At 50.1% G+C, this 141,216-nt stretch overlaps 3 protein-coding genes across 7 annotated transcripts; 2 read left to right on the forward strand and 1 right to left on the reverse strand.

The window, feature by feature from the left end:
• On the forward strand, positions 2,368-13,958 carry NDUFV3 (NADH:ubiquinone oxidoreductase subunit V3). 2 transcript variants are annotated; one of them, XM_018051739.1, is made up of 4 exons: positions 2,368-2,536; positions 4,508-4,628; positions 10,069-11,163; positions 13,380-13,958. In XM_018051739.1, exons 1-4 carry the CDS (start codon positions 2,489-2,491, stop codon positions 13,538-13,540), a joined length of 1,425 nt encoding a protein of 474 aa, XP_017907228.1. In that variant the 5' UTR covers positions 2,368-2,488; the 3' UTR covers positions 13,541-13,958. The 2 variants fall into 2 exon arrangements, with proteins under 2 accessions (XP_017907228.1, XP_005675699.2); XM_005675642.3 differs by lacking the exon at positions 10,069-11,163 and having other exon boundaries at positions 2,390-2,536.
• On the forward strand, positions 41,193-85,794 carry PKNOX1 (PBX/knotted 1 homeobox 1). Of its 2 annotated transcripts, none has more exons than XM_018051743.1 (12): positions 41,193-41,337; positions 59,952-60,020; positions 60,937-61,043; positions 63,296-63,423; positions 65,392-65,563; positions 67,287-67,457; positions 70,867-70,966; positions 71,951-72,048; positions 75,777-75,905; positions 79,569-79,645; positions 81,769-81,941; positions 82,657-85,794. In XM_018051743.1, exons 3-12 carry the CDS (start codon positions 60,993-60,995, stop codon positions 82,866-82,868), a joined length of 1,311 nt encoding a protein of 436 aa, XP_017907232.1. In that variant the 5' UTR covers positions 41,193-41,337; positions 59,952-60,020; positions 60,937-60,992; the 3' UTR covers positions 82,869-85,794. The 2 variants fall into 2 exon arrangements, with proteins under 2 accessions (XP_017907232.1, XP_005675700.2); XM_005675643.3 differs by lacking the exon at positions 41,193-41,337 and adding an exon at positions 54,683-54,704.
• On the reverse strand, positions 102,748-125,309 carry CBS (cystathionine-beta-synthase). Of its 3 annotated transcripts, none has more exons than XM_018051747.1 (17): positions 125,191-125,309; positions 121,589-121,811; positions 117,495-117,601; positions 115,092-115,226; positions 114,529-114,608; positions 114,299-114,433; positions 113,713-113,782; positions 112,501-112,592; positions 111,633-111,758; positions 110,913-110,997; positions 110,504-110,609; positions 108,667-108,741; positions 108,367-108,501; positions 107,464-107,572; positions 105,437-105,521; positions 104,996-105,037; positions 102,748-103,574 (listed from the first exon to the last, which is right to left on the reverse strand). In XM_018051747.1, exons 2-17 carry the CDS (start codon positions 121,801-121,803, stop codon positions 103,417-103,419), a joined length of 1,755 nt encoding a protein of 584 aa, XP_017907236.1. In that variant the 5' UTR covers positions 121,804-121,811; positions 125,191-125,309; the 3' UTR covers positions 102,748-103,416. The 3 variants fall into 3 exon arrangements, with proteins under 3 accessions (XP_017907236.1, XP_005675704.2, XP_017907238.1); XM_005675647.3 differs by lacking the exon at positions 125,191-125,309 and adding an exon at positions 124,011-124,153; XM_018051749.1 differs by lacking the exon at positions 104,996-105,037.

The raw sequence follows: 141,216 nt of genomic DNA on the forward strand, positions 1-141,216 counted from the left end.
AAGCCCTTAGCATGATCCGAGGATGGAGTTTCCAGCTTACTGATGTCAAAAGGTCATTCATCAGACACCTGGCACAGACCCAATTTTAGGGTTGGTGATCCCAACCAGTCTTAGCCAGCTTAAACTGGACAGGTGCTCACCCCAATTTCCTGGAAAACAACTAAAATCTGTTTTACTGTAGTGACCATACATCAGCGTTGTTCTCTATAGGCGTGGCTAAAGAGTCAAATGAAATGAAACAAAAAGACGCTTTCTCCTTGGATGGAAAGCTGTAACAAACCTAGACAGCATATTAAAAAGCAAAGATAGCACTTTGCCAACAAAAGTTCATCTAGTCAAAGCTATGGTTTTTCTAGTAGTCAAGTATGGATGTGAGAGTTGGACTATAAAGAAAGCTGAATGCCGAAGAACTGATGCTTTTGAACTGTGGTGCTGGAGAAGACTCTTGAGAGTCCCTTGGACAGCAAGGAGATCAAACCTGTCGATCGTAAAGAAAATCAACGTTGGAAGGACTGATGCTGAAGTTGAAGCGTCAATACTTTGGCCACCTGATGCAAAGAGCAGACTCACTAGAAAAGACCCTAATGCTGGGAAAGTGTTTGTCACTCAGTCATGTCCAATTCTTGGCGATCCCATGGACTATATAGCCCACCAGGTTCCTCTGTCCGTGGAATTTTCCAGGCAAGAATACCTGAGTGGGTTGCCATTCACTTCTCCAGGGGATCTTCTGGACCCAGGAATTGAACCTAGGTCTCCGGAACTGCAGGCAGATCTTTTCCCATCTGAGCCACTAGATTGAGGGCAAAAGGAGAAGCGAGTGGCAGAGGATGAGATGGTTAGATAGTATCACTGACAGTGGACATGCATTTGAACAAACTTCCAGAGATAGTGACAGACAGTGAAGCCTAGAGTGCTGCAGTCCATGAGGTCACAAAGAGTTGGACACAACTTAGTGACCAAAAAACAACAAAAAGGAGTCAAAAGTAATTAAGGTGAGCTTGGTCAATGAAGGCAGGTTAAAAGCAGAACTTTCAGCAAGCTGCTCCTTGAGCTAGCCTTTTTTTAGGGGGGAGGCGGGGGCGGGGGGGGGCATGCCCACAACATGTGGGATCTAAGTTCTCTGACCAAGGATGGAACCCGCACCCCCTGCACTGGAAGGGCACAGTCCTAACCACTGGGCAGCCAAGGAAGTCCCTCCTTTAGCTGCTACTCTGACAAGCTCAAGAATCTTGTTAGTCACCAGTTTCTGTTAATCCTATGTGGTTGCTTTTCTTTTTTTTAACCAAATGGGGCAGGGTTTCCTGTTAGACCTGTTTTACCCATTTATCTTGCCACCAGAATGAGAGTCTCCAGCCTTAGCCAAGTGGAGGGGCCTCTTCTCCTGGTGGAGCTGAGGCAGGGATCCGCTCCTCTTGAACAGGATACCTCCAGTGACCAGGCATGCCGCAGAGACGCGTGAAGGCACGATCGACAGGGTGAGAAGGTCAATGAGTAACTACCCCTACCCGAGTTTAGAACTTCCCTGGTGGCTCAGAGGTTAACGTGTCTGCCTGCAATGCGGGAGACCTGGGTTAGATCCCTGGGTCGGGAAGATCCCCTGGAGAAGGAAATGGCAACCCACTCCAGTATTCTTGCCTGGAGAATCCCATGGACGGAGGAGCCTGGTGGGCTACAGTCCACGAGGTCGCAAAGAGTCGGACACGACTGAGCGACTTCACCTTCACTTTTCACCCAACAGGGTGGGAAGTGAAGAGTCTTTGCCCCGCAGGCTGCTACTGCTAAGTCGCCCCAGTCGTGTCCGACTCTGCGCGACCCCACAGACGGCAGCCCACCAGGCTCTGCTGCCCCTGGGATTCTCCAGGCAAGAACACTGGAGTGGGATGCCATTTCTCTCTCCAATGCATGAAAGTGAAAAGTGAAAGTGAAGTCGCTCAGTCGTGTGCGACTCTTAGCGACCCCATGGACTGCAGCCTACCAGGCTCCTCCGTCCATGGGATTTTCCAGGCAAGAGTACTGGAGTGGGGTGCCATTACCTTCTCCGCCCCGCAGGCTATGAACAGGTAAACTAATGCTTGCATTTCTCGTCCCCTTGGCTCCGGAACTACGGGGCTCACAGGTCAAACAGCGTCCATGGTCCAACCTGATGCTGCCCTGCAGGGTGGCCACGCCGGTCTAGGACAGGAAATGACACCCACAACGACCACTTTAGCGTCCCAGCACCCACCCCGCCGCGCGGTGGCGGTCAGCGGAAACCCTCCGCCAGTGATTGGCGGCTCCTCCGGAAAGCGTGGCCTTGAGCTGCTCCGCCGGGAACCTGGAGGCTGCGGTGATGCGCGCGCAGCAGCCATTGCCCCCTTCCCTGCCTGTGATTGGCGCCTTCATACGAAGGGGCGGGTCTTCAGGGGGCAGTGCTGGTACCGCATCGCGTCAGTCTGGTGCGACCTCTGCCCGCCGGGAGGGTTGTCCTGTCTGCGCCCGAGTCACAGCCATGGCGGCCTCGCTTCTGCTGCGGCAAGGACGACCCGGGACGCTGAAGGTAAAGAGGGGCCAGACTGGCGGCCTGGAGCTCGCAGAGCGCCGGAAGACCGTGAAGGGCGGGGCAAAGGCTGCGGCCCTGACGGTCACCTCCAACCGTCCGGGGATGCCGCTGACTCCGCTTCCGGGGTCGGGGGCTGGGCCTGGAGTGGGTTTCGGGAACCTGGCCAAGGGGGATCAGGAGCCAGGCCTGAGAGCGACAAGGGTCCCGGCGACCCTGGCCACCGTCCCCTCTGGACCCCGAACCCCAGGAGCCGCCGGTGTGCGGCGAGGCCACGGACAGGTGTAGGGGACGCAGGTATCCCGCGCGGAGCCCCGCCAGAACCCTTGAGGACAGTGTCTCTAACTGTTATTTAACCCTAGAGGAAATGAGGGAACTTTCAAGAACCTGGTTGACCTGGTAACTAGGCAGCCACTAAGAAGCCAGCTTCAGTTCAGTTCAGTCGCTCAGTCGTGTCCGACTCTTTGCGACCCCATGGGCTGTAGCCCACCAGGCTCCTCTGTCCATGGGATTTTCCAGGCAGTAGTCCTAGAGTGGATTGCCATTTCCTTCTCCAGGGGATCTTCCCAACCCAGGGATCAAACCCGGGTCTCCCGCATTGTAGACAGACGTTTTACCGTCTGAGCCACCAGGCCAGCTTAGGTTATCTCATTTGTGAAATGAAAAGGAGAAAGAACTTTCTCCATCTGGACAAAGCTAAGTCCGCTTCACTGTATTTAAAATTAAAAATGACTCATGACAAAAGCGATAACTATTCTTACCATCGCAAAATACAGATAATGGAGGGAGCATCTGTTGTGAGAGAGGCCACTATTTTCCTTTTCATATCTTGGCCCAGTTCGTTTTTCAAGCTTTCGTGTATATATATACACAGTGTCAGACTTTATTTTGGGGGACTCCAAAATCACTGCAGATGGTGACTGCAGCCATGAAATTAAAATGCTTACTCCTTGGAAAGAAAGTTATGACCAACCTAGACAGCATATTCAAAAGCAGAGACATTACTTTGTCAACAAAGGTCCTTCTAGTCAAGGCTACGGTTTTTCCTGTGGTCATGTATGGATGTGAGAGTTGGACTGTGAAGAAGGCTGAGCGCCGAAGAATTGATGCTTTTGAACTGTGGTGTTGGAGAAGACTCTTGAGAGTCCCTTGGACTGCAAGGAGATCCAACCAGTCCATCCTAAAGGACATCAGTCCATCCTAAAGGACATCAGTCCATCCTAAAGGACATCAGTCCTGGGTGTTCATTGGAAGAACTGATGCTGAAGCTGCAACTCCAGTACTTTGGCCACCTGATGCGAAGAGCTGACTCATTTGAAAAGACCCTGATGCTGGGAAAGATTGAGGGCAGGAGGAGAAGGAGCCGATAGAGGATGAGATGGTTGGGTGGCATCACCAACTCAATGGACATGGGTTTAGGTAGAGTCTGGGAGTTGGTGACGGACAGGGAGGCCTGGCGTGATGTGGTTCATGGGGTCACAAAGAATCAGACCCGATTGAGCAACTGAACTGAGCTGAACTGACGTCATAACCAGAAAAAGCAAAGGCTTCCCCTTCATGTGGGCACTCTAGGTGCCTGTGTCCTGTGTCCAGCACATACTAGGCTTAGTGCGTATTTACTGAGGGAATAAACAGTCTGTGACGTGTTCACCTTCAATATATGGTAGACAGTTTTGAAGCAACTATTTTTCATCTTCAGTAGCATTTTTAATGGCTAGATTGTGCTTCTGCTTTATATTCTAAGCACAGGAAAACATTTTATGAAAAGAATCAAGTGTTTTGTAGATTGATAGGTAATTGGAGACTACAAAAAAAGCATGCTTAGGAGAAAGTCACTTTGGAACTGTTAGAAATATGCCATATGAATTCACAGCATTTATATGTCGTAATAATACATAGTATTCATGCCGTAATAGAGGTTATAAATGGTATTACTCTAAAATTTCTGTTGTTGTGCCATTCTTTTGTCAGACTGTGCTTCTGGAAGCAGGTGTGTTTCGAGGACTTGCTCCTGCAGTTTCTCTCTCTGCAGAATCAGGAAAGAATGAAAAGGGATTACCACCGAACCCCAAGAAGCAGAGCCCACCAAAGAGTAAGGTTTTCATGGTCTTCATAAGTGGGAGAGAAGGCAGAGTGAATAAGTCAGCTTCCTAGGCATTAGAAAGAATTTTCTACCTACATAATTTGATGCTTCATTTTTAAATTGTGTCCAGATTACAATCAGACAGAAGATCGGTGACTCGTTTTAACCCAAACACAGCAGTAACATCATAGTCTTTGACTCAGTGTGTAGCCCTGAACTGGTTCTCTGTATTTTCTGAATGTCAGACTCAGTGGGTAGCAGTGGGATGCAGAGTATGCAGGCTCTGTGGTATTTGATGGCTGTGCTCCTGTGAGGTGGCTGTGACCTCACAGCCTGTTTTTCCTCCCTGACTGACTTTTTTCAGTGTCTCTGGAATTCGTCAGTGGTCTCCCAGGCTTTGCTTGGTCATAGCCAGGGACTGCAGGTGTCTTTTTATGACTATGGAGAGGGAGTTAGGAGTAGGCTCCAATTCCGTCAAGACCCCCTTCACGAAGTGTGGTTATCTGCTTCTAGCTCTTCCCATAGTCATTTTGACTTTACCGCCAGTTTTGACTGTTTCCCCTGAATCCAATGTAGTACATGCTTGTGGGGGAAACAGGAAACACAGCACCGTTGTCGTTCAGTTACTCAGTCGAGTCCGACTCTGCGACCCCAGGGCCTGCAGCACACCAGGCTTCCCTGTCCTGCACTGTCTCCTGGAGTTTGCTCAGACTCACGTACATTGAGTCGGTGATGCCATCCAACCATCTCTTCCTCTGCCACCCCCTTCTCCTGCCCTCAGTCTTTCCTAGCATCAGGGTCTTTTCCAGTGAGTCGGCTCTTCACATCAGGTGGCCAAAGTACTGGAGCTTCAACTTCAGCATCAGTCCTTCCAATGAATAGTCAGGGTCGATTTCCCTCAGGATTGACTGGTTTGATCCTTACTGTCCAAGGGACTATTTAAGAGGCCCATTGCGTTTAGTCTTAATTTATGAAACCTCAGTTAACTCTTTGACTATATGGGGTTCAGAATGATAGTTTGAGTTTGTCTCATTTTCATCAAAATATTATTTCCTCAGTTTGAGTGTTTGAAAGTGTATAATGCTTTTGTTCCCTCTTCATCTGCACACAAAAACACAGGTAGGTTATAAAATATTGGCGTGTTGTTGAGAGAGCCTTCCGCTACCTTTCACATGCCATCCATCTTGGCTAAGAACACGTACCCTCCCTGTGTGTCTGTGCGCTCGTCCACTGGAGGCCTGAGTTCAACAGGAAGATTGTTTTCTGTCCTGCACCTGCCACGTTTTTAAAGCCCATGTTCTTTTTCAGTTTTCATCTGCACATTTTAAAATAGCTATCTTAAATGTAGGGCTTCCCTGGTGGCTCAGTGGTAAAGAATCCGCCTGCAACGCAGGAGATGCGTGTTTGACTGTGGAGTCAATCCCTAGGTCAGGAAGATCCCCTGGAGACAGAAATGGCAGCCCACTCCAGTATTCTTGCCTGGGAAATCCCATGAACAGAGGAGCCTGATGGGCCACAATCGATGGGACCACAAAAGAGTTGGACATAACTTAGAGACTAAACAGCAGCAATTTTCAACATGAAGTCTCTTTTTTTCCCCGAAGATCCCCCTTTTTAGTAATGTGCTTCTATATGTGAACAGAAATGGAATGCTTCATCCTGTGATGGTTTTGGGTGCGGTTGTGAGAAAAGCATACCGAGCTGGAGGTTGGCCTTGGGCTCACGTAGCTTCTGCCTCTGGCCATGGCAAGCCCTGCATGCCTCTGAGTCCCTCCATGCTGAGCAGGGTCAGAGGGCCAGTCTTGCTATGTCAGTGTGAGACTGATGACCTGTGTGATGTGTGTGTGCGGTCAGGTGGGAAGACAGCTTTTAGAGCCGTGCTGTCTTTAATACACTTTACACTTGCCTTGCAGAACTTAAAAAGTAACTCCAATCCCTGCATGAAGGAAAAGAAATGCTGCTTCCAAGTCAGCATGTGCAGTCCTCAGTATTTCTTCCAAAGTGTCAGGGATCAGTGAGTTGAGATACAGAAGTGCCTTGGCCCGCCAGTGGCACATGGCCAGGTCAAAGCCTGTACACTGGGGCCAGCTTTGGAAACTTGTGTGGGGCTTACTGCAATGCTGACGGGGTCCTGAGCGCTCAGCCTTGGGGTCACGTCTAGTCCAGGGTCTGTGTCCAGGGTAAACACACTCTGCCCTCCCCCACCTGGGACAGCAGCCCCTCGGAGCACAGGCTTCCTTCCTGGGAGGGCGGCCAGCATCATGGACACACAGGTCAGAACCTGGGGTCTGCCCGTGGATGCTCCCCTGCATAACCACCGGGCTCGCCGGCTTCAGTGTTCCGGTAAATTCCATCTCTAGGCTGAATTTGGCAACAACAGTAATAGACCATCAACTGAATAACTCCTGTGTCACTTTGTAAAGAATCTGTTGAGAAGCCAAAGCTAATTCCCTGCTTCAAGTCCCCATTTCAATCTGAAAAGGGAGGAATCTGGAAGTAGGGATTGGGTATGCTTAATTCTGACCAGCATTAAAAGTGCTCTTTGTGTTCCTCCTGGTCTTCAGCCCTGTGAATAGGTACTACCAACATCCCTGTGTTATAGATGAGAAAGTGGAGGGGGGAGAGACTCCTGAGCCACCGAGGGTCACACCGTATCAGTAGTGGAGCCTGATTTGAGCCCCAGCAGTAAGATCCCCAGTCTATATTTATAAGCAGTGTGTTGTCTTGCCTGTGGAAAAAAATCAATTCTTGTGTATTCATTAAAATAAACCAAAAAAAGCCCTTTTCTATTTTCTTTAATAGTAAAAATCATGTGAAAAGAAGTTTTTGTTACCGTATAACAAAAAACTGTTTCGCATCCTGTTGAAACGTACCTTTGTTTCTAAAATTAGTTTTGTGACCCACTGACAAGATGTGGAGCTGCTCATCTCATCTGTTTTGAACACCTAAGTCACCTTCGTTTTTGGTTAGGACACTACTAAAAAGCTGAAAGTCGAGCCCTCCCCCATGTTCAATGAGAAAAGATATTCAGGAGATTCAAGTGGAGAGGAGACACAGAGCCGCAGGAGAGTGCCGTCTCTGTGCTGTGACTTGCTTCTGTAGACCTTCATTTATTGGGACTGTGACAGTCTCTGAGGATTAGAACCCGTCCCCGAAAGTCCACCTCTCGTGCTGGGAGGGGTGGCTCTGTGACTGGTCTTATTTTAGGTGCTTTGTGGCTCGCGTAATTGTCTTTCAAGGAAAGTCACACTCACGCTAGAACGCTGTCAGAATGTGCAGGTGTCCCGTCTCTAGAAACGCAAGAGGTTCATGAAAACGCGCAGGTAAAGTCGTGCTTAGGTTCAGAGCGAGCCCACTGTTCTGTACATGTGGCTGTGTCTCCAGGCGGCAGGACCCCACGCTGCCGAGTGCAGGCATGTCCCCGCCGGCCCTGGACAGGGGCCAGGGGCCACTGGTGGCAGCTGTAGTCACCACAGCAGGCTTCCCTCCCAGTCTCAGAGGATGCTGGGCCTGCGCTGCAGAGGGCGGCTGAAAGACAACTGTGCTACTGGGCTTTAGACTATTAGCCTGTCTGTGGGGTTCTGCCAGTAACTAAGCCTGAGCAGAAGATATTTTAAAGCATTCTTATTTAATATGGTAGACCAAAGTGTCATTTTTCAAACAAACTATTTAATTTGAGATTTTCTTTTTGCTTTCAATAGGTGATAAGTCTAATGTTTTAATAACTTACTTACATTTTAAAAAATCTTCATAACAAATTTTGAAAGAGTGAGGTATTATAATTAGATAGCCTATCTAAAATAAGCTTATTAAAAGTTAATTTTTCACACTTGGAAAATGCATGCTCAGCATAAAAGCAGATCCGTGATAGAGGTGAGCAGGCGCAGGGTTTGCAGGCCAGTGTTACACATTCCTCATCAGAGCCTTTGCACTGTTTCCGGTATGGTTTAGAAAGACAGAGGGTTCGAGTGCACGTGCGTGCGTGTACCTTGATTTTATGTTTAGTGTGATCCTGGGGCTCTGTGCTTGTTCTGTTCCTGCAGTCAGAATGCAGGTTCTGGGATGGTGCACGGCTGCAGATTCAGACAGGGCATGGAGGGGGTTTAAACTCACCCGCGGCTCTGGCTGTTCGGTCATATCCTCTTACACTGCCCACTGACGTCTCTCTGGCCCATTTCTGATTTTTTCCTCAGTTTTCTTTGATCATTTTCTGTCATTCTGATGTATATATATGTATATACGTATGTATGTATATATGTATCTGTATATATGTGTGTCTGTGTGTATGTGTGTGTGTGTGTATATATATATATATATATAGTCTGTGTGTGTGTGTATATATATATATAGTCCCTGATCTCAGAAAACAATTAAGAGATTTTTTTTGGATACCAGTAAAATGGTAAAGTTAGAAATACATTTTTTTCCACTTTAAAGAAGTGATATACTTTTTAGTATAAAATAGTCTCCTAGACTTGAAAAATAAATGCATTTAGAGTTTGCTCATCGGCGATATATTTTTTTAAATTTTGCTTTAGACTTGAAAAGTAATTTTAATTTACAAAAACTTGTTCTATATTTTTCTTCTTATCTGTATGGTTAAAAAAGATTTATCACCAGAGACAGCTGAGTGAAATGGAACTGATGAGTGTTCTGTGGGACTTCGTTTTCTTTCCTAGTTGACTCTACAAGCTCTAAGACTCACAGTACCACTTACTGTAACAGTTTAAGACTCACTGTTTCTAATGACACATGTGATACTAAGTTATTGTAGACCTTTTTGGTCTTGAAACAGTTTTCCTTGGCAGAAGAAACCCCTGAAGGACATGATTTTGCAGAACTCTTGTTCCTCTCAGGGCACCTTCCTTTGACTCCCAGTATCCCCTCCCTCCCATCCCCCACTCTTAAACTCATGCATGTGTTTCCCCAGACCCAAACCAGACTCTCTTCTCTACTTTTGCTTTGTTCTTTTGTTTAAAAGGTCAAGTTCATGCAATATGGGTCATTTTTAAAATATTTGAGAGGCATCAATTTCTTTAGGGATTTGAGAAATCAGGCATTTCTAAAACTTCATCATCTGAAAATATCTTTATAATTTACCTTAAATTGAGATGAAATAGTAGTTTAAAAAATAATTATCATCAGGAAGCTTTCATTGTGAAAAATGGAGATAAGATTGTTACTTTTTCTATTGTTAAAAAAAGAAATCCCATCTTAAAAAATCTTCGGCTATCAAGAAAGACATCTGCGATTTTTTTTTTTTAATTGTTCTCCTGTGTGGCTTGGCTTTCCCTTAAAAGTAGGTTTCCATGGAGCAGTTCATAAGATGATGATGTTGAAGATACTGTCACTAACAAGGTGAAATGTAATGAAATGTCTGTGACCTTGATGAATTCACACTGTTTTACTCAATATTAAAAATAATATTCCTCTTTATGCCGTTTCCTAGATGTAGTGGAACCAAAGGAGAGGGGCCAGCAGCTCGCCCCCCCAACAGCAGATGCGGTGTCCAAAACCTTGTCTGCACCCGCTTCCTCCCCATCAGTTGTGAGCCAAAGCAGGACGCTAGCGAGCCCTAACCCCGATGTCAGTGTGCTGCACACAGACCAAGGGCTTCCGAAGCTTTTGTCAAGAAAGACTTTGGTAGAGTTTCCTCAGAAAGTCGTGTCTCCATTCAGAAAACAGGGTTCAGATTCAGAAGCAGCCCAGTGGGGCAGGAGAGGGACGGATGATTCTTCTTCATCTTCATCTTCCAGCTCCTCCGATTCGGAGTCTGACGAGGAGGGCGACCGCTCAGGAGCAGGTCCTCAGGTGAAGAGCAAACGCAGGGGAGGGTCTCCTGTAGCAGAGGCCTCACGTGCCTCTGCAGATAGGGCCCCCAAAACTGAGATATCGGCCAAAGAAAAGACAGTTTCGCAGCAGCCACACCTGGACCTCACCCCTGCAGGAAGGCCCCGCCAGACAGAGAAAAAAAAGGCCTCCAGTCAGCACCTGGAGGACAGAAAGGGCCCCAAACCCAAAACCGCAGCACCCAAGTCACATGCCGCAGAGGAGTCTATGAAGCAAAATGTAAAGGAGAAACAATCACAGAAGATATCTAGATCAAACAAAATAGACAAAGAAAGCCAAAAGCCACTTGAAGTTAAAAAAGCCTTGTCTGACCGTACAACGTGGGGGTTGTCCACACATCCTGCTGGCGGCCCGGCGCCCACCCCATCAACAGGAACCAGAGCCGGGGGGCAGCCGCCAGCCCCTCCTCCTGAGGCCAGAGGGAGCCTTTTGGAGAAGCAAGTACCAGAAGCAGATGGGGAGCTGGCTCTTCCCCTGTTCAAAACAGAAAAATTGGAAAAGCAGGCAGCAGAAGGAATCTTGAAGGCTGAGGAAGAGATTTTGGAAGATCAGCTACCCATGGAAAATTTGAAGCCAGCCCCTGTTCAGGATAAAGATGTTCTGGACGAAAAGCCCGCAGTCCTGAAGCTTGAGGAGAAGGGCGGGATCATGGAGGACTCGGCCGCTCAGGTGGAAGGCCAGGACCACACACAGGGTACACCTTGCCTTGGGATTCAGAGCTCTTTCTGTCCTTTGGGTGGGGAGGTCAGGCTCTGAAGAACGGTGCGATGAAAAGAAGGGTCATACTCGATCAGGTTCCCAGTAGGCCTGTGGCCTGTAGCACTGTCTCAGATAAGCTGGGGGGTATATGTTAGTTATGGGTAGAAATTCCTGAAACATTTCAGATTTATTTCACAATGAAAAAGTTTGCCCTTGGTGCTTCTAAGTGTTTCCTAACCAGTAGAACAGGCAGTTGAACATCTTCATTCTGAACTTTGGAGGGTGTTGAACCTGCAGGGCACCTCATTGAGGGAGGGGTGGTGGGAGGGTTCTGTTAAACTCCCCAGGTGAGGACCAGTGCTTACGCTTGGAGAAATGGCCTTCAGGTGAGCTGAACAGGCCTTTGTGTTTAGCATCTTTATGCCTAAGGGAAAAGCTCACTTTAGGGATTGAAGCTGGACCTTAAGTCCCTGAACGTTTCCTCTGATCCACCTGAAGAGCACAGCAGGCTGCTTTGTTTTTCTGTACCGAGTTTTTATGAAGGGCTTTTTTGCTCCCCTAAATTTTTAAAGGGAAACTGTTTATTCCTCTTATTTTACCACTTTCCTGTGCATCGAACTTCTTAAAATGCAGTATGCTTGAGGAGGACCACAGCAAAATGGGAAAGCAGGTCTCTAGTTTCAGGATCTGTGGCTCTTGAAATGCACCCGTCACTAACAAACCCCGCTTCTTCCTGTCTGCGCTCCTTTCTGTTTAAAGCCTCTCCTAGGCTAGTGTACACTACCTGGAATTATTGTGTCGCTCCCTGTGTTACAGTATTGTGTGTTTTCTTTCCTCCCCTTTTCTCCCTCTTTCATGAACATACGAAGCTGCAGCCAGCGCCTGCCAGCCTCCTCCTGACCCCAAAACTGCTTTCCTGCTGCTGTTGCAGTCACTCTGCTCTAGACTTGCCAAACCTTCAGGGTAACACAGAATTGGGAGTTTTCAGATTGCAGATCTTTTTGAAAACAATTTGACTAATTTTTGATGATTGTGTTTTTTCCAACATTCTCTTTGCCCTTTGGAGGCTGAAGACGCTGCGCGGAGTGCAGCTGACTTTCAGGGCAGTGTCTGCAGGGGGTGAGCTGTAGCTCGCCCAACCCAGCCACCGAGCTCCTGTCCTGCCAGGGTGGGGCGGGGGTTCGATTCCCTTCTGTCAGCACCCCCCACACACACGGACTGTGAGGACGCACCTGCCTGAGCAGTCCCCACGAGAAGATACCTTGCTTGTTGAGACAGGAAAGAGATCAGTTCTCTAAATAAGACATCGTTTGTTTTAACACGACCAAGAAAATGAAACACATTTTGGTATGAAAATGAGAATTTTGGTGTGAATTCAAGTAGTGGGAAACTGCAGCTACTCTTTTGCAGCATGAGTAGAAGTGAACGGAGTCTGGACAACAGTAGTTGCAGGCCCATGAGACCCTGTCCGGCATCAGCCATCACCCACGCCCGCTCCCTCGTGCCATCCTCGTGTCTCAGGGCACATCACGGGGAAGTGGGGTGTCTTTTGCTTCATCCACACACATGGTATTAAGGTCACTAATTGTGTAGGTGTGTGGGTTCTAATTCTTTCTTCCACATAGAGAGAGAAGACTAAGTATTTTTTAGTCTGAATCTAAAGTTTACCAACTTCTTTTTGAAAAAGTTAAACAACAAAAGTTCCACATCTCATTTCCAGTTCCCCTTAACTGTGTTATCATTTAAAACATTGGACTTTATCTGATTTTCTTGTATTTGGAGACTTAGAAGTCTCACTTATTTGCCACTTAAAAATTTTTCTTCTGTAAATGTTTTATTGCTGTTAGATTTTAATGGATCTGCTTTTTTTTCTGCATCTTTAAATGACCTGCACGTCCCTCCATAACTGTTCTTGGCATTTTCAAAATTCTGAGAAGTCCAGTGTCTACACAAAGTAAGAGGTATACAGAAAGTAAGATGTAAAGGCATTATAAAAGCTATTCCACCTCTTACATGATTAGTGTAAATTTTCGTCAAGTTTCTTTCTTTTGCTTTTGAAGATACTGTTGCTTTCTGGGCTTTTCTTTTCTAGGTAGACAATGTATTTATTACAGGTGGGGTTTATGAAGAATGCTTGGGGTGTGTGTGTGAGAGAGAGTGAGCTGACCCATTCAGAAGCTCCTGTTTACACCGTGTTGTGTTTCCCCGCAGAGCCTGCCTCAGCCGCTCCCACTGAGCCATTTGACAACACCACCTACAAGAACCTCCAGCATCATGACTACAGCACATACACCTTCTTAGACCTAAACCTGGACCTCTCCAAGTTCAGGATGCCCCAGCCCTCTTCAGGACGGGAGTCTCCCCGCCACTGAGAGCCCAGTTTAAAGGTTACCCTTTCCGTGTCTGTCTGCATTCTTGCCTGCAATCGTCTCGGCAGTCACGAGACCCGGCGTGTAGAATCCTAGCGAGCAGTGAATTAGCAGCACTCCTCTGATGGTTCCGTCTCCATGTGTTTAGAGACATCTGGTGCGGGGATTTCTCTCTAACGACAGAGTATGGCTCAGTGGACAGATCCGCGCAATTAGAGAGTCGGAGGTGCCTTCCCTCTGCGTGGTTCCACTGTGCTGAGCCCCGGTCAGCTTGGTGTTCTCTGGTTCACCAGTGTGGAGTCTGAGTGTACAGGGCCTTCTGATAAGACCTAGTTCTTGATGAATCAGATATAGGAGTTGTATACATTTTAACTAACCACTGCAGAGAAATTATAATAAATTATGGCATTTTATGATCAGATGGATCTGAATTCTTTTGTTCCATTGCATTAGGTATGTGATGTAGACTTGGGGAGTTGCAGAGCACTGGGATTACAGACAGGCGAAAGTGGTACACCAGGTCCAGCAGCTTTGTTCCGGGTGGCCGGCAAAATAAGCTTATCTGTCCACGGAGGGTTTCTGGGACAGCCCAGTGATTTCCCATCCCTCAGGGTAACGTAACCCAGGCCGGGGGGCGTGCAAGTGAGAGCAGGCTCTGTGTGTGCCTTGGTGTCTGTCTGTCCCTCTGTGTGTCCCCAGGCCCCGTGGGGACTCTGAGAAGTAACAGATCCAGCTGAGATCGTTGCTGAGAGAAGAGGCTGTGTCTGCCTGCTTGGGCCCCGCGTCCCCCTGCAGCAGAGTGCCTGTCCCCACACCGGGACGTTTCCTGGTTTGCCTGTTCTCATCCTTCCTTGCTTCTGTGCCCAGGCTTGTGACCTTAGTTCATTTCAGTTCTGGTTCTTGGCCTCTGGTCAGTTTACAACAAGCAGTACAGTGTGTTATAACATCTGACTCACATTTCTATAATCCTGCTTTTCTTAAAATGAGTCCAAGTAAGGATACCAAGACTGAAAACACGGGGTTGAAAAGCTAGTATTGTGATCATCTGTCTCAGATTTCATTACCGCCCCGGAGGCTTAGCAACTCAACAAAGTTCTCTAATCACATTTTTCATTATAAGAGTACTGAGATCCATTACCAAAAGAAAGCAAGTGGAACACAGATTACCTGAAATCTCTGCTCACCTGACCACGGTTAACACAACAGGTTTCCCAGTGCTGCGACCGTATGATGTACACACAGCTTTCTATCCTGGGTTGGTTGGTTGTTTGTTTTCATTTAGTAGCTTCTTACACTGTGGCCCATGGAGCCCCTGTGATGTGTGGAGGCGTGTGAAGGGCCGTGGTCTCTGATGCCAGAGTGCACTTCCCTGGGCTGTTGGTACCACAGAGAGTTGTGAAAGGTTGCTGCTGAGCCATGAAAGACGCTGGGATTCTTGGCCTCCAGAGGAGAGAAATTCAATCCGGGACCAGTGACGAGGCTTGACTGCTCAGAGCTTTTGTGTAAGAAAGTTTTATTAAAATATAAAAGAGATGGAGAAAGCTCTGACAGAGACATCAGAAGGGGCAGAAAGAGTGCCCTCCTGCTAGTTTTCAGCAAGAAGCTATACACCCATCAGCAGGCTGCTAATTGGAGAAAGGAAATGACTCAAAACTCAGAGTGGCACCAGGCCCCTCACCCACAACCTGCATTTCGAGATAACACTGGCACAAGGTGAGTCATCCCAAGCCATAAAACAATTGACATGAATCTTGAAGAAAGGCAAATTTCCAAGCAAGTACATAGTCTCATTAATACAGGCTAAGAACATTTCCATGAGTAAAACATACTGGTTTGTTGAGCCATTATCGGTTCTGAGTCTTAGGCAGAACCGACTTGAAGAAAGACAGTCTAAGGTAGATACATAGTTCATTAACAAAGCTTAAGAAAAACATTTCCATAAGAAAAATGCACTGGTTAGCTCAAGGCTTGAGAAAAGTTCTGGTGGAACCAGTTGTCATCATGACAATAGAGTTTTAAAAGAAACCTTTTAATTTTGTATACAGAAGGAAAAAAAGTCTGACACTTGCAGTCTGTTTCCCACGCTTGAGAACCAGTAGCCTTCCTGCCTGTTACCCTCTCAGTTGTAGTTCTTTTTGCATCAAAACAAGTCTGGATATATTTCAATCTGCATAATGTTTCCCCCTGGCTCTAACCCTCTGGGAAGTCTCAGGAGCCACGATAAAGAGCACCAGCATTCAGACCCCAGAACCTTCATCTGGGCACTACGTCCACAGCTACCCACCGAGCACAGCTCGTTGAGTTTGTGTAATTTCCCATGTTCTCTTTTTAAAAAAGAGTGCTACCAGAACGTCTGTGTGCATGTAACTCATTTTGTATTTTCTGTTTCCTGAAGAGGAATTTCCAGAAACTGAGCTAATGAATCACAAGTGATTCATGAACATGTGTATTGCTTTCATTTCTGTGAGACTTTTAAGTTGGCTTAATACGTTTGAGTTCAACAAGGTTTCCCTCTTTTTTGTGGTTTTCGTGTCATGTCATCTGAACACTGGCATCTTCCTGGACGCTGGTTCTCTTAAACCTGCTATGACACACACCCCGGGACTGCAGGATGCTGTACGGAGACCTGCTCATTGTGGATTCTGGCTCTGATGCTCACTGGCAGCTGGTTAATAACAGAAACCCAGCAGATTATCGTGTGGCTTTCCTGATCCTGCTTCCAAGCCCAGCTTTCCGGATCCTGCTTCCAAGCCTGGGCTCTGTGTTTTGATGGTTTCTGTTCTCCTCCTCCAACCCAAGGTTGTTGGGAATGGCTAGCCCCCAGCGCAGTCTGGCCATGGTCCTGTAGCTTGGGTGTAGAATGCAGGCAAAGGCTTGTAAAATGACTGCTAACATGACTGCACTACAGCCTGCAGGAAGGCTGTGTGAGGTAGAAACCACGCAAACCAGATCGCTCCTAAACCTTATGGGGAGCGTGGGAAGAGTTTTTCCACAAGTGGGCCAGATAGTAAATATTTTTGACTTTGCCACATACCATCAGTGTGGCTGTCATTTTTCAACTCTTTGAAGATGTTAAAAAACCATTCTTGGTGTGGGCCTTACAAAAAGAGGCAGAGAGCGGGTTTGTCTGAGCGCCACAGTTTTAATACCCCAGTGTTATGGGGCAGCCACAGGCCCTTTAATTCAGTGAAGGGTGGGTTAAACTAGTTTGCTTCAGGTGCTTGGCACCCGGTTCTACTGCCTTCTCCCCTTGCCTCCTTCCCTCTGCCCTCCTGTGGGCTTTCTTCCAGAAGGGATCTGAAACAAAGACCAAGAGGTAAAACATTTAACAGCCGAAGTGACACCCCTTTGGGAGTAACTTCCATGCTGGGAGTCTGACGTCCAAGATCAAGGTGCTAGCTGATCGAATGTCTGGGGAGAGCCGCCCTCCTGGCTTGCACACCAGCTGCCTTGACCTGTGTCCTCTCATGGCAGAGAGCTGGAGAGCAAGCTTCCTGGTATCTCTCTATAGAAGGACACTAATCCCCTCTTGGGAGCACCACCCCCATGGCCCCTTTAACCCTAATTCCTTCCCAGAAGGCCCCACCTCCAAATACCTCCACATGGGGTCAGGGCTTCAACATATGAACTTGAGGGGGATACAGACATCCAGTCCATATAACAGGCTCTGTCCTGCAGGAGAAGAAATGAGATACCTGGTTTTACTCTTTAAAAAAAAAAAAATGGAAAAACTGGTCATGTGTTTGAAATATTCTCACAAAAATTAGGGGAAGAGCTGAGCTGCAGAGATGAGAAACAACAGGAAAATGTTGATGATTGCTGAGGCTGGGTGATGGGCACCAGCAAGTTCACTATTCTGTTCTCCACAACTTGCTAAGTCCCTGGGAACTTTCACTTTTACAAATCCTACTAGTTACATGGACAGTAAAATTGAAAACAGAGACACTTGAGGCAGAGACAGGTCATGGCAGTGCCTCCAGGCAGAGGGGTGGTGTCCTGCTCTCCAGCCCAGCGCCTCTCAGTGGGGTAGCCAGGTGACTCTGGGAGACCTTGATGGCCACAACCAGCTGGCACCCTGAAGGACCCAGTCCAGTGTTTTGTGAACATAGCTATCTGTAGCCTGCAGTGTACACTCATAAATAACCCACTCCCCCAAGTGGGGGTGAGTACATGTTTTCTTCAGGCTTAGAAGCGTTAAGAAGCACGTTACAGACTTCCCTGGTGGTCCAGTGATTAGGACTCTGCTCTCCTAGTGCAGAGGGCACGGGTTCCTTCCGTGCCCAACGACCTGAGATCTCATATGCCACAGGGTGTGGCCAAAAAAAAAAATTAATAAACTTCATGATTTAAAAAAAAAAGAAGCAAGTTGCTGTGATAGTAATCACATGTCTCTGTTTCTTGTTTTATCTGCATTTTCCATTACTTGACACAATTCTTCACTTTGAGGAAATTTTCCTGCAATATATCTCTAAATGGGGCTTCCCAGATGGCTCAGTGGTAAAGAACCTGCCTGTCAATACAGAAGACATGGGTTCGATCCCTGGGTCGGGAATATTTCCTGGAGTAGGTCATGGCAACCCACTCCAGTATTCTTGCCTGGAGAATCCCAAGGACAGAGGAGCCCGGACGGCTACAGTCCATGAGGTCACAAAGAGTTGGACATGACTGAATGACCACACACATATCTCTAACACGTTTCCCTTCCTATTTCTTTTCCGTGCATTTGGACCTCTAACCTTCAGTGATACCATGTCATTTCTGCCTGACCCCCACCTGCACCATCTTCTGGCTCCTTTCTGCCGAGCGTGCATCACCATGTTGCTTAGTGGGAGAAGAACGAAGCAGAGGCAGTGAAATCCGGCCACTCGGAGACCCAGTGAGCTCACTATGACCCAGGACTGGGAAATGTGGTGGGGGCCGGGCTGACCACACAGTCCCTCTGCCTACCTAGCACAAACAATGAAACTGTCACAAACCCTGACTAAGGATGAGTCCATCAAGCCCAGGGGAGGCAGCAGGTAGGGGGAGGCAGCCTGGAGGCCAAATGACTCGACTTTCAGAGCAAGTTAGTCCAGGCCTAAAATAGAAACTCCAAGAACAGCCGCTAGGCTCTGCGTGGCTCACATGGGCTGTTTCTCGATTTAGTGGGGTTTTTAGGAACCAGTGTCTCTTGAAAAAAGTGTGTTTCTGAGGTTTAGCAATTCCCTCTTTTTAACTTCAATTTCTCTCCATCAGTTAACAGTTAATAATTTCATGCTTTTTATTTTTTAAAGTGTCAGGTGGGTTCTTTTACATCTAAAGGATTCTTATATAGAAGAGACGTTTAAAAATTAATATTTAAAAATTTTGCAATTATTTTAAATTTTAAATTTTTTTATTTTTTGAAAAAAATAAAGCTTTTTAAAAACAATATTCAATCGTAATAAAAACCTAATTTTTCTTAAAGCATTTTTTTACCAATCTTACTAACCTAGTTATAAAGTCCAATTTTAACAAACACATCTAAACTTTAAAAGTAAATTTTTACTGGATATGTCTTTCTTAGTGACTTGTATTACAACTATTTTTTTCAGTTAGTTCCTATATCTGTGAATGACTACTACTTAAGGCTAGAAGAGATTCAATGAAAATTAACAGCAAAAAAAAAAAAGAGAGAGAGAGAGAAGGTATAGACCCTACCAAGAATGGTTTCAGGTTTTCCGGGGCCTGACTCTTAAAGAATTTAGAGAGCTTTCTCTCTCTTTTTTAATGTTGACTGCAGCAGGTCTTAGTTTCAGCATTCAAACACCAAGGGGAACGTGGGGTCTAGTATCCTGATCAGGGGTTGAACTCAGGCCTCCTACACTGGGAATGTCAAGTCTTAACCACTGGACCACCAGGAAAGTCCCTGGAGAGCTCTTTTAAACAAAGACGAAGAATTATGAATTCAAAATCAAGTATGAAAGTGAAAATTATTTAAAATCAGAAAACATAGCTTATAAATTTTTTAAGTTGGTAGATGCCAGAAGCCTCACAAAATCCAGAAAAATAACATGATATTTTGATCAATGGCTTGATATACCCACTTGACTGTGTGAAGCCTTGGCTGGTCCCCCAATCCCCCCAGGAAGGGCATGGGAGCCACCTCTGGGGCTGGGGTCAATGTCCAGCTTGCACATGTTCTGTGATGATGGCCAAGTGCATCTCCACACACAAAAGCCTCAGTACTTCCCGTTAAGCTCATCTAAGTATAACACGTACGTGTGGGCAGGAATGAGGGACAGCAGGCAAGATTGCCCCTCTCCCCTCTTAAAAAAAGAAAAAAAAAGCATGCATTTATAGTATCCAGTTATCTTTTGGCAAAAATCAATGACTGTTTTCCCCACAAGTCTGGAGAACACATGAAATGTTCAGTTTTCCCCAGTATTTGTTTCTCTTACTTGAGGTTGTTGCCTTGATCTGTCAGAGGCAAGTGAGGGCTCCTCAAGTCTCCCTGAAGTCAGGAAAACTGCAGCTGAGCCACGCTCTCACCACGGGCTTCCTCTTGGGAAAATGCAGAAGATGCCCGGGATGGGGAGGCCCACATGCATCCAGCAGGCACCGACTGACTGCCCCAGCTCCGTGATGGGCAGACAGCTGAGTGGGGGTCTCAGACCTGCCAAAGGTTATCTCCTGGATGAAGCCGGGAGCCTTCCCCTCAGCCAGGGGAGGGGGTCTGACTCAGTCTGCTCTGCTGACCGAGGACACCAGTTCTTCCTCACTCAGATGTGGAAGGGTCGAGCTCCCTGTGACCATTGTTCTCACATCCCCTCTCCCAAATGCGCAATATCCCGGCAGCCAAAACTCCTGTGTCTAACGCTACACCGTGTTCCTCACGGAAACACACATACAAGACTGAGGAGATGGGAGTTCCACCGTGGGGTCCTGGGGCCTTGACCGGTGGGGGTGTCCTCTGACACTGTGAGTTGTTTCCTTATGGGAGATTTTTTTTTTTTTTCACATCCCTGGGATGGTGTATAGGAGGAGGCTTCCAGAAGGGTGAGAAGCCAGGCTTTCTTCTACCAGGGGGCAGGATGCTGGTGAAAGGGGTGTGGACCAGGACAGGGACCCACCTCAGGCCTCTCTAGACACGGGTGCAGCAAGAGCCAGGGGAAGGTGAGGGGTGCCCACTCCCTCCCTCCAAACCACTGGAGCCTCTTGCCAGCACTCCTGCAGCACTGCGCATGTGAAAATACCTCCCCCTTATAGGGATGGGCTTGACACTTACAAATCAAGGATTAACCAAGTAACACTGGTGATGGAACGGTAAACCTGAGTCGCCTCCTCTGCCGGGCAGAGAGTGAAGACAGAAACGGGAGCCCCAGAAAGTGGGCTGCTTGGGATCTGGTTAAGCAAATTCTGCCCACACTCAAGGAGGGGATTCCACAAAGGTGTGGATAGTAGGGCCGCAAGAATGATTAAAAGATGTGTTAGAGTTACGCCATGACAGATGGGGATGTGAGCACAAATTCTCTGTGTGTGTTCCTTTATCCATTTGGATCTTTGAAGTATGTGAATTCGTTACTCAAAAATAGAATTTTAAATCTTTGAAAACAATTTTAAAGAAAGAAAAAAGCAAATGACTCTTTTTTGCAAATGAGGTTGAAGATGTCTCTTCTGCTGAACGTGGGATGTAGCAGCAGGACAAGTCAGGGCAGACTGTGCCCAGGGAGAGCAGTGCCAGTCTTGCGTCTACAACAGGCAACCAGGCAAACACATTAAAGGGCACACTTGGGAAGGCCAGGAAGAAGCTTCTTTGTGCTTTCTTAGGTGGTGGAGGCCTGACCGACCACTTGCACCCTCTTGGCAAAAGCCGCCTCCAGGCTCCAGGACCACAGAGTGACTTCCTCTGTCCTGAGACACCCAGCCCTGCTCCAGAGCAGGACAAGCCCTCAGGTCTCACCTGCCACCTTGGCTTCCCTAGTCGTTTGTTTTTTCTTTTAAGCGCTGGTATTAAAATCTCACAAAATCCAAACGAATCAGGGCCCAGGTTACAAGTCGATCTTGATGTTTTTAGTTCATCAGAAGCTTTGCCAAGATTTTTAAAGAGTGAGCCTTAAAATATATCATCCTCTGCTCCAAGCCAGCTGGGAGAAGCCCGAGGAGAACACCGTCTCCCTGGGAGCATATGGCAAGTCGCTGCTGCTGGGATAGGGAAAAATCAGAAAAGAAACGTGCTCTGGCACCAAATAAAAATGTAGGTTTATGGCACTGAAACAGAGCTTCACACCACCAAAAGCTATTCTCAGAATTTTGAAAGGACAGAGCTGATGAAAACAAAGGAAAGGGGGAGAGGATTGCTGAAGCCTGACATAGGTACTGGGGACCCGAGATGCTGACCAGGAAGGGAGGGAGACACTTAGGACAGAGGTGGCGGTGCCTGCAACGCGGCCAGGTTCGTGTGCGGGATAAGCTCCAGCCTTGGCCTTGCGTTCCTCCAGGCAGCTCTTTTTCTTTATTATTTTTAAAATTGATTTTATTGAAGTATAGTTGATTCAGGCTTCCCAGGTGGCTAGTGGTAAAGAACCCACCTGCCAATGCAGGAGATATAAGGGATGTGGGTTTGATCCCTGGGTCGGGAAGATCCCGTGGAGGAGGGCTTGGTAACCCACGCCAGTATTCCTCCCAGGAGAATCTCATGGACAGAGGAGCCTGGCGGGCTATAGTCCATGGGGTCACAAAGAGTCAGATATGACTGAAGTGACTTAATACACACACACACACATTTGATTTATGATGTTGTGTTAATTTCTGCTGTACAGCAGAGTGATTCTGTTATGTTTATACATTCTTTTTCATAACGGTTTATCCTGGGATATTGAATATATATATTTGAAATATATATATATCATTTTATTTGTGATATATAGTATGACCTGGTTTATCCATTCTCTATAGAATATATATGTGTGTATATATATATATATATATTTTTTTTTCCCCACTCAGTGTGTGAGATCCTAGCTCCCGGCCAGAGATGGAACCCACACCCCCTGCAGTGGACATGCAGAGTCCTAACCACTGGACAGCCAGGGAAGTCCCTTTATATAACAGTTAGCAGGTCCTTTTCTTGCTCATGGCCTTCAGTTCCCATCCTTCCCCCTTCTCACTGTGCCATCGAGTCCGTTACAGCATTGTGAGGGCAGCACCAGGTGTCCCATTGCAAAGCAAGCTCACCAGAACGCGGGGGACAGCTCAGAGAGCTTGTGGGGGTTTGAACCACATTTAGGGCTTCTCTTCCAGCATCTTTTGATGGTCCCTGTATTTTTGCTGAATCTTTTGGCTATTCAATCTAAAACGCATTTTCTCTTTTCCACATTGTTAGCATTCCGGGGGTTTCCTCTTCTCTTTCCCCCTTTCACGAAATGTTGGATTTGTTCTTAAGGATCTGACAACACAGCGAGAAGGAAATTTTCTGTAGGGTCACTAGATGGTCAACGTTTTGTTTGGGGAGTGGGAGGGTCCTTAGGAAAATATGTGGACAACAAAAGACTGCTGGTGGTGTAATTGCAGGGGTATCAGGTTAATATATAATGCATAAGTCTGTGTAATGGAACGTTTCTATTCATCATAAAATTTTCCAATGACTCGCAGCTGTGTGGCCCTCGCAGCTGTTCCCCCCTTACTAATGGCCTCGGGCTGTGACTCAGAGAGGAATTCCGTGCCAAGGAAGCTGGCAGCGCCGCAGTCCTTGATATATTCCCAGGGAGGGGAATCACTCATTGTCAGCGGGGGTGATGATGGTGAAAGAGTAAAAGGCTGCGTGGGGAGGACTAGCGAGAAAAGAGCCCTGGTGCCAGGCATGTGTGAGAAGGCTGCTTCGACCTCAAAACTCCTACCATTGATTTACTTCAATCTATTTCTGTTCAAGAAGTCTGGTTTTTTCCCCTGGGGCAAATCAGAGCAGCCTGTGAACACAAGCCCCAGGAGGCCTAACTGCACGGGAAAGCGGATTCCCCCAGCAGGCCGCCTGCATGCCCTACCTGCTCGGGGCGGTGTCTGTCTGAGGTCGGAGTGTGCAGCCCTGGAGAAGTCCCCGGGCCCCTGCCTCCAGGGCCAAGCTGCTTGAACTTGACCTCGTAGGACTCGCCCAAGGGTGGCAGAGAGAACACTGATTTCTGGGCCCAGGATGGAAGCTGTGAGGACAGGACGAACAAGAGAGGAGACTGGTTTTATTCAGGCTGCTGCAGTCAAGGGAGGCTGTGATCCAAAAAAGTGAAAGTGTTAGTCACTCAGTCAAGTCTGACTCTCTGTGACCCCATGGACTGTAGCTACCAGGCTCCTCTGTCCACGGGATTGTCCAGGCAAGAATAGTGGAGTGGATTGCCATGCCCTCCTCCAGGGGATCTTCCCCACCCAGAGATCAGAGCATCCCAGCAGAGTGGCTCTGGGCTGGATAGGCAGGGTCAGAGAGGGAGGGCTCGGTTCACTGGATGGAAATGTTTAGCTTTGTGTCTATCTGGTTTCACAGGGACGAAACTCTGCTCACTGTCTCCGAGACAAAGAACAGGACACTGGAGGGTCTGTGTGTAAAGAACATCTTCTGTGAGCCCTGTGGGAGGCTTGAGAACTCAAAGACAGCCTGTCTTACCCAAGTTGTGGGGCAAGGGTTTCCTGGGGCTCAGCACCAACAACCTGCACTTTAGACAAATGCTCAGTGACTGAGAGGCAAGTGGGACTGGACCAGACCTGGAGAAACTCCACTCTGGAGCATCAGAGTGGTGCCGGAGGGTGTGTGTTGCCCTGGGAACACCCCTGGCGTTTCTGGTCCTGAGAGGACCTGAGACGCCGGTCTGCAGGTCGGCTGGTATCTCTGGAGTTTGCTGCTGTTGGCCCTTGAGGTGGGTCTCTCACCGCTGACACTCGGGGGACCCCAGGCCCACAATGGAAAAGGGGCCTCACTGTCTCTGCCGCACGGAGAGTCTAGGCATGGCTGGCCTGGCCTGCCAGCTGAGGACTTGTGCCCTCTGACCTCTGTCCTTAGTGACCTCTGCTAGTCTTCCCCTCTTACCCCATCTTGGTTTGGCAGGAACCACTCAGGCTCCCCCGCAATGAGCCTCAGTGCTGGGCAGGGGGCGGCTGCTCCCAAAGGGCACAGGCTGCTTCCTGCTGCCCCTCGGTCTCCCCCAGTGCTGTCCCCAGGCTGACTGGGCCCTGCACACACAGACCCAGTCATCTCAGGACTCTTCTGTCCTGGCTGCCAGCTGTGGTCGAGGGATGTTCCCCACATGCGGTTATCAAGAGCTGAGAGGGGGCATTCTTGGAGCCCCGAAGCAGGCTGTGGCAGGGGGTGGGGGACCCAGTGCCCATGGTGACCCAGGCATGACCCCCTCGCTCTCCAGCTGCTCTCTGACTTTAGATGGTACCTGCATTGATCAGCCCACCTGGGCACCAGAGGAGGAGCTTGGGGGCAGTCCGTGCAGTGGCCCCTTAGGGCACAGACCAGGAGGGGGTGGGGTGGACTCCTGGCTGGAGTCGGGGGTGGGGGGGTGGGTAGCATCCCCAGCTTCACTATGAGAACCAATCTGGCTTCCTCCTCCTCCCCCCTAAGTGTGGGAGCTCCCTGAGAAGAGCACCTCTTCCAGAGGACAGGGAGGGCTCCTGGAGACATGAGAGGTTTTCATTTGTCAGCAACTACATTTTTATGTTTGCTTCTATATTTGAGCTCCTAATGGCGTGTGCTGTTTGATAAAATCTAATACAGGGTGGTTAAGTGGTTAAGTCCAGTGGTTAAGACTCTGTGCTTCTACTACAGGAAGTTCAGGTTTGATCCCTGGTCAGGGAACTAATATCTCATATGTGACCACAAACAAATAAAAAATAAATCTAATATGGCTGTTCTGTTTCCAAAGATATGAAGCAGTGGCTGGAGAGATACTAGGGCAGCTGGCCCAGCCCTCACCTGCCCCTGGCTAGAAGTTGGGCTGGAGGTCATGCCTCCCCTCAGAGGGTAGCCCCCAGGGCCCTGAAGTGCTGTGCGGAGACTTGGGGGTGGTCACAGGTCTGCCCTGGATGGGTCCCTGGGTCCTGGGTGAGAGGGCTGTGGGACTCTGACACCAATCCCGAGGGCAGTGCAGCAACCCCCCAGAAGACCACCCTCACTCTGGACACCAGCTGCACTTTGGGGGTTCCAGGCCTCTCATGCTTCTGATCAACTGGCTACATATTCTGGGGTTCCCACCACCCCCTCCAAAAGTGCTGTCCTGATGACCACAGAGTGAGGTCTGGGAGGGCAAGTGTTGGACCCCCTGCACCCAGCCATGTGAGTCGCCAACTTGGAAGCTCATCTGAGTTTCCAGTGTCTGGAGTTCTTATTAGGGATTTGTTATAAACACATGATTGAACAACTGGTCATGTGATTGAATCCAATCTCAGCCCCCTTCCCCTCTCTGGAGGTCATGCAGCTCAAAGTCCTCACTCTCTAAACCCATGGGAGGTCTTTCTGGCAAGATGAGCCTCCAGGACACAATCACCTCATTAGCATAAACTTGGATGTGGTCTGAGGGGTGAAGGCCCTCTCCCAGGAAGGAAGATGGCCAAACATCATGTTATACAACATCTGTGGGGCGGGGGTTGTGGGGGGGAGGGCGGGGGGGCACCTCAAGGGACAAAAGGAAATTCCCAAGTCAGCCCACAGGCCTCTGGGAGCTGCCAAGGAAGACACAGCCCTCTGTGGGGAGGCCGGCACGGGGCACAGATGTCTGGCAATGTTCCCTTGAGGCCCCAACACCCAAACTCAACAAAAAACCCCAGAAACTCTGGATGTCTTGGCAGGAGGTGGTGTTTGCTGTCACTCTCCTCGCAGGTATGTTGGTGCTGCCAATGAAACAACAGAAACAAGTATTTTCAGGGTTGCACTTGAACAAAAGTTCACATATTTATTCTTTATGACTCCATATGTTTGGATTTTACATAACATTCTTCTGAGTAAGTGTAACTTTGGGCATTTAGCTTCCTACTTATTCTTTAGAGCAGCTTTGATTTTTTTTTACTTTCAGGGAGTGAGCTCTTAATTTAAATACTTGCGGGCTGACATAACTCTGTGATGAATCTGTTTGAATACCTCCGGCGTTGTGTCGTGGGTGACCTGCTCGGTGCACGACTAAGTCAGCCCGTATGCAGAAGGTAGCTTCGGTTGGCAGCAGTGCTGTTAGGATGGAGGGAAAGTGGCTTCTGGAACCAATCTTCCCCAAAGTCTCGGTGTTTCATTTTAGGTGAAAGTCTTCACTTGTCAGCGCCTCCATTTTCCTATAAAGTGGAATTTTTAACACGTGCATTCTATTGTAGTGAAACAGTACGATGTCTGGGATTTGTTATAATTATGTGAGGAGATGGTGTAGAGCCTGCCTGCAATGCCAGAGATCCAGGTCCAATCCCTGTATTGGGAAGATCCCCTGGAGGAGGGCATGGCAACACACTCCAGTATTCTTGCCTGGAGAATCCCATGGACAGAGGAGCCTGGTGGGCTGCAGTCCATGGGGTCACAGAGAGTTGGACATGATTGAGTGCCTACTACACATATTCACACTACTGTATATAAAATAAACAAGGACCTGCTGTATGGCACAGGGAACTGTATTTAGTGTCTGTAATGGAAAAGAATCCAAAAAAAGAATTCAGATAATGTATATTATCATTCTGTTGTATGTCAGAACCTAACACAACGTTGTAAAGCAACTATTACTCTAATAATAAAAAGGAAAAGAAGTCATAAAAATTGGCAAAATGTTGATAATCTTATAGCCGAATGATGGGTCACACAGGTTCATGATACTCTCCCCTCCACTTTTTTTAATTTTTATTTATTTATTTATTTATTTTTTCCCCTCTACTTTTTAAAAAATATTTTATTTTTATTTATTTATTTGGCTGCTCCAGGTCTTAGTTGTGGTGTGTGGGATCCAGTCCTCTGACAAGGAATAGAACCCGGGCCCCCTGCACACTGAGAGCTTGGAGTCTTAGCCACTGGACCAAAGAGAAGCCCCTTCCTTCTATTTTTGTGCAAACAAAAATTTCCAAAATAAAAAGGTTGAAAAGATAACAGTAACACCTGCCCCTGTGTACCACACGTGGCCTGTCCTTAGAGCACGTTTCGTCCCGTGAAGAAGGATGGCTCATAAACAACACAAGACCGAGTGTGACTCCACAGCCCTCAAATGATTGCATCACACCTTGAGGGACTGTCGACAAGGAGACAGACAGTAGACTAGAACCCAGGGGAAGCAGGGCCATGAAGAGGAGGATAAAACGTTCCAAGCATCATAACTCCACGGGAAGATCTTGTCTTCATAGGACAAACTGGAAGGCCATCTGGGCAAACTGCTGATGCAGGAAATATATTTGCAATAGACAAAAAATGGGTTGCCCAGTCACTGGTGACTTATTTCTGGAGTTCCACATGCATAACATTTCCCATCTTGTCAATGATCAATAATAAATACTTATTTATAAATCACCAGTTTCCAAAGGCAGATGAGCAGAGTGAATAAAAACAAGATGCTGGGAATAAAGACGCATACAAAGAGAGCTGAGGGAGAAGGGCAGGGTGCGGTGGACTGGGAGAGAGCATTGCCATGTACACACGGCTGTGTGTGAAATAGACGCCTGGTGGGAGCTGCTATAGAGCACAGGGAGCTCAGCTCAGGGCTCTGTGATGACCTAGGGGGGTGGGAGAGGGGGTGGGAGGAAGGCTCAAGAGGGAGGGGATGTATATATATACATGTATAGCTGATTCACTCCGTTGCACAGCAGAAACTAACTCAACATTGTAAAGCAATTATATCACCTCCCCCCGCCGCCGAAAAAAGGCTTCCCTGGTGGCTCAGAGGTTAAAGTGTCTGCCTCCAATGCGGGAGACCCGGGTTCAATCCCTGGGTTCAATCCTTGGGTCGGGAAGATCCCCTGGAGAAGGAAATGGCAACCCATTCCGGTATCCTTGCCTGGGGAATCCCATGGACGGAGGAGCCTGGTAGGCTACAGTCCACGGGGTCGCAGAGAGTCGAACACGACTGAGCGACTTCACTTTCACTTTCGAAAAAAGAAAAAAAAAAAAGGAGGTGCAGAGCTGGTTAATTCCCACCAACCCAACTCGTGTTGACACGAGGGGGTGCCCTGAGTGTGGGGAGTTTGTGAGCTGACGGGAGGGGCTGATTCATCCGGGAAAGCTGTGCCCATCGTACACTGGGGCTATGTTGGAAGAAATGTGCTTAGTGACTTGAAAAAAAGTGAGAGTCTCTCAGTCGTGTCCCACTCTTTGGGTCCTGTAGCCCGCCAGGCTCCTCTGTCCATGGAATTCTCCAGGCAAGAATACTGGAGTGGTTGCTATACCCTTCTCTAGAGGATCTTCCTGATCCAGGGATCAAAGCCAGGTCTCCTGCATTGCAAGTGGATTCTTTACTGAGCCACCCGAGAAGCATCAGAGTTCATGCTGCATTGTTGCAGACCAGCAAACCTGCCCCTGCTTGAGACGATGTTGTGGGCTTCTTACAAACCCCTGAGCTTTCTGTGATAAGGCAAAGTGCATCAGCTAAAGACTGGTGCCAATTAAAAAAAAAAAAAATCTTCTGAAAGGAAAAGAATGCCTCTGGGTTTTATCAAGAGCATCCCTCCCAGGGACTTCCCTGGTGGTCCAGTGGTTCATCCTTTTGATGCAGAGGGTGTGGGTTCCATCCCTGGTCAGGGAACTAAGATCCCACATGCTGCAGAGCAACCAGGCTGCCACACCTCAGCTACTGAGCCCATGCTTCACAGCAAGAGATGGCACCGAGAAGCCCTCATTTGGAAGAGTAGCCCCCACTCACTGCAACTAGAGAAAGCCCTCAGGCAGCAAAGAAGGCCCAGCGCAGCCAAAAAGAAGTAAGTTAAAAATTATAATAATCATTAAAAAAAGAAGAACATCCCTGCCAGGTGAGGGTGCGTGTTCCTCCGCCTGAGCTGCTGAAGTGACTGATGGAGGAGGGGGAAGCAGGAACTCTTCCTGGCCTCAGAAACAGGGCCCCACAGCTGTTTCAAGAAATGATAATCGTGGAGAAAGCCAATGCACACCTTACTAAAAACGAACCAAAAATGTACCCCAAACTACTCTGTAGCTCAAGGCCTCCTTAATTTTTAAAAACAGAGAGCAAACGTGTCTTCAGGAATTCAGGATGGCTGAGGCTTAGAACAAGCCAGGAGTGGAAACATCTTTGTTAGCCAACACTTCGCTGTGAGATAATAAGATGTGTGATAAATAAGCTTACAGGGGAATCTGAATAAGTGAGAAATGCTTTTTTAAAAGGCTTTGAAAACTTTTATATGTAATTGGCAAACACTTAGCTAATTATATAGAGTTCCATCTCATTGTTAAACAAGACATCTGAATCCTGACCAGGAAAGCGTCTGTGTTCTTTGTTCAAATTGAAGGCAGTCACAAAGGGTGCCCTGAAGAGGTAGTTAAGCCTGAAGAGCCCCAGCGGGATGAGGGGCCAGCCTGTCTTCATGGCCCTTGGGACTGCCAAGAGCCTTCAACTTGTCCGGACAGTTTTCTCCCCATATAAAGGGACCAGGAGGTTTCTTCCCAGTCTCTAATTGCATGAATACTGTTTTCCTGTAATAATTCTACTCTGTAATCTTTCTGCTGGCCCCAGTATTTGCACCTAAGAGACGTATATTGATCTGCATTATCTAAAACTGCATTTGGATCATATAATATGTGCAGATGCAAACACATGAGAGGCCACTCAGTCTGACGGGCAGAGAGAGGGCAGTGCAGCCCGCAGGACGGCCAGCTGTCGGCCAGCTGCCACCCACCCAGACTTGGTTCTCTCTTTCCTTCTCATTGAAAATACATTGTAGAAACAGCAGCTCTGTTCCCTGATTTCTCACGAGAGAGTAAACATTCATTTCAGCAAGATTCGGAAAAGAGCCAAGAATGAGGGGGCAAGAAGAAAAGAAAAAAATGTTTTGTTTCAATGCTCCTTTTTGTGCTAATTTTGAGCCATCTCAAGGGCAGGAGGACAGTGTGCCAGCTCCTCCTCTCTCTCCCCTGGACCTCCATTGTCAGCCTCACCCGGCAAGCCACAGAGACCCCAGGCCCTGCAAATGTCAGCATCGCCAGCCGCTGGGCAGGGTTAAGCGAGAGGCTGGCAGCCATCCGCCTGTCTGTGAGTTCTCTCTGATCCCTCTCCTCACTCACTCTTCCTCAGCCAGGCAGGTGAGCCCTTCCAGGCAGGACACCCTTCCCAAGGATCCTGATGGCTGTGGGCAGAGAGGAAGTGGGACTCAAAAGCATGTCTTGTGAGGCTAAGCCCCCAACTGTATCATCCCTCTAGGATGAACCCAGACACGAGCCCTCCAGGGTCCTCCCACAGGGACCTTGCTGGCCACAGTAGGAAAGGACAGAATGGTGCAGTAAAAAAATGAAGCCTGCTGCTTTCCTGGTGGCCTCAGTGTATAAGGACCTACATAGAGACAGAAAGGGGTCCTGTCTTGGAGGTCTCCAGAGAATCAGAACCAGCAGGATGGGGAGATAGATAGACAGATTGTTGTTGCTTTTGTTTGTTCAGGCACCCAGTCGTGTCTGACTCTTTGCAACCCCATGGACTCTCTATCCCTTACCATCTCCCGAAGTTTGCCCAAGTTCATGTCCATGTGTATAAAAGGACGAAAGATACATAGATATATGTACATACACATGGGGCTTCCCTGGTGGCTCAGATGGTAAAGAATCCATCTGCAATGCAGGAGACTGGGTTTTGATCGCTGGGTCAGGAAGATCTGCTGGAGAAGGGAATGGCAATCCACTCCAGTATTCTTGCCTGGAGAATCCCATGGACAGAGGAGCCTGGCAGACTACAGTTCATGGGGATCACAAAGAGTCAGACACGACTGAGGGACTGGAGTGACCACGACACACACATAGACGCAGAGACACAAACTGTTTTTAAGGAACCAGCTTGTGCCGTGTTGGTGCTGGCAAGCCTCAAGTGTGTAAGCGGGTTAGCAGGCTGGAAGTTCAGGTAAGCAGTCTGCTGGGAAAACTCCTTCTTCCCCAGGGAAAGTCAATCTTTCCTCTTAAGTCCTTCAGCCTGTTGGGTGAGGCCCACCTGCATTGCAGAGGGTGAACTGCTGCACTCAAAATCTGACTCAAACATCAGCATCTAGACTGATGTTTGACCACACAGTTGGGATCCCAGCCCAGCCCTGCAGACACATGAAACTAACCTTCCCAAAGCCCCAGGAATCGCGTCCAGACCCAAGGTGGCTGAGACCAGGCCAAGTGACAGCCGCACACCCTGGGTCACCTCACAGCTCTGGCCTCGTGTCTCCTCCAGCCTGTCAGAGTGGGCACCTCCCTTAAAACAGGACCTGGGTGCTGGCTCCGGCCCCGTCCCCTGTGAGCCCAGAACCCCAAGCCTTCTCCTTCCTGCTGTGTGGTCTGTTCCCCCCACTCTACCCTCTGCTGATTATCGTGTTTTGACTGCTCATTGACCTAGTCAAGAAATCCTCTCTCTTTCTCTCTTTCAGAATACAGCACGATTATCATTCAGCCTTATAAGGGAAGGAAATTCGGCCCCACACCACCACGTGGATGAACCCCTGAGGACACCGTGCCCAGTGCCATAAACCAATCACCGAAAGACAAACATTGCCCAGTTCCCCTCCAATGAGGCAGAGACAGAGGGCAGAACTGTGACCCCCTCGCCGCCCTCCCCCAGGGGCGGGGAGCTGCCGTTCCATGGCCCAGCATCGTCGCAGCTCTGCAAGATAATGCAGCCCTGCGGATGGAGGGGATGGCGGGGCTACCTGCGCTGAAGACCGTGACCTGGATGCCTGCAGATAGTCAGAAGGGCAAATCTTGTGTTCTGTGTACTCTGCCCCAAGGGCGTGTGAAGATACAGGGTCCAAACACTGGGGTGGTGGTGGGAAGGTTCCTGTCACCTCTGTTGCTGATTCGTGGTAAGTTCCACTGCGGTGTGAGAGTGTGCTTTGTGCGACTTGAATCCTGTTAAACTCCTGGACACCCGGGCGCACGTGCTGGCTGCTCACTCCTGCCGCTGTTGTCACATGCCCACTGCTTGGCAACCTCCTCACAAGGGATCTCTTACGGGATTACAGAACTGAGCGATCTGTAATGATTGGCACAGATGATATTTGCATGGTTCCTGTGGAGTGAGAGGGCCGGGGGGAGTGTGTGAAATGAGGGTTCTGTTCCAAAGAAAAAGAGGAAGGGTCACACGGACCACTGAACCCCCTCTTGGGACCTCGCACCGTGCTGGCTCCCAGCTACAGGACAATAAGCAGGGGAAAGACAGAAAGGAGAAGACAATGTTGGAGAGATCTGGCAAGTAACCAACTAGAAACCATTCCAAGGACAGCGTTCTCCCGTGGGACACGCACGCCTAACCAGCTTTTCTCAAAGCGAGGGTGTCCAGACCCGTTCAGGGATCAGCATGGTCAATACTCCTTTTAAAAATTAGCAGTCTGGGATTAACAGATAGACACTACTGTACATAAAAGAGGTAAACAACAAGGACCTACTGTATAGCACAGGGAATTATAAGTAACCTATAACGGGAAAAAATCTGAAAAAAAAATGTACATATATATATTTATAACTGAATCACTTTGCTGTACACTTGCAACTAACACAACATTGTAAATAAACTATACTTCAATTGAAAAATAAATGATACAAAAAAGTACTTATCTGATAATACTAAGACATTCCTTGCATTTTTCTGGGCCCCTGGTGAAGACCTGGCAGCAGCCCCTGCCTGTTTGTCCCCGGGCAGCTCACTGACACACTCTCACCGTAAAGGAAGGACAGTGTCACTAAGAATGTCCCTTATATAAATCACCTTCTTTATCCATTCATCTGCTGATGGACACCTAGGTTGTTTGCATGTCTTGGCTATTGTAAATAATGCTGCTATGAACACTGAATGCATATATCTTTTGAATTAGTGTTTTTATAGTCTTTGGAAGGGGCTTCCCTGGTAGCTCAGAGGTTAAAGTGTCTGCCTGCAATGTGGGAGACCAGGCCTTGATCCCTGAGTTGGGGAGATCCGCTGGAGAAGGAAATGGCAACCCACTCTAGTACTCTTGCCTGGAAACCAGAAATGGAATAGCTGGATCATATGGTAGTTCTATGTTTATTTTTTGAGGAATCTCTTTTCTGTTATCCATAGTGTCTGCATCAATTTACATTCCCTACAACTCTGATTTTTATATTGTCTAGTGAAATGGATCAAGCTTCCCAGGTGGCTCAGTGGTAAAGAATCTGCCTGCTAATGCAGGAGCCGCAAGAGTTGCAGGTTTGATCCCTGGGTCGAGACGATCCCCTGCAGGTGGAAATGGCAACCCACTCCAGTATTCTTGCCTGGAAAATTCCATGGACAGAGAAGCCTGGCAGGCTACAGTCCATGGGGCTGCAAAGAGTCAGACACGACTGAGTGACTGAGCACAGACACGCTGAAATGGGCCAACATTTGGAATAAGTGCATAACTCAGGGAATTAATATTTTCTGAATGACTAAATGGCCACGTTACAAAATCATGTGTGAGAAACAGATCCATCCAACCAGCCAGAGAGACCAGTGCGGTCTGGTCTAACACTAGGAAAGGTTCATTGCTATGGTGCTGTAGTCCACGTGGCAACGAACCTGAGAGAAATGTCCTCATGCCAGGTGGAGAGTCTGTGTAAACTCTCCTCCGTTATCCTGCTACACGTCTCCGCAAGGCCAAACTTTCCTCACAGACATCAACTGAAGCGACACATTACAACAGTCTGAAGACAGAAGCAGACATGAGGATCCAGCTGTCTTCTGTTAAGCTAGACGTTAAAGAGATTTGCAGAATATGAAGCATGTCACTGTTCTCACTAATCATGCTTTTTCAAGTAATGATTTTTCATAGAATGCTATTTATCATTGAATAACAGGGAATCCGTTTCTTATTGTAAGATTAAATAAATTAATAAAATGAGTTTAAAGTAGTTTTACTTTATAATACTGTATGTTTTCATGAACCTCAAATCCAGCTGTAGGGTATGACAGGGCAGGCTCTGGCCCAGAGAGTTCAGGGTGGTATATAGTCATTCATTCCAACCCCTCTGGGAAATTTAACTTTAAACTTCCCAATTCCTCATTTTAAGAATTTCTATTTATGATATATATATATATATATATATATATAACCTTTTAAGTATTTCAGAAGGTAGGAGGGGAGGGAAAGACAGCAAAAGAAATTTGAAAGCAAAAGAGTCTTAAAAATCATTGCTGTCACCTCACACCCATGAGAACGGCCACTATCAAAAACCAGAAAATAATGACTTTTGGCAAAGATGTGGAGAAATTGCAGTCCTTGGGCCTTGCTGATGGGAATGTCAAATTACGTGGCCACTGTAGAAAATGGTATGGCGATACCTCAAGCAATTAAAAATAAAATTACTATATGATCCAGCAATTCCACTTGTGAAACAAGGATCTGTACAGTGTGTTCACACCAGCACTGTTCACAGTAGCCACAGGGTGGACACAGTCCAAGTGTCATTGACGCGTGAATGGATAAACAAGGTGCTCTGTTTTGACTATGAAATATTAGTCCACCTTAAAGAAGGAACTCCTGCCATGAGCTACAGCGTGGAGGAATGCTGAAGATACTGAGCTCAGTGAAATAAGCCAGGGACCTTACAGTACTGTTTAAATTGGATCACTCTTCATAGCAAACAACAAAGAGAAGTTGAATTTTGCTTATTGGTTCCATTTCTCAGACCAGGAAGTGGGTGCACAGCCTGGCTGGATGCTTTGGGCAGAGGTGGGTTTTGTCCATCCACCTCCCTGGACCCCTGACACTGGCGGCCAAGACTAGAACAAAGTGAACTCAGCCCTGCCAAAGCTTTTGTTGGTATTAACTTTTGTACTTCAAGGAGAAACAGATTTTCACATGCACGACATCACAGACCATGCCTCTTGACTATGAACCTAATTTAGAAACTGGCCCGATCACAAAGGAAGCTGAGGCAGCAGCTGGGTTTGGAAAGTTTCTGGTTGCCAACAAGCAGCCAGGTCACTGTGTCACTGGCAGCCGAGTGGCCCAAGGAGGTCTGATGGGGTCCTGCTGTAAAGGGGTCACCACCCAGCTTTCATCGGGAGCAGCCAATTTCCCGAACTTGTGGTTGGTCTGAGGGGTGGGCAGTCGTTGTGGAGTGACCGCGACAAGGCCAGGGAGAGATGATTGCTGTGAAATTGGAGCCGCAGGCAAAGCTTTGTGCCATGGGCACAGCTGTTCTGGGGCATGGCCGGGACAAAGCTCTTCCACTGGCAAAGTTGTTAAAGGCTGTGCACACAGGGAAAGGCGGAGAACCGCTACTGCCGTCCTCAGGTGGTGCTTCGTGATCTTTCTTTCTTTTTAACTGAACAATACAGTTTACGTAGCAAAAATCTTAAGTGAAGATCCGGTATTACTGTTAAGACTCTGGGTACCTGAAAGTGATAAGAAGAAAATCACAGCCTAAAAACATGAGTTTGTATCAGGGAACTTATTTATATAAAGAAGACTTAATTTAAAAACTTGGTTAATAAAAGGTCAGGATAAAACTGGGAGAAAGTTGGCTTTTTGTAATAGCAGCTGATATATATGTGTGTATGTATATATGACAGATTTTATTTTCTTGGGCTCCAAAATCACTGTGGACAGTGACTGCAGGCTGTTCCTCCAGCCTCAGAAGGAACCAGCTCTGTCCACACCCTGACCTTGGACTGCTGGCCTCCAGACTTGAGAGAATAACTGTAGCTTAACCATGCAGTCTGGAGCTTCCCTGGTGGCTGGGTGGTAAAGAAACCACCTGCCAACACAGGAAACGCTGGTTCGATCTGGTCTGGGAAGATTCCATGTGCTGCGGGGCAACTAAGCCCATGTGTTGCAACTACTGAAGCCCATGCGTCCATGCTCAGCAACAAGAGAAGCCACTCCAATGAGAGGCCCATGCACCACAACTAGAGAGTATTCCCTGCTCACCCCAACTAGAGAAAAGCCCAACAGCACAGCCCAGCACAGCCAATAAACACAAACATATATGAAATTATTTAAGCACAGGCACTCACATGCAGTCTGTGGCACTTTTTTACAGCAGCCCCAGCAAAGTAATACACTAGTTTATTACTAGTATATGAAGACCTGGAACAAGTGACACGTTTGCTGGGCATCTCCAGCGAGAAACTGCTCTCTTTAGAGCTCAACCTTCTGGGTTTTCTGATTCCAGTTTTTCATTGTCTTTGAGCTCTTCTACAGTCTAAGTTGTCAGGAATGGGTGACGATGCAGATGTCCCTCCATTGTTGACTATGTGATGAAGGGACAACCCTCACCCCACGGCTGTCAAATCCTTCCACTCAAAGCCAGTTTTGCACAAATTGTAAGTTCACGCCAATATTCCAGCCTATGTAAGTGTTTGTTCTTCGCATTTTCCTTTGAACAGGCTGTGACATCTTACTGTTCCCTCAATCAATCAATGAGCTCAGGAAGCTGTTTGCTACCCGTTGATTGCATGTCTGCCTGAGAGTCATCATTTCGTCTCGGGCCAACATCATGCTTTAACCCTGCCATGGCTGCCATTTCCCTGCTGCATTGGGCTGGGGTCCTCAGGGAGGCTGTGTCACAGGTGAGGGCAGTGTCTCCTGCCCTCATCTTTTAGGGATTTCATTGTTGAACTGTCCTCTGGAGAAAACGGGGGATCAAGCCTGAAGAACCATGGACATCTGCAGGTATGCTGGAGGCCTTCCTACACAGCTCACTGCCTCCTCTGCAGAATTCCCTGAGAGGTTCATGACCATCCCCACGGAAAGCAGGGAACTGGATCTCAGGGAGGTGACGTGGCCTCATCCACATTCACATGACAAGTGGCAAAGCCACTTGTCCACACCCAGCACTGTAGACTGCAAGCCCAGGGCTCTCCTAACTACATCACACTGTCCCTTTTACACAGAAAATGAAATGCCATGTGGGCAGGCTCTAAGATGGTCCTGGGGGATTCTCTCTCTCTGCTGTTTGTGTCTTCCTGGTTCCCCCTCCCCTTGTATTTGGGCAGGACCTGAGACATGCTTCTAACCAACAGAATAGACAAGGGTGATTGATTGGAAGATGCTTCTGGGATTACTTTATACAACACTGCAACTTCTGTCTTCCACGCTGACTCTGTTCCTTGCTGGCTTTGATGAAGCAACCTGCTGGCTCTTCTCTCCATCTTCTCTCTTGAGAGGTCCGTGTGGCAAAGAGACTGAATAGGCCTCCAGCCAAGAACCAGCAAGGACCTGAGGCCCTCGGTCCATCTCCCCACAAATATGTGAGGTTGGAAATGGATCCTTCCCTAGTCAAGCCATCAAGTGAGACCACAGCCCTGGAGGCCACTCATGACCCACCCTGAGGCAGAGGACCCAGTCAAGTTATGCCTGGATTCCCGACCCACAGAGACTGTGAGATAATGTATGTTGTTTTCAGACACTAAGTTTGGGATAATTTGTTACAAAGCAATAGATAGCCAATATACCATTTATTAGAAGCACTGGTTCATTCATTCAACAAATATTTATTTGCGAGGTACTAGCACGGGTGCTTGGCATACATCAGTGAACAAAACAGAGTAAAATTCTTGGTCTTCTGGAGCTTAGATTCTATTATTTATGTGTGTGTACAGGGGGTGGGGGTATTGGAGGATAGACACAGTAAAAGTTACATGGTTATGTGGTTGCATTGTACATTACATGTAAATAAGCTGCATGGTTATACAGTTACATCATACCTTACATGTAAATAAGTTACATTGTACCTTACATGTAAGTAAGCTACATGGTTACACAGTAGTATCATATGTTACCTGTAAATAAGCTACATGGTTATACAACTACATTGCAAGCTACATGCATCTACAGAAGTACCATAGGAGGAGGAAGAAGGGTAGGGAATGGGTTGGGAGTTTACAATTTTAAACCTCTTTTGAGAAAGTGAAGTTGAGAAAGACTTCATGGAGTGAGAGAGAGCCATGGAGATACCTTTGAGAAGAGTGCTTTAAGCACAGGAAATCAGCGGTGCAAAGGCCCTGAGGCTGAATCACACTTGGAGTGAGCTAGGAGTAGCTAGGAGGCTGGCTGGAACAGAGCAGGTGAGGGGAAGGGTGGCAGGAGATGAGGTCAGAGGTGTGGAAGGGAGAGGGATGGTAGAGACCTCACAGGCACTGCATGGACTTCACTTTTGCTCTAAATGAGATGGGGAACTCTTGGAGGGGTTGAGCATAGCAGCAATGTGGTCTGACTCATCGCTGGTGACTTCCTGTTCACCTGTGCAAACTGAAATGGCTTATTCTCTGCCATGCTGGCTGCCTTGACAAGCCAAGAGATTCGCCCTTATTTGTAGGGTTTTTCCCCCACTCATTCTTTTTTTACCAAAGCCCCAGATCCCAGACATCCTCTAAAGATGACCCCAATCCTGCCTCCCCACACCTCCTCCAGCTTTCATCTTGCAATCTTCCCTGTGAGTACAGCACCTTGCACCCCATCCTGGCTGCCACAGGCTTTGTGCACTGTCTCACATGCTCTGCCAGGCAGGGTTCAAGGCTCACCTTTCCCCTGCATTCTCCCCCATCTTCTCCAGCTTGAGAGAGGACTGCACGGAGTGAGGCTCTGTCTGTCCCACTGGCACCTGAGCAGAGTTCTTTATACCTTTCCCCACGGGTCCTGCAAAGCTCCTTCACCTGCCTGCCTGCTCCCACTCCTGGCTTCACAGCACCTGCTGTCATCCAGGTAGTTCTATGAACAGTTATACGTGGCTTTTTACTTCATAACCTAAATGTGGTCCTTGGGGTAATAGCAGCAAGTCTTTAACAAAAAAATTGGGAAGAAAGTAGGCAGACACGCCCGTTGTGCACAAACCTTTCTTTATTGTTCATAAACCACCCTGGTGCCACCACTGGGGGGAGGCCATGGGTGGAGGCAGAGGAAAGCAAAGGCCCCACTTCTACCTCATTTTCCATTTACTTTTCCTAAAAAGGGCCCCCAGATGTGTGAGCCTCTGGGCCAATGTCACTGACGATGCTTCCAGCCCTTTCTCCTCTGGAGCTGGCCCTGTGAAGAGAAGGAGAGGAAGGGCAGGCAGATCATGGGGGGCCTGGGTAGAGGAGGCCAGGCATAGAGGCCAGACAGGGGTGCAGGGCCTGGGTCTCAACTGCCTTGGGACTTGTTTTGGGCCATCAGGGGACAGCACATCCCCAGGTTCTCCTGGACAGAGACCTCTCCTGCCTCACGCACTTGATGGGAACCAGGTGAAAGCTTCAGTCACAGGTGGGGAGAGGGTGAGGCCAGCCAGGGCAGGGCTGCTTCAGGGTGCCTGTGAGCAGTGCCATCAGTTGGGGCCCCAGCCCGGTATAATAATCTTCTGTCCCTGTCTTAAAATTCTTAGTGACTCTTGAACAAGGGACCATTCATTCTGACTTTGCACTGGGCCCTGCAAACACAGGTAGCTGGTCTGCACCACTGAATTGTGTGGGTCCCTTCCCTCCAACTCTCCACTGGTCAGTGGCTTACTGCATCCTAGCCCAGGCGCTGCTATCACAGCCTTCTCTCTGGAAAACGGAGCATTTCTGCAGGACCACGCAGGCTGCCTGCAGCTTCATGGTGCTGGTGGAGTCCTGAAGACTTAGGAGGGAGGTCCTTCCCGGCGGCTCCTCATTGACTCCCTCCTGAATCACCAGGCATCCTCCACGAGTTCCAGTCCTGGGTCCCGGGGCAGCGTGCGAGCCCTTCTCCGGACAGAGATCCCACCAAGGAGGAATGTTTCTGTAGAAATGGACAGCCATTTGGGCCCCATGCCTCTGCGGTAGGAAAGGCCTTGCCTTTTCCTTAACGTCCTGGAGGGCAAGGCCACCAGAGGGACCCGCGGGCTCGCTGCAGCACCGTGTTCGAAAGTCCACCTTGAGATACACCATACTTTCCGCGTCGCCCTAAGAGGTACCACTTCCCTGGCAGCAGAGCGCGGTACCAGAGGCGAGCCTGCAACGGTGGCTGGAGCCCAGACCGCGGCTGAGGGCGCCGGGGGTCAGGTTGGTGGCTGGGCACTGCCGCCGCTCTCGGGGCGCACGTGTGCAACCTCCGGGAAGAAAGCAGGGGACTGCCTCGGACCTGCACACCAAGGGGGCGCCGCGCACACTAGGGGCCTGGGCGCCAGATGCCCGCACGGCCCGGCCTCCGAGGACAGCCCGGGACTGGCCAGCCCTGCATCGCCAGGGCGCGCATTCAGGGCTCCTCCCGCGGATGGTACGGCCCGCCCTCCCCGCCTGACCATCGCGGATGGTTTCGCCCACCCAAGCCCGCTCCACACACTTCCCCCGGTCTCTGAGGAAAGAGCGGAGGGGGCGTGACGCTAGCAGGCCACGCCTCCAGCTCCACACTAGTGAGGCGGGGCTCGCGGCCTGAGGGGCGGGCCGCTCTTCGCGCCGCGGCCCAGCGGCTGGGGGCGGGTCCCGACTGCGAGGCGGGGGCGGGGCCGGCCGCCGCCCGCCCCCGGCTCACTCTCCGCCCCCGGCGCCCAGGCCCCGCCTCCAGCCGCCGCGGCGCAGGGACGGGGCGGGGCCCGGGACCCTCAGGCCCCGCCCTCACTGTGAATATTGATGCGGCGCGCGTCGGCGTCGCCCTCCTCCCATTGAGCGAGGCTGTGTCGCGTGGCCCAGCGTCGGCGTGACGGTTGGACGCGGGCGCGGCACTGCGGGTCCCGATTGCTGCAGCCGCTTGTCAGTGTGATGAAGATTGGCACCCAGGTAAGCTGTCACTCAACCGCTCCGCCGCCGCCGCCGCTCCGCCGCCCCGTCCCTATCAATCACGCCGGCCCGCCGGCGCCGCAGCCGCCGCCCCGCCGCCGCCAGCCGGGTCTCCGCGGGCCGCCGCCGCCCGGGAGGGCCGCGCCGGACCTGCCGCCCGGGGCAGGGGGCGGGGAGGGGGCGCGGGTGGGGGAGGGGAGCAGCGGCCGCGGGGAGGGGCGCTGAGGGCCGGGCCGGCGCGGGGGCGCGCCCCGCTTGTTTTTCGGTGTGGGCTTAGGGACGCGGAAATTTCTGGAAGGCTCCGCCGCCGCCGCCGCGCGGGGCCCGCGGCGAAGCGCGCGCTCCTAACCGTCCCTCTCGGAGCGCGGCGCGCGCCCCTGCGCGGGAGGGGCGGGGGGCGCGGGGGCGCGCGGCGGGGGCGGGGGCCGGGCTGAGGGGGCGCGCGGGGGCGGGGCGGGGAGCGGGCGCGCGCGGGGGCGGGGCCGGCGTCCGGGCGCGGGGGCGGGGCCGCTCGGGGGCGCGCGGGGCGGGCGTTCGCGAGGCGGCGGCGGGGTGCTCGGCGGCCGTGAGGCGGGGGCGTCGCGCTCCTCGGGCTTACGGGGTCCCAGAGGCCGGGCGGTGGCCGGCGGCTCTCGGGTTGTTAGGGAGCCCGGGGTGCGCGGTGTCTGGAACTAGTGACACAGGCGTCGCGGGTGGTAAACGGCCGACTAGAACTAGAGGACGGCGGTGTGGGGCCCGGCCCGGCCCGGCCGCCCGCTGGCTTCCACATTCTTTGAGGGAGAGGTCGTGAGTCACCTCAGGAGAGGCAGGGAAAGAGGAGTCTGCTTTATTTCAGCGCAGAGGCTGCTGGGACGCGGCGTCGTTAGTGGTTCAGAGGCTGGGCCCGTTAGGCTTTCCTTTGTGATGCACGACTCCTGAATCCGTCTTAGTGCGTGCTGCCCGGGTCGGAGTCCCGGGGTGAGGGCGGAAGGCGGATGCTGGGGAGGGGGAGGGGAATACCTGTACTGACGCGAATGTGCATTCGGTAACTTAGATCGCAGACCTGCACCATCCAGGGTAGATTTGCCGTTTGTAAGGAGGTTGTGATTAACAATTTTGATCCTAAGACTTAGTTTTCAGTAGAAGCTACTGGTAGGGATACTTCCCGCTTTATGCTAAATGAAACCCTCAGCTTTTGTTGGATATACTTGTATGATTTCTCCTGACATATTAAGAAAGGGCTTATGTACTTGTATAATGTTTTATGCAGTGTTTTCTGAATACTGTGTGGAAAAATCGAAGTGAAATGTGAAAATTCTGCCAGTACAGTTGCTGGTGATGCTCTCAAATCTAGGTGTACGTGGGTTTGGAAGGTGGCCCACTGACTCCAATTTGACTTTATCGGTTTTTTCCTTCACTTTCCCAGCATGGAGAGAGTCGTGCGTTTCGTTCAGCACGGTTGTGGAGTAGAGTTGTAGCACACAGGGCTTTCCAAAGGACCCTTCCTACTTCAGAGATTTACAAGTGGGGATTACAGTTGGTGAAATATCGTATGAGGCAGGACTGGAAAGGTGAACATCCCATGCTGCTGATCTAAGTGCAGACACTAATGATACTGGGTGTTAATGCTGTCCTCTAGGGCACGGATATTTACATGTCTGTTTCAGTGTGTTGTAACTTTAGGAAAGTACCACTTAGGGTCAGTGAAAGGTACTGGGGGAATAGTAACATTCTAGCGTAACTCTCTCTTTTGTTGCAAACTAATTGAAACTGTTCAGAACACTTTGAAACCTCTAGAGTGATGCAAATCATGCGCCCCAGGGGGCCTTTCCTGCCCTCCCCAGACCTCTGGTCTCCTCCTCTAGGCACAAACGTTTTTAAAAAAATAAAATAGGATCAGGAAGAGAACCTATTATACTGAAATACAGTTATCAAATACAGTTTGATAATAATAATAACCTGTTATACTGAAATACAGTTATCGGAGAAGGCAATGGCACCCCACTCCAGTACTCTTGCCTGGAAAATCCCATGGATGAAGGAGCCTTGTAGGCTGCAGTCCATGGGGTCGCTAAGAGTCGCACACGACTAAGCGACTTCACTTTTACTTTCATGCATTGGAGAAGGAAATGGCAACCCACTCCAGTGTTCTTGCCTGGAGAATCCCAGGGACAGGGGAGCCTGGTGGGCTGCCATCTATGGGGTCGCACAGAGTCGGACATGACTGAAGTGACTTAGCAGCAGCAACAGTTACCAAAAATGTTGAACTAAACTTGTGATGAATTTCCTTACCTGCTTTTATTAGCTCACGTAGTAACAGATGGAACACCAGATCTAATTCTTTTTGAGTATTGATGAGTATAAGTGACACTTTGAGATTTTTGTACAGTGCTAATGTTTTGTGAAAATATTTGTAGTTTCTGTTAGTGAAGAAGTCCCAGGTGCTGTGCAAATTCCAGGATTTTGCGACTACCTGTGGAATTGAATGAGTGCTAAATTTCAGCCAGACGTTATAAAGAGGTGATTTTTTTCTCATTCAGGTTCACAGAGACCAAGTTAAGAGCCTCTGCACTAGCAGTCGATTTGCTGTCAGCGCATCCCTTCCTAGAAATATGTAGGTGCCCCGCTTTTTCTTCCTCATAATGCTGGTGATGAGGAAGTAGGAACAGCACAGCTCAGGGAACCCAGAGATGAACTGTCTCGGGTCATAGCAGGGTGAGTCACTGGAGTAACTGTCTGACACCAATAGTGATGACTCACACGTGGGATAGGTTACAGTTCTGTCTTGAACAGGTTGTTTAGGAAAGTGGAGTATAGTGTTGAAAGGGTTCAGTTGAGAAATCGTTGGAATCGACATTCAGGGACTGGGAGGCAGAGGCATTTGGTTGGAAAGACCTGGCTGTAGAGACTGTCAGATAAGGCCCCTCTGGCCGTATTGCCCACCTGGCCAGCGAATGGTCAGGGTACCTGGCTGCTGGGTGCCCTCGGCTGGCAGCTGTCCTTGTCTTGGTGTGTCAGCCTCACTGGTCTACTCACTGTTTCTGGGAGGTTTGCACACTGTGCCGGTTGCTGGCCCAGCCAACTTTTTGTCTGGCAAGGTGGTTTCAGACTCTGGATGTGGAAGCTCTAGGGGTCTGAGGTCACTTCTGGGGACCTGCGGAGGGGACAGAGTAGCTGCTTCATTCCATCTCAGCTTCCTTGGGTGAAAGTCCTCCAGCTCTTCTAGAATCTTGAAAAGCGCTGATCAGTCAGGTTTTGGGACCGAGGGCCTGTGCATTGGTGAACGTTGTTAGTTCCCATTGTCTTTAGCCTTCTCTCCAGTGTTAGGATGCACTTGTCCGGACAGGTCCAGCCAATAGACCCCCAGCCCTCCCTTCCCTTCAGGCAGGCACACTGCCTGCCCAGTGTGGGGTCATGTACTCCTGTCTGGGGATTATTCTACTCAGGGCGACCCTGCCACCCCACAGGTGTCTGTCATTTGGCGCAGCCTCTGGCCTTGTCAGGGAGAGGCCACAGGGCACATGGTGGGAAATGCCTCTGGTGTTCATGTCTTTAACGCCTGGCTGCCGTACTCAGGCCCCGGGGCGGCAGGCAGCAGGCTTACTTCACCGGCAGGTCACACAGGAATAAGGGAGAAAGGAACCTAGTGGAGTCCAACGACCCAGGTAGTGCTGGGCCTGGGGGTGGATGGAGTTGCAGCTTGGGGCATGGTGGGATCTGGCTGCCACCCCAGCCTTGGCATTCCGGGCTTGCTCTTCCCTTGTTGATCTCAACCGTCTGCTGCTTCTGCACACTCTCTGCTCCTCAACTCTGCCCGCCTTATCCTCTTCTGCTCTCCTCACACACCCTGCCCACCCCAGAGACAGGGTGACAATTGTCTCGCCCTCCACCATGTCCCCCAGGTGCCCCAAGGAGGGGTGGGCTTTTGCCAGCTCACAGCCACTCCCTTTCCACAGGGCCTGCAGTGGGGTGGGTCACTTGGAAGGGACTGTAGGTGGTAGGAATTGTGATTGCAGTTTCCTCAACAGTCTCGTTGGATTTGCAGAAAGTACCTTCATGAGAGCTTGGCAAGCCCTCAGTGTATGCCATACTATAGCTGAAACATTTTATCAAGGTTTTTAAATTTTTTTTTTTTGCTTTAAAAAATCGAATTTAATTTTACATTATTATAAATTCAGTTATGTGTTGATGCCAAGTATCTTTTTAAAAATAAGATCACAGTTTATTGTTGCATAAATGAAACACCCCTGTGATCCTCTGGGGCAGGGGTTCAAAGCTGGGCCCCTGTTGACTTTTGGGGCTGGGTACTTCTTGTCCTATGCATTGTAGGATTTTAGCAGATGCCAGCGGGACCCCCACCAACAAGTGTAACGACCAAAAATGTCTTCAGATAGTGCCATGCATTTGCTGGGGGACAAAAATTCCCCCTGGTTGAGAAGTAATGTCCTGGAACAGCATTTTCCAAACCACCTTGTGTGGAACCCGACTTTAATGGGATAGGCATAAGTTTTTACATATTCATCAGCTATTTTGAGTTGTATTTTTAGTCAGTGTTATGTGTATTTTCATGTATTTATGTAATTGACATGTTTCTCATTTTCAGCGTTTATCTGCGGTCTTACTACGGTTCTGTGATTCTGGTTTCGCGTGTGTGTGGCTGTCCCTGCTGGTGTAGATGGAGCCTTTCAAGCATGTGGGTCTTGTTGTTTCCTGTGTTTATTTGATCATCCTCTGGCCTGCCAAGCTGAGCGCCAGCCAGATCAGGGCAGGGACGAGGCTGCCAGGCCCATGTCCACAGTGCTCTTTCCCTGAGCTCAGACAGTGCCCTCAGGAGAAAGATGGTACCATGACATAACCCTTGCCTTGAAGGGTTGGGTTCCTATTGAACCTAAAAGATACTCATTGACCATTAACAGCAAGTATATCATGAAAGTTTCAAATGTCCGTTTTTAATGATGAGAGTGGTAGTCATGGTTTTAAACACAAAGCTGTGATGTGAGTTTAAATTCTACCAGCTGTGATAGGCCTTTTAGCTCAGAATTTACTGAAAGGGATTGGGAAACCATTAAACACCTTTGTTGTTGGAATTTTGCTGTGTCTCTCGTGAATGTATGTGGTTGGCTTTTTTGGGCTCGATTTTGTTTTGACAGGATTTAACATCTGTGATTTTACTTGAATATTATATTAAACTTCAAGTGGTGCCTCTCAAAACCTTGCTTGAAAAATAAAGTGATCTCTTGACAAACATTTCTCCTCAGAATGAGTTCTTGACTGACCATCTCACTGGAGAGGGACGTGAAGGCGGATGGAAGGGGAGGGAGGAGGGGGCACCTGGCGGGGTCGGGGTTGGGGGGGTGGTGGGGGCAGGCGGCTGGTTCTCTAGCCAGTCACAGCCCTTCCCATACAAGAATGAAGACTGATGGCGCTGTAGTGACATACAGCTACTATCCTCCAGGGGCGTTGGAGAAGGTCTCTTATTTTGAATATAGAATTTTGGCAGTTTTCTTGGGGTCCTTAACAGCTCTCTCAGCTTCATGAATGCACTGGTTTGGTTTAGAGAAGGATCATTAATTCCGCACCCCCCACCCTCGGTCTAAAGGGGTAGTGTGTACTGTGTCTCCATCCTCTTCCGGCTTCATTTCCAGCTCTCACAGCCACTAAAACTGAAATGACCCCAGAATTTCCTGCGTTTCTGTGTGGATGGAATTGATCCTGCTCATAGAGCAGCTTCTGAGAGTAGCTGAGGACCCTCCCTGCTGGGAAACCTGAGCCTCTGCTGGGTGGGCCTGGCAACCGGGAAGCGAGGGAGCTGCCGGACACCTCAGCATGTGTGTGGACTAAATGAAAAATGCAAGAGACTGCATCACTGAGGCGGAGTTAGAGCATGTTGTAGCTGGAGTTATAGTATAATGTGTCTCTTGGGACAGCTAAACTCGAGGCCAGGGGTTGGTAAGCGACAGGCCTGTCTGCCGCATCCCACTGTGGCCCATTTTGTACAGTCCTGGAACCATCCATGGTATACTGCAGAGGAAAAAGAAGACGTGATAGAGGTTGTGTGTGGCCCGCAAAGCCACACACAGTTACCAGCGGGCCCTCTTCAGGAAAAGTGCTGGCTGACTCAGTGCTCCCCTGAAACCAGTAGGTCTGGATCTAGATGGATCAAACAGTATAACTGTTGGGGAAATAATAAAAGGGGAAAGGGAGGGTATTTTCTCTCACTGGACTCACTGGACTCTTAACCTGGTGATGACCAGTATGTAGTGTGATGGGTGTCAACACAGAGCCTATGTAAATTGCTCTTAACTCTTGATTAGAATCTAAAGGGATCCATGGGAATAAATGCTGGAAGCCTAAATCTAGAAACCTCTGTTCCAGTGGGGTTCCCAGTGCCTCCTTGCTCTTTGATTTTTCTCTGTCATCAGAGCACCAAAAATCCCTGCTCTCCGATAGAGTCAGTGTAGAGTGTCAAATTCTCTCCCATGGGTGCCCCGCCTTGCCCAGAAGCCCCTGTTCTGAGACCCCAGATGCCAGAGGGCTCTACATCGCCAGCTCTGGGGTTCCTGGCTGGAGAGCAGGCCAGCTAAGCTCCTGAGTGCCTGGAACCCAGGCTGGGGAAAGGACCGGAGCCTCATTCACGGCCTCTTTTTTTCTTTCTAGAATCTTTTTTTTTTTTTCCCCTTGATCTTCATATCTCTTTGGGTGATTCTTATGTGAAAGGAATGAAAACAGGAGATGGAGTAATTCTCAACTCTTTTTGAGTACTTTTCTGAGATTTGCTTTCTTATGGACCCTTTTGACTTGATAATGTTAATTTTTTTATTTTTTGGCCATGCTTAGTTCCCAGACCAGAGATCAAACCCCAAGCCCCTGCAGTGGAAGTTCGGAGTCTTAACCACTGGACCGCCAGGGAGGTCCCCTGGCGGGGGACCTAGTGTTTCTTTAACTTGCCTGAGGACATGCTTTACCTATGGTTTATTTAAATGTTTTTTTTCTCGTTTTTTTTTTTTTTTTTTTTTTTTTTTAAGCTTATTTATTTGGTTGCATTGGGTCTTAGTTGTAGCATGGGGGATCTTTGTTGCACGGACTCTCTGGTTGAGGAACAGGGTTTAAGTTGCTCCAGGGCATGTGGATTATTAGTTCCCTGACCAGTGATTGGACCTGCATCCCCTGCATTGCAAGGCAGATTCTTTCTTAACCACTGGACCACCTGGGAAGTCCCTGTTTCTCAGTTTCAATGTTAATGTTAGTCCAGTATATTCTGGGACTTTCTTGGTGGCTCAGATGGTAAAGAATCTGCCTGCAGTGCAGGAGACCCAGGTTGGATCCCTGGGTTGGGAACATCCCTGGAGAAGGGAATGGCTACCCATTCCAGTATTCTTGCTTGGAGAATTCTGTGTACAGAGGAGCCTGCTGGGCTACAGTCCATGGGGTTGCAAAGAGTCAGACACAGCTGAGTGACTTTCACTTTCTGGTATATCCCAAGACTATAACCTGTAACTATTTTAAACTTTAAAAATCTCTCCATCTTTATGTATGTTATTTTTCCTGTTTGTTTTTTTTTTTTTTAAGATTTTCTATGTGAATTCCAAGTGGAGAATTCAACTGTTGAATTTGATACATGGAGTGAAATAACATATTATGGAATATCCCCAGTATTTCTGCCATCAAAACTTAAAGGAATGCTTTTTTAATGTAATTTTCTCATAAAATAAATAATATTGAAGGTGATGATTATAGTGCAGACAAAACATTTAAATATTTTCTCCTTTTAGCTAGAATGTCATTAAAATAATCTGAATTCTTGCCTAGACAAGTCAGAATAACCCGCTGTTCAAAACTAGTTACTGTAAGATACTTTGCTAAGTTTGACTTGGTCCCCCATTAGAAGGAGGCAATGTTGTTAGCTCTGTGTTGCTGAACAAATAGAATATCAAATATACATGTGCATGGGCATAAATGACAGGTTACATACATGTCATTCATGAGAATGAAGCATCATAGTCAGGTAAACCCCAGATTATAAGTGTAACCTTTAAATGCCCTGAAATTCATTTTAAAGGTTTAAAAAAAAAATTCTGAAATATAGACACATTTGCCTTCCCAGATTGCTGTGTGCTCACTGCCAGCGCTGAGTCCCTGCTGCTAAGGAGCACAGATTCAAGTGTGGAATGATAACGCAGGTTGACATTTCGTCGAAGGAGCGATGCTTGTTCTGGAAGCAGATTGGGGTGCAGGTGTCAGTGCTGAGGTGGTGTGAGGTAACCAGTAGGAGACTGGAGGCAGAACATGTGACTCCCAGGTACCCGAGGGGAGAGTGGAGCAAGGAAGAGTTTCGTCATCTCAACAAAAAGGAATTCAGAAAAAAGAGGAGAATGAGGAGGTTTGCATGGTGTTTTAAAAAGCAAATGATGTAAGATGGCATGAACAAACCCAGAGACACCGAATAATGTAAAAGGGTTAGCTCTCCCAAGTGATAAAAACTCCAGATTTAGTTGAAAAATGAAATCTAGCTGATGCGGTATGTAAGCGACCTGAACAAGCGACCTTGTTTTATCTAAAGCTAAAATAAGAAGGTGGGAAACCAGGGATAGAAAACTGTTGTCAGTCCTACAGAAAGAAAGGTTTAGCAATACCAGTGTCCACTGAACTCAAGGCAGAAGCATGAGAAGAGCAGTTCTTTCTATCCTAAGCTAATGTATCAGTAATGTAGCAATGTATCAAAATGTAGAAAAATCAGAAGGTTGATCCAAGGGGGAGAAGTTGACAGGGGGGTCCTCAGCAAGCCACAAACCAGGTTAGACCAGAGAGAAGAGGAGGTGTGGAGGGGCTTCTTGACTCAGGGCCACTGGCACCGGTGCCATGTGGTTCTCTGTGGGCGCTGTCCTGGGCAGTGTAGTGGGGTGAGCAGCATCCCCAGCCTCTACCCACTGTGATAGGCAGAATGTTAACTGAAGTTGCAAACGTCTGGGGGCAAGAATTGCCCCCAGTAGAGAACCGCTGATAGAAAGGATTTAAAGGCTAGAACTGATGATGTACAGAAACTTGTGCCCAACAAACCTAAAGTATAGATTCTCAGTCACACAGAACATTGAACAAAAACCGGCCACATATTAGGCCACAAAGAAAAATCCCAAGTTTTGAAAAGTTAATTCTATAGACCAGATTCTCAGACCACAGTGCAACCTAGACAGAACCTAAGAGTGAAAGGACAGCTAAAAATATCCACCTGAAAATGCTAGGACCCTCTTCTTTATAATGCTGGTTAAAGAGGAGATCAGTGTTCATTCTGTAAATGAAAGACAGAAGACTACTGCGCGCTACTCATGGGATGAGGCAAACCAGCTCTCAGGAGGAACAAAGGGAGTAGACCTAACCATTTACTAGAGAACAAGGAAAATAAATGACTTCAGCTTTCAACTCAAGAAACCAGGAAAATAAAGTTAAGGCAAATCTATTTTTGCTTTTTGCAAATCTGATTATGAGGAAATGAGAACATAGTATTTTAAAAGGGATGTGGCTGAAAATTTTACAAATAATAACATGCATTACAATTTGATGGTGGTAAATTTGAAGTGAAGTCGCTCAGTCGTGTCCGACTCTGCGACCCCATGGACTGTAGCCTACCAGGTTCCTCTATCCATGGGATTTTCCAGGCAAGAGTACTGGAGTGGGTTGCCATTTCCTTCTCCAGAGCAGATGATAAAAAGACCAAGTAGCTGATGTGAGTGGTTTATAAAGAAGGCGTAAAGGACCAGAATTGACCTTGGAGGTAGAAAACTCGCACAGACCAGCAACTTTAGATGAGATGGAGAAGGCAGTCAAGATCTATCTCCGGGGACTTCCCAGGCGGTCCAGTGGTTAAGAATCTGCCTGCCAGTGCAGGGGACTTAGGATCGACCCTGGTCTGGGAAGGTCCCAAATGTGGCAAAACAGCTGAGCCCGTGCGCCATAGCTGCCAAGTCTGCACCCTAGAGCCTGTGCTCTGCAACAAGAGACGCCACCTCAAGAAGAAGCCTGCACACCACAACTGGAAAGGCCGCTGCTCGCCACGACTAGAGGAAGTGCACACATAGCAACAAAGAGCCAGCCAGTGCGTCAATAAAATTTAAATAAATAAAGTTTTTTTTTTTTAAAGAGGCACTGGGGTGAATTACAGCAAACTTTCATGAAACAGATAATTCCTGTGTTAAATGGAGCAACCATTCACTAAACAGTTATTGTGCACCTGCTGTGTACCAGACATTGTGATGGCGGTGGGGCACGTTGTTGTTTAGTCGCTCAGTCGTGTCTGGCTCTTTGTGATCCACTGGACTATAGCCCACGAGGCTCCTCTGTCCATGGGATTTCCCAAGCAAGAATACTGGAGTGGGTTGCCATTTCCTCCTCCAGGGGGTCCTCCCAACTCAAGGATCGAAACCCACATCTCTGGCATTGGCAGGCAAATTCTTTACTGCCCAGGAGCCATCTGGGAAGCCCCAGGGTCTTTGTGGCCCAGTGTTTTAACTTAGATGCTCACAGGCAGTGTCAAGAGTCCTTCATGTGCTGTTAACACACTTTGGCTCCAGTATGTGTTTCCTATAGGTGTTGATGAGCAGGGAGGAAGAGTCCCTTTCCTCTTCAGGAATGTGTGGTGGGATATTCTGGAAATGTATGACTGCATACCTTGACTGCTGCTGGGAGATGCCACTTGGAGCCAGGTTGGCACCTTCTTTAGACTCACTAGTGTGTGCAGAGTTACATTTGTGCAGCATTGAACATCACATGAAGGTCGTGCTGTGTACCTTCTTCATCCATTCTCTTAGCGTTTCCCATTTTGAATGACACAGTAATTCATAGATTGAATTGATGAAATTAGTATTTGTAGGCATCAAAGTTGTCAGATTGTCAAATACTCTCTTGATTTCCTTGGGAGTTCTATAGTCATCTTAGAAACAGTTGCTCTGACATAGATAGACTGCCAGTTATCTTGCCAGCAAAACTGGGTTTATTCAGGATCAACACAGAACTGCAATTTCAGCTCTGCAACCACATGGAGCCTGGGCAAGTCCCTGGCTGGCCAGGAGAGGAGAACTCTTTTTAAAAGAAGGGGAGGTTGGGAGAGCGGGAGTCCACTGGAGGAATCCAGGGTTCATCTAGTGGCTTCGCGTTCCTGGGTTGGGACACTGCCCCATTGGCTGAGCTCTGGGAAGTAGGGAGAAGAGTCTGTCCATTTCTTGTCTGGCTGTTCCTCCTGTCAGGTTATGAGAGTACCACTGCTGGCCTCCTGACTCTGTTTCACTGAGGTTTCTGTTTACTAATTTTCACAAAACAAAGTCTATTGTGCTCTCAGAAATAGCATGTAGAGGGAAAGGCCTTGCCTGGCAGCCAGACTCTTTCAGAGGCATTCAGCCTCACGAGCAGGAGGAGGCCAGGCAGGGCTGCAGAGACTAGCAAGTGTCCTGGTCCCTACTGGTGCGGGCACAGGATGACCCGTTCACTCTGCTCCTGGGTCTGTGGCCAGGACTTTGGAAAGGGTGTGGTGGGAGTGACCTGTCTCTGCCCTACAGGTTGGGGTCCTCAGCTGGGAGGACCAGGAGGCCCGGGAGTGGCTTGGTGTCTGAGGGCTGGGGTCTTGGGGAGGGATTTTCTCAAACTGGAAATTTGGTGCTGGCTGTCAGTAGGGGTGTGAGCTGGGCTGTGGAGCTCTGCGTAGACATTCCCTGTGGCCTGTGCTTCCTCATGGAGGGGAAGGTGGGGTTCTGGTTAGTCAGACTTATACTTGATGGGGGTTGGGGGGACGCTCAGGGCTGTAGGATTGAGTGACCCAGTGAGAATGGTGACAGCTGCCGCAGGCCTGGGCTCACTCAGCCTCACTTTGGATGCTGTCTCATGCATGGTTCCCAGTGAGTCACTAGGGTCAGGTTTAAGAGGCGGGGACAAAGACCCTCTTCTAGGGAGGAAGGCATGTCAGAGTTTGGGGATGTGTTCTAAAGTGCTTGTGGGGGTCTGGACACAGGTAGGCCCTGGGTAGGTGCTGCCTGCCTTGTCTTCCCTCCCCCCCTCACCGAGCCCATTGTGGCGCTGGCGGTACAGTGAAGACGCTCCCTCCTGGGACCAGGGCTCAGTGTGTCTCTGCGTTGTGTGGGTTACGTAAACAGGAGGGCGACACAGAGCTCTGACCTTGTGGGGCTTCTGCGCTGCCAGCCCAGGTCCCCTAGAGTCCACCTGCCCGAGGCTGAGTGGGAGCACATGGCTGACCACCACAGTGCCTGTGGGGAGCAGCGCCAGAACCCTGGGTTCACTCGCACTTTGCAGGCACTGATTGAGTTCAGAGAGGTTTTCATAAACACATCAAGATTCCAAAGCGTTTTGCATCATCGGTGCTTTTCCTTCCAGCCCTGGCAGGTCTGAGGTCTCATTCCTGCTGTTCCGCTGGCCCATTTACCTGTTCTTGTGCCATTACCACTTCTTTTTGTTACTGTGGCCTTGCAGGATAGCTTGACGTTTTTTTAGTTTCTCAAAAGAAGAAAAAAACAGGAATGTTGATTGGGATTTTATCTGCATGTGCTGAGAGAAACCAGTAGACTTTTCGTAAACCATTAGAAATGTTGGTAGGTATGAGGTTAGCCTGCAGACTGGAGGCATTTCTTACCCAGCAGTCCACCAGAAAGTATAGTGACAACGAGATACTTTTGATAGTAGCAAGAAAAATGGTAAAATGTTTCAGGATTGATTAACCAGGAGTAGAGAAGACCTCCACAGAGGAAAACATCAGTTAATAAAGGATGTAGGAGAGAGCCACATGCTCAGGGTGCTCACAGATGTCTCTTCTTCCCATATTAATTCTGGACACTTTTTCAACATGGTTGTGAGGTTGTCTCTTGACAGCAGGGACCGTGTCTGGTTTGCTGCCCCATCCCCAGCATTGAGAATAGAGCTTGGCTCAGGGAAGACTTTCAGTAGGTGTCTGTGGGCTGCATCAGGCCCGGCCATGTGCCCAGCAGACTCTGTGCCCTGCCTTTCCTCCTGACAGCACCATGAGCCTATTGCCATGATTAACCTTCATGTTCATGATTGATGCTCGGGACCACTGTGGATTCTACCATTCATTGTCCTGTGGCTGGTGTGTAGGTTCTGTTTCCATTTTTTATTAATGTGGATAAAACACATCATTTCCCTCTGGCTTTCTTGCCATGAGTTTTTTGTTTTTAATTGAAGGATAGTTGCTTTTACAGAATTTTGTTGTTTCCTGTCAAACCTCAACATGAATGAGCCATAGGTATACATATGATCCCTTCCTCTTTAACCTCCCTCCCATCTCCCTCCCCTCTAGATTGATACAGAGCCTGTTTGAGTTTCCTGAGCTATACAGCAAATTCCCGTTGGCTGTCTATTTTGCATATGGTAATGTAAGTTTCCATGTTCCTCTCTCCATTCATCTCCCCCTTTCTGCCCCTCTCCCCATGTCCATAAGTCTATTCTCTATGTCTGTTTCTCCACTGCTACCCTGGAAGTAAATTCTTCAGGACCGTTTTTCTAGATTCCATATGCCTGTGTTAGAATACAGTATTTATCTTTCTCTTTCTGACTTACTTCACTCTGTATAATAGGCTCTAGGTTCATCCACCTCATTAGAACTGACATTTGTGTTCTTTTTCATGGCTGAGTAATATTCCACAGTGTATATGTACCACAACTTCTTTATCCATTCATCTCTCAATGGATATCTAGGTTGCTTCCATGTTCTAGCTATTGTAAATAGTGCTGCAATGAACAATGGGATACATTTCCATGAGTTTTTAATGCCTGCCCTTTGAAATGAAGTTTAGAGCATAGAAGAGTTTATTTGATGGTATCTTAAAATCAGCATTTATGGACTTCCCCGGTGGCTCAGTGGTAAAGAATCCATCTGCCAATGCAGGAGACACAGATTCAATCCCTGATCCAGGAAGATACCCACATACCTCAGAGCAACTAAGCCATGTGCTGCAACTGCTGGGCCTGTGCTCTAGAACGGCAGCTACCGAAGCCCGAGCACCACAGAGCCCATGCTCCGCAACAAGAGGAGCCCCGCAGCACGAAGCCTGCTCGCCACAGCTGGAGAGTGGCCCCCGCTCGCTCCAACTAGAGGGAAGCCTGCACAGCAGTGGAGACACACCATGGCCAATAAACAGAGAAAAGTATTTTTAAAAATAAAAAAATAAAATCAGTGTTTATTGAGGCTACAGGCCTGTTTTTTCCTCTATGCTTTTATGTACAATTTTTATTATTCTCTTTATAAGTTTAGTCATTTTTGATCTTTCACCCATAAGACAGCCTTTGGTCAATTCAAGATGATCAGACTGCATGTACCGTTTTCACATGTACCATGCACCCATATACAACTTTAATCTCCTTATGCAGCTTGAAAACCTAGTTTTTAGTGGAGACCTTTTTCATTTTAAGCACCTTAACTATCTGACTAAATCAAAGTTTCTTAAGTAGATGTAGTCACTCAAAAATCACACGTGTGGCAAGTCTCAAGTTACCACACTTTGCAAGCCTTCTGCCAGTAAGTGGCTTCCATGGGGTGAGGAACTTGATTTTGTTTACCGCTGTGCCCTTGGGACCTAGAATAGTCCCTGGCAGTCAGTAAACTTGCATAAGGGAAGAAATGTTTGCAACCTCAGTAAACTTCTCATACCTTTTCCCTAAAAAAGAAGTGTGTAAACTCAGTAACTCAGTTACACCTTTCAAACTGGAATCAAAGCTGATGTCTAAGATTAAGTTGCCAAGTTTTCTTAAATACTGCAAACAGCTTAAGTGCCAAATACACAGATTATTCTGTGAAGCTAAACACAATAATATCAAAATCTAAATCTCCCTGAGGGCTTAGAGACACCACTGAGGCCATAGGGAAGTCATCTCAGATGTGTCGAGGTTGTCATCTGGGGGGTATCACATGGGCTGGGATGTGGGGAGCTGGGGTGCTGCCAAGCCGGGCCTGCTTTGACCCACATGCTGCACCTCTTCTTCAGGTCCCTGTGGACTGAGCCAGCTCAGACCTTCCCGTCTGCTCTGAGCAGGAAGGTCTGTCCACCTGGTGGGACTCGGCCAGTCTGTCTGCCTCCGGTTCTTTCCTGATTTGTCAGTTGTCCTGGACTAGAATGCTCAGAAACGTTAAAATGCTTGTTAGATTTGGCTCACATTTCATATGTTTGTCTGCCTTCAAGGTCACAACACTAATGCTGTCTTCTTAGCTGACTTCGAGAAGATTGTAACCTTTTTTTGATATGTGACCATAGCGGGCTACAGTCTATAGTGTTGTAAAGAGTCGGACATGACTGAAGTGATTTAGTATGCGTACCTATGGTCGGGGCTTCTCTGGTGGCTCAGTGGTAAAGAATCTGCCCGCCGATACAGGAGACATGGGTTCAGTCCCTGGTGCAGGAAGATCCCCTGGAGAAGGAAATGGCAGCCCATCCAGCCCATCCAGTATTCTTACTGGGAAATCTCATGGACAGAAGAGCCTAGTGGGCTACAGTCCATGGGGTCACAAAGAGTTGGTCATGAATTAGTGATTGAGCATGCCCTTCAAATACATATGGTCAAATTGCTTTCTGACAAATTGCTGTCACGATTTGTGGGACCTGGGACTCCTTCAGTGTGGCAGGTTTCACTTCATCTTTGCTAGCAAAGTGGTGCACCACTCTTTTAGATTTAATAATTGCCAGCTGAAAAAGGATGTATTGTTTTAAATTTTGTACTTTTAAAATTACTTTTAGTTTTAAGATTTCTGTACATGAAGTTTGGAAAGCTGTGTTTTCTTCATTTGTATTAGTCTGGCTGGACTCTTGAAAGGGTATCAAAGTGACAGTTTCCATTAATGTGTCCTTTTTTAACTGGATGGAATTTGTAAAATGAAATAAACAAAGCCCATGTCTTATTGCCCTTGAACACCAGGGTGCTGTATGTCTGTTGGGCTGGTGGTTCTCCAACTTGTATGTTGGAGCCTCAGTTCAGTTCAGTTCAGTTCAGTCGCTCAGTTGTGTCCGACTCTTTGTGACCCCATGAACCGCAGCCCGCCAGGCCTCCCTGTCCATCACCAACTCCCGGAGTCTACCCAAACTCATGTCCATTGAGTTGGTGATGCCATCCAACCATCTCATCCTCTGTCGTCCCCTTCTCCTCCTGCCCTCAATCTTTCCCAGGATCAGGGTCTTTTCAAATGAGTTGGAGCCTCACATGACAGTAAGTAGTGAGGACACTCGGAAGAAAGGGGACCTGTGTGCACTGTTGGTAGGAATATAGATTGGTGCAGCCACAGTGGAGAACCGTATGGAGGTTCCTTAGAAAACTGAAAATAGAGCTCCCGTGTGATCCCGCAATCCCACTCCTGGCATGTATCTGAAGAAAACGAAAACACTGATTCAGATGTTCATAGCAACGCTATTTACAGTAGCAAAGATGTGGAAGCAGTCTAAGCGTCCATCAGCAGAGTAGGTAAAGAAGAAGTGGTACATGTGTACAGTGGAATATGACTCAGCCATAAAAAGTGAAAACTTGCCTTTTGAGACAATATGGGTGGACATGGGGGATATTATGCTTAGTGAAATAAGAGGCAAATACTGCATGGTTCCCTTATATGTGGAATCTAAGAAATAAACTAGTGACTATAACAAAAGAGAAGCAGATTCACAGATATAGAGATCAAACTAGTAGTTACCAGCAGGGAGAGGGGAAAGGCAAATAGAGGTAGGGGATTAAGAGACACAAACTACTAGGTATAAAATGGACAAGATAGGGTCTTCCTTATCTTCGCTAAGACTGCACTCCCAATGCAGGGAGCCCAAGTTTGATCCCTGGCCTGGGAACAAGATCCCACATGCTGCCACTACTAAAGATCCCGAATCCTGCAGCTGAGGCCTGGCACAGCCAAATAAGCAGTAGATAAATATTTTTTTTAAAAATAAAGTAAGATTCAAGGATATATTGCACAGCACAGGGAATATAGCCAATATTTTTAAGTAACTATAAATGGAGTATAATCTTTTCCAAAAAGAAGTGAAGGCACTGTTGTTTGAGTTTGAACATAAGAGAAACTTACTTTTCTGTGCAATAGGGTAGGGTCTGTCTGTGATCTGGGACGGCCTGTAGCAGCTTGGCAGAGGCCTTGACCGGAGCAGACCCTTCCTCCCATGCCCAAGCAACTCTGCCCGGGTGAACCCCGTGGATTCCGCTGCCCGCCCGCAGGTGCCAGTCCGTGTTACTGCCCAGGTGGAGGATTGTTCTGCCGCTGCTGTCCCAGTGCTGCGGGCTGGCCTGGACCTGGACTGCCCTTTCGCGCGGACAGCGCCATCTGCTGGCTGCTGTTCTGGCTTCCTGGGTGTCCTGTGGCAGTGTCAGTTACCTTGGCATTCTTTCCTCCTATCTTTTATTTTTTTTAATTTATTTATTTTAATTGGAGGCTAATTACAATATTGTGGTGGCTTTTGCCATACATTGACATGAATCAGCCATGGGTGTACATGTGTTCCCCATCCTGAACCCCCCTCCCACCTCCCTCCCCATCCCATCCCTTAGGGTCATCCCAGTACACCAGCACTGAGCACCCTGTCTCATGCATCGAACCTGGACTGGCGATCTGTTTCACATATGGTAATATACATGTTTCAATGCTATTCTCTCAGATCATCCCACCCTCGCCTTCTCCCACAGTCCAAAGACTGTTCTATACATCTGTGTCTTTCACCCATCTTTACTCAATGAAATATTAGTCACATGGAGTTGCTTTCCCCCCACCCCCTGCCCCACTTCTTCCAGTTTCTTCCATTGTAGACTGAATGTATTTTCAAAACTTTTGACACAAATTTCAAAATTCTCTTTTAGAACAGTTGTACCCAGTTAGGTCCCATATTGAAGGTTTAACCAGATTTGGTAGTGAGAAGGACTACACGTCTATATATTCTGTTGATAAAATTTTGGCTTGTCCGCGGTATTCACTGTGGGCATTCTGAAAGCCCCTGAAGTTGGAAGAGTGGAAGCGTGACCCCCACGACCTGGATCGGGCAGCAGTGGGCTTGGCTGCTGTGTGTTCCACCCTGCTGGTGGGTCCTCGAAAGAGACCTTGGAGAATTGGCTTCCAGCCGAGGCCGACGTGGCTGTGGCCTTGGTCCTCTGCCTGGAACTCTCTAGGGCCTCTGCTGTGTTTCGTCTGGGTCCGCTGTAGGGACCATGGCAGCCCTGCCCAGAAGCTGCTGTCAGAGGACACCAGTCCGTGAGCGGCTCAGGCCCTCCTGGCTCGGTCCCTCCCGACCAGCTGGCTGCAGGGGTCCTTGGCTTGTTGCAGTGTCACTCCAGGCTCTGCCTCCAGTTCACAGGGGTTCACCTGGCTGCCCCCTAGAGCCTCTCCACTCCCCCCTTTCCAGGACGCGCTCTCGAGACCCCTAACATGATGACATCTGTGAAGATCCTGTGTCTAAGTAAGGCTCCGTGTGCAGGCCCGGGCTAGGACATGGACCCTCCTGGAGGACACGTCGGGCCTCTGCATGTGCTGGCCGCGCCATGATGGGTGCCAGGCTTGTCCCTGTGGCCCAGCCTCGCTTTTTCAGGTTCCCTGTGGATGCTGAGAAGCGTCTCGAGCCTGCAACGTCCTGTCTCTTGCTTTCTCCCCCCAGGCCATAGAACCTACTCCCCACGGTTGGCTCCACCTGCGGACATGCGGCTCTGCTTGGCCAGTTGCTCAGGTGAGGACCGTCAACTCTCCCGACCCTTCCCACGCGCAGCCAGACCCTCTGCACAGCCTGTGCTCCTGAGGCTCTTGTCCACACGCCCCCGCCCTCCTTGGCGCCACAGTCATTCAGTCCGCCCTGCACACCATCAGAGGGCCTGTCCTGAGCTGAAGCCTCTGCCTTCCTGCTCACACCTTCCCAGGACTTCCTGCCCCCCAGGAAGACCACCATGTTCACCTGGACCGTGAGCCGGTGTGGCCTGCTCTGTGCCCCCCATGGCGCCCCTTCCCTGCCGTCCCTCTGCACACAGCACCACTGTCCTACTGCCTGTGGGTGGCGGGCAGCTGCCCCCGTCATCCTCTGTCCCCACCTAGTTTCCTCATCTCAGGTACCTGAGTGCGCACTGACAGGTGGATGGCAGTGTCCACCTCTGCGCTGCCTGTGGCTGTAAGCTGATGCCTGGCGCCACCCCTCCAAGCCCTCCTGTGTCCTTCCTGCCTAAGACTGGCCTGGCAGGCTCAGTGTCACGTGGCCCTGGGGCCCGCCAGCTGCATGCTCGCCCTCTGTCGTGTTCCCCTGCCCGTGTCTCCCATGTGCTGCCTGGTGTCCCTCCTGTTTGTGGTCCTGGGAAAGCCCCAGGGCCCAGGACAGTGTCCTGCACATGTAGACTTCACTAGGTGTTGCTCAGTGAGCGAGGAAGAGACCCAAATGCCTGCAAACGAACTGACACACCCGGCCAGGCAGGCACTAATGTGTGATTACCAGGCAGGTGCGGAGTGCTGCGTAGTGTTTGCCTTAGACCGTAGTGAAGGGTGCTTTTTACTTTCCGTGTGGAAATAACGTATTTTAAAAGGTATATGGGCGCTATGGAGTAAGCAGACAGCAATGCTCTGACTTAGTGACTGATGCTTCTCTGTTTTTGTTTTCCCAGACACCATTTGCGTTTGACTCAAGACGATCTGATGTTTTATAAGGAATTCATTCACCATGATGGCGACACAGACACTGAGCATAGACAGCTATCCAGATGGGCAACAAGTGAGCGCTGCACCCTGCCCCACACCCTGAGCAGCCCACCCACCTGGTGCTGGAGCACCCGCAGTGCCTGTGTGTTCACACACGCCTCCCTGCTGGAGCACCCGCAGCGCCTGTGCGTTCACACACGCCTCCCTGCTGGGGCACCAGCAGTTCTTGTGCGTTCACACACGCCTCCCTGCTGGGGCACCCGCAGCTCCTGTGCATTCACACATGCCTCCCTGCGGATGCAGGGTCACTGTTAAATGCTCGATGCATTTATTACATCTTGGTGCTCCGAAGGATTAGCTGTAGAATTGTTCAAGTTGTTTCCTAAATAACACCAAGATTCAGTAATTTTGAGTCCTCTAAATCAGAGTTTCTTGGGAATTTACCTTTTTAATGTTAGTGTTAGTAAATGTCGGTTTTACAGAAAAGCTGGTTGTGGTGATGATCGCAGATTCCCGTGTTGCCCGCTTGCTGGTCTGAGTGGAGCCGGACCATCTGCTCTGTTTCTGTCCGTGGATGTGGGCGGTGGAGGGGACTCATCAGATGACACGTGGGGTTCTGTCTGTACTTTTCCTATCCCTGCAGGAGGCAGTCATGATACCCAGCTCCCTGCTTGAGGGTGTAGGGAGCGCCCAAGCCTGGGGCACCTCACCCACCTGTCACTCCCCACTTGGTGAGATTTGGAGGCTGTGCCCCTCCCTTTCCAAGTTAGGTCTTTCTTTGATGGACAGTTTTATGCCATTCCTGGAATGTTTCCCATTGCAGCAATTTTGTTTTTGTTGACTTTTCAAATTAAGTGTTTCTACTTCTCAGAGATAGGGAATTCTGTTTCAGGCTGCTCTCTTTACCGGAAGTCCTCTGCTATTTCCAGGTGATTTTGTTTCTCAGAGGCACATCTAATGGCGTCCCTGTGGCGGCTTCTTGCAGGCTCTGTGCCCTGGGGACCCTGGACCCTCACATGCTGTCACCTCTGCTGCCCCTGCAGCTGACCCCCGCCCTGAGGCACTGAGTCCAGGGAGGGCTGGGCCAGTGCTTGTAATAGCTCTGCACCTCCCAGGATGTGGAAAACTGTTGGGAGTGTTCTTCCTTGCAGTAAGCATTTGATTTTCTACAATATAGATCGACCACGTCTACTTAGACAGCCCTCTGAGGGCGAACAGTTAGATTGCTCTTTTTTCACAATCATTTTTAAAAATCCTGAAATAAATCTTAAGCTTTTTAAAAAATAATACTGTCAGACTTCTCTCCAGAAATACTGTTTGATTGGGCTTTTTTAGTCAGTTGCTTTCGGTTTTGGTTTATTTTTTAAGAGAGAAACTATTCCCGAGTATGCTGTTTCATCTGGAAGCATCATGGAGTGACCTGCTGGCTCTGTTCTGTTGGAGAGAACAAAGCTCGAGCCAGCCTGCAGGGCTGCGGCCCGAGCGCCAGGCTGCCCTCCTGGCAGGACGACTGAGGATGAGCCCCGCCACCCAGGCTCCCCCAAGAGTCTACCTCCTTGAGGGGAAAGGGGTAGCAGCTGGGGGCGGGGCAGGTAGATCCCAGACACCCCAGCCCTGAAGAAGCCAGGGCACTGATCTGCTCAGGGATAAGAGAAGTTAATGGAGTGGTTTTGTTTTATTTGTAAATCGATTTCTTTTATGTTTAGGGATTTAAATATTCTTCCCCTAAGTTCCAAATAGCACAGCCAGCCAAAGCAATTTCAATGATAATAGCTTCAAGACTTCCTCTTCTGTTTAAAACTGTTCTTTAAACACAGCTGGTCTTTGCTTTCTAGATGCAGTGACTTTCCTTAAAGTTTTATACCTTGTGTATTCCTGAGTTTAAGGACTGGTAAGGGAGAATTCCAGCCCCATCACGCATATGAAGTGTCTTGGGCTTGAGTTGTTTTTGTGACCAGATAAGAGAGCGTGGAGCGTGTCCTTCTCCAACCACAGCATTACCCGCTGTGAGGATGTTACAGCAAGGAGAGGCAGACGGGTCAGGTCTCACGTGCACTGGTTCCCTTCAGAGGTTTTACAAATAATGTGTTTCACACATCAGTCCTCTCAATTTTTAAATGGTTTGGAAATCTGACCTTTTTTTTTTTCACCATTTAAAAGCGTATTATTAGTACATTCAAAGGAGCTTTGTTGGTATATTCCTTACGTACTATTGCCAGTTATATAACCACCTGGCAGTTTGCCATTCCTCTGCTTTGAGAATAGAATACTTAGCAGCAACTTACTTTGTTTTTAGTAACAAAAATACTCTTCCTCCTCTCACAGATGCAGGTAGTCACAGAGTTAAAAACGGAGCAAGACCCCAACTGCTCTGAACCAGATGTGGAAGGAGTGAGCCCTCCCCCAGTGGGGTCCCAGACACCGATGGATGCAGATAAGCAGGCCATTTATAGGTAGCGGTGAGATGTGAAGTGTGTGGGTGTTCGTTCAGAGGAGTGATGAGGATGGAGGCCTGGTTAAACCGAAAGTGAGCTGTTGGCTGGGCAGAGTAGTGGGCTGGAATGTGATAATGCTGGGGTGAAAGTTTTCTCAGGTTACCATGTTATTGCTAATATCTTTTTTAAAAACAGTTTTGGAGTATAAGTCTACATTTAGTCAACCTTACAACAAGCAGTCTTTAAGCCCAGCTGGTTGTACTAGAGATTTCTACCACACAGAAGGAAAAACAGCAAGTCTACCCAGTTTCTCCCAGTAAACAGAAGACGGGGTGCTTCTGAGCTCACCTTATGAATGGAGAATCACCTCTGCCACCAAAGCCAGACAAAGACAACACAGAAAAAGAAACGTGAAGACCAGTCAGTATGCTTCATGAACTTTGGCATAAAAATCATTAGTAAAATAGTAACAAAATCGAGCAGCATGGAAAAAGAAGAATATTACTGACCAGGTGGAGTTTATCCCAGGAAGCGAGACTGGTTCACCATTCAGAGATCAACCAGTGAGCCATATGACGTGATCATATCAAGTGATGCCAAGAAGCATTTGACAGAAGTCAACAGCCAGTTATACCTGAAAACCGCCAGTGCAGCAGTCATAGAGGGGAGCTTTCTTAACCTGACGTAGGGAAACTACCAAAAAACCTATTGCTCACGTCATACTTAGTGGTGGAAGATGGAATGTTTTCCCCAAGTCTGGGGACAAGGCAGAGGTGTCCACCCTGGCTCCTCCTGTTCATCTCTGTGGCAGAAGTTCGGCCAGTTCAGTGAGGCAAGACAAAGAAAAGACACATCCAGTTAGGAAGGCAGAAATTAAATTGGCTTTATGCACAAATGATGTGATTATCTATGTATAGAAAATCTCCAAGTTTACCAAAGAACTTCCAGAATGAAACAGTTGAGTTTAATAAGGTCACAGGTTGCAACAGCAACACATAGAAACCAGTCCTATTTTTATACTAATAGTGTACAGTTGAAAACTGAAGTTAAAAAGATGATTATACCATTACAAGAGCTCCAAAAATCTGACAAAACACATGCAGAAACTTTATGCTGAAAACTGTAAAACGCCCATGCAGGCAGTCAAAGAAATCCTTAATAAAAGGGCATGCCGTGTTCATGGACGGGGAGATTCAACATCGTAAAGATGTCCTGAAATTGATCTTTAGCTCTGCAGCAGTTGCAATGAAAATCTCAGCAGGATGTATTTATACATATAGACAAGTTGGTCGTAAATTTTATATGGAGGTCAAAGAACTAGAGCTGCTGAAACAATTTTGAGGAAGAAGAATGAAGTTGGAAGACTTTGTCTACTTGATTTTCTCAGTGGAGGAGAGGTAGACTCTCCAACAAATGGTGCTGGAGCTGCTGGACGTCGATGAGCAGAGAGAAGACCCAGGCCCTAAGCTCACATCGGACACAAAAATCTGCTCAGAATATGGACCTGATGTAAACTCCGGAGTTAGCCAGCTGGTGTTAACCATACAATGGAATATTATGTGGCCAGAACTGACTGATACATGTTCCAACAGTAACAAGCCTTGAGGACATCATGCTAAATGAAAAAAGTCAGACACTGAAGCTCACATAATATATGACTCCATTTGTATAAAATGTCTAGAACTGGCAAATCTGTAAGACAGCAGATTAGTGTTGACCTGGGGCTGGAGTTTGGTGGAGAATGGAGAGTGACTACGAACAGCTACAGGGTTTCCTTGGGGGGTGATCATATTATAAAACTGACGGTGGTGGTTGTACAACTCTGTGACTATACTAAAATCCACCGAATTATAAACTGTAAGCGGGTGAATTGTGTGGCATGTGAATTATATCTCAGCAAAGCTCTTATATAAAACAGTGTGTATATACATACTAAAGCGTTTTCATGAAAATGTAGAACACATATTTTAACATTTCCCCCCCCAGGCATCCACTATTTCCATTATTAGCTTTGTTGTTTGAAAAATGTGAACAGTCTACACAGGGCTCAGAAGGCACGACTTCTGCCAGTTTCGATGTGGACATTGAGAACTTTGTGAGGAAGCAGGAGAAGGAGGGAAAGCCCTTCTTCTGTGAAGATCCAGAAACTGACAATTTAGTAAGTAAAATTCACGGTTTTCATTTTTATTTCTTCTAAATTTGACCTGTTGAATAAATTGTACATCTCTAAGTAGAACTTTGGATTGTTTTTGGTTTTGCTGAAGCGGGGAATTTTCCATTTCTTGAGATCAGCCAGGTCTCCAGCGTTCTCCGGTGACCTCTTCCTGTAGTAATCCAGCCAGATGGCTTGAGCCTGTGAGCTGAGTGGGCCAGGAGTTCAGTCCCTCCCGAGTGTTTGGGAAGGCCCTCTGGGATTGCCGTGCCCCCTGCCTTGCTTCCCAGGCAGTGTGTCTGAGCCCAGCATCAGCTCTCAGCTCTCCCCTGATCGTGGACCCTGGCTTTGCTCTGGAGGCCAGCACTGCTGGTGGGTGGTAGACTGTATGAAGACCTGGGGCGGAGTGGGCATGAGCACAGAGCTGGGGCCAGCTTAACAGAGCCTCTGGCGCCCCTCGCGGCCTCCTTGGCCTTTCTGTCCAAGCCAGCCTGGCTCACGAGGGCATCTTCCTCCCAGGTGCAGTACTCCCAACCTCTGGGTTCTCTGTGCTTTCTGAAGGCCGCGGAGAGTTCCTTGGGGTGATGTCACTGCGGTGCCCCAGGGGAGCGGTGCCCTCCAGCACTGGTAGCCTGTGTCTGGGACGTGTTCCTCCACCAGATTCCCGCTGGAGTCGGCCAGCTCTCAGACCACAGCCTGAGGCCCCTCATTAGCAGGGAAGGGTTTTTGGAAAACTTCCCTGGATAAACTGCCCTGGTCTTAGGTGCTGTTTTTAATTTCTTAGTATATATTCACCCTTACAGCTAGATAGATTTTCTAGATGAGGTGTCTGACTTTGAGTCTGAGTCCTCATCTTGGAAATGGAACCAACAGCACCCGCCCTCTGGGGATGGAGGCCATGTGCTCTCCCTGCCTCTGGCCCTCCATGTGCTGCCATCAGTGAGGAGGGAGCAGGAGTGCCAGTGTGGGCCAGGCTGGCAGGGACCAGGGCCCTCCTGCTGGACGCCCCACACAGGGCCAGCGGGGCTGGCGCGTGGTCATTTTCGGCATTAGCTGGCTGGCTGGCTCACTCCACAGAGATGCCTGAACTGCTGCACCAAGGTCACGGGGACTGAGCTGAGTTTTAGGTTGTGGGTTCACAGGAAGTGGTGTTTGTGGTGCTGGTTCATCACTGGTATCCACATTATGTACTACTAGGAGGCAAATTACTCCCAAATTTAGTGCCTTTGTGTAAAACTGAAGAACTTTTTAGGAAAACTGTAAGAGAAAATCTTTAGGATCTGGGGCTAGTCTAGGGCCAGGCAGAGAGTTCTTAGACTTGACACCAAAAGCAGAATCCATTGCAAGCAGAGTTGGTAAGTTGAACTTCTTCAAAATTAAGAGGCACCTGGCAGGTGGGCACAGGTTCATCCTCGTTTACAGATGAAGGAACAGGAGCAGAGTGAGGGTGAGTCACCAAGGGGGCCGAGATTGAGCCTGGCAGCTCCCAGACTGTGCCTGCCATCTGGGAGGCGGGCCTCCCCCTCTACTCACCAGCTGAGCCCGACACCAAGCCACAGGGCAGCACAGCTGCAGTGCTTGGTGGTCCTGCAGACTCTGATGTCTTCCTCCTCCTGGTCCTGGCAGCCCAGGCGGCCGTGTCTGTGCAGGAGACTTGTGTGGTGATGATGGCCGCTTACCCTCGTGCTCCCTGGTTCTTGTCTGAAAGTTTCGATTTTCTTGCTTCTAGATGGTAAAAGCCATCCAGGTTCTGCGTATTCATCTTCTTGAGCTGGAAAAGGTTAATGAACTCTGCAAAGATTTCTGCAGTCGCTATATTGCTTGTCTAAAAACGAAGATGAACAGCGAGACTCTCCTGAGTGGGGAACCTGGCAGCCCATACTCCCCCGTCCAGTCCCAGGTATTTACGTCAGGGCTGCACGCCTGTTGGGTCACCACGGTGTCGGCAAGGGTGAAGCGTGTGGACATCTAAGGCCACTAGCCCTGTCAAGATCAGGGGGGCAGAGGCTGTACTCAGCCGTCTTGCTCTGAGGAGCCCCCAGGTCTCTGAACATGGCCTGTGCTGGGAACACACATGGCCCCTCAGGCCAGAGAGACCGCCTGCCTGGGCTTCACGCCGTGAACCAAGTGGGCCTGACTGTGTCCTACCCCAGAGCCCAAGGCAGAGCACCAGTCATTGTTTTGTTTCTTTTTTTGTAAATGAATGTATTAAATTGTGGTAAAGCACACAACACAGAATTGACCACCTTGACCATTTTAGAGTGCACAGCTTGGGCGTTAAGTAGCCTCACAGGGTTCTGCAGCCATCCTCACCATCATCTCCAGAACGTGCCATCTTCCCAGCCTGAAGCCCCATCCCCGTGAATCTGACCCCTCGCCCTCCCCGCCCCCCGCCCCTGGCCCCTCCATCCTGCTCTATGTCTCTAGGAGCTTGACTGATCTAGGTACCTTGTGTGGGGGTAATCATGCCGCGTGTTTCCTTCTGTGTATTTTACTTAGCATGACGTCAAGCTCATCCACGCTGAAGCCTGTTGTATTTAACCACTGGACGTGTGCGCTCGCACTTCACTGTGGCTGTCTTTCACATTAGCCGGCAGGGAGACGACAGCCATCTTTTCACGTGCTGGTTTCCATCTGAGTATCCTCTTTGGTAGAATGTCTACTCATGTCTCTTGCCTATTTTCCAACTGGATTTTTTAAAAATTGTTGACCTTTGAACGTTCTAGATCCAAGTCCTTCATTAGATATATTGTTCGCCAATATTTTCTCCAAGTCTGTAGCTAATCTTGCATCCTTTTAATAGGGTCTTTTGCAGAGCAAACCTTTTACATTTTGATAAAGCCCTATTTATCAAATCTTTTATGAGTCACACTTTCAGTGCCAAGTCTAAAAACTCTGTCTCACCCTAGATTCCAAAGACATTTTTCTCTTACCTTTTTTTTTCTAAAAATTTTATATTTTACATTTAAACCTGTGACCCATTTTGAGATTTGTTTTTATGCCGATGTTTGTTGAAAAGGCTGTACTTACTCCATGGAATTACCTGTGCACTATTGTCAAAAATTAGTCGGCTATTAGTAGGGCCCATTTTTGTGTTCTCTGTTATGTGTTTCTAGGCTGTCTAGTCTTGATACTTGTTGCTGTATGTGTCTCAAAACTGGGTGGGTCGATTTCTCCTAGTTCATTCTTTCTCAGAATTATTTTTGGTATTCTAGTTCCTTTGCCTTTCCTTATAAATTTTATAATTGTTGTTATTCAGTTGCTAAGTCGTGTCTGACTCTTTTCGACCCCATGAACTGCAGTATTCCAGGCTTCCTTGTTCTTTACTTTCTCCTGGGGTTTGCTCAAACTCATGTCCATTGAATCGATGATGCCATCCGACCACCTCAGCCTCTGTCGCCCCCTTCTCCTCCTACCCTCAATATTTCTCAACATCAGGGTCTTTTCTAGTTAGTTGACTCTTCCCATCAGGTGGCCAAAGTGTTGGAGCTTCAGCTTTAGTGTCAGACCTTCCAGTGAATATTCAGGGTTGATTTCCTTTAAGATTGACTGGTTTGATCTCCTTGCCCTCCAAGGGACTCTCAAGAGTCTTTTCTAACACCACAGTTGAAAAGCATCAGTTCTTCAGTGCTCAGGTTTCTTTATGGTCCAACTCTCACATCCATACATGACTCCTGGAAAAACCATAGCTTTGGCTAGACAGAGCAAGTGTCTTTTAATTTTGTGGCTGCGGTCACCATCTGCAGTGATTTTGGGACCCGGGAAAAGTCTGTCACTACTTCCATTTTTCCCCGTTTTATTTGCCATTAAGTGATGGGACAGGAAGCCATAATCTTAGTTTTAGTTATCTTTTTTGGTACAGTCTTTGGCTAACTTTGGTATCAAATGAATTGGAGCGTATTCCCTCCTCTTCTGTTTTCTGGAAGAGACATGGAGAACTGGTGTTAGTTCTTCTTTAAATACTTGACAGAATTCTCCAGTGACACTACCTAGACCTGGAGATTTCTTTTTGGGGAGTTTTAAAATTACTAATTCAGTTTCCTTGTTAGTTATAGGGCCATTCAGATTATCTGTTTCATGCTGTGTTTTGCAGATGTGTTTGTGACTTTGCAGATGTCAAATTTATGTGTGTTGAGTTGTTGACAGTAGTGTTCCTCTTTCATCTTTTGATGTCTTTAGGGTCTTTTTAGGCCCTATTTCATTCCCAGTATTGGTAATTTGTTTTTTTCTCTTTTTTTTTTTTCTGTCAGTCTTACTAGGGATTTGTCAGTGTATTGATCTTTGCAAAGAACGAGCTCTTATCTCTGCTTTGTCTGTTTTTCTATTTTCAATTTCATTATTTCTGTTTTCATCTTTATTATTTCCTTCCTTCTGCTGCCTTGGTCTCATTTTGCTCCTCTTTTTCTATGTTCCTGATGTGGGAGCTTAGATGACTGACTTAGATGGCTTTATATTTATGCAGCAAACTTGATGTAGACTTACTGGAGTTTTTATGTTCAAATCGATGTGATGGTGCACAGAGGAATTATCTCTGAAGGATATCCACATAGGCTGTTTAACCTCTCAAATGTCTGGGTGCCTGCTCTGTGCCAAATCAGTGCTGGAAGCCAGGTGCAGAGAGCCTGTCCTTTGTCAACTCCCAGGGCAGCCATCACAGAAAATGGATAAATTAGCCCATTTGGGTCTGACTTCAGATGAGTAGATCCTCCAGTGTGGTGTTACAGACGTTTGCATGGCTCTTGCAGTCGGCCAGATGCAGACCCAGCACCCCACACACGTGAGCGCTGGGGGCTCTGATGTGCTCTGTGCAGTGGGAAGGGCAGGTACAGACTCTGCTGCCCTAGGGTGTGCCCCCGCCCCCCCCGCTCCCCCCACCCCCCACAGCCCTAGCCTGTGGCATCATCTTCTGAATAGTTCATCTTGTCCAGGAGGCTTTGGTTCTTGGAGAACTCTGAGCTGAGTTGAATGGAAAAGGTGTGTCACGAGATCAGGTAATTTTTGTCTTCCTAATCATACCTTCAGGGCTGTAGGATGTGTTTAGTGTGCTGATGAGGTGAAAGATAATCTTTGGAAGCTAAACTGAGAGCCCTATCTCAGTATTGATCTTCATATTTAACAGTCAGTTTTGCGTCTCTTGGTTTCCAGATACGGATGTAGCACATGCCTTGTGAAGACTTGTCATCTGGTGATGCTCTTTGCTCGAGCATCTTTCCTTTATTAATGATGCCTTTATGCCACTTGCTGTGAAGTGTTAACCATGGGTTTTCTGTTTTATAATAACCTCTTCGCTGTGTGTTTCTGACTTGCAGCAGATTCAAAGTGCCATCACAGGCACTCTTAGCCCCCAAGGAATTGTGGTGCCAGCGTCCGCTTTGCAGCAGGGGAATGTCACCATGGCAACAGTGGCAGGTACGATGACAGAGAAAGAGACACTTTCCTTGAGCTTTTGCAGAAAAAAGTCCTTCACATTAGAATGAAGCAGCACATAACCAAGGTTTCTAATTACTGCCAGTTTCCAGTACAGGACCACCAGCATCTAGATCTCTTTGAATGTCTGGTTCTTGTTAATTCTCAGTAACAAATATATTATGCAAGTTGTGTTTCCCTGTCAAAAAATATGGGAAGGAAAGGTTTTATTAGAAGTTGAAAATACATAGCAAAAACCACCTGAAATTTTTAAATAGCACAGTTTTTAATTGTCCTCCTAGCAGCACCTGGAAAATCTTAAGTTGTTGTTGAGTTTTCCAAATTTGCTGGCGTATTCAGTGCAACACTTTCATGGCACCATCTTTTAGGATTTGAAATATCTCAGCTGGAATCCCGTAAGTTGTATTATTAATTGATGACAAGGAATGAAAATGCAGTCTTAATGTTGGGATTACCTGTTCTTGATGCACCAAGGAACTGTTGACTCTGTCCTCCTTCCTGTGATGGTTTTTAGTAGATGTTGCACATCAGAACCATCATGAAAAGGGCAAGGGCACTGAAGGAGGGAGTGAAATCGATGCTGAAACCCCCACATAATCTCACAAAAGGAAACCTCCCCAGGAAGATGAAAGCGCATTGGATGAAAGAAACAACTAGAGTAAAAAGAACTGTGATCTCATACCTTTGCCTGAGTCCTTTAAGACATACCAGGAAATAAAGGCAAGCCAAGGAAGGGGCTCATGGACTGCCCACCTCCCCCAGCCACCCACCCACACTGTCTCATGAGGAGCCCTGGCTGCCCTCCACCCCACCCTGGAAGTGAAAGGTCAACTAGCAAGGTGCTGGTGACCGTCTGAAATGATTTTCAAAGCCTGTAAGCTACAACTTTATTCTTCCATGACTACGTTGAGGCATGGTGTTCACTGTCGAGGCTTGGGGTGATTTAACTTTTCTTGTCCTTTCCAGGGGGTACAGTCTATCAGCCTGTCACAGTTGTCACTCCCCAAGGCCAAGTGGTGACACAGGCGTTGTCGCCTGGTACCATCCGGATCCAGAACTCCCAGGTGCATGGAAGTGGGCTGGGCGGGGTGGGGGTGAGCACGTGTTCACAGTGCAGGGGGAGGGTGGGACGCGTGTTCCCAGTGTGGGGCACAGGTGGAGCTCTCCCCTCTGGGTGAAGGTCATTGTCCCAGGCCTGCTTCCTCAGGTACTTCCCAGTTAACCTGAATGTCCATGTTGCCTGTCTTTTTCACTTTTCGTCTGCCTTATCGTTGCAAAGTCCAGAGAAGCCTAAGGAGGGACTTCCTTGGTGGTCCAGTGGTTAAGACTCTGCCTTCTGATGCAGGGGGGCTGGGTTTGATCCCTGGTTGGGGAACTAAGATCCCACATGCTACATGACCAAAAACATATATAAATAAAAATTAATTAATGAAAAAAAATTCAAGCCTTCAGAGAAGCTTAAGGAAGGAGGAAAATGTCTCTTAGGACCCCTCCCCACCACGTTGGGCTGTGCAGCTGTCTCCACTGCTGGAGATTGGCGGCTGTGTAGACGCATCCTTCCCAGACCCCTGGAGGTTCGCGGCAGACTGCAGGCCTCTAGCTAAGGGTGTGGGGTTGGGCTTGCAGTAGTGACGGTGCTATAAATGCTGTGGTGTGCCCCACCTTGAAGTCCTCCTTCCCTCTCTGTGCCTTTGTGGTGAAATAAGGCCAGTCTCCTTTCTATTCTAGACACATACGCAGTTGTTTTTTTTCCCCCACTTCTATGGGTTTACATCAGAAGCACTGTTTCTGTTATCAGTGCTTATTTCAGACCGTTGTTTACATTAGTTCTCTTTAGCCTGCACGGATGTCTTCTACATCCTTATTGGCTACTTTGAGGCCCAGCCCTAGGCATGTCAATGTTTTCCTAACTCAGAAGCAGGTATGAGAAGGCCTGGGCAAGGGGCATGCTGGGCCCACGGGTCCATGGGCCCACGACACGAGGTGGCTGCCCAGGCCCAGCAGTGGGGAGAGTGGGGCTAAGCCCCCTAGCACCCTTCCTTCACCGCGCCACCACGAGCCTGCTTTCCCTGAAGTTTTCCATTTACAACGGCTCTGAACATAGAGCTGGCTTGCAGAGCATTTCCTAGCATCATAGCGAAGAATTAGAGGAAGAGCACTCTTAAATCACTTGCTTATTTGTTTTGTAGAGGTTCATTCGTGCAGTCATTTAAGGGAGAATATGAATTTTCCTCTAATTTACAGAGCAGAAGTGCAGAGTGTGGGTGGGGTCAGTGGAGCCCCTTCTAACATGCAGCATGGCCAACGAGCGAGCCCCGTCTGCGCTGGTCCTGGCCAGCCCTGCAGGCCCTCCCCCGCCCTTGTCCCCTCCCTGCCATGTCCTGGGTGTCTGTGACTTCCAGGGCAGCAGGGCAGGGAGCAGAGAAACAAGCCCCGTGGGTTTTTTCACAGAAGAGTAAATAGATTTGACAGGGGCCCTGGAGGGGTGTGCTGGGAGTAATAAAACCTATAGATTTGCAGGTATGGTTCTACCAGAACTATCTGGGCTGCTCTGTGCCAGGCACTGCCAGGGCCTTGCATCCTCCAGTCTGGGACATTTCCCTGAACTCTGTGACGCCTCCACCCCCATGCACATCCTCTCCTTCCAGAGCCCTTACTAACTGGACACACGACCTGCTAAGCTGAGTCTACTGATTTTTCTGTATTATTGTCTTTGTGTTCCCACTGTCCACTTTTTGTCTACATTCTGAGAAATTTCCTTTTACCTTCCGACCCATCTATTAAATTTAAAATACTAAGCGTAGTTTTAATTTCTAAGACTTTTCTTAGCCCTCTGTGGTTTTTTTTTTTTGAAATCACATCCGTGAAGGTCCCCTGTCCATTTCCTCTGCATCACACCCGGTTCATTGCGTTGGTGTTTGCGGTTTGTGATAGAGGCTTTTGGGTGTCTGGGGAGAGTTGACTGTTCTCAGTATAAACATGAATGCTGTCTGCTGCTTGTCAGGTTGTGGGCCGTGGCAGCTGGCTCTTCTGTGGCCTGACCTCCAAATTCTGCCCTCCTCCTTCTGCAGTTTTGCTGGAGCAGACTTAGATTTCTTGCTTGGGGGAGGGGCAGGAGTGGGCGGGGATCTCGCACTTCCGTGCAAACCTTCCTCACCCTCTTTCTAGCCTTGCCCCCCTCCTCCTGCCCTCCAGCTGTGCTCAGGCTGAAGCCTCTGCTCTGCTTCTTTGGGGAGATGCCCCGAGTCCCTGCAGGGCTGGGGCCTATTGGTCATCCGCTGAGACTGATGGGGTGGTGGGGTCTCACTCCTGCTTAAATTTTCACCCAGGTTCCTAGGCTTATAAATCCTCCTGCCACGTGCAGGCCCAGGCAGTGCTGGAGGGCAGCAGGCTGGGCGTGCTGGTCCCCTCGCAGGCCCTCAGCCTAGTTGCCTCCCCAAACCCTCTTGGTGGTGTCCGTGAAGTCGAGACACAGCCAGCTGTCACTTTCCCTGTTGATGAAGCCGCATGTGCTTTCACCCTGCATAAGAAAAGCGACACCGAAATGGAGCCCCGTGTCAGATTTCATGAAGAAGGCCATAAATGAGGCAGGCACATCTCAGGCTCCATTCCAGCCCCAGTGGAACTAGTTTTAAAAGTCCGCACGCACGCATGTACATGAGTGTACAGGCAATGCTTCATACTACCCAGTCCTTCAGTAAAAACACACGTGCATCCCAGAAAACAGTCATGTTCGCGGTAGTAATCTTGAGTTTTCAGAAATTTTAGATACAGTTAATGTTGTAATTTCTCCTTTAATTCATAAATTCTGTTTAAATGTTGGCATTCATTTATCCAAAATGATATAAATCCGGAGGAAGTACAAGTAATATAGTGAAAATATATTTCACTCTCCAAAATGAACTTCCAAACTCTATAAACTATGTTGATGACTATATGATACTGAAACTGACTTGCAGAAGCGACTGCATGTTTTGCATGTATAAAGTTTGCCTCTTCCGTAAGCTCTAAGTTAAAGCACAGATCCCAGCGGCAAGGCCCTGCTGTGCCAGTGTGGAGGCCGCCATGCGGGCCATGGTTTTGTCCCTGGTCTGGGTGGTGAGCACCATGGCCCTGTGTCTCTGTAGCAGCTGGGAATGAGGTGCTGCCTGGGGCGGGCGCGGGGCCCCAAGCTCTCTCCCCGTGTGTATGTGGCAAGACCCCATCTGAGGGATGTTACACATGCATCCTTTTCCTTCCAAGATGGAATGAACAGGCATCTCGTACTCTGCTCAGGGTAAGGGAGGTCATGTCTCAGATGGCTGTGGAGCCGTCTGGGCCGAGGTCACCGGGCCCTCCAGCCCCTCTGTCTGCACTTCCTTCCTGTTCTGGCCTGGCTCCTCTAGTTAGTGGCTCTTCTGGCTTCCCTGTTCTTATTGGTTGCTTTTAGGCTGGGAATGGGTGTTGTCATGTCTGTTGCTAGAGGCAGTGAGATGAGGACAGGTATGCACAAGAAGGGGCGCACCTGTCTGCAGAGGGGGAGACTCTTCAGAGTGGATGACTCGGTTGACTTCTCAATGCCCGTCCCACCTGCCTCACTTGCTATAGCTGAGACATGAGTGTAAATAGTTACAATGCGGGGACCAAATCCTCAGAAAGCTAACCCATATGGAGTCCAAGTGTTTGTGCTTGTACTATAAATAACTTGTTTACCCAGAAGAGCCTTGGCTGTTCTCGCCACCTACAGTCATAAGCCAGTTGGATTTGCCATCACGTTCTATGCTGTCTAACGTTATTTTCAATTGTTTAAAAGCTTCAGTTACAGTTAAACCAAGATCTCAGCATCTTGCATCAAGATGACGGCTCATCTAAGAACAAGAGGGGGGTCCTGCCGAAGCACGCCACCAACGTGATGCGGTCCTGGCTCTTTCAGCACATCGGGGTGAGAACGGACGTGACTGCCCCGTTAGCACGGCTTCGAGATGCTTTGTTTCTGCTTATTGTTTAGGAAACATTGACTTACATGGGCTGGTAGGCCAGGTTTTAAGAATCGGTTTTGTTGACTCTCCATAGTGCATAGACCACGAGACAGGAGGGAGGGCTACCCAGAATTGGAGAAAGGCTTCAGGAAACTGAAATCAATCAGGGATACCACTAGTGAGAGGGAATCCCTGAGTTCAGCCAATGTTAACAGTGCCTGAGCCTGAGAGAAACTGCCTGTGGAATGTACCTGGGGGGAGGTGAGGCTGATTAGAGAAGCGGGCAGACAAATGGTGCTTTCAGGCAAAACCTTGCAAAATAGTTATGTTTTATATGTGTTATGGGCTTCCCTGGTGGCTCAGACTGTAAAGAATCTGCCTGCAATGTGGGAGACCCAGGTTCGATCCCTGGGTTGGGAAGATCCCCTGGAGAAGAAAATGGCAACCCACTCCAGTATTCCTGCCTGGAGAATTCTATGGGCAGAGTTACAGCCCATGGGGTCACAAAGAGTCAGACACGACTGAGCAACTAACACTTTCAACACTTTATGTATATTGGATTTGAAAGTGAGGTGAGGAGTTGAGCTTGTGGGCAGAGTGGTTGGCAGATGGGCTATTGACTGTGAAGCGGAGCTTGGTCTGTTGATTCCACGGGAAGACTTGCTCATGACCCATCCAAGCTGCAGTCTTCATGCCCCTGACTCAGGAGAGGGGGTGACCCCGAGTAGTTTTCAGGGGTGACAGTGGTGTAGCTGCTGGGTCGGGAAGGACAGGCTGACCTTTGAGGGGTAGGGGGAGGTGGAAGGGGGTGGAGGTAGGAAAGTGCTCACCCACTGAGTTACAGCCTGTCCAGGTGGAAGAGGGGGGCAGGAGGGCTTGTGGGCAGATGCGGAGGCTGCCTCTGGCATCCAGAGGGGCGGGAGGCCAGGAAGGCTGGCAGGAAGCCCCTCTCCACCAGACATTTCCATCCACGAGGTTTTCCTTCCATGGTCCTTCCCGGGGCTGCTCCTGGGCTGAGCCGGTGGGCCCAGACCTGCCCCTTGGCATCACGACCATCATCACACCCTGCAGCCGCATCCTCACTGCCCCCACCTCCTTGCCTCTCTGCCCCATGTACCGTGGTGCCCTCAGGTCTCCACAGTCCCCCTTTCCCCGCAGAGGTGCCCGCCACCTGGGCCAAGGGCAAGGTGGTTCCTTGGCATCTTTGTCCTCCCTCGACTGGGAGCCCCAAGGCCAGCGCCCAGTTGTCGCCTCGTGTCCCCCTGGGGCTTGGCCCTGGTCCCTGCTGAGCCTCTTTCCTCTGCCTGGCGTCAGGCTCTGCCCTGGCGGGAGGACGCAGCTCACGCACACATGTGGAAGGAGAGCGCTGCTGTGTGCTGCACTGCAGCCTCATGGGGAATTTGGTCTCAGAAAGAGTCAGAAGGAAATGGAGATTTCATGGCTAGAATGTCACAGTGATGTTCACTATAATAATGGGGAATGAGGTGGTGTGTGAATCAGGATCCGTGGATTTGATGGAAGGTTGTGCAACTAGTTAACACGGTGAATGGGGGCCCAAAGCACTAGGAAGCTTAGGTACCTGGTGAGAAAGCAGATCGTACGTGTTCCTAAGTATACTGTGATTACTACAGCTAGTGAGTACGTCTGTAATGTAGTGATTGGACTATTACACACAGAACGGAATTGGGTTTTTTCCTATTGTTTCCTTTAATGTATTAATCATTTCTAAAATAGACCTTGCTCATAGGTTCATTTTAAAATGCCAATTTTTTTCCCGTGTAAACATTTTCTATGTCTTCTTGCCCTCGTTTCCTGTAAATATTATCCTCCCTTTGGGTTTTCCTCACACTCTAGGCAGAAATTGTCACTTTTTTTTCCCCTGGTTTGTGTACTTGCTTCCTGTCACCTTTTTATTTTACAAGCTTTTTAGAGGACAAGAACGATATTTCTGTTCGCAGAAGCTCTCAGTTGGCTCCATGTGCGCTCCTGTGGAATGAAAGTGAGTTACCGTCAGTCAGCGTGAGGCATTGGAGCGCAGCTGAGATGAATCTGCTGCTGTTCCATTGTCCCCAAGATACACAGTGATTTTTCTAACACAGGATGGTCACTTAAGAACTGAAACACGCTCCCACCTCCTTTGTGGGCACTGCCCACTCTCTGAGGTCCTGGTCGGTGCAAAATGAGGGACTTGAGTGCATGTAGGTTTTAGAGTAGATGTCTCTCTGGTCCCCCATGAGGACGATAGTCACCTCTGGACATGTTATTCCTGTAGATAGAAATTACCTTCCTTTGGTGCTTCTGTGAATTTTGATACAAGCATGTCACACTTCTCAGATGTCGCGATTTCTGTGAGTTGGAGGCTTGTGGCAGCTCAGCGTGAATCAGATCTGTTGGTGCTGTTCCTGACAGCATGTGGTCACTCTGTGTCTCTGGGTCATGCTTTGGTAATTCTCGCAATATTTATTTCAAACTCTTTCGTCATTATTATATTTGTTAAGATGATCTGTTCTCAGTCATTTTTGATGTGACTTTTGTGAAAAGATCATGACTTGCTGATGACTCAGGTGAATGGTTAGTGATTTTTAGCAATAAAGTTTCTTTTAATTAAGGTGTGTACCTTTTATGGAACAAAAATGCTTATTACACACTTATTGGACTACAGTATAGTGTAAACACAACTTATATACATTTTTGGAAGCAGAACAATTTGTGGCCCATTTATTGCAATGTTTGATTTAATGAGGTAGGGTGGAACTGAACCCACAGTATTTCCTATGTGTGTCTGTATTTACTTCTGGTTTAATTCCGTTTTTTCTAAGTGACATATCTCAGTCATCCATGAAAGAAAGAGGAAATAGCAGACACCCCTTCCCCAGCCCCCAGCTGAGCTCTCTTCCAACAGCACTCATTAGCCCAGCAGACACTGTTAGGTGACCTCACTGCATCCCGTCCACTTCATGCTCACAGTTCCTGTGACAGAATGTGTCACCTGGACATGATGGCCTGGGGCAGCCTGTCCAGGCCGCTTCCTGCCGCCTCCTGTTCCACCAGCCCAGGATGGGGAGGGTTTGTCCTGCCTTGCTTGGGTTCCTTGTCTGTGAGTGTGCAGAATCAGTGGATTCCTGTGTAGGATGTACACAGGTGATCACATTATCTGTTGTGCTGCGGGTCAAAACGCAGCCATTTATCTGCTTTAAATGTTTAAACTGCTTTTAAACAGTTTATTGTTCTGAAATGACATCTGTGAAGCTGATAGAAAAACCAAAAGTTGTATCGGGTGCTTAGAACAGCACCTGGCAGAGCCCCTGGCGTCCCTCCACTTCCGGCGCTCTTACCGTCACCTCTTGCCTCCCCGTGGCCTTTGAGCCAGACTCCCGTCTCGACGACACCTCTGCCTGGGCTTCCACCAGCTGCTGCCACACCTGTGTTCTTGGGCAGCTGGGAGAAAGGCTTCATTCTGTTTTAGGCATTTCTGGAAAAAATGTAAGACTAAAGTTAAGTTTTAGGTAAAAGCACTGTTCACACCAGTTTTCACTAACAATTATTTGTGTGCTTCTGTTTTACCAGGATGGTCTTGAATTCCTTTTTAAAAGTAAAGTTCACGGTGACACTCCTTTTATTTTCAGCATCCGTACCCGACAGAAGATGAGAAAAAACAGATTGCTGCTCAGACAAACTTGACACTACTCCAAGTGAACAACTGGTAAGACGCGCCCGCTTTCTGAAACTGCGGTCAACAGCACACCTGGAAATCCTGGCGCCAGCGAATAGTGCGGTGTGGGGGGATTACACGCGCATTCCTCTGTTATCAGAGTCTGGAATTGGCGGCAGGACACTTAAGCATAAATCGCACACACTTTCACCTAAGTTTTGTGACCGATGCCCAAGAACTTTTCACTATGATGTCCTTGCTCAATCAGAAATGCGTTTCTCCAGGGCCTCCCCCCACCTCCACTTAAACCATCATGTTTTGTGGATGAGTTTCCCTGGGCCGTGGACGGCCGAGGTGAGTTCACCTATCACTGGTGGCCCCCTTCTCCCCCGACTCCTTTTGAGACCCTGTATCCTTTGTTCAACAGTGATGTGGGGAGGCAGCCCCCCAGCTGGCCGGCCACAGGGGTCCTGCCCCACAGCAGGCCTAAGGGGTCCTGAGGAGGAAACGTGCTTCATCCAGGAAGCACCCTGTTGTGGCTCTGGTGTCACGTGTCACTGTGGACACTGGGGCCCTGACTGCGCGTTTCCCCTTAAGTTAGAGGCGCTGATGCCACTGAGTGGTGCTGGGTGTGTCACTAAAGTGTCACTAAGGGTCACTAAATGTGCACTTGCATTGCACTTTTAGCCATCGGCCTCATTTTTTACTGACTATTTTACTTTGTCATTCAGACGTACAAAATGATTTCAGCTTAACAACATTGGCACGCGTAAAAGAAGACACAGTTTCTACCACTTGTAAACATTGTTGTATTTTCATTTTAGCTGTTAAAATGTAAATTTGAAGGCCAGGTAGATTCCAGTGTAAGCAATAAAAATTTTCCATTTTGTGCAGTTACACACGCAGCAGCTATGCTTTGGCACTGCATTAAGCATTTCTACTGTCTTGCCTTTGAGCGATTCTTTTTGACTTAAGTGCCAGTTATAAGCCATGGTGCTGGATTATTTCCTGTTGGATCTTTTAAACAGAGTGTTACCAAGAGTCGAAAGGCTCTGAGTGTTTGTTGCTGTGAGTTCTGTCAGGTCTTGCTCTGTGACGGTCGCCAATGTCTTCACGGTGTCGCATTTAGAAACTGTGTTTTGACTCGGTGACTGACGGATGGGCGAGGGGCGGAGGGCAGAGCGCTGCCTCTGGCTGTGCTGATGGTTGGTGGCTTGTCAGCCTCTTCACCTGTGGGCCCCTGCTGCTCCTAGCTTGCTCCTCTGTGCTATTAACAGAATTGTCTTTTCTAGAAGGTTTGACCTCAGCTTTTCCTTTTAAAATTAGTAACAATTTAATACATGTCTTTTATAAATTCTAAAATTTCTTAAGTCTTCTAGTGGCTATTTTTACCTTTTGTGACTTACTTTCTTTATATATTTGCAAAAATTGTATTTTGGAGTGAATTTGAACACACCCATCATTAGCTCATGCCTGTGCCTCGTAGAAGCTTTGACAGAGAAGGACAGACAGACGTAGAGATGTCAGCGGGCTTCCCTCCCAGATCATGCTGGGGTCCGTGGTGTGCCGAGGGGCTGTTGTGACCCTTCAGTCCGGCTCACGCTCAGCTGCAGAGACCAGCGATGGTCTCTGAACGAAGCTCTGTGGTGTCAGCCTGTTCATATCTATTATTAGAATATGTCCTCGGGCAATTGGAAATTTTTTGAATCTTAGTATTTCACAATTAGGCAGCCTCAGAGCTGGACATCTATCCACACTCTGGGCCTGACTGGGTAGGCTCTCAGAGACGCCTCCGCCTGCGGGCCTCGGGCGCCGGAGGCTGCAGGGAGCCTGGTTCTGCTGCTCTAACCTGCCGCTTCCTTAGAGAAGGGCATATTACATCCACAGTTTGAACAGCGTTGTCCATGTCATCGTGAATACCCAATTCATAGACATGGATAAATCAGTGTGGAGAAGGGACATTGTGGGACGGTCTGTCTTTATTCAAGTGAATTACTCTAAAAACAGCCCTACTCTCTGGAAGTTTAGGTGAGATGCTTGGCGTTACTCTTAAGCACTTCTTACAGTAGGGAGTACGTGGTCACATTCATGTGGTTTGTGAAGCACCTGGCCTGTCGTTGAGGCCACAGGGGCCTTGGAAAGGCCATTTTGACTTGAGTATTTCCTTCACACAGGTTCATCAATGCAAGAAGACGAATCCTACAGCCGATGTTGGATTCTAGTTGCTCAGAAACTCCAAAAACAAAGAAAAAAACTGCTCAGAACAGACCCGTCCAGAGGTTTTGGCCCGACTCCATCGCCTCGGGAGCAGCACAGCCAGCCACCAGTGAGCTGACTGTGTCTGAAGGTGGGCACCAGGCTGGGCGACCCCGTCCTGCAGGTGCAGGCGAGGTGGTAATCCAAGGGCAGGCAGCAGTCTTGCTGCGTCCACCGTGGGGACAGTGCTGGTCCAGGTGCCCGTCGGCAGTGCAGGTGTGCCCAGGAGAGTGGGGTGTGCGGTCAGACGCCTGAGGCCGCCCCCGTCTCTCTGCCCCTCCCGTGCCAGTGCAGGGTGTGTGTGTGTGTCATGTGCCCACTGCCTGGGATTTCACCCTTTGTGTCCCCTCAGGCTTCATCCAGCTCTGCGGTCTCCTGGCGCGGAGCCTTCACGGCCCAGCGTCTCTAGTCCGCGTCCCGGTCGCGGGTACCTCATGTCCCCACTCCCCGCTGTTGGTCTGGAGCACAGGAGAGTGTGTCTCAGGTGTTCTCTTTCCCTCACAGACTGGCCTGCCGTCCTCTGACCTCCATCCCCCCTGACCCCTGCCTGTGGCCTCTCCCCTGTGTCCTGGGTCCCTTGTCCTCTGTGTGCCTCTTGCTTTCCATCCCAGGCATCTGTCCCCTTTACCATCCTGACCCTCAGACCCTTTCTAGACAGAGAGCTTAGCTTTGCAGGGTCTGGGACGATCCTAGAAACATTCCTTAAATCCCTGTGGATGGTCCCAGAAACACAGCCGGGGGAAGACAGGCTGTGCAGCCCAGCGGGCTGAACCCCGATGGCATGGTGACGCCGCTTTGTGCCGCAGGGGCCGTCGTGACCATCACCGCGCCGGTGAGCATGAACGTGGACAGCCTGCAGTCCCTGTCATCAGACGGGGCCACGTTGGCGGTGCAGCAGGTGATGATGGCCGAGCAGAGCGAGGATGACTCAGTGGACAGCACGGGGGATGGCAGGGCGGCGCTGGCGCCCGGCCACCTGGGCGGGCTGGTCCTGGAGAACAGCGACTCCCTGCAGTAGGGCCCGGCCGCCCGGCACCCCTTTTTATAGTTTGCACAGCAAACATTTTACACAGTTTTATTTCTAATATGTTTTATATGTAGGCATAGAAGAGTGCACTTTTGTATTTCATAGTAAGCTTCCAGGCTGTCTTTGCCGGTGCAGCGACTTCTTCTTTCAAGGTGTGTGTGTGTGTGTGTGTGTGTGTGTGTGTGCGTGCACGTGTGTGTGTGTGTGTGTGCGTGTGTTTTTAAGGAGATTCTTTAAAGGTTTAACGCTAAAAATGTGATGAATGACAAACACCTCCCCCCCCGCCCTGTGAGCCCCTAATTAGATTAAGGACTAGTGCTGCCATTTTCTGAACAATTATGCAGTTTTAATTTCGTTCTGTGGTTAAGGCAGGTCTCTGGGGGCTGGTTTACTTGTCAGCCCCGGGATTAGGAAGAAGCCTCTGCACCTGGAGGCCGCCCGTGCGAGGCGGACGAAAGCACAATAAACCGCGCGTGACCTGTGGCGAATGTTTGCGACTCAAATGTGGTTCCGTCCTCATGTTCCGTGAGCCTGTGTCATTTGCTATATATGAAAAGAAACTCCTATTTTTACCTTGCTGGAATTATTGGATAAAAAGCTATTTTTATAAATTCCTTATGAATTGGATTATGACTATGTCAAGGGTAAATTCTAGAGGAGAAACAGTACACACTTATTGACTGTCTCAATTTGAAATGTTCTGAGTTGGCCAAATTGGAAGAACCTGCCCCCAGTTAGCTAGTATTCTGGTTCTCTGCTCTCCCGGGTAGTAATTCACATTTTCTACTATAAAAGAAATGTCTATTTAATGAAATTTTGATATCTTCAAATTCTAGTCAATATGTCGCTCAGATTGCAGTTTACACTTTATCTAAACGTACGTCTCAAGGTGTGTGCTAAGTAGGGCTTAGGTAAGTTAAGAAGTGGTAGCCAGCGGTCAGTTAAAAGCTTTTGCTGACTGTTTCCGTCTAATTTAAGTCTGACCACGGTTAAGTGGTGGTGTGCCGTGTTAGCTGGGTGTTGTCTTGGGAGCTTTCGGTCAGCTTATGTTATGCATAGAAAGTGTGTGTGTCCCTCCTGTCGGCTCAGAGCAGGCAAAGAGCAGACCCTCGGCTTTGTTACACGATTAGTGCACGTCCACTGCAGGACGGACAGGAACCAGCAGGGCCTGGGGGTGGGGCGGCGGCGGCGGCTCGGCATCACTCGGTTGGTGGTTCTTCCTCTGACTTGATCACATCACCTCTGGATAACGGTGGGACTTCGGCTCCTGGTGACCAGGCGGACCACAGAGCAGGCTGGGTTTGTTTCCCTGGGTTCGGATTTGCATCTGCCAGTTTTCTTTCAAGTGAGGCTTTTTCTCAGAGAGGAAGCAGGACCTGGTTTCACAGAAGACGTCTCTGCATCACCATCAGTGGGGACACCTGAAGCCCTGAAGGATAGTCTAATGGTTGTCAGTTCCTGAAAAGCAGCGATAGTAATTGATTGTGGACCAAGGCTACCCAGGGGTGTTTTGAGCAAGTGCAGACTTTTTTTCTGGAACTGACTTTTTCTTCCCAAATTATTAATAATTAAAGTTAGTCATAGGAGAATACTTCCTGGATAACTTAGAAGGAAGCAAGAAATGCAGAGGAATTTCTTTTAAAATATTTCAGGAGATTTAAAAGAAAAACTTGACTTTCTTTTGGGGGAGAAAATAACATTTTTAAGCAGTTATTGTGTTCCTTTTAAACAATTTTATATTTTTTAAGTCACATCTTTTAAACTATACTAGTTTGAAAGATTGTTTTAAGTCCAACAAAGTTAGGATTTAAGACGAGACCCTGTGGAAGCTGGCCAGCCACCTCCTCCCTCCCTCGCCTCCCTCGCCTCCCTCTGTCCCTCTGACCTCAGGTTCAGGTTGGTGACCACGACCTGTGGTCACTCCAGGTCAGTTTCCCCAAGCAGAAACCCTGTTCCTTGGAGCCGGGGCGCAGGGCTCGGGCTCCACAGGCTGCAGCAGCGTGGACATGGGGCCACAGCAGGGCCATGTTGGGGTCCGGCAGTTGGTGCCTAGGGTCGCAGTCCCTGCTCCCTGCAGCTGGAGTCTGCATCCTGGTCGCTACATTCAGAGGACTAGGATAAAGATCATTCGAGAGGGGGCATTTCAAGCTCTTCCCATGAGCAACTAATGGGATCTTAACCCAACAGGCAGACTATTTTGGTTCATAAGCCACTGTCTGGGACATTGGTAGTTAGCTGGCACCTAATAAAGACCCATTTCTAAGCCCCTGGGGTTTTAAGAGCATCTGTGAGAGCACAACCCTGTTGAGCTCTCATCTTAAAGGAATTTGCTCTTGTTAAATTCTTTTCCCTGAAGGATGGTTTTGACTGTGTCTTGCAATCCAGGTTGAACGTGTCGTGTTACCTGCTGTTCAGCTCTTGAGCGGGTAGCAGATGGCTGGGCCATGTCCAGCCACGCTCCAACTGCTGCAGTAACGCAGCTTTCGCATTCTGATTCCAGAAATAAACAGTGTAAGTGTTTGTCCAGCGTGCAATGTAAGGTGGGCCACGGCCCCAGATCGCTCAAAGACCACAGGGCCCTGATGCTGGAGTCGCCGTGGCCTGAGTCCCAGAGTCTTCTCCACATAACCTGCCCACGACCTGACCTGACTCTTACCGGGGTGAGAAAGTGGGGGAGTACCTTTTCTTTCAGACAAGCTCAGACATCCCAGGAAGGCGAGAATGGCCTGCCTCTGGCAGTTAGGGACAGAAAAAAAAACCCCCGCCACCCTCTCCTAATTTAGTTCTGTCTGGTCTGTGAACTGACAATCTTTAAATGTGAATGCTGTAACAATGTTTTCTTGGATTGTTGTCTTTGAAAGGGATTTTTGTGAAGCAACTGATTTATCAAAGCAAAAAAATTAAAAACAGAAACATGCTTCATGGACGTTTTATTTTCTAAAACTCATGTCACCGCAGATGCTTTTCCATTTTAAGGACAACATTCAGATGTTGACATGTTTGCTGGTGACACTTGGGGTTTGTCGTGACCCCCACAGATTCTAAAAAATTAGGATTGCACCACCCTGGAGCACTCAGGCCCATTTGCATCTTCAAGAATGTTTTCTAAGTTTCTTGAGGTAGTCACTGGTTTTCCAGGAAAAAAAAAAAAAAAGGAAAGCTTCAGTTTGTTTTTTATTGTAGTTCACCATAAATCTAATTATTCTGATAGTAATGAGAAGAAAACAATTCACTGGTAAGGTATTACCTTTTGTAGTTCATAATGTGAAATTTCCTGCCAAGAAATTCCCGGTTGCGCTGAAGAGTCCATTAAACCACTGTTAGAGAATTTTAACTACCAAACTGTTTATACGTAGAGGCTAAGGTTTGTACGTAGAGGCTTAAGTCTGCAGACTAAAGTATTTTTTTAAGTGCGTGTAAAATTGTGGACTTGGCTGGAGTGAGGAATGACAGCGGTGAAGTGTGTTGAGACACGCTTCTCATCGATTTGACAGAAGACAAGTCACCCTGTTCTGTCTCCAACTCCTTTAGGTCAGAGGCGAGAGGGTGGGCGTGAAATTTCACCCAGTGAGACCTTGGCCCAGCCTTCAGCCCCTAAGTGCTTCCTTCATATCAAGAAGAAGTTGGTTTATAAGATTTAGTGTAGCTCAAACTAATACTTGACTAATAATATTCTCTCAGAAGAGAAACGAGTACATAAAAATCTGGGGATTGCCCCAGTCCAGTGGTTAAGGATCCACCTGCCAGTGCAGGGGGCCTGGGCTGGATCCCTGCTTCAGGAAGATTGCGCATAGCGAGGAGCGGCTAAGCCCATGTGCCCAGGGCCCGTGCTGCAACAGGACCCACTGGGATGAGAAACGTGCGCGCCGCAGCTGTTAATAGAGAAAGCCCGAGCACAGCAACAAAGACCCAGCACGGCCAAAGATAAACAAAAATTTTAAAAAGCAATGACTTGGCAAATCCTGAAGATAACGGTATTTGGGCCAAATATTCACTGTTTTGCATTCTGTTGCGTTATGCAGGTGTCCTAGATAACGTATATTATGTTTAGCCCACGTGCTGTGCTCTATGCCCTCTAAGAAGAAATCCTTAGCACAAATTATTTTTGCCATTTTACACACAGACCCTCTTATTTTCACTAAGACCTAAGATCTCCGTACCATTTTTAAACTAAAATTCGTTAAACAGTAGAGCTATCGCTTAATGACAATGAATGCCGGCTTAGGGGGCAAGGCGTCTCAGTCTACAGCCAGCTTCCAGTGACCACTCTGCTCATCACACTGATCCCCGGATCCGGCCTCAGCAAGGCAGGGTCCCGGTCTGTCTCATCTCTAATTGGTCTAAAAATAACTAGTTAGTGTTTCTTAACTAAATGATTTGGTGAGTAAGTTACATACAAATGGTATTGAGGTGTTGTCTCATACAAGTGCTCCTACTTTTTATATCACTGTTGAAACAACCCAAAACGGGCCTGGGGGGAATCCCTGGGGGTCCGCTGGTTAGGGTTCAGTGCTTTCACTGCCCAGGGTCCAGACTCCATCCCTGGTCAGGGAACTAAAATCACACAAGCCATACCAAGTGAAGCCAAAAAATTAAATAAATGGAGGAGAAAAGATATATTTTAAAAAATGCAACCTGTAAAAGCCAACGATGGGTTTAATATACAGGGATAAAGCAGGAATTCTTTGATTCCAGTGTCTCTGAAAAGGAACATTTTAATGAAATTAGTGGTTTTAGTTGCTTATACATCTTTAGAAAATGGTTGATAGAAAAAAATCGGGTATATTTTAAACATATTTTGTTTCACATTAACTCAGTTTCCTTCCAATATTAACACCACAGTCAGTCCATGTCAGAGATAAGAGGCGAAGCCCTCAGTAGTGTATGCTGTCTGAGTGTAGACCTGAGTTTTCCAGCCAGAGAGTTCTGTTGGCAGGAGGACAGCCATAGAGCTAGAGGAAATGTTGCAGGGAGTGAAGCCAGAGGGGAGAGTTCAGAGGAGGAGCTGAGTGTGGAGGACACTGGATGGGAACCAGGGCGGCTTTGATCAGAGCAGCCTCACGGTAGCGGGGCCAGGGCCAAGCCAGATGCAGGGGTCCTGGGGTGGGGGCGTGAAGCCAGCAGAAGGTAACATGGGAGCTGATCATAGCTACTCCGGGTGAAGAAGATCTACGAGACACGTGTGAGTCATTGGGCGAGGCCCTCGGAGATGCAGCCACATCAGGAGAAGGAGAGCCTGGACTGTGAACAGGCGACCATCTGGGAGGAAGCCTCCTCCCTCTCTCTCTTTTTTAATGCTAAAGCTGGATCTTAATAGTTCCCTGAAAAGAAAAGCCACGCGGCCAACAAGTGCATGAAGATGTTCTGGGCCATGGCCTCATCAGAGACACATACTTGGAGACCCGTGAGATGGTAATTTATCTGGCCCTACTGTTAGCGCGTGGCCCTGCTGTTGGTTGCTGCTGGTGGGAGCATTGCTGGGGCAGTTGTCATGGAACCTAGCGGTCCCCAAGGAAATGAAGGTGGACTCTGGTCCTACAGGCTTCACCAGAAGGCTCCTACAGGGTCACATGGGACCTACAGCGATGCACGTGGGTGCTATCTGTGGTGGTGAGAGTCACAGAAGCACCCTGGGGTCCCTGCCGAGTGGAGCGGCCGTGCAGTTAATGGAGAATGGGCGGCAGCCAGGTACTCTCAGGTCTGGCTCTGAGGATGGGTGGTTTTCTCTTCGCTGTATCTCCTGACTCCTGAGCAAATGCCAGATGCTTTCTATAGAACAACAGAGACCAAGGCCAAGAGTCCTGGGCCCTGGAAGTGGATGCACCCTCCAGTGGGCCCGCAGTGTGGGGCTGAGTCCGTCTGCTGAGCCGACGAGCTGGGCGTGGGGTTGAGTTTCAGCGTGGCTTTCATGGGCTTCAGACTCCTCCTGCCAGAAGGTCTCCCTCCGTGTTCCTGCCCCGCCTCCGGCGTTCAGTCGGCCCCGTGCACCTGTCCCCACCCTGGGGTGGGCGGTGTCTCTGCTCTCGTCCCCCCACCCTGGGTGGAGGAAGATGTTCTGATCTTGAGCAAGTCCTGTGTCCTGGGCCTCCAGGGTCAGCCTGGCTAGTGGTCTGGTCTCTCCTGCCTCTGCCGTGTATCAGGGTGGGTGCCTGGGGCCGAAAGGTTACCCACTCCTACCCAGAAGCAGCAGTCTTCACCCAGGTTGCCTGGGGTAGGGGGCCAGGTTCCTCCCCCATTAGATTAAGGTTTTTGCTTCAAAGGGGGGAGGGGCGGGGTGGTGGGTGGGGTTTCATGCTGGCTCACCCTGGGGGTTGAGGGGTCCTGTCCTGCACGCCTGTGAGATGACACGGGGGCTGGTCCTCAAAGACCGGGCTGCCTCCTTCATACCTGCCCCCTCCTGAATCTGTGCCCCACCCCCACCTGACTTGGAGGGGCTTGTCCCTCTTCAGAATACAGTCACCTGGTTGCATCTCGGCCTCAGCTCTCTGAGCTCAAGAAGAGTTATCTTGAGGATCCTCCACTTTTCTTTGTTGATAGGCTGTGAGTAGTGTTCTCGTGGCCTCTACATCCGAAATGGAAGTGAGCCTCAAAACAGGTACTGAAAACAAGATTGTAAGACCAGTGAGTGGAGAAAAAGGAAGTCGAACCAGACCCATTTCACCATCCTGTTTAGGTAAATAAGGAATGTAGAAAATGCTATTTTTCAAGGATTGTGCCTTTCCAAAGGCACACACCCCAGGAAGGATGCCCAGGAGGGAGGGCATTAGGAGTGAGTGGGTCCTGAGGACTAGCCAATCTCAGATGAGGTGGGGCCTTGTCCAGATTGAGGGTGGTGGGCGGCGTGCACAGCGAGCTCTTCGCACCAGAGGCCAGGAATTAAATGTGAGAATCAAGAAGGGGAAAAACTATGCTGCTGCTCCTAAGTCGCTTCAGTCGTGTCAAACTCTGCGCGACCTCATAGACGGCAGCCCACCAGGCTCCCCTGTCCCTGGGATTCAGAAATCGCTTTTATTCAGTGTTGAAGGGGCTGTCTGATGATCTCCCCCTTATTGTCGAGTGACCTAAAGCCATTAGGTCCTGGCTCTTGGCACTGGGATGTTACTCTTTGCAGCTGTGGGGTCTCAGCAGGTGAGTTTCCCAGTGGGCACAATGGTATTTCCAGGTCCTGATGCTCTTCTAGAACTTCGTCCTCCAAGCAGGTCGCCGTCTCTGGGAACCAGGTGAGGTCTGTTGCCCTCTTGATGTCAGGACAGGAGGCAACAGTTGTGTCACTGGGGTCCGAGGTCAGAACAAACGTGGCCTTCATCCTCCTGGAAATCTACCTCTCAGGACACGCACCTTTGGGTCCCAGCCACCATGTGTAAGGAAGCCCAGGCCACCTGCAGTGGTTCCAGGCACAGCATCCGCCTCCCAACACACATGGGCAGGTGATGCTGCAGACACTGGGAGCTGTGCCCTGAGTCAGGGTGGCTGCTGCACATGGGAAGTGTGAGCAGAGGGACATCCCCATTGCCTGACGCCACTGGGGATACCCATCTGAGTGGCCTCTGCCCCTGTGCTCCACTGTGCTGTGCGGGGCCTCCTCTCCTCCACCGTGTCAGGTACCATGGACCCAGGAGAAGAGCGAGTCACGTTAATCTTGATGCTGGTTCTGGATCCAGCCACTAGCCTTCCCCCATGTTGGTGTTGGGCCCCAGAAAAGTACCAAAAGGGCTGGGGTGCCCATGACCTGTCTTGCCAGGGACCTCGCTCCTCCAGCAGACACCTGCCTCATCCAGGGTGTGAAGTTTACCTTTGACCCTGTGGTGCCGTCTTGAGCCTGACTAGGCCATGAGGAACCTGCCACAAGGAGGCTCGGCCTCCCATCCCCTCTCCTCCTGACTTGGTAACTCACCCCCCGCCTGTCAAGAGCACACCCGGCCACGCACTGCCTTCGCTGAGGCCGCAGAAGGCCCTGCCCTCCCTGAGATGCTGGTGATCTGATGGAGGAGGCAGACGGGCAGGGGACTTCCACCCTGGCCATCCGGGCAGCACAGTGATGGAGGCTGGGTGTGCTACGCAGAGCAGGGCACGTATGCTCCTGCAGGAGACGCTGTGCTGGGCGCCTCCATGGAGGGACCACCCTCGGACTCAGCTCTGAACCTGGTCCCCCGACCCCTCCCCTGACTTGGAGAGCTTCTCCCACCCCAGGGCCTTTGCACCGGCTGTGCCTTCGGCCTGCTGGGCTCTTCCTTTGCCGTATACTGGGCAGTCCTGCCTGTCTGTTGGGATATGTGCCCATTCTGCCCCCTGGGGCTCTTCAACCCTTTCCTTGATTTTCCTTTCTTTGTGAAATTGTGGTAAAGTACACATATCATAACATTTACCATGAATGCACAATTTATTTCATTTCCCATCACCCCAACTCTGCCCCTGGCCCCCACTATTCTCACTTCCTGTCTCTGGGAAGCTGACTCCCCCAGGGGCCTCTGTGAGTGGGACCATTCGGTGTTTATCCTTCTGTGACCAGCTTACTTCCCTCGGCATCACGTCCTGCAGGTTCATCCGCTTGTCAGGATGTTCGCGTCTGAATTCTTGTCCGTGAGTACACTGTAATTTTTATCTGTCCTCTGTTGCTCTCTAGCCGTCTCCAGGTGTTTTATTTCTTGTATGCCTCCTCCCCTGAGCAAGGAAGCCCCAGGACCTGATCCCTGGTGGGAGCTCAGTGCTACCTGGTGAGGGAGGGAGGTGGGGAGCATTTAAGGCCCTTGCTGTCAGGCCACCTTCCCCAGGGATTGTCCGAGTTTGGTTTCCCCTGGTCTGGAGCTGGCAGAGGCCCACTGCCTGGGAAGGGGGCAAGGATGCCCAGCACCCCTCACCGCTTCTCTCTTGATACTGACCAATTTGGTAGATAAATCATGTTAGCCTGCATGCCTCTGTGTCCATGTGGAGGCATGTGTGCTACACCAGTATTCTAATGAATGAGGCATTGCAGACAGTTGTTCAGTTGCTCAGTCGTGTCCAACTCCTTGCGACCCCATGGACAGCAGCACGCCAGGCTTCCCTGCCCATCACTATTTCCCAGAGTTTGCTCAAACTCATGTCCACTGAATTGATGATGCCATCCAACCATCTCATCCTTTGTCATCCCCTTTTCTTCCTGCCTCCAATCTTTCCCATCAGGCTCTCTTCCAGTGGGTTGGCTCTTTGCATCAGGTGGCCCAAGCACTGGTGCTTCAGCTTCAGCATCAGTCCTTCGAATGAATATTTGGGACGGTATTTCTGCTGAAGATAGTATTTCTGTCTTAATAGGGGCAGGAGTCCTCCCAGCCCCTCCCAGACTGACATGGAGGACGGCTGCTCCCTTCTCCGACTGGCTTGGCTCCAGGAAGTGTGCGTTCTCCTGGAACTCACCCTGCGCTCAGCTGTGACGGAGAACACGGGCAGGATGGAAACCCAGCCATCCCTGGCAGTGTGGTGGAGGGGCCGCACCACCTCAGGCCTCCTGCCATGACCCACACAGCCTGGTCCTTGTTCAGAAGGGGAAGCACCTGGGGGCCTGACTGACAGACAGGAAGCTGGAGGCAGGCTCAGACTGGCCGCCCACCCACAGCTGGTCACACCAGGGATGGGGTGGCACTGCCCTCTGCCTGCCAGCCAGACCCTGTGGAGAAGCTCCACATCGCCCCTCCCTCCTGGTGGCCCAGGCCCTGGTCCTGCTCTCTTCCTCCGAGTGTCTTGGGGCCTGCACCCTAGCTGCCTGGGTGGATGAGGGAGTTGACTGCTGCTCTGGTCTAGAGGTTGGGAGGTGGACTTGGATTCCCCCCAGGATGTGAGTCATGAGATGAGGCAACCACAGCCCAGGAAGACCCTTTCCTGCTGGGTACCACCAAGCGTGACCCATGCCCACCACCCCAGCAGGGAAGGTCCATCAGCTATGTGGAACGACCATGGGTCTGGACCCAAGGTACTCCACCAGCATGTCCTCTGGGACCCCAGTGTCCTGAGCCAGCTGTCTGTCATTTGGGGTTTCATTTTAAAGGGTTCCTGGGGTGAGGTTGTGGCAGAGACTCAAACCAGCACCCTACTTTTTTCTTCCTTAGGACTTCTTTGGAACAACACCCCTATTTTAAGCTGAGCCTGTGGCCACTGAATAAAGATTCCACTTCCTAGCCTCCCTTGCAGCTAAGATTGGCTGTGTTCCCATATTCAGGTCAGGGGGCAGAGCAGCCTCCCATGCAGACTAATGCCAGCTGTGCCCAGTGTGAGAGTTTGGAGCAGAGATGGTGGGCCTAGAGAACATACCCTCTGCTTAACCTAGAGGGTCTCCAGCACAGGGCTGTGTCCCAGGTCTGCCTCAAGAGAGGATAGTGATGGACTAATTCACCATTTTTCCAGTTTGCACAAAGGCACTGTGGCCTTGTCAAGCTGTGTGTCCTTCCGGCTGTGTCTGGCAGAGGAACTGCCTTTTTCAAATTCCACCAAAGTTGCACTGTTGTGTTGGCAGATGGATCAACCAATAGGCCCCAAGTGGAAGTGTGACAAAAGGAAGAGGTCACCCTTCTTTATCCCCTTTGCCCTGCTCAGTGGAACATACACATAATGGCTGGTGCATCAGCAGCCCTCTGGGATCATGAGGTAGAAGCCTATGTTGCAAAAGCAAGAGCGGCAAGTTAGAAAGGTGTTAGGTTTCTGCTGATGATGGAACTGCTGGCCTCTGCACTGTGATCCAGTGAGAGAGAAATAAACTCCTCTAACTTGAATGGAGCCGTTGTCATCTGAGGTTTCTATCGCTTGCAGAACTGAATTATAGCTGATACACAGAGTCTTGAACCAGCTTCCTTGTGGCTCAGACAGTAAAGAATCTGCCTACAATGTGGGAGACCTGGATTTGATCCCTGGGTTGGGAAGATCCCCTGGAGAAGGGAATGCAACCCACTCTGGTATTCTTGCCTGGAGAATCCCATGGATTGTAGCCTGCCAGGCTCCTCTGTCCATGGGATCCCAAAGAGTTGGACATAAATGAGTGACTAACTTTTTCCCTTTCACAGAGAGTCTCGATGCTCATTAGCATATTAAAGGCTCTGAGAAGTCCTGCAGAAAGAAACTTAACTATTTCCCCAGTGCTAGCAAACAGTCAGCCACAGAGCTCTCTCATCAGCCAGCTCTTCACCCCTGAGGAGGCCCTTCATCCAGAGGAACAGTGGTTGGAGGCGACAGCCCCACACAAACAATTGCTCTTAGTAATCATGTCAAAGCATGCTTTCCAAAAGACTTAATCCATGCTGACTGGTTGGAGACCTTCTGGGTTTCTGGGGTCCCATTTCTCAATAATGGGTGGAAGAGGGAAATAGTCTCAGGAATAGATACAGGGAGGATCAGGCTCTCAACTGAGTTTTAAAAATCTGTTCTCAAATAACTAGCTTTTGGAACTGCTCCCAGAAGAGTCTGGATTCAGCCCCATCACACACTGATGGGTTGCTGTAAGCCTCAAGGGTGTGCAAGTCCTGGGAAATGAGTGCATGTGAGCACGGAGCCGTGTCCCACGAGGCAGAGCCCAGAGGAGGGGGAGGCAGGGAAGAGGGTCAAGGGAGAGGGGTGGTGCTATTACCATGCTGAGACTTACCGGACAGTGGGTGGGCCTGATCACGTGTGACTTGATTCCATACCTGTAGTGTTGATCTTATCTCCTTCTTATAGACTGGAAATCAGGGCAACCTGCCCAAGGACCCTGCAGTCAGGATTCCAACCCAGTCTGAACTGGGTCTTGACTCTGCTTTCTGTAGGACCCAATGCTTGTCAGGGTGGAGCTGTCCCAACACTGGGAGGCTGTCTTGGGGGCTGTCGGGGGCTGATTGGGTCCCCTCCAAATCCACACTGAAGTCCTAACCCAGCACCTCGGAATGTGACCTTATCTGGAATAAGGTTGTTCTGTTGCTGCTGCTGCTAAGTCGCTTCAGTTGTGTCCGAATCTGTGCTACCCCATAGATGGCAGCCCACCAGGCTCCCCCGTCCCTGGGATTCTCCAGGCAAGAACACTGGAGTGGGTTGCCATTTCCTCCTCCAATGCATGAAAGAGAAAAGTGAAACTGAAGCCGCTCAGTCGTGTGCGACTCTTGGTGACCCCATGGACTGCAGCCTACCAGGCTCCTCCATTCATGGGATTTTCCAGGCAAGAGTACTGGAGTGGGGTGCCAAAGACTCCTCCAAAGTCTGTTCTAGATGCAGTTAATTAAGATGAGGTCATTAGATTAGCCCTAAGACAATGACCTGGCTCCTTATAAAAGGCGGTGACATGGAAAGAGACACATACAGAGAGAGGACACTGAATTGGAGACAGAGGTCAAAGTGATGCCTCTACACCTCAAGAAACCTCAAGAATTGCCAGCAGACCTCCAGAAGCTAGGAGAGCCTGGGACAGACCCTCCCCCCAGTCCCCAGAAGGAACCTGCTGCTCACACCCCGGCCTTGGCCCCCTTCCTCCATAGCAGCCCCCTCCTCCTGCCGAAGCATCCCTCTGAGCAGCCCATACCCAGAGTATCAGTGGCTCACACAACAGAGGGGTGAGTTTCTTTCTGTCTTATAGAAGCACAGAGGTTAAGTCGTGAGACCTAAACTGAATGAATACAGATGAAATGCCAAGAACAGTGGCCAGTTCACAATGGTGATCTGTAAGGATCAGCCTCTGTGTTCAGAAATGTTCGTGTCTGGGCTTCCCTGGAGGCTCAGGTGGTAAAGAATCTGCCTGCCAACACAGGAGACATGAATTTGATCCTGATCCGGGAAGATGCCACGTGCCATGGAGCAACTCAGCCCACATGTTGCAACTGCTGAGCTTGAGCCCTAGAGCCCGGGAGCCACAACTCCTGAAGCTCACAACCTAGAGGCCTAGAGGCCGTGCTCTGCAACAGGAGAAGCCCGCACAGTGAGAGACCTGCACACCACAACTAGAAAGAGCCCTAACAGCAACGAAGACCCAGCACAGCCAAAAATTAATAAAAGTGTTTTTTTTTTAAAGTTCGTGGCAGCACCAAAGGTCACAAGAAAGTACTGGAGACAAAAGTCCGTCAGTGCAGATGCGCAGAGCCGCCTGATGGAAAACGACCAGGATGCGCTGAGCCGGCGCAGCACCTGTCAATACGGCCAATCTCGGAAGTGCAGAGCTGAGCGGAGGGGGATGGCTGTGCCACGACACCCATGACTCTGCACATGCCGTCTAGGGACACACGCGTGTGCCATGAGAGGACACAGGCAGGCCCCAGCTCCCTTGGTGAGGGTTTCTCTCTTCAGTGGGGTGGTTATTCTTTCCACCTTTTTGTATGTTTGAAATATTTTATTAAAATCAGCAGAATATTGGGGACCTTCCTGGTGGTCCAGTGGCTAAGACTCCCCGCTCCCAGTGCAGGGGGCCCGGGTTCAATCCCTGGTCAGAAAACTAGATCCCACATGCCGTGACTAAGACCCGGTGCAGCCAAAAAAAATTTTTTTTAACTGTTAAAAATCTCAACATTCAGAAAAAGAAGATCATGGCATCCGGTCCCATCACTTCATGGCAAATAGAGAAACAATGGAAACAGTGAGAGACTGTTTTTCGGGCTCCAAAATCACTGCAGATGGTAACTATAGCCATGAAATTAAAAGACGCTTACTCCTTGGAAGGCAAGTTATGACCAACCTAGACAGCATATTAAAAGGCACAGACATTACTTTACCAACAAAGGTCCATCTAGTTAAGGCTATGGTTTTTCCAGTGGGTATGTATGGATGTGAGAGTTGGACTATAAAGAAAGCTGAGCGCCAAAGAATTGATGCTTTTGAACTGTGGTGCTGGAGAAGACTCTTGAGGGTCCCTTGGACTGCAAGAATATCAAACCAGTCAACCCTAAAGGAAATCCGTCCTGAATATTCATTGGAAGGACTGATGCTGAAGCTGAAACTCCAATACTTTGGCCACCTGATGCGAAGAACTGACTTCTTGGAAAAGACTCTGATGCTGGGAAAGATTGAAGGTGGGGGGGAGAAGGGGACTACAGAGGATGAGATGGATGGCATCACTGACTCGATGGACATGAGTTTGAGCAAGCTCTGGGAGTTGGTGAAGGATAGAGAAGCCTGGCGTGCTGCAGTCCATGGGGTTGCAAAGAGTCGGATATGACTGAGCGAATGAACTGAACTGATTTGTTTATAAAGGGACCTTCCTGGGGGTCCGGTGGTTAAGAATCTGCCTTGCAATGAAGGGGACGCAGGTTTGATCCCTGGTGGGAGAGCTAACAGCTCTCATGCTGAGAAGAAACTAAGTCCGAGCTACTGAGTCCACAACTTAGTAGCAACTAAGCAGCTAAGTCCACAACTCCTGACCTGCATGCCCCAACTAGAGAGTCTGCGTGCGGCAATGAATAATCCTGCATGATGGAACGCAGATCCTACATGCTGCGACCAAGACTTAATGCAGCCAAATAAATAGATAAATTTTAAAAATCAGCGGAATATTGTGTTGAGTGAAAGAAGTGAAACACAAGAGCATAATCTGATGATTCCACTGACAGGAACCTGCACTCGTCTTGGGACTGCCGAAATGAAGGATCACTGATGGGCACATGAAGCAACAGACGACATCCCCCCGCAGCCAGGAAGCCAGCAGTCAGGGTGTCACAGGGCTGTGCTCCCTAGCAAGACACTGGAAGTGGGGCCTCCTGCCTTTCCCGGCTTCCCAGGTCCCTGGTGGCATTCCTTGGTGTGTGGCCGCGTCCTCCTCCTGTTCATGTCTCAGACCTCCCCTTGCTTCTCCCATAGCTGGATGCTTGTTTCTCCGTATGTGAGGGTGTTTAGGCCTGTCTGGGTGATCCGGGATCGTAGTGCACCTCAAGCCTCAATCTCTTCTCATCTGCAAACACTTCCACCTGGGAACATTCTTGGGTTCCAGGATCGGAACCTTGCATCTCTGGGGCACATTACTTGTCCTACCCGTTCTGTTGAAAAACACTTTTTAAAAACGTTTTGCCGTTCTCAGTCAAATCATCCATGAGCCACCCCCAAGGTCGGAGTTCATCTTTGACCAGCTTTGTGTGGTCCCAGATGATGCTGTCAAAGTGCTGCACTCAATATGCCAGCAAATTTGGAAAACTCAGCAGTGGCCACAGGGCTGGAAAAGGCAGTGTTCATTCCAATCCCAAAGAAAGGCAATGCCAAAGAGTGCTCAAACTACCGCACAATTGCACTCATCTCAAATGCTAGTAAAGTAATGCTCAAAATTCTCCAAGCCAGGCTTCAGCAATATGTGAACTGTGAACTTCCTGATGTTCAAGCTGGTTTTAGGAAAGGCAGAGGAACCAGAGATCAAATTGCCAACATCTGCTAGATCATGGAAAAAGCAACAGAGTTCCAGAAAAACATCTATTTCTGCTTTATTGACTATGCCAAAGCCTTTGACTATGTGGATCACAATAAACTGTGGAAACTTCTGAAAGAGATGGGAATACCAGACCACCTGACCCGCCTCTTGAGAAATCTGTATGCAGGTCAGGAAGCAACAGTTAGAACGGGACATGAAACAACAGACTGGTTCCAAATAGGAAAAGGAGTATGTGAAGGCTGTATATTGTCACCCTGCTTATTTAACTTCTCTGCAGAGTACATCATGAGAAATGCTGGACTGGAAGAAACACAAGCTGGAATCAAGATTGACGGGAGAAATATCAATCACCTCAGATATGCAGATGACAACACCCTTATGGCGGAAAGTGAAGAGGAACTAAAAAGCCTCCTGATGAAAGTGAAAGAGGAGAGTGAAAAACTTGGCTTAAAGCTCAACATTCAGAAAACAAAGATCATGGCATCCGGTCCCATCACTTCATTGGAAATAGATGGGGAAACAGTGGAAATAGTGTCAGACTTTATTTGGGGGGGGCTCCAAAATCACTGCAGATGGTGACTGCAGCCATGAAACTAAAAGACACTTACTCCTTGGAAGGAAAGCTATGATCAACCTAGATAGCATATTCAAAAGCAGAGTTATTACTTTGCTGACTAAGGTCCGTCTAGTCAAGGCTATGGTTTTTCCTGTGGTCATGTATGGATGTGAGAGTTGGACTGTGAAGAAGGCTGAGTGCTGAAGAATTGATGCTTTTGAACTGTGGTGTTGGAGAAGACTCTTGAGAGTCCCTTGGACTGCAAGGAGATCCAACCAGTCCATTCTGAAGGAGATCAGCCCTGGGATTTCTTTGGAAGGAATGATGCTAAAGCTCAATCTCCAGTACTTTGGCCACCTCATGCGAAGAGTTGACTCACTGGAAAAGACTCTGATGCTGGGAGGGATTGGGGGCAGGAGGAGAAGGGGACGACAGAGGATGAGATGGCTGGATGGCATCACTGACTCCATGGACATGAATTTGAGTGAACTCCAGGAGATGGTGATGGACAGGGAGGCCTGGCGTGCTGCGATTCATGGGGTCGCAAAGAGTCAGACATGACTGAGTGACTGAACTGAACTGAGGGCCTGGTTGGGAAAACCTCTGCCTGCCGGCTTGTCTCAGGGCCTGAACAGCCTTGGGTGGAATGGTGGTGTGACCTTCTTGTGGCTCTGGGGGACCCCAGGCTGCAGGACACCTGGTCCTCTAGTCTTGGAGATTAGTAGTTGATGACTAACGGACCAGCCGTTCCCACAAGACACACCCTGCTGTGGCATGAAGCCATGTCCACCACAGGAAGCCTTTCCCAGAAACTGCGCTGCTCCAAGGCAGCCCCCCGGAGATGGCAGGAGGGAGGGAAGCAGCTGGGGTGGGGCGGGGCGGGGCGGGGGCAGCTGTGAGCCCCTGCCACAAAGCTCCCGAGGGACAATGGCATCACCCACCAGGCCATGCCCTCAGTGAGGAAGAGTGTTTCTTTACCAAAAGAGGATCCACACAAAAGAAGGAAGCTGGACCCTGGACTCCCTCGAGGTATGACAATTAATTCAAGGTGGACCAATAAACTGAAGGTAAAAGCTACAATGATAAACTCTTAGAAGAAAATACGGCCTCGGATTTGGCAGCTGGTTCTTAGATATAATACCAAAGCAAAAAAGATAAATTGGACTTCATCACAAACAAAACACGGTTGGAACTTCCCTGGGAGTCCAGTGGTTAAGACTCCAGGCTTCCAATGCAGGGGTCATGGGTTCAATCCCTGGTCAGGGAACTGAGATCCCTCATGCCGCAGGGGGAGGCCAAATAAACCAAAAACAAACAGAACAACAGAATACTGTTGTGAACCAAAGGTCACTATCAAGAAAGGGGAAAAGATGCATCACAGAGTGGGAGACAATGTCTGCAAATCACAGGTCTGAGAAGGGCTTGGTGTGCAGAACAGGCAAGAACTGCTACAACCGAACAGAAGACAACCCGACTGGGAAGTGGGCAAGGGGCTCAGCAGACACTCCTCCAAAGACGGTGCACAGACGACCAAAAGAGCACGTGAAAAGATGCTCAACACCCGTTAGTCATCCAGTTCAGTTCAGTTCAGTTCAGTCGTGTCCGACTCTTTGCGACCCCATGAATCGCAGCACGCCAGGCCTCCCTGTCCATCACCAGCTCCCGGAGTTCACTCAGACTCACGTCCATCGAGTCGGTGATGCCATCCAGCCATCTCATCCTGGGTCGTCCCCTTCTTCTGCCCCCAATCCCTCCCAGCATCAGAGTCTTTTCCAATGAGTCAACTCTTCGCATGAGGTGGCCAAAGTACTGGAGATTGAGCTTTAGCATCATTCCTTCCAAAGAAATCCCAGGGCTGATCTCCTTCAGAATGGACTGGTTGGATCTCCTTGCAGTCCAAGGGACTCTCAAGAGTCTTCTCCAACACCACAATTCAAAAGCATCAATTCTTTGGCACTCAGCCTTCTTCACAGTCCAATTCTCACATCCATACATGACCACAGGAAAAACCATAGCCTTGACTAGACGGACCTTAGTCGGCAAAGTAATAACTCTGCTTTTGAATATGCTGTCTAGGTTGGTCATAACTTTTCTTCCAAGGAGTAAATGTCTTTTCATTTCATGGCTGCAGTCACCATCTGCAGTGATTTTGGAGCCCCAAAAAATAAAGTCTGACACTATTTCCACTGTTTCCCCATCTATTTCCAATGAAGTGATGGGACCGGATGCCATGATCTTTGTTTTCTGAATGTTGAGCTTTAAGCCAAGTTTTTCACTCTCCTCTTTCACTTTCATCAGGAGGCTTTTTAGTTCCTCTTCATATAAGGGTGTTGTCATCTGCATATCTGAGGTGATTGATATTTCTTCCGGCAATCTTGATTCCAGCTTGTGTTTCTTCCAGTCCAGCATTTCTCATGGTGTACTCTGCATAGAAGTTAAATAAGCAGGGTGACAATATACAGCCTTCACATACTCCTTTTCCTATTTGGAACCAGTCTGTTGTTCCATGTCCAGTTCTAACTGTTGCTTCCTGACCTGCATACAGATTTCTCAAGAGGCGGGTCAGGTGGTCTGGTATTCCCATCTCTTTCAGAATTTTCCAGTTTATTGTGATCCACACAGTCAAAGGCTTTGGCATAGTCAATAAAGCAGAAATAGATGTTTTTCTGGAATTCTCTTGCTTTTTCCATGATCCAGCAGAATTTGGCAATTTGATCTCTGGTTCCTCTGCCTTTCCTAAAACCAGCTTGAACATTAGGAAGTTCACAGTTCACGTATTGCTGTGGCTTGGAGAATTTTGAGCATTACTTTACTAGCATGTGAGATGAGTGCAATTGTGCAGTAGTTTGAGCATTCTTTGGCATTGCCTTTCTTTGGGATTGGAATGAACACTGCCTTTTCCAGCCCTGTGGCCACTGCTGAGTTTTCCAAATTTGCTGGCATATTGAGTGCAGCTGTTAGTCATTAAGGAAATGCAAATCAAAACCAGGGTGAGCTACCACGAGCAGGGAATGGCAACCCACTCCAGGATTCTTGCCTGGAGAATTCCATGGACAGAGGAGCCTGTAGAGTCCTCTGTAGACTGTGGCTACCGTCCATAGGGTCGCAAAGAGTCGGACACGACTGAGCGACTGACATACACATCACACCCACTACTGTGGCTGTAAAAACCAAAAGCCAGGGACTTCCCTGGTGGTCCCGTGGCTGGAATTCCATGCTCCCCATACAGGGGCCATGGGTTTGATCCCTGGTTGGGGAACTGGATCCCGCAGGCTGGAGATCATGGATGCCACAATGAAAAGGTCCTGCATGCCACAGGTGAGACCCGGTGCAGCCAAATATATAAATAAATAAATATATATATATAAAAGCCAGAAAATAAAAGTGTTGGCAAAGACATGGAGCAACGGGAGCCTATTTGCACTGCTGGTGGGGATGTAAAGTGGTGTGGCTGTGGAACACCATCTGGTGGTCCCTCAAAGAAAAAACAAACCTGAAACATAGAATGAACACATGCCCAGCAATTCCGGTCCTGGGCATTTAACCAAAAGAATTGAAAGGAGGTGTTCAAATAACCTATCCACGAACGTTCATGGCACTACTAGTCACAATAGCCCGAGATCGGAAACAACTCAAATACCTACCAACTGTGGTCTGTCCATATAAGGAATACCATTCAGCCACAAAAAAGAAATCTTCCCTGGTGGCTCAGATGGTAAAGAGTCTGCCTGCAATGCAGGAGACTCAGGTTCAGTGCCCAGGTCAGGAAGATCCCCTGGAGAAGGAAATGGCAACCCATCCCAGTATTCTTGCCTGGAGAATCCCATGGACAGAGGAGGCTGGCGGGTTACAGTCCCTGGGGTTGCAAAGAGTCGGACACAGCTGAGTGACCGATGCACAAAAAGGAATGAAGTGCTGATTCACGCTACAGTGTGAATGAACCCCAAACATAATGTAAAATAAAATAAGCCAGACATGAGAGGTCACAGACTGTGTGATTCTCTTTATATGAAATATCCAGAACAGGTAACTCCATGGACAGAAATCAGAGTGGTAACTGCCAGGTGAAGTGGGGAAATGAGAGGGGCAGTTTGAGAGGCGGATGAAAGGTTTTGGAATTTGACAGAGGTGGTGGCTGGACAATCTCTGATAAACACTACTGAATTACACATCTAAAAATCAATCATTTTAGGTTAAGGGAATTTCACCTCAATTAAAAAACCCCAAGCACTCCAGCCACACCAACTGACCCAGCTCCAAGTGGACTGTTGCCCCGACCCACACTTCTGGGCCCCATTCTGCACTCCTTGGCGAGGCCCTCTCACCTCCACCTTCGGTCTCCCTACCCTGGTCATTTGGGGGTCTATCTGCCTGGCTGGGTTCTCTTTTGATAGATTTGCTTGCTGAAACATTTTAAAAGAAAGTTAAAGAAAAACACATCTAATGGAATAAACCATAAATAGATTCATTTAGGGAGACAAGTGTTAAAGACGAGGAAACTACAGATCTCTGCCAGCCATGGACTAAGCTATAAGCAGTCTTGCTACTGGTCTGGACAGAGTGACACCCAGCACCAGGAGGCTAAAAATCACCCGTTTGCTTGGTATTTACAAAAGCAAAAGAGAACCACCAAGCAGGCTCGTGCTGAGGAGTCAGAGCTGGGCCTCAGCTCCCGCGCCTCCGAGCTTCAAAGCACTTTCTGGCTTTGTCCTCTGGTTCCGCTCACGGGCGGCCACGAAGTTCAGCAAGTCGATGGCAGTGACGACCCCGAACACCATCTCCCTCTTACTGGACTCCCCATGGCAGCGGTCTGAGGAGGGACAAGGCCAAAGGTTCAGAGGGGCCTCTGCCCAGAGCAGAGCTGAGGCCACTGAGCCCATCCCCAGGCACGGGCAGGTGGGCCAGCCCTGAGGCTGCCCCATGTCCACGGGCACCTGTGTGTCTGACCACAAGTGCCCTCTTCTCTCAAGAGTATCTACACAGGTGAGGCTGCAGAGAGCAGGGCCTGACCCCTCTGAGCCACACCCATGGGGGGATGCCTGAGGGTCAAACTCATTGGGAGCAACTGGTGCCCAAGGTCTGAGTCTTGGCCTGAAATCCCAGTCCCACTCACACCCACCACCACCACCAGCTCGCATCTCTGGCTTACAATTTTGTGCTCAAACCCACGCCTTTCTCTCTGGCTTAGAATGAACTCAGGCCTCCTGCCCTGCAGCCCAAGGGTAGAAAGGGTGGCTGAGATGGTTAATTCAACATTTCAACCCAAGTGGGCCATGGAGTGCCCCTACACTGGGTCAAACGTCATTCTGGGTGTCTTTGGATGTGAACAGCTCTTGACTGGATGGACCTAGTAAAGCAGATTGCCCTGCCCAGTGTGGGTGGGCCTTGTCCAATCAGTTGAAGGCCCCAAATAGAACAGAAGAGCTGACCCTCCATGAGCAAGAGGAAAGAGTCCTGCCTTTGGATATGGGAACATTGGATCTTGGGGTCTCAGGTCTGTCCACTCGCCCTGCAGGTCTTCCTGGGACATGCCAGCCTGTAAGCCGATTCCTTACAGGGAATTTCTATATGCACATGTCCTGCTGGTACTCTTTCTAGGGAGAATGCCAACTGACAGCTGTGGAGAAGCCCACAGAGGGTGGGGCGGAGCTGAGCAGTGGGTGGGAAATGACCAGGGTGCATCCCATTCCACCAGCTCCCGCCTCCGTCTGTCCCTGACAACCTTGAGGGCACAGGTCAACAGGGTGGGGGTGGGGAGGCATGGAGGTGCCAGCTTGGAGCACCTCAGAAAAAAGCACAGGGACCCAGAAGAGACCGGGGGCTTTAGGCAAAGGGGCAGCTTTGGAGGAGCATTGCGCCCTCAGGATCAGGGGAGGACAGTTGGAGGGGCCTCCAGGCCCCCTGGGGACACCGTCCAACACCAGGTCTTTCAACTTTCTGTAAAGGGCTGCTGGGTGTCTGTTGCGACCACTCAGCTCTGCCAACACAGCACAAAAGCATCTGTGGCAGTGCTTCCAGGTAGGGCTGTGTCCATGGAAGCTACTCACAGACCCTGAAACTGGATCCCCAGTCAAGGCATGCGGGTGTTCAAACGTGAGAATACGGTCAGCACAGGGAGGACCCTCCCAGCCGGGCTCAGGGCCAGGGCTAGACGCCCTCCCTGCACTCGGAGGCTGTGATACTGACCACACCGCCACTTCCGAGCTCCAGGGGTGGGCGGGGCGTACATACCTGCCGGCCCCCCCACCTCTCCCGACAAGGCCAGGTCCTGCGCTGTGGAGCCAAGGACGGGAGAGGGGTTAGAGCTGGCGCCCAGGCTCCTGGACCAACCCTCAGTGGGAAAGCGGGTGGGGGCCTTGGAGCCCACCACCAATTCTTGGGATTTCTACAACCTTGTTGTAGCCTAGGACCTGAAGGACACCACCGGCCTCTGGAGATGCAGCGAGGAGGCCTGGGTTATAAAGCGCCCTAGCTCACTGGTAGCCAGCACTCAGGCCTGGCCCACAGCAGGGTCACTTCGGGATCTGCATCCAAGGCCGGGGTCAGTACCTCTGGCTCCCAGATGCCCTGGAGCTCAGGGCAGGAAAGATCAGGGGTCGGGGGCTCGGCAGCCAGCACCTCACAGAGCTCCTGCTCCTGCCCTCTCCCCCAGCCCCATGGAACCCAGCTTACACTGGATCTGCTCATGGACCACCAGGGCGAAATGGTCCATCTCCAGGATGTGCGAGAGCTTGCCCAGCGGGTCCGTCAGGTGGATCTGGAAGAGAAGCCGTGGTCAGCGCTTGCCAGCCGGAGCCCAAGGAAAGGAGCGGCAGAGAGCCTGGCGTCCCAACGGGGCTTCTTCTGGAGCCTCCTGCTGACCCGAGAGACTGAACGGGACTCGATGCTCATAAAAGAACACCTGGATGAGCTGGAAGAATTGATGCTTTCGGACTGTGGTGCTGGAGGATACTCTTGACAATAAGGAGATCAAACCCATCAATCCAGACCAAACCAGTCAATCCTAGAGAAAATCAAGCCTGAATATTCATTGGAGGGACTGATGCTGAAACTGAAGCTCTAATACTTTGGCCACCTGATGTGAAGAACTGACTCATCAGAAAAGAGAGTCTTTCCCAAGGCAGGAGGAGAACGGGACAACAGGATGAGATGGCTGGATGGTATCAATGGCCATGAGTTTGAGCAAGCTCCGGGAGTTGGTGATGGACAGGGAAGCCTGGCGTGCTGCAGTCCATATGGTCACAAAGAGTCAGACATGACTGAGCAGCTGAACAACATAACTGCAGAACTCAACGACTGGACCCTCAGTGAACCAGGGGCTTCAGTTATGAACAATGCAGTATTCAGCGTCCATTGGAACGAATCCCACATCAGGACAAGACGTAGGGCTGCAGGGCACAGGGAGGGGTAGGGAGCATGGGGCCCTCTGTTCCACCTGCTCGACAGACACATGGTGAGAGCTTCCAAGAGAAAGGAGGCACACTTAGGGTCCATTTTTCAACCCCCAAGGTGATCTCCAAAGCAGTGAGTCCCCGGGAAACCCCACTGGATACAATTTCTAGTTTGACTCCAGTAACGGAGGCAGGTTCCCTGGGAGAAGATGCGAGCTCCAGGGCGGGAGGAAATACATCAGCAGTGCCTTCAGCTGTGTGAGGAGGGTTGTGCCCACCTGCTCGTGGGTGCACGTGCATGCTGAGGGGTACACAACACAGCCCTGCTGGGCTGCAGGAGCAACTTCCCCAATGCTTGTCTTCGTGAGGTCAGACGCTGGCCGTAGTCAGACCATGGAGGTCAGGATTCCTCCTCCCCTCTGGGAGAACTGAGTCATCAGGGGAGCCAGAGCTCCACGGGGACCGCTTCGTGCTGCTCAGTGACGGCAGCCAGCCCGCAGAGGTGGTGGCGGTGAGAAGGGGCAGCCCTGGGCAGGGAAGGTGTGCCCAGGAGATGGGACCCGCCCAGGTTTCCACAGTGCTGCATTCTTCTCGGGACACTATCTGGACAGGGATAGGGATGCGTGGGGCCACACTGAAGGACCTCCTGAGTCTGCCTGCACCCACCCCGGCACCTCAGTGGCAAGGTACTGAGACCCCCGAGGATCTGGGTGGCACTCGAGCCCAAGGGACCGGGACTCGGCTACCCACTGGAGGAAGGGTGTGGCTGCAGGCCAGCCTGGGACACTAAGGGAGGGGACTTAGAGGCTTGGCTCTTCCCCAAGGGAGGGGAGGGCCATACACACACCGAAGAATCAACAGCAAAGGCCAGAGACACAATGGAACTAGACGCAGGCATGGAAGGGTGGACGGTGTGCGTGCACACCTCGGAGGGACCTTGAAACACTCTACTGTGTCAGAGCAGCCAGACAAGGGCACACACGTTGGGCTGTGTGTGCACACGAGCCCGGGGAGGGCACACACGAGCCTGGGGAGCGTGCACCGTCCGCAGGACAGGGTGCACACCAGCGGGCCAGGGTGGGAGGGGCGAAGGAAGCCTTCGGGTGTGGACGTGGGTGAGACCTCACCAATGCTGGCCTCTCCCCACCCGGGGCTTCACTTTGTGAAGCCAGGGCAAAGCCTCTGATTTATGGATCTGATGAGCTGAGCATCAGGGACCTGGCACCCTAGAGAAAGGGACTCCCTGCCCTGCCTTCCAGAACAGAGCTGGTCTCAGCACTGCCTGCTTGGGTCACGCGGGGCACGTACCTGTTTGAACTGCTTGTAGATGACTTTGCAAACCTGGTCCGATGGCTGAACCTTCCCTGCGAGCAGGGACGAGAGCATGTTCCCCAGGGTCACCATCCCTAGGATCACCCTGGGGAAGTGGACACAGGGCAGCGGTCAGCACTGGTGCCTCCCCTACCATATGGCAGAATTCAGCACAGCCGCCCTCAGGGCCAAACCCAGACGCCTCTTGGAATCAACCACTATCTGCCCTGGTGGCTCAGATGGTAAAGAATCTGCCTGCAATGTGGGAGACCCGGGTTTGATCCTTGGGTAGGGAAGATCCCCTGGAAGGAAATGACAACCCACTCCAGTGTTCTTGCCTGGAGAATCCCATGGACAGAGAAGCCTGGCGGGCTGAAGTCCACGGGGATGCAAAGAGTTGGACGTGACTGAGCGGCCAACACACTAACACTGTCTGCCTGGGGTCTCTGTGTGGCACAGCAGTGACCCGACGCCCCACCCTTGGAGCTGACTGCCTGGTGCGGGCAGAGAGCAAACCAGTGGGTGAATCCTTTGGGCATCTCCATTCTGACAAGTGTCAAGGGTCACCAACTGGCCAGGGTCCTGGGATGTGGGCCTTTGGGTGCTAGAACTGGTGGTCCGGATGGGGGGCAGTCACCACTGCACGTCTGCCTTGGTCTTCCAGGCAGGCACATGCTCCTGTGCCCACACTGGGTGCAGGGGGGTGGGAAGGGTTAATATGACCAACCCCCACCCCGGCCAGGGCTCAGGGACCAGCTGTCCAACACTCTGAGCATCTGGATGAAGAGTGACCGAGGCCACCTGGCCAGCTGTGGGGTCGGCTGGGCCACCCTGCCCAGCACTGCAGGCACGGAGCAGAGGGCACACAGGGCAGAGTGCGGGACGGAGGCTGAGACTGACCCCGACTCATCCACCACAGGCGCCTGGTCGAAGCCCTTCTCCCGGAGGATCTCGATGGTGTGCTCACAGGTGACGGTGGGCAGCACGGTCAGCGGGGCCGAGAGGCTTAGCTCCTGAACCTGGAGGTGCCACCACCTGAGGGAAGAGGGCAGGCCAGGGAGTCTGTGAACCGAGAGGCGAGTGAGAACAGGGAGCCCGCGGGGGCCGTCCAGCCAGGTGAGGGACCACACATGTGCCGCTGGGGACCAGGCACTTGAGTCCTGAGCCCCGCACATGGCCTCTGCCCAGAGGTGTCCTCACCATGGCTTCTTCACCGAGATCTCCTCCTTCATGAAGCCCTTCTGCAGCATCCACTTGTCGCTCAGGAACTTGGACCTACAGCATCAGAAGTCACAGGGCTGGGTGGAGGGTCTCAACACCACCCCTGCCCCCAAAGAGGGGAGAGGGCCTCGGAGAAGGCCCAGACCCCACAGTCCAGCAGAGACCCCAAGGGGCTGGCTGGAGGCTCCACGAAGAGATCTGAAGGCTGGATGCCAGAAAGACCTCCTAGGGAATGGTGGTCGGTGTGGGTATCTGGCCAACCAGAACTGAATACGCCCAGAGCACAGAAGGTTCTGTGACAGGCTGGGACCCTGGGACCTGGGACCCTTCGCTGCAATGCCTGCTCCTGGACAAACATCTCCTCCAACAGATACAAGGAAACGAGAAGGGACTAGAAGTAACTATGTGCATGTGTGGATGGGATAAACTGTGGACAAGATGCTAAAAGACCCAAAACCCGACTGCCACTTCCGAGGTGTCAGGAGCAAAGGCAGGGTCTTGCTCACGCCCCCTGCACACACCACCACCCAGAGGTGGGCAGGCCACCCAGGCCACCCTCCGGCCCGACCCCTGGACCCACCCCAAGTAAGGACCCAGCTCGCCACCCCCCACACTCAGGGAGCAAGCCAGGGAACCTGTTATTAATATTTGTTTTTGCTCCCACCGCTGCAGCACAAGTCCCAGGACAGCCCTGCCTGAACTTCCTGTCTGGCCTCGGATCCATTTCTACTGATCAAAGGGTCCAAGACCCCGGTCAGGAACAGTTCTGTCCCGAATCTCATGTCATCACAGCCCCTCAGGGCTTCTGGCAGGGGAAGCCTATCCCACCAGGGGTCAGAGGATACCAGGCCAGGCTTCAGGGGCTGCCAGGGACCTGCCCCAAAAGGCAGATGAGGGCCAACAAAGTGGGGGCAGAGAGACCCCCCCCAGCCCCCAGCCCAGATGTCTGTGCCTGAGGACACAATCACTCACTCACTCCAGCCATCTCTCTCTCACGCACACATAGGCACACATGGGTACCCACACAGCAGGCCAGCCAAGCACATGGGGAGATGGCCTTTCTCATGCACTATGTAGTGAGGGTGGGTGGCCAGGCTCAGGGCAACTTGGCAGTGGACACCCGGAGGTGACTCACACCCAGCTGGAGTCCCAGTTACGGAATGCTCCACCCCCCGGGGAAGCTGAGCTCACTCAAGGTGTGTAACCCGTCACTCTTGGGTCAGGGAGGACACCAGACGGTACATGCATCCATGGAGGAGGGCATCAGCCCCCTGTGACCTCCCGCCCACACTCCAACCTTGGCTCTTTCGGCCAGTGAACCCAGGCAGGGCTATGAGCCTAGAGGAGCCAGCAAGTTCCAGGTGCACAGACACTCAGAACCACTGGACTCAAAGGGGCCTCGGGGGCCACAGACCCCAGCCTGGGTCCCCCCAGGTCAGGGCCAGACTGTGAGTGAGCAAAGGATCCAGTGGGCGGGGGTGGGAAGCTGCTCTCAGGGAGGCCACATCCTTGTCCTCATCCTCCATGGCTGAACAGGAGGCCCCGAGAGCTCGAAGGAGTGAGGGGGCACACGGGGTCCCTTCCCTGGGGAGTCCCGCCAGGCCCCCAAGTGCTGCCACGATGAACGTGCACAGACTTCCAAAGGCCTCTGGGAGACCCAAGCCGGGGACAAGCCAGCTGAGAACGCGTGAACTCCAGGGACGCAGAGCGGGGCCGCAGACCCCAGGCTCCCTGGCCCCTGCTGTAGGATCTGGGGGAACGGCGGGGAGCAGAGGCAGCGCTGGCACTGGAGGCCGGGGGAGGACGGAGGCCTCACATGTAGTTCCGCACCGAGTCCGGCAGGATCACCACACAGCGCTGGCCTTCCTGCAGCTCCTGGGCGGCCTTCACGGCCACGGACATGGCACTGCCAGAGCTGCCACCTGCCGAGAGGGCGGGAGGGGTCAGACACGCGGTGGGGGCAGCTGCATGTGCACCCAAGTGTGGGCATGCCCACACCTGCTCTGGAGAGATCCTTGGTGGATGAGCTGGGTGTGGGGTGCTGGGGGATCCCACTTTTCACTGTCCATCCACACCCTGCTCCGTCTGCCATCTGCTCAGCACTGCACCACCAAAGCCTCCCACGGAACTCAGAACCCTGGGGGCAGGTGGCCGGGTGGCCAGAGCGAGGGTGTCCCTCACACGCTGGACAGAAGCTGGCAGGGCAGAGCGTGGCGTCCACTCACCACACAGCAGCCCCTCCTGAGCGATCAGCATGCGGGCGAAAGCAAAGGCCTCCTCGTCGTTGCTCTTGAACCACTTGTCCACCACCTGCAGGAAGCCAAGGGCAGCGGTCAGCCCGGGCAGCACCCAGTACTCGGCAGTCAGGTGCGGGGGGGTGGTGGGTGTAGGGCCCACAGCCCAGTTTGCAATATCGCAGATGACGGTGGTCCAGGTGGCTGTGACCTCCGGGGATGCAGCCCAGCCTCTGTCTGGGATCCAACACTCACTCTGCAGACCTAGATCGTTCCCCCTCCCCCTGCCCAAGGGTCCAGCACAGTGTGTCCATGGCGCCTAAACCGCCTGCCAGCCCCGCGGCATGGCCACACTGTATCCTGGGTCTCTCTGCCTAAAGCCTCCTTTACGGTCCTTAAAAGCAGCCTCCTCTGTGCTCCTCACCTCTCCCTCCTTGGCCTGCTCACCTGCCCCAGCCGCCCAGCTCCCTTGCTCTGCAGGGAGGTTTGTGCACAGACAGGAAGCGCCACACCCCTACCTGTGGCCTCTGTGTCTGTGGCAGGAGCTCACTGATCACAGTACCGCGAGTCACACGTGAGGATCCCTGGGACGGCACCTCATCTATCGCCATCTACACAGCGCGGAACTCATTTCTCTGCTCCCACTAGGCCGGCCACCCGTGCCCAGCCAGACAAGGCTGAGGCTGGCCCTGTCACTGCTGCCCTGCCTACCGTGCGGTCCAGCACCGTGGGGATGAAGTCATAGCCAATCCCTTCCACCTCGTAGGCTGTCTGCTCCGTCTGGTTCAGCTCCTCAGGCTCTGCGAGGATAGAGCCTTCGGGATCCACGCCAACAATCTGCAGAGTGGGCGTCCTTAGGTGAGACTGGACTGCCCGGCTGGCATCAGGGTGCAGCCCCGCTCCCAGGCCTCAAGACTCAAAACCCAGAAGGCCAGGCCCAGGCGCTGGGAGATCACACGTTAAATGTCCAGCTCGGGGCACTTGGGGTGGAGGCAGTGCAAGGCTGGAGGAAGTGGATTTCTGGGAAGCTCCTCCCATGCAGGGCACCTGGGACAGCCCTGGAGAGATGCCAATGGACGGTGGGAGGCTGGGGTGAGGGGCGGTGCTGGGATGACCTCTCCTGGACATCAGAGAAACAGGCAGTGAGAGAGGATGCGCAGGCACCACCAGTGGGGTCTTTCTGAGCCCCTCCCCAGGCCCAAGTGCCCCTCCCTGATCTCAGAGCCCAGGACCTGAGCCTGAGCGCTCACAGCTCTGGGACAATCCTGGGAGGCCCCCCAACTGGACTCTCCCACCCCAGTCCATCTGGGCATCCAGGTCATGCACTACTGTCCTTTATTACCTGGCAGGGACAAGTACACACACCCTACAAGATGCAAGGCTATCGGGGCAGAAGTGTCGGGAGCTAGAACTTTCAGCTCTAAAGCAGAGGCCACTCTGGGTGCCCAAGGCCAAGCAGACTGATCGCTAAGCCTCTGGCTGCAGTTCAGGCCACAGGTGGGAAACATACCTGCGTCCAGGCCCCCATCTCCGGGCAGGGCAGGGTGGGGTGGTGCCCATGCCCCTCGCAGTCCCTCACCTTGCACCCAGGGCACTTCTCCTTCAGCTTCCTGGCCACACCTGTGATGGTCCCACCCGTGCCCGCCGACGCCACCAGCATGTCCAGCCTCCCTGGGGGTGGAGAAGTGTGTCAGGGAGGACATCCCCAGGTAGGAGAGGCCGTGTCCCCCCAACTCTTCACAGGAATCAAGAACGCTCTTGTACACGACAAAGGCAGGTCATCCAAAGGGCAAAAGCAGAGCTGCTCTCATGCTGAAACTTTTCATCACATCCTCCACCTGGAAGAAGCATTCACCATAACGGGGACCCAGGAAGCCCCGTGTAATCTAAATGGCAGCCAGTCACCAAAACCCCCACGAGAGTTGTGAATCCGTGAACAGGGGACCTTCCCGCAGGAGGTGGGGCACAGGGGGCTGTCTGGTTTCAGATGATGTGGGTAAGTGAACTGAATTACCAAAGGAACTAGAATTAACCACTCAGCCCAGCTCTGACACTGTCTAGGCTCTCTCGGCACCTGGTGGCCTCCTCAGGCACCCAGCAGGCAAGTCAGTGCAGGCACCCGCGCTGAGGCAGACGCACTGTTTTTGCCAAGTGAGAGGATTCTCAAATGTAAAACCTGGGTGAGCAAATGCCTGGACCATGCTGCCTGGCTCCTGGGCACAGCATGAGGGCACTTAAGCCAACATCAGGCTCCAAACAGGAAGCCAAAGGCAGCCGCTCCCAGGACTCATTGCAACCCCCATGGGGCTTGGCACCAAAAGTGCAGAGAGCTTCCAAGAAGCCAAGCTGCAAGCCACCACCCCAGGTCTGCACACGAGAAAACCTGAACGCTGAATTCAGTGCCCACACTGGTGTTTGGGGTCAGTGCCGTTCAGCAATGTGAAGCCCCCACTGTGAGCCCCTCAGTGCCGTTCAGCAATGTGAAGCCCCCACTGTGAGCCCAGCACTAGCCTGGGACACGCTTGTTCCCTGCACTCAGGAGCGCCTACAGGTTTGGAGGAAAAGACTACTAGGTAAACAGATATGATAAGTTGGGTGTTGCAGGCAAGGCATGGGCAGAGTCCAAGAGGGCAGAATGGAGGGCGGAAACTGCTCCTGGGAAATATTCAGGACAGCATTTCACAGAGAAGGGATATTTGAACTGGGTTTTGAAGGATGAATAGGAGTTTACCAAGGAGCAGGTAAGTGTACACTCCCAGTCAAGATGGACAGCAGAGTTAGAGGTACCCACCATCACACTGCTGCAGGATCTCCTCGGCCGTGATGTCATAGTGAGCGAGGGGGTTGCTGGCATTGCGGTACTGCCAGGAAAGAGCAAAGGAGCCATGATGAGGTCAACGCACAGAACTGGCAGCAGCCACAGGGTGCCAGGCAAATGACTCAGTGCAAGCCAGAGGGGATCCTGTGGCTCAACAGACACCAAGCATCAAAACCAGCTCTCCAGAAGATGAGATTTCTGAATTAACCCAGACGTGGAATGAATGACAAAGAAGAGCGTCCAGTTAAAAGGTCTGCATGCATTTTATGTCTTAGAGAGCTCCCAGGGTCCTCTGCAAGGGGCATTCCAACCCAGCATGCTGAGCGGAGCCCCTGAAGCGGGCACACGGGCAGCAGAGACAAAGGCTCGCCGACCCCATCGGCCACACACTGGGCCGGGAGAGGGCAGCAACTGCATGCCAGCACGTTGGTCACTCCGCACCCCGCCCCTCCTCCGGCAGAGGTGACACCACCTGCAAGCCCCCAACAGAGATCCCCCAGGGAAGGCCCCACTTGGTCCAACCTCTGGGAGCATGCTCACCCCTCAGCCCCAACCTCACCTGGTCCAGGATGTGAGAATTGGGTATCTCATTCCTTAGCCTCCAGGCCACCCCTACGTGTGACTCGGGGGAGTCAAATCTGGCATTGGTGGGGGTCCTCACGATCTCAGCCCCCAGGGCCCGCAGGACGTCCACCTGCAGAGGCACATGGCAGCCTTCACCTCCCCGCCAGGCCTGCAGCGCGGGGACAGAGGCCCAGGAGCCGCCCCATCCCCCGCGCACCTGCCTACCTTCTCCGTGCTCATCTTCTCCGGCATCACGATGATGCAGCGATAGCCCTTCACGGCAGCGGCCAGGGCCAGCCCGATCCCTGGGGACAGGACGTGGGGTGAGAGGGGCCATGACACCCTCCAGGCCCCACTGCCAGCCCCAAACGCCCAGGGGAGAGGGCACTGGAAAAAGGCCCTCAGTCACCCCTTCTGCCCTCGAATGAGGGGAGAAAATGGGGTGCAAGTCATGAACCCCAATTCCTCCAGCTCTTACTGGGAGCCGGGGAGGTAACAGTAACAGTGGCTAAGACTCCAAGCTCCCAATGCAGGGTGCCTGGGTTTGACTCCCAGTCGGGAAACTAGACCCCACATGCCGCAAGTAAGATCCACATGCCACAATTAAGACCCGGCACAGCCAAATGAGCACGTAAATATTTCCAAAACCAACAGCAGCAGACATCTGTGGGGCTCACTGTGGACCCAGGGGCTGCTGCACCGGAGAGGAGAGTGACCCTGAATGCAGCCGGGGGGGGCACTGCCGCTCCCACCCCCACCGCGGGCCCAGAGGAGCAGGCAGCGCCCACCTGTGTTTCCTGACGTCGGCTCAATGATTGTGTCCCCAGGCTTTAGGGTCCCCTCACGCTCGGCGTCCTCAACCATCCGCAGGCTGATACGGTCTTTCACACTCCCGCCCGCGTTGAAGAACTCGCACTTGGCCACTGGGAGCCAGAGACGCATCAGGAGAGGAAGAGGCCCTGAGCCCTAACTGATGCCTGCCGTCCCTTTCCCATCACCCGATAGGCCCAGAATGCAGCTGCAGGCAGGCTTCAGGGGTTCTGAAAATCAGTACCTTCCACTGTGCCTCCCACACCTGACCTGGATGAAGGTGCTTGCCCACTGTGGCTTCTCTCACCTGTCCATCCTACCCGCCGTGGACCATGCGGCGACTCCAGGTGAATGAGACAGAGGAGCCAAGGGGTCCCCAGTGGATGGACGGAGCAGAGCCACCCCCATGGGGCAGCACAGGCCCAAAGAGACATGCTGGGCATGTGCGGGGGGTGGGGGGGGGTGACTGGAGCTCCAGGAATGCTGGGGGTGGTGACTGGAGCCCCAGGCTTAAATCAGGCCCAGTGGCCCTGCCAAATGACCTCATATCCTGAAGTAACAGCCCCCCCATCACACAGCCAGACCACAACCGGCAGACCCTCCACACCCCAATCTCCTGGGCCTCTTGGCCCAGCAGGGCTCTCGGCCATCCTCCCCATCCTACAGACAGGACCGCCCTTTCTATGCCCAAGCCTCTGCTTGTCTTTCCATAGGGGCACTCCCTCCCACCTCTTAAAACTACGCCGTGTCAGTAAAAGGGGGCGATGTGGCTCCAAATGTGATTGGTAGGGCCCTGGTCAGCCTGGAGTGCCCATAGATCGCATTCCGTCCTGGTCTGTGCTGACTTCTGAAATCCCACAACCAGAGACAGGTTTTCTCCCCCAGAACTCAGAGACGCCCTGCTGGGACAGTAAAGGAGGGGCTCTCAAGTGTCTGACTGCTGAGGAGGCCTACACCCTGGACTCTTGCCGGCCACACACTTGAATTAGTTAGAAAATTCTAATGAGCCCATGGGAAGGCTGGCATGAAGGCAGGGATTCCAGCTGATCAGCATGGGTAAGCAATGTAACCAATCTGAGCCTCAGTTTTTCCACCTGTAAAATGGACACACTAAAATCTGTTTCAAGGGCTCTTGCCGAGTTGAGGTGCAGCAGGCCAGTACTCTTGCCTAGAAAATCCCATGGACAGAGAAGCCTGGTAGGCTGCAGTCCATGGGGTCTCGAAGAGTCGGACACGACTGAGCAACTTCACTTTCACTTTCATGCATTGGAGAAGGAAATGGCAACCCACTCCAGAGTTCTTGCCTGGAGAATCCCAGGGACGGGGGAGCCTGGTGGGCTGCCATCTATGGGGTTGCACAGAGTCAGACATGACTGAAGCGACTTAGCAGCAGCAGCAGGCCATGCCTACAGGGAACTAAGTAATGGCTTCTATTATCTGACGAGAGAGCACGGAGCCCACTATGGCACAGCCCCAGCAGCAAACCCCTCCCCTGACCCGGAGTGTGTTCGGCTCACTGCTCGGGAGAAAACTCTTCACTGCCTGGGGAGGGGTGGGGGCAGGAAAGCTCTAATGATGATGCCTCTGGGGTGAATCGACCACAGGGCCTCAGTCCCTCTAGGGGGCACCAAGCCCCTAGACTCCCACACTCTCCCCTCTCCAGCTCTCTGCTCCAGCACTGGGCCTGGTCCCCTTTCCCCCCAACCAGGACCTCTGCACCTGCCACTTCCTCTGGGTGAAGGCTGATGTCTATCTGGGCTCCGTGCCCAGAAGAGTGGAGGTGAAGAAAGCCCCTCACCCTCCTACGTTCCTGCAGATAGCCTCCTGCAAAGACGCCCCCTCCCCACAGGACTTGGAGGAGACTCAAGGGTGATCCCCCTGTGTACGGGGCCCAGGCAAACACAGCCCCCAAATTCCCACTGTGTCTCATGAATGACAAGTGTCTGTCTAAGCCCCAAGGGAGCCACTTCCTGCCGGACTGATGGCCAAGACCCTCCTCACAATAGTCGCCCCCACTGTCCCGTCAGCCCGTCCAAGCCACGGCATGTCTGCTCCTCCCTGGGACGGTCCAGGACAGAAGGGTCCCGCTCTGTTCCTGGGCTCCGGTCTCCTCCTCCTGCAGCTGCCGGGTTACATCACCTGCAGTCCCCACTCGGGTACCACCCCCGACGTCTGCCTAGACATGCTGCTCTCCACACTCAGGTCTCGGCTCTCTGACACTGATGACTCCGGAGCGGCCTTGGTCACCCCCCAGCACCCCTCCCTGTCGTGTATGCTTCTGACCTTACCCAATGTGGAGGGACACCCGCCCAGGGTCCGACGAGGGGCCCCCCCGCCCCCCACCCACAAGCCTCGCACAGGGCGAGGAAGCTGGCACTCACAGAGCTCACACTTAAGGCCGAAGTTCCTCCCGATCTTGTTTATCCTCACCATTGGGGTATCCCCGATTTTCTTCAGGATATCCGGCAAGATTTTTGGAGATTTTACCCTTAAACAGAGGAGGAGTCCGTGATTACTCAAAAAAACAAAACCAGCTTTGGCAGTCCAGCACATTCTTTTAAATACATCAAAGAACAGGCTTTCACAAGCATCAGGATGGCGATTATACAAATACATACTTGGTAAAAGGCACACACACACACACACACACAGAGGCAAGTGCACCTTAAAACCCATGAAAACTAATGTGATTTAGTACACACACACACACACACACACACACACAGAGGCAAGTGCACCTTAAAACCCATGAAAACTAATGTGATTTAGTACACACACACACACACACACACACGGGCAAGTGCACCTCAAAACCCATGAAAACTAATGTGATTTAGTAGCAGCTGCACCAGCGTCTCCGGGGTTTGAAAATGCACTGTGGTAACAGACGGTTCCAGTGGGCAGCTGGGTGAATGTTCCCATGATCTCTCTGTGCTATTTCTGCAACTTCTTGTGAGTGTTAAATTATTTCCAAATAAAAAAGTTAATAAACACTGGCTTCAAACAACAGCGGCTCAGATTGTAAAGAATCTGTCTGCCAAGCGGGAGACCCAGGTTGGATCACTGGGTCAGGAAGATCCCCTGGAGAAGGGAATAGCAACCCACTCCAGTATCCTTGCCTGGAGAATTCTATGGACAGAGGAGCCTGGCAGGCTACAGTCCTAGGGGTCGCAGAGAGTGACATGACTGAGTGACTAACACTTTCACTTTTCAAAACAACAGCGTGTCCTGGTCTATCTTTTTCAGGGTTCTGTTTGTTCATTTTTCTGGCTGCATCACACGGTATGCGGGATCTTAGTTCCTCAACGAGGGCTGGAACCTGTGCCCCTGTACTGGGAGTGTGGGGTCTCACGCTGGACCACCAGGGAAGCCCCAGTCCTTTTATGATTTTTGATATTTGTCTCCTCTCACGGCTCCTGCTTCCTGGAATATCTCCTTTCCTTCTCTCTGATGAAAAAACTGGTGGGGACCCGAGGGCACCAGCCAGGGACAGTGACTGCAGAGCCCACCTAGGTGTCACTCGGGTGTCTGGCACAGGTGGTGGGAAGCTCAACTAGCAGGCCGAAGAACAAAGGCTGGTCACCCCTGTGCTTGGGGCCAGGGTCAGACAACTCCCAGGTGGGCCTCCAGGCTCAGAGTCGGATTCGCTTCTCCTGGGACAACGGTCTGCCTTCAAGTTGAGTGACCACCCCCCACAGCAGTTCTTCCAGCTGAGAAGCTGGTGATAGGTGACCGGGGGTGTGGGACAGCCCAGCAGCTGCTCAGCTGTGTACACACCTTGAACCTGCGTCTCCCAAGTGGCCCCCACAACGCACCCTCCACCTTCACCCTCAAGGACAGATTCAGGTCCCACACTCTTGCCCCGTCCACGCCAAGGAGGTGCCACCAAATATTCTTGCCCGAATATGCAAAACTGAGCCGAGTTCCAAGAAACACAAAGGCTTCCTACGCTCTGGATCTCTCCTGCACCACGGCTCCCACAGCTGAAGGCTCCCCGGCCCCCACGGCAGGAACCCGTTATCCATGTGGATTCTTCGCCCGCCCCCAAGGTGGTGAGTCAGGTCCCCAGGAATGCTGCCTTCCGCCCCTAGCCCAGACAGGCGGCGACATGGCCCAGCTGGAACCCTTGCACCTTCCAAGGTGGCGAGGAGCTAAAACAGATGCCCTGGGCTGCCCCGGAAGCAGGCTCAGCCAATAGAGGTGCAGGCATCGGGGTGAGGGGAGAGAGCCTGGGCAGGGACAAAGGGCTCCTGACCCCAGCCTTGGAGGGAGACCAAGTCCTAGGGGCAACCCTGGGGTTGACTCATTAACTAGTTAAACCCAAGGCAGGAGAACCGAACAAACACCTGGGGAGGGCAGGAGGGGTGGCTGAGTCATCCACCCCTAGCAGAGGCTGATGGACTAGAAGGAGCGGGAGGCCTGGCCTGCCTGTAACCCCACCCCCAACCCCTGCCCCCAGCAGGGGCTGATGGGCAAGCAGAGAACTCAGGGCTCCTGACTCAGTACCGGGCCCTGGGGGCCAGAAAGTCACAGAAGTTGGCCTGAGGTGACCAGGGCAGGAGCCTGGGGGGAGACTTTTAACACTTCATCTCAGTTGCTTCCCCTTCTTCCCGTGGTAGAGCCCATGGCACCCTGGAACAAACCTGAAACCCCTCACCAGGGAGGGGCCTGCTCTCCCCTTTCCCTCTGCAGCTCTTCCCCCCGGCCCGGCGCTCCCGCTCTGTTCCTCTAAGTCCCCCCAACCTGGGAACCATCTGGAATCCCCTTCCCTAGATACCCACACGGCTAGCATCTCCTGCCCATCCAGGTACCACCTCCGAAGTCTCCCCGAGTCGCCCAGCCACGCCACCCAGTGGCCACGTCACCGTCTCATCAGCCCTGTGCTCTCCCCACCAGGACCCCCAGGCTGTCTCCTCCAGGGACCCAGGTCTAGAGCCCCACAGTAGGTGAGCCCAGCTCCTCATAAACAGTGAACCTGAGCTGTGTCAAGCGGTTTGCAGGGGACAGCAACCCTGCCAGGGCGCTGGAGGAGGGTCAGGCCACTGTGTGGAGCACAGGTGTGATGCCAGGTTACAGCCTGGGTACAACGGTGTCCAGGCCCGAGTGAGATGCTCACGGAGCCATCAGGAATCTGGGCCTCCCCAACCCCAGCCTCACATGGGCCCTTCATCCCCTGCCCTGGTTTGCTTTGGCAGCGAGGGCTCGTGATGTATGGCCAGCAGCCATCTTGGCCTCCTGAGCTCCCAGCATCGAGACGTGTTTAACGTTGGGAGTTTCTGGGTTTGTAAATGTCATTTCTGTCCATTGACCCCACTTTGGAGCACACCCCCTGCACATCTCCAGTTCTGAATCTAAAGTCAGTAATCATCAGCGTGGGCATAGCAGTGTATAAGGAGTAAGAATCAAGCACCTAAAAGGTACATTCTTATGATACTTTTGTTCTGCTGTTGGGAGGTTACACCAGGGAAATAAAGATAATCCTAAGATGTAGTGGACTTGATCTGAGTTTCACGGTAGGTCAGGGAGTTTTGCCTTTTTGTCTTTCCCACTGATTATCTCCTGCACCTAGAACAGGGCACAGATATAGGAGGTGCCTAATAAAGATGCGTGCAGTAAATGAACTCTATTTTCCATCATAGTTCTTCAATGAACTCTATTTTCCACCATAGTTCTTCAAACCGAGACCACTGCCGACAGTGAATGCCTGAGAGTGCTTAAACTCATGGTCTGTTCACCCAACAGTCTCAGTCCAACCACAAAAACCCCACTATAGAAAACTATTTCATGACCTGGAGTTAAGTAGAGAAGGCAGACATGGTTCTAATTACAGGAATGTGTGGTCAGGTGGATCTGGGTTAGAAACCTCACTCCCTCCTGGCACTCAGAGTGTGTGACTTGGGCTCATCCCTTTATTTACTGAGGCTCTGCTCCAGGGGCAAGGGGGAGGGCACCCACCTAGGGGCTAGCGCGTGTGCATACTCAGCCACTCAGCCATGTCTGACTCTTTGCAACTCCATGGACTGTAGCCTGCCAGGCTCCTCTGTTCATGGAATTCCCAGGCAAGAATACTGGAGTGGGTTGCCATTTCCTCCTCCAGGGGATCTTCCTAACCCAGGGGTCAAATCTGAGTCTCCTGCATTGGCAGGCAGTGTTTTTTTTTTTTTTTTTTACCACTGAGCCATCAGGGAAGCCCAGAGACATCCTTAGCATTGCAAGTGGATTCTTTATCACCTGAGAAGCCCCACCTAGGTGCCGGGCTACAGCACAAACAAGCCTTGGCCTCTCTGAGCCTTGGGGGATTCAGCTATGAAATACCTCCCACCTCAACTCACCATCCACCTAGAGTGATTGCGAAGGATGGAGCGGGGGGCGGGGGATCATACCCCAGGTCCACATGACCATCTGGCTTTCAGGAAACAGACCCTCCCCCACAGGGTAACAGATGGACCATCTTATGATCATTAGCAGGACTCACAAGGCAGCATGGCAATGTGGGGAGTCAGAGACCGGCCTGCCTAGTTGCCAGGAACACCTGCTTGGGGCGTCGGGACGGATCCACAGCAGCTCCTTGGCTTCCTTGTCCTCCAGAGGCTCCTTCTCCAGGCTCTCTCTCCCCAAGTGTGTCCCTGAGAGGTGGGGGCACCCTGCAGACCTGCAGAGGGTGTCTGCAGGGGGTGTCTCAGAAGGCATGGTGGGACCTGCCAAAGGAAAGGGGAGGAGAAGCTGTCAGTTCAGCCTGTTTCCAGATTCCTGCAGAAGAGCCTGCTTTACAGCTCTCATCTGGGGACTCCTGCTCACCCGGCCTCCTCTGGATGTGGGGCTCCTCTCACTCAAGAAGCTGGACAAAAAGGGGCATAACTATGCAGGCACCAGCTGCTGTGCAAAACAACTGGGCACTTTCCCAAAAGGTTAAACGTACAGCCACTGTGTGCCCCAGCTATTCCGCTCCTACACACCTACCCCAAAACAAGGAGACAGGTATCTGTCCACCGCATTCATAACAGCACTATTCACAACAGCAAAAACACAGAAACAAACCAAATGTCCATCAGTGGATGAACGGATAACAAAATGCATCTTATCCACACAGTGGAATTGTATTTGGTCACAAAAATGGAATGAAGTTTTAATTCTCAACATATGAACACACACACACACACACACACACACACACACACAGCAGCTATGTAGAGGTAATGAATGTTATTTATCTTATAGGTTGATTGTGGTGTCTTTTCACAATGTATATGTAAATCAAAACATCAAGTTGTATACCTTAAATATACACATAACTTTTATACATCAAAGATATCTCAACAATGTTGTGTTAAAAAGACTACATTGAATGATGGAAATAATTAGAGGAAGATGAAGATAGTAATAAATATATTTTTACCCTAAAAAAAGGAAACATTCTGCTGAGTCAAGTAAATCAGACAATGAAGAAGCATTGCATGACTCCACCTATACGAGGCACTCAGAACAGACAAAATCAGAGACAGTGAGAACAGAGGTTTCCAGGAGCTGGGGAAAGGAATCACTGTTTAATGGGTAGAGTTACCATGAAAAAGTTTCGGGTACAGATAATAGTAATGGCTGCATAACACTGTGAATGAAAGTATTGCTACCAAATTGTACAGTTGTGAATGGTTAAAATAAACAACATATTACATGTATTTTATCAAATTTTCAAATTTCACGGAACCTTAAAACAGATGACAAAAAAAAAAAATGGAAAGAAAGAAACAGGAATGGACAGCCATCACTCACCAGGCTGATGACTGAAAACTTATCACGGCTCCAACTCTATAAGGAGCAGTGAAGACTAAATGGAATGAGGTCTCCAGAAGGGAACCCCAGAACAGAAAAGGGTACTAGGGGAAACTAAGGAACTCTGAGTAAGTACGAACTTTAATCAACAGTAATGTTCATTGGTTGCAAAAAAAAACCTAAGATGGTAATAAGAGGAGGAACTGCGCGTGTGTGTTGGGGTGGGTGGGTGGGGGGTTGGGTTGTGAGAACTCTGTTCTATTCCCAACTTTTTCATAAATCTAAAGTTCCCCTTCCCCAACCTATCTGGAGCCCTGTGGATTTGGAAGGTCCCTGAGAGGAGCTCAAGGTAGGGATGTGGCTCCCGGTGATCTCTGAGTGCAGCCCCACTCCCATCCTCCTCCTGGAAGCTAGAGGGACCCCAGCCCCCAGCCCTGTGCCTCTGCTCCCCAGGAGGCTTAGGAAAGCAGTTATGCTGTGAACAGCTGGGGAAGTCCAGGCAGAACTGGGCCCCACACTTGGAAGTACACGTGGAGGGTAACTGACCTGCCGGCTCTCTCCTCCGGAGCAGGCCCTGTGGGTACCGCTGCCATCAGCAAGAGTAGAGGCAGCCCCAGCTGGTTCCCTGTCTTCCAGGGCGGGGTCAGGTGCAGACCAGAGCCCAGCAGGTCGCCCCAGATGCCCAGACAGAAGCCTAGGGAGGCGGAGACCCCCACCCTTTGCAATCACATCCATTTCAAATCCCCGAGGCCCTTTCAAATTCTACCCCGGCTTTCCCGGGCAGAAATCAGCCTTCCAGCGCCTCTGCCCGAAACGTACCTGGAGCAGTGGTTCCTTCAAACCCTGGGATCAGCAAATATTTTTTCAGGGGTTTAGGTCCCCTCATGAAACGCTGCAAGGATATCCTACGTCATTCTTGCTCCTTATCAAAAAGCCCGTGCGGTAAGCGGGACACTGCCTTAGCCCCTCGGGGCGCCCGCCGGCGGGGGGAGGTGGTTCTTCCATCACGCAGAAGCGCCCCTGTCGTAGACCTCTCTCCCCATCAGAGGCCCACAGGCCGGCAGCCCCAGGCTGCCACAATACCCCGCAGACGCAGGCAGCCCCGCGCCTCCTAGGTGGCGACCTACCTCGCCTCGAGCAACCTCCGGAAAAGTAAGGAGCTAATGGGAACTCAGACTGGAGCAGACAGTCTCTACAGAATCCACAGGCACTCGGTGCGACGCACGCTGGGCGACTGGGTCCCGAACCCGCGAACTCGGTCCCGCCCAGCCTGGCTAGGCTCCAGGTGGGCTCAGTTCCACGCAGGCAAAGCGCCCAGCGCGCCGACGCATGTGCGTCCGGGGCAGGCGGGCTCACTTAGCGCCGCCCTGCCGGCTCCTGCCGCACCTCACACCGCAAGACCCTCCTGGGGTCACGACTCTCGACAGAACCCGCACCACCCCCCCCGCACCCTGCACACGCGCCCCAGTCGGTCCAGGGGTCCAGTCAGGGCCAAGGGTGCGGAAAGTAGTAAACGCCTGTTTCCCAGTGAGACTTTCCAGGCGGGAAATCGAGCCTCTCCAGTGAACCTGGAGACCGCGGGTCACCCAGACTATCGGAGGGGCATTTGGGGATACCGTGTGTGATAAACACCCCCAAGTAACCCCTGGGAGGCTACGTTTTGCGCTCCCGCCCCTCCTCCTCCTCCATTTCCCCTCCCTACTGTGCAGCTCAGCCACCCACCTCGCCTAGGGCTCAAAGTATGGGGTCGAATGGCACCCTCCCCCATTCCCTTGGTTTGTGCCGCGGGCGGGGCCCTGCGTGCCTTGCGCTCCCTCGCCACGCTACCCCCGCCCGCGGGCAGCCAGCGCTCGTGCGGCGCGCGCAACCACATCAATATTTTACACACACACACCCCACTTCATAGAATTGACGTTAAAGAGCAATTTGCGAAACGACCATTTTTCATCCAAAAAGCAGCGAAAAATCAATGATGGCATGTGCCATTAGAGCGCACCTTCCGAAAGTTCCCTCCCCAGGTCTCGGCCCCACGCTCCCCGGCTCGCGCCCCCAGCCGTCCCCTGCTCAGTCTCGGTAACTGGAGCGGAGGCCCTACGCCACGTGGGCGCAGAAACCCCCGCTTCAGGAGAGTCTGGACTCGCGCTAGGAGTGGGTCTGAGACGCCCCCGGCGCGGCCCCGGCTCCGCCGCGAGCAGATGCCGATGATGCAACACTGGCCTGGGGTTGGGCGGCGGAGACCCCTTCCGAGAACCCAGCCAGATCCCTCCGCCTAGCGTTGAGGCGAATCTCGGTCCTACAGGTGCTCACCTGGACCGAGACTCGAAGAGAAAGGAGGGCTGGGCGCGTCCGGGAGCGGCGAGCGGCGAGCGGCGAGCTGCGGCCGGGAAAGCTGCGACGCGGAGACGCTACCCCAAGGCTGTTGGCTACCGGGCACCCAGCGGCTCGAGTGGGAGGAAGGCGATTGGACGAGAGAAGAGGGGCGGGGGCCGGCACCCGGCCAATCCCGAGTTGCGGATCCAGTGCCCCACACACACCTCGCTCTTACCCGCCCCCTCGCCACGCCCCCAGCGCACAGCCCCCCTCCCTCCCCAACTGCCTCACCCCCACTGCCCCACACCGAATTCTGGTTAGACGCCACGAGGGGCCGGTGGCCCGTGTCTCCTCTCCCCTCGCTCCCGGGACCCCCGCCCTTCCCCCGCTTCTCTACCCCGAGACCCCAACTGGCGCGAAGGCTCTGTACCCAGTGTCCCGATTCTGTTTTACTTGGGTAACTCCTTGCTCTGCGGGAATGTAATACTTTTTGTTGAGATACAGGCCTGCGATCTGGAGAGACCAAGGACTTGAGAATGAGCATCAGCACGTATCACGCGGGCCCCAGTCCCGCGACCACCCGATAAGGTTCTTTCTGGTCCCGGGACCCCAAGGGGCCGAAAGCTGGGGGCCCAGCGCGCAGACAGTAGGCGCACTGCACCTGGGCTTCGGATCCATCACCGCGGGTTTGGATCCAAGGGTCCAGCACATACAGCGCTTCGCCGGCTGAGCCCCGCTGTGTGCCGAGCCGGGTGACCGCTCCCATCAGGGAGGAAGCTGAGCGCTCGTGGATATGGCATAAGCCACAAAGCCGTTGTGAACTGGGCTGCTGGCAGGCTGTCCCCAGCCCCGGGAGCCAATGGCTGACCGCCAGGATGGCCCTGGCCGTTGGGAAGGCCACCGCCAACAATAGTATTCCAAACTGGTTGCTCTCGATTTTTAAAGAGCTTGCGTTTCTCTTGAGGTTCCTGAGCTGAATGGAGAAACACTGACCCTTGGGTTTCTCCTGCACAGTAGTGACTAAGTGAGGGGCGGGGCCGCCAGGCTTGGGCAGAGGATGGGGTTACTACGCCCAGTCCCCGACTGTTCAGTGTCCGGCCATGTGCTCGCACTGCACCCGGGCCTGCGAGGGGAAACAGGGAGTGCAGACAGGGCCTCTGCGCCTGCGCGGCTGCTGTTCTAGGGGAGCAGGCTCGACAGACAACATTTTGTAAGAAACTTCCACTAAGGAGACTGATACGAAGAATGACAAAGTGAGAGAGATAAATGGAGAGAGGCAGGAATGGGAGTCCTAGATAAGGTGGTCAGCAGGCTCTCTGGACAGGTGACCCTTGAGCAGGAAGCTTAAGAACCACACCTTGTTCCGGGGAAGGATGTCCCTGGCTGAAGTAGGTCAGTGCGAAGGCCAGAAGCAGGGAATCCAGAGAAGGTCAGTGCAGCCAGAGAAGGAACAGGAGAGCCCAGAGGGTGGGAGGGGTGGCTGGGTCCAGACCTGGGTTCTGACTTCAGCCTCCATGACCTGGGGCACTTGAGAGGGTTTCTGGTGGGGAGTTTTTGATTATGCTCAAATTATTTTCTCTTGGCATAATTTCAGATCGCCACAAAAGTGGCAAGAATAGCGTGAGAATTCCCAGATTCTCACAGATTCCCAGATGTTAAACTTTTACTAAGAGAGTGTAAGGCATCTGGAAATGGGGTCTTTGAGGGTGTGATCAACTCAAGATGAGGTTGTACTGGACAAAGAAGGGAGTTCTAAATCCAATAAGACTAATGTCCTCATAAGAGGGAAATGTGGCCACAGACCCACGAAGAGGAGACAGCCACGTGAAGACAGAGGCACAGGCTGGAGTCATCTGGGCATGAGACAAGAACATGGGCAGCTAGCAGGAGCTGAAAGAGACGGGGGGGACCCTCTGCCAGAGCCCTCAAAGCGAGTGAGGCCTCCAGGATTGCGAGAGACAGTAAGTTTGTGTTGTTTTAAAATGCAAGCGTTAAAATAAAAAAAAATTTTTGGATATCATTTTATTTTATTTGGTCACACTGCACGGCTTGTAGGATCTTAGTTCCCAACCCAGAGATTGAACCTGAGCCCTCAACAGGGTAAATGCCGAGTCCTAACAACTGGCCCATCATGGAAGTCCTCAACATAATTTTAGACTCTCAGAAAAGTGGCAAAATCGTACAAAGAATTTCCAGACACCTTTCATCCAGATTTTCCAAATGTTAAATTTGTATTACATTTGCTTTACATTTCTCTCTGTATGTATATCTCTTAGATTCTTACACATTTTCAAATGGTATTCATTGCCATTATGTAGACAACATCCTGTATTTCTTTTCTTGATTTATGAACTTTAGACCATACCTATTTTAACAATAAAAATAAATGCTCTTTCCCACCGCAATGAGAAGCCTGCACATTGCAACTAGAGAAAGCCTGCACGCAGCAATGAAGACCCAGCACAGCTAAAAAAAAAAAAAAAAAAAAAAGCTCTTTCTTATGCTGACAACTTTATATATTTGCCACAGTTTTATTTTTAAAATTTATTGATTTGGCTGTGCCGGATCTTAGTTGCAGCATGTGGGATCTAATTCCCTGACCAGGGTTATAACCCAGGGCCTACTGTATTGGGAGCCTGGAGTCTTAACCACTGGACCACCAGGGAATCCCAACAGTTTTATTGATACAATTCACATGCTCTACAATTCACCTATTTAAAGTGTACAATTCAGTGACTTTTAGTATATTCACAGAAAATCTCAGCCATCACCATAGTCAATTTAGAATGTTCTCATCACTATAGAAACCCTAACCCCTTAGCTATCACTCCCACACCAAACTTTCCATACCATTTCCATACCCCCCAGCCCCTGCTGCTAAGTCGCTTCAGTCGTGTCTGACTCTGTGCGACCCCATAGACAGCAGCCCACCAGGCTCCCCCGTCCCTGGGATTCTCCAGGCAAGAACACTGGAGTGGGTTGCCATTTCCTTCTCCAATGCATGAAAGTGAAAAGTGAAACTGAAGTCGCTCAGTCGTGTGCGACTCTTAGCGACCCCATGGACTGCAGCCTACGAGGCTCCTCCATCCATGGGATTTCCCAGGCAAGAGTAACCCCTAGCAAACTCTAATCTACTTTCTGTCTCTCTAGATTTGCCTATTCTGGACATTTCATATAAATGGAATCATATAGCATGTGTTCTCTTGTGACTGACTTCCTTCACTTAGCGTTTTTTCAAGGTACATCCATGTTGTTGTACGTATCAGTACTTTTCTTTTTGTTTTCTAATGAAATGCTGTTGTGTGGCTATCTCATATTTTATTTATTCCTTTGTCAGTTGATGGACGTTTATATTGTTTCCACCTTTTGGTTAGTATGATTAATGTTGCTATGAATACTCATGGACACGTTTTCATGTGGACATATGTTTTCATTTCTCTTGGATAGACAGCTAAAAATACAGTTGCTTGGTCATATGGTAACTCTACGTTTAACCTTTGAGAAACTGCCTGTTTTCCACACAACTGCACCACGTTACACTCCCATCAGCAATGTAGGAGGGTTCCAATTTGTTCATATGCACTCACCAACACCCTTCATCATTCCTTGTTTTGATCACAGCCAACCTAGGGCGTGTGCAGTGGTATCTGGTTGCGGTTTTGATTTGCATTTGCCTGATGACAAGTGATGTGAAGCATTTTTCATGTGTTGGTTGGTCATTTGTATATCTTCTTTGGGAAAACGTCTATTCAGATCGTTTGCCCGTTTTTAATTGGGTTGCTTGATGTTTTGTGGTTGAGTTATAATAGTTCTTTTTATATTCTGGATACTGGACCTTGTATCAGACATGTAATTTGCAAATATTTTATCCCATTCTGTGAGGCGTCTTTTCATTTTATTGACAGTGTTTTTTGGCGCACGAAAGTGTTCGGTTTTGATGAACTCCAGTTTACCTACTTTTTCTTCTTTCGTGCGTTGCGTTTTTGCTGTCACATCTAAGAAGCCACTGCCTGATCCAAGGTCATGAAGGTCCACTGCGTTGTCTTTGATGACTTTCATGGGTTTAATTATAATATTCAGCTTTTTATCTACTCTGAGTTAATTTTTAAATTATTTATTGATTTATAAATATGCTGGTTCTTTGTTGCTGTGCAGGCTTTCCTCTAGTTGCCGCAAGCAGGGGCTACTCTAGTGGCACTGGGCGGGCTTCTCACTGCGGTGGCTTCTCTTGGTGCGGAGCCCAGGCTCTAGAGCACAGTCAGCCGGGCTTGGTTGCTCTGTGGCATGTGGGATCTTCCTGATCAGTGATCAAACCCGTGTCTCCTGCATCGGCAGGCAGATTCTTTACCACTGAGCCACCAGGGAAGTCCTACCTTGGGTTAATTTTTTGTTTATGGTATGAGGTGAAAATCCAGCTTCATTCTTTTGCATGTGTATAACCAGTTGTCCCAGCACTGTTTGTTAAAGAGACCATTTTATCCCCATTGACTGGTCTTGATACTCTTGTCAAAAGTAATTGACTATAGATGTTAGGGTTTACTTATGGACCCGTAATTTTGTTTTGAAGAACTGACTCATTGGAAAAGACCCTGATGCTGGGAAAGATTGAAGACAGGGGGAGAAGGGGACGACAGAGGATGAAATGGTTGGATGGCATCACCGACTTGATGGACATGAATTTGAGCAAACACTGGGAGTTAATGATGAACAGGAAAGCCTCACGTGCTGCAGTCCATGGGCTTGCAAAGAGTCACACACGACTGAGCGACTGAACTGAACTGAACTGAATTCTATTTCATTGATCTGTACGTCTATCCTGGTGAGGATATGGTGAGGAACAGGGAGGCCTGGTGTGCTTCAGTCCATGTGGTTGCAAAGAGTTATACACAACTTAGTGACTGAACAACAACAACATACATCTGTCCTTATGCCAAGACCATACCACTTTTATTACTGTAACTTTGTACTCAATTTTGAAATCTGGAAGTGCAAGTCTTCCAACTTTGTTCCTTTTTGAGATTGTCTTGGCTATTTGGGGTTCCTTTTGTGTGCTTAGTCTTTCAGTCATGTCCAACTCTTTTCGACTCCATGGACTATAGCCCGCCAGACTCCTCTGTCCATGGGGATTCTCCAGGCAAGAATACTGGAGTGGGTTGCCATGCCCTCCTCCAGGGGATCTTCCCAACACAGGGATCCAACCCAGATCTCCTGCATTGCAGGTGGATTCTTTACCATCTGAGCCACCAGGAAAGCCCAGGGTTCCTTGCAATTCCATAGAATTTTAGGATCAGCTTTTCCACTCCTGCAAAGAGGTTATTAGGATGATAGAGGGACTGATTGGGACCTTTGGATTGGTTTGGGGGAGTACTGCCATCTTAACAATGTCAAACCTTCTAGATCTGTGAACAAAGGATGCCTTTCCACTTATTTAGGTTTTTTGTCTGTTTGTTTGTTTAGTTTCTTTGCAATTTTTTGGTAATTTTCAGTGTACAAGTAAGTCTTACATTTCCTTGATTAAGTTTCTTCCTAATTCTTTTATTCTTTTGGATTTAGAGAGTCAGCATCAAGTCTTCTGAAACACGCTGCCATGGAGAAGAGGAGAGGGAGTGGCGGAGTGTGGGTTTAAATGTTGGTATTAATCGCTGCACGTGGGCTTGGGGGCAGATGTCTCCCTCCCCTCTCATGTGTGCATGTGGAGGAATTCCCCAGCTCGTCCCCACTGCTTCCTCTGGTCTAGGTAAGGAGGAGCGATGTATCTGATTGTGGGAATGTTTGGCCCAGCCGGGGAAAAAATTAAGTCTTCTGGTCCATGAACATGGGATGTCTATTTATTTAAGTCTACTTTACTTTTCCCCATGATGTTTTTGTCAATTTCAGAGTGTAAGTCTTATACTCAGTAAGTTCTTTAAAAAAATTTTCATTTAAAAAAGTTTTATCGGATTACAGTTGATCTACAATGTTGTGTTGGTTTCAGGTGTACAGCCACGTGAATCAGTTATGCATATACATATGTCCACTCTTCTAGATTCTTTGCCCATATGGGCCTGTACTCAGTAACTTCCTACAGCACCTGTCCAGTCCTTACTTTGTAAAGCAGGCCTATTAGGGTTCCTGGTTATTCCTCTGCTCACCCTTCCCCACACCACCATGTCCACCCTCAGTGACTAATACCGTTTCCACTAATAACAACAGCTTAACCCAGCTTAAGCACATGCCCGGCACTGTTGTAGGAACTTGGCCTACAGTAACTAATGGAATCTTCATAACTATCCTAGGAGAGGAGGCCAGTGACTTGCCCAAGGTCTGCAACGAATGGGGAGCAGAGCCAGAATTCCACCCAGGCTGTCAGACACCTGCATCTCTGCTTCTCTTCATTGACTTCCTTGCCTGTTTTGCAATGGCAGTTGGGATATGTGAGGTTGAACCCCATGAAACAGCTGATGTTTGACCACTTTTTAAAATTAATTTATTGGGATTTCCCTGGTGGCCCAGTGGCTAAGACTCTGTGCTCCCACTGCGGGGGACCCTGGGTTCCAACCGTGGTCAGGGAACTGGATCCCGCATGCTGTAACTTAGAGTTCACATGCTGCAAGTAGAGATCTGGTGTGCCCAGTGAAGACCCAGTGGAGCCAAATAGTATATAAATAAATGTTTACCAATAATTTATCTATTTTTGGCTGCACTGGTCTTCCCTGCTACACTTGGGCTTTCTCTAAATGCAGTGAGCGGGGGTTACTCTTCATTGTGGCTTGCCAGCTTCTCATTGCGGTGGCTTCTCTTGTTTCAGAGCATGGGCTCCAGAGCACAGGCTCAGTAGTTGTGGCTCATGGGCTTAGTTGCTCCGCAGCCTTTGGAATCTCCCCCGACCCAGGGATCAAACCTGTGTCCCCTGCATTGGCAGGTAGATTCTTAACCACTGGACCACCAGGGAATCCACCATTTTTAGCCTAACAAAACACAGCAATTTCATTTGATTTGATTTCTTTCTTTTTTTTTTTTTTTAAAAAGAAGACATGGGATTTGAGGCAGGTGCTGCAATGTTTGTTCACCAGTACAGGTGGGGATTTTCTGAGCTTAAGGCTCTGCTATGCAAGGTTTGAACATGCTCCCCAGAGGAAGCAGCTTTGAGAAGGCCAGGCTCATCTGGAGGAACCTTCTGAGCAAAAGACTGAAGTCTGCCTTGAGATGGGGGTGCCGTTTTGGGGGTGAGCTCACTCTAAGTCCAAAGATGTGTTGAGGTAGGTAGGTGCCTCCGAGAGCCAGGCTCTACATCTGCATGAGTCATCCGGCCTCCGGGAGCCTGCCACCAGGGCCGGGCGCGGCTCTGACGTCCCTGGGCAGGGCCTGCCATGTGGACTGGCAGGGCTGTGTTTCCAGGCCCGTCCTGAGGCTCCTGGGACCGGTGACAGGAGCAGGGAGGGCAGCCACCTCGTGGCCTCAGGACTGGTTGAGAAGCCTCCAGTATGTAAGAGCCATGGCAGGAAGAGACCTGGAGCTTCAGTGTCTTTGAACTTTAAAGAAGGAGAATTCAGCTTTGGACATGCCCTGTCTTAAGGCTTTGATATGGGAGGAGGGTTACATTTCCCTGTTCCAGCAGTTTCAGACTGCTGAAACTCATGTGGTCTCCTGCCCAGCTGCTGGGGAGCCTCCCTGGACAGTAGCACTGAGCCGCAGGGGAGACCGATGGACGGGGAGTGAGGTTTCAGCCTTGACCTCAGGGCAGCCCTTGAGTTGATTACCACACAGTTCTTACCTGTTCAGACTTTCTTGGGACAGAGTCAGCCGTCCAACAGGAAGGTTGGGGAGGGGGTATTGGGAACATGGCCTGTGCGTGAGGGAGGGTAGTCTTGAGAGACAGTTCCCCTCCAGCCCACTCTGGACCCCCCTGGCCTCTGTGCAGGGGGCTGGGAGAGAGCACTGAGGACCCAGGGGTGGGCAGAGACAACCCTTTAGCTCAGCAGCAGCACTCACCGCCCCGCCCCTCTCCTCCCAAATCCCCTCTTTCTCAGGAAAGGAGAGTGGCGTGTCTGCTCGCCGGATGACTGTAACTTGTCTGTATCTCCTGACTGCAGGACACTTGTCAGTTTAAGAGGGGCAAACCTTGGGGACTGGCTCTTCTGTCCCCCTCCCCTGGCTGGACAGGAGACCCTGGAAATGCACCCGTCCATGTGTGTGGTCACCTCATCTACAGAGCCCCCCTCAGTGTGGCAGGGGAGGGTTGTGGCTATTTCCACATTGAAAGATGCTGAAACCACGGGCTCTCCATGTTGAAAAACAACCAACCTTACACCCTACACACAAAGCGATCAGAAAAGAATTCTAGCCCTAAATGCCCAGGGAAGATAATAAGCTTATGGCAAAGCCAGAGTATCAGTGGGGGCTCAGGAGCAAAGATGTCTTAAACAGAACCCAGAAAGCATTGTCCTTAGAAGAAATATTGCTGAACAGGACTAGTTACGTTTGAAGATGTGTGTTCATCAAAACATGCCATTGGGAGGGAAAAGGAAGCCCTAGACTGGGATAGATGTTTGCAACGCACATCAACAAAGGACTCAGACTGGGTAAAGGACTATTAGAAATACACAGGAAAGAGATAAACTACTGGATTTTAAGATGGGCAGAGAATTGGGCAGGTGCTTCACAGAGATATGCGAATGGCTGGTGGTGTGAAAAGGCACCAGCCTCATCCATCCTTTGGGACATGCCAGGGACCTGTCACTGCAGTCCCAGTGGAAGAGCTGGAAGACAAAGGAGCCTGAGACTGTCTTCCAGCCTCCCTCCACCCCCTATGCCTGGTCCCACAGCCCCACCTGCCCTCCCCACCTGCCTGGACCACAGCAGCAGCGTCCATGTTGGTCCCCACCGCCCACTCTTTAGTCTCTTCTCCAGCCTGCAGTGAGCTGTCACTTTCAAAATAAAAGTCAGAACGTTTTGTCCTCCCCACGACTCAGAGGGGCTCCAGTGCTACCTACCCAGGCTCATGAGGTCCTGTGCGATGTCGCCCTCTTTCCCTCCTGCTATACCTTGAATGCATTCTGGAGGGCGCTGCTGTCCACCCGGCATCCCAGGACCCCCTGCCCTCTCTCTGGCGCCCCCTGACCACAGTCCTGAGAAGCCATGTGACTTGCTTTGACCCATGAAATGTGGAAGTTCATCCATTGCCTTGATTAGAGTTGAAGAACCAGCAAGGGCTTCCCCTCTCTCTGCACTGGCAACTGGCAGGGCTCCATCCAGGCAAGGGCTGCCCCACCAGCTGTCCCGAGGGAAGGCAACAGTGGTGGGAGGCATGGTGGCCGGCTCTCAGCGGACACATGGGGTGAGAGGGGAATGGGCCACGTGTTTCCAAGTATGGGCTGGTGCCAGCCTGTCCTGATCCACACATGTGCAAGCTCATACCTGCTTCAGGGGACTTGCCCCCACTGACCTCTCCTCCTCCTCCTCCTGTTCCTCCAGGTAGTTGTGCCAGAAACACGTGTGAACTACTCCATTCCTTTCTTACCACATTAAAAAATTTTTTTATTTATTTTAATTGGAGGCTAATTGCTTTACAATATTGTGGTGGTTTTTGCCACCCAACACAGCCATGGGGGTAAATGTGTTCCCCATCCTGAACCCCCCTCCCACCTCCCTTCCCATCCTATCCCTCAGGGTCATCCCAGTGCACCAGCCCTGAGCACCCTGTCTCATGCATCGAACCTGGACTGGCGATCTGTTTCACGTATGATAATATACATGTTTCAGTGCTATTCACTCAGTCCTCAAGCTGCAAATTCCAAGTTCACTGAGTCCAAAAACATATCGAATGCCTCAGACAAGCTGAGCCAAAGCAAGGCAAGGGGATACAGAATGATTCCATTTATATAGCATTTAAGAACAGACAAAACTGTAATGTTCGGTGAAACCTATGTAGATTGTTTTTTAGTTCTGTTTTTATTATTATTCTGAGTTTATTTATTTTTGGCTGCCCTGGTCTTCGTTGCTGCGTGGGCCTTCTCTGGGTTGTGACACAGGAGGGCGACTCTATGGTTGTGCTGCACAGGCTTCTTATTGCAGGGGCTTCTCTTGTTGAGGCTGTCCGGCTCTAGAGTCTGGGCTCAGTGGTCGCGGCACCCAGGCTAAGCTGCTCTGCCATGTGTGGGATCTTCCAGGACCAGGGATCAAATCCACATTCCCTGAATTGGCAGGAGGATTCTTAACCACTGGACCACCAGGAAAGTTCCTAGTTATACAGCAAAGCACTTCAGTTATATAGATAAATAGATATGTATATATATGTTGTTGTTCAGTTGCCCAGTCATGTCTGACTCTTTGCTACTCCACGGACTGCAACACACCAGGCCTCCTTGGCCCTCACCATCTCCCGAAGTTTGCCCAAGTTCATGTCCATTGCATCAGTAATGCCATCCAGCAATCTTATCCTCTGACGCTCTCTTCTCCTTCTGCCATCAATCCTTCTCAGCATTAGGGACTTTACCAATGAGTTCGCATCAGGTGACCAGAATACTGGAGCTTTGGCTTCAGCATCAGTCCTTCCAGTGAGTATTCAGGGTTGATTTCCCTTAAGATTAACTGGTTTGATCTCCTTGCTGTCCAAGGGACTCTCAGGAGTCTTCTCCAGCACCCCAGTTCAAAGGCATCAATTCTTTGGCGCTCTGCCTTCTTAATAATCCAGCTCTCACAAGTGTACATGACTACTGGGAAGACTATCAGTTCAGTTCAGTTCAGTTCGGTTGCTCAGTTGTGTCTGACTCTTTGCGACCCCGTGGACTGCAGAATGCCAGGTTTCCCTATCCATCACCAATCGCAGGGACTGCTCAAACTCATGTCCATTGAGTCACTGATGCCATCCAACCATTTTATCCTCCGTTGACCCTTTATCTTCCTGCCTTCAATCTTTCCCAGCATCAGGGTCTTTTCCAATGAATCAGTTCTTTCCATCAGGGGGCCAAACGGTTGGAGTTTCAACTTCAGCATCAGTCCTTCCGATGAATATTCAGGACTGATTTCCTTTACGATGGACTGGTTTGATCTCCTTGCAGGCCAAGGGACTCTCAAGAGTCTTCTCCAACACCACAGTTCAAAAGCATCAATTCTTCCGTGCTCAGCTTTCTTTATAGTCCAACTCTTACATGCATATGTGACTACTGGGAAAACATAGCTTTGACTAGATGGACCTTTGTTGGTAAACTAATGTGTCTGCTTTTTAATATGCTGTCTAGGTTGGTCATAGCTTTTCTTCCAAGGAGCAAGCGTCTTTTAATTTCATGGCTGCAGTCACCATCTGTAGTGGTTTTCGAGCCCAAGAAAATAAAGTCTCTCACTGTTTCCATTTTGTCCCCATCTATTTGCCATGAAGTGATGGGACCATATCCCATGATCTTCAATGTTTGAATGTTGAGTTTTAAGCCAGCTTTTTCACTCTCCTCTTCCACTTTCATCAAAAGGCTCTTTATTTCCTCTTTGCTTTCTGCCATAAGGGTGGTGTCATCTCCCTATCTGAGGTTATTGCTATTTCTCCTGGCAATCTTGATTCCATCTTGTGCTTCATCCAGCCCGGCATTTTGCATGATGTACTATGCATAGAAGTTAAATAAGCAGGGTGACAATATACAGCCTTGATGAACTCCTTTCCCCCTTTGGAACCAGTCTGTTTTTCCATTTCTGGTTCTAACTGTTGCTTCCTGACCTGCATACAGATTTCTCAGGAAGGAGGTCAGGTGGTCTGGTATTCCCATCACTTGAAGAATTTTCCAGTTTGTTGTGATCCACACAGTCAAGGACTTTGGCGTAGTCAATGAAACAGAAGTAGATGTTTTTCTGGAACTCTCTTGCTTTTCAATGATCCAACGGATGTTGGCAATTTGATCTCTGGTTTCTCTGCCTTTTTTAAAACCAGCTTGAACATCTGGAAGTTCTGTTTATGTACTGTAGAAACCTTGCTTGGAGAATTTTGAGCATTACTTTGCTAGCATGTGAGATGAGAGAAATTGTGTAGTAGTTTGAACATTCTTTGGATTGCCTTTCTTGGGATTGAAATGAAAACTGACTTTTTCCAGTCCTTTGGCCACTGCTGAGTTTTCCAAATTTGCAGGCATATTGAGTGCAGCACTTTAACAGCATCATCTTTTAGGATTTGAAACAACTCAGCTGAAATTCCATCACCTCCATTAGCTTTATTTGTAGTTACGCTTCCTAAGGTCCATTTGACTTTGGACTCCAGGATGTCTGGTTCTAGGTGAGTGATCACACCACCGTGGTTATTTGGGTCATGAAGGTATTTTTTGTATAGTTCTGTGTATTTTTGCCACCCTTCCTTAATATCTTCTGCTTCTGTTAGGTCCACACCGTTTCTGTCCTTTATTGAGCCCATCTTTGCATGAAATATTCTCTTGGTATCTCTAATTTTCCTAGAGATTTCTAGTCCTTCCCATTCTATTGTTTTCTTCTATCTGTGCATTGATCACTGAGGAAGGCTTTCTTATTTCTCCTTGCTATTCTTTGGAACTCTGCATTCAGAGGGGTATACCTTTCCTTTTCTCCTTTGCCTTTAGCTTCTCTTCTTTTCTCAGCTATTTGTAAAGCCTCCTCAGACAGCCATTTTGCTTTTTTGCATTTCTTTTTCTTGCGGATGGTCTTGATCACTGCCTCTTGTACAGTGTCATGAACCCCCATCCATAGTTCTTCAGGCACTCTATCAGATCTAATCCCTTGAATCTATTTGTCATTTCCACTGCATAATCATAAGGGATTTGATTTAGGTCACACCTGAATCATCTAGTGGTTTTCCCTACTTTCTTCAATGTAAGTCTGAATTTGGCAATAAGGTTTCCATGATCTGAGCCACAGTCAGCTTCAGGTCTTGTTTCTGCTGACTGTATAGAGCTTCTTCATCATCGACTGCAAAGAATATAATTAATCTGATTTTGGTATTGACCATCTGGTGATGTCCATGTGTAGAATCATCTCTTGTGTTGTTGGAAGAGGATGTTTGCTATGACCAGTGTGTTCTCTTGGCAAAACTCTGTTAGCCTTTGCCCTGCTTCATTTTATCCTCAAAGGCCAAATTTGCCTGTTACTCCAGATATCTCTTGACTTCCTGTTTTTGCATTCCAGTCCCCTGTGATGAAAAGGATATCTCTTTTTTCTGACTAGAAAAATAAGCAGCACCAGTTTGGGTCAATGAGCTTTGAAATGCTGGGAGTCTTGGGGGAAGGTGTCCTTCCTCTGTCAGCGTGAAGCCTGGAGAAGCTGCAGCCCGCTTGTTATTGGCCTGAAGCGACACAAACCCCTAAGGGTTGGGACTAGAGCTGGTGGAGAAATACAGCTGGAGCCAGGCTTTCGTCATCTTGTTGACTGTATGGGGACTTGCAGGTGCTCCTCAAGGCTGCCTTCTCTGCAGATCCCAAATAAGCCCATCTTTGCGGGAGAAATAACCAGCAGCCTGTCTGTTATGGGTCAGCTCAGCCATTACATCATCCTTTATTGTTGTGGTTGGAAGGCCGGATCTGCTGCTACCTGCCCTGGGAGCAAGCACCTTACCATTTATTTACGTTTCTGAGCAGTTTACTCTTATTTCTTAAAAGGTTATGTGGATTTCCTGGGATAAGAAGCTGATGCTTCCTCTTCCAGACATGCTCTGCGTTGCCTGTGTCTGGCTTGGCAGGGACAGGAATCCAGCCCCCAGGGCTAGTTCATGCTGCCCTGTCCAAAGCCCTCAGAGTCCAAATCCTTGTGCACCTGGACAGAACCGTCTCTTCCCAACTTGCTTGTCTGGACCTATGAGTTCTCGGAGTGCCCGGTCTGAACCACCTCTTCTAGTTGACCATACTTTTCTCCAGGGTAGAGCCTATTTCGACTCTGAAATGCCAGGTGCCAACAACGTATTTATTCCATCTTGCTCACTTTTGGCATACATGCGGGCATGTGCGACACACGTAGCCACACACACACACCAAGATACCCTGATGGATGCAGCTGCCACACCCTGGCCCAAGGAGATGAAAGGCAAGGCAGGCAGGGCACCTTTGGGGGTGGTTCATGGGGCCAAGCTTACTGGAGGGCTGTGCTTTGCTGAGAATGTAACATGGAAAAGTCAGGGATGTGGACATTACCTACACAAGTTTTAAGTATATCAGGCTTTGCCACAATTTCTCTACTTTTGAGTATGTCTAAAAATCTTTATGATAAAAACTTGAAATGTTCTTTCATGAAATGATGGGTGGACTTTAATGAGAGCAATCTAAAAAGTCCCACTTAGAAAATCAGAAATTGAGAATCCTATGTTGATCACAATCCTGCTTTCGTTAGGAAAATCTACATGGTCTGTGAAAAACCCCCAAGTCTGAGAACTGTTGGACACAAAGCTAACGTCACCAGAGTCAGCCACACCGAGTCCCACGTGACGCTGACCGCCAAGACCCCACTGACTTTGCATCACGAAGGCTTTAGAAGCACATTTCTCATACTGGTTTTCTGCGTTTTGCATAGACTTTTTTTAAAAAAGAAATCATGTGCTGTTTCACCCCCTTTTGGTAAGAACTCCTGAACTAAGAAAGGAGGAAGTGGTACTGCAGGGACCCCACCAGCAACGCTTTCTCCAGTGCTGTCTCATTCAAAGGAAGTGAGTTTTCTCTAATCAACAGAGCAGTTCAGTTCAGTTGCTCAGTCATGTCTGACTATTTGCAAGCCCATGGACTTCAGCACGCCAGGATTCCCTGCCCATCACCAACTCCTGGAGCTTGCTCAAATTCACGTACATCGAGTCGGTGATGCCATCCAACCATCTCATCCTCTGTTGTCCCCTTCTCCTTCTGCCTTCTGCCTTCAATCTTTCCCAGCATCAGGGTCTTTTCCAATGAGTCAGTTCTTCCCATTAGATGGCCAACGTATTCAAACTTCAACTTCAGCATAGTCCTTCCAATGTATATTCAGGACTGATTTCCTTACCAGTTTCATCTCCTTGCAGTCCAAGGGACTCTCAAGAGTCTTCTCCAACACCACAGTTCAAAAGCATCAATTCTTCTGTGCTCAGCTTTCTTTATGGTCCAACTCTCACATCCATACATGACTACTGGAAAAACCACGGCTTTGACTAGATGGACCTTTGTCAGCAAAGTAATGTCTCTGCTTTTTAATATGCTGTCTAGGTTGGTCATAGCTTTTCTTCCAAGGAGCACTTTTTAATTTCATGGCTACAGTAACCATCTGCAGTGATTTTGGAGCTCAAGAAAATAGTCTCTCACTGTTTCCATTGTTTCCCCATCTATTTGCCATGAAGTGATAGGACCGGATGCCATGATCTTAGTTTTCTGAATGTTGAGTTTTAAGCCAATTTTTTCACTCTCCTCTCACTTTCATCAAGAGGTTCTTCAGTTCCTCTTTGCTTTCTGCCATAAGGGTGGTGTCATCTGCGTGTCTGACATTATTGCTATTTCTCCTGGCAATCTTGATTCCATCTTGTGTTTCATCCAGCCCAGCATTTCGCATGATGTACTCTGCATAGAAGTTAAATAAGCAGGGTGATGATATACAGTCTTGTTGTACTCCTTTCCCAATCTGGAACCAGTCTGTTGTTCCATGCCCCATTCTAACTGCTGCTTCTTGACCGGCATACAGATTTCCCAGGAGGCAGGTAACATGGTCTGGTCTTCCCATCTCTTGAAGAATTTTCCACAGTTTGTTGTGATCCACAGTCAAAGGCTTTGGCGAGTCAATAAAGCAAATGTTTGTCTGGAACTCTCTTGCTTTTTCCATGATCCAGCGGATGTCGGCAATTTGATCTCTGGTTCCTCTGCCTTTTCTAAAACCAGCTTGAACATCAGGAAGTTCACAGTTCACATATTGCTGAAGCCTGGCTTGGAGAATTTTGAGCATTACTTTACTAGTGTGTGAGATGAGTGCAATTGTGCAGTAGTTTGAGCATTCTTTGGTATTGCCTTTCTTTGGGATTGGAATGAGAGCGGACCTTTTCCAGTCCTGTGGCCACTGCTGAGTTTTCCAAATTTGCAGGCATATTGAGTGCAG

This window comes from Capra hircus, chromosome 1 (assembly GCF_001704415.2).
Source record: "Capra hircus breed San Clemente chromosome 1, ASM170441v1, whole genome shotgun sequence".
Classification (NCBI taxonomy): Eukaryota; Metazoa; Chordata; class Mammalia; order Artiodactyla; family Bovidae; genus Capra; species Capra hircus.

Bases quoted from the DNA above. Each gene is read 5' to 3' on its own strand.
- NDUFV3 (XM_018051739.1), top strand. From the start codon at position 2,489: ATGGCGGCCTCGCTTCTGCTGCGGCAAGGACGACCCGGGACGCTGAAG. The intron at 2,537-4,507 runs GTAAAGAGGGGC...TTCTTTTGTCAG, and splicing joins GACGACCCGGGACGCTGAAG to ACTGTGCTTCTGGAAGCAGG. The intron at 4,629-10,068 runs GTAAGGTTTTCA...GCCGTTTCCTAG, and splicing joins GAAGCAGAGCCCACCAAAGA to ATGTAGTGGAACCAAAGGAG.
- CBS (XM_018051747.1), bottom strand. From the start codon at position 121,803: ATGCCTTCTGAGACACCCCCTGCAGACACCCTCTGCAGGTCTGCAGGG. The intron at 115,227-117,494 runs GTGAGTGCCAGC...TCTGGCTCCCAG, and splicing joins CGGCCTTAAGTGTGAGCTCT to TGGCCAAGTGCGAGTTCTTC. The intron at 113,783-114,298 runs GTGAGGTTGGGG...CTTTCCTGGCAG, and splicing joins ATTCTCACATCCTGGACCAG to TACCGCAATGCCAGCAACCC.
- PKNOX1 (XM_018051743.1), top strand. From the start codon at position 60,993: ATGATGGCGACACAGACACTGAGCATAGACAGCTATCCAGATGGGCAA. The intron at 79,646-81,768 runs GTAAGACGCGCC...TCCTTCACACAG, and splicing joins CTACTCCAAGTGAACAACTG to GTTCATCAATGCAAGAAGAC. The intron at 81,942-82,656 runs GTGGGCACCAGG...TTTGTGCCGCAG, and splicing joins TGAGCTGACTGTGTCTGAAG to GGGCCGTCGTGACCATCACC.